General features: G+C 41.7%; 3 protein-coding genes and 1 long non-coding RNA gene across 8 annotated transcripts; 2 read left to right on the top strand and 2 right to left on the bottom strand.

Annotated features, from left to right (window-relative positions):
• Nucleotides 1-1678: 1678 nt before the first annotated feature.
• LOC118913414 (uncharacterized) lies at nucleotides 1679-6353 on the bottom strand. Its single transcript, XR_005025200.2, has 2 exons — nucleotides 6112-6353; nucleotides 1679-2053 (listed from the first exon to the last, which is right to left on the bottom strand). It is a non-coding gene; the product is annotated as an uncharacterized LOC118913414 (long non-coding RNA).
• A 187-nt stretch (nucleotides 6354-6540) lies between these two features.
• BCL7B (BAF chromatin remodeling complex subunit BCL7B) lies at nucleotides 6541-33492 on the top strand. 4 transcript variants are annotated; one of them, XM_036887414.2, is made up of 6 exons: nucleotides 6541-6780; nucleotides 9505-9580; nucleotides 29155-29251; nucleotides 31375-31545; nucleotides 32124-32203; nucleotides 32458-33492. In XM_036887414.2, the coding sequence occupies exons 1-6, from the start codon at nucleotides 6689-6691 to the stop codon at nucleotides 32548-32550; spliced, it is 609 nt and encodes a 202-aa protein (XP_036743309.1). In that variant the 5' UTR covers nucleotides 6541-6688; the 3' UTR covers nucleotides 32551-33492. The 4 variants fall into 4 exon arrangements, with proteins under 4 accessions (XP_036743309.1, XP_036743308.2, XP_036743310.2 ...); XM_036887413.2 differs by having other exon boundaries at nucleotides 9505-9613; XM_036887415.2 differs by lacking the exons at nucleotides 6541-6780; nucleotides 9505-9580 and adding exons at nucleotides 10358-10425; nucleotides 14903-14960.
• Nucleotides 33493-54123: 20631 nt separating this feature from the next.
• Nucleotides 54124-135584, top strand: BAZ1B (bromodomain adjacent to zinc finger domain 1B). Of its 2 annotated transcripts, XM_057487229.1 has the most exons (20): nucleotides 54125-54301; nucleotides 59934-60046; nucleotides 63791-63907; nucleotides 67326-67470; nucleotides 71610-71811; nucleotides 73963-74084; nucleotides 75908-76105; nucleotides 90295-91993; nucleotides 96133-96271; nucleotides 96809-96942; nucleotides 98960-99059; nucleotides 99808-99906; nucleotides 102592-102769; nucleotides 104410-104592; nucleotides 126192-126339; nucleotides 127386-127533; nucleotides 129333-129448; nucleotides 131688-131833; nucleotides 132989-133092; nucleotides 133415-135584. In XM_057487229.1, exons 4-20 carry the CDS (start codon nucleotides 67372-67374, stop codon nucleotides 133770-133772), a joined length of 4173 nt encoding a protein of 1390 aa, XP_057343212.1. In that variant the 5' UTR covers nucleotides 54125-54301; nucleotides 59934-60046; nucleotides 63791-63907; nucleotides 67326-67371; the 3' UTR covers nucleotides 133773-135584. The 2 variants fall into 2 exon arrangements, with proteins under 2 accessions (XP_036743219.2, XP_057343212.1); XM_036887324.2 differs by lacking the exon at nucleotides 59934-60046 and having other exon boundaries at nucleotides 54124-54553.
• A 3793-nt stretch (nucleotides 135585-139377) lies between these two features.
• On the bottom strand, nucleotides 139378-141718 carry FZD9 (frizzled class receptor 9). Its single transcript, XM_036887390.2, has one exon. The coding sequence runs from the start codon at nucleotides 141502-141504 to the stop codon at nucleotides 139726-139728; it is 1779 nt and encodes a 592-aa protein (XP_036743285.1). The 5' UTR covers nucleotides 141505-141718; the 3' UTR covers nucleotides 139378-139725.
• Between the last annotated feature and the right edge of the window lie 1700 nt (nucleotides 141719-143418).

Genomic DNA, 143418 nt, shown 5'->3' with positions numbered 1-143418 from the left:
GGATGGGGGCCAGGTGGAGGGGAGCCACCTTGTAAATTACTGTCCTTGTAGTGTTGTTTGTGTTGAGGAGGGGGGGCGAGACAGAGTGGAGTCACCGGCTAGGTTGCTGTCCTTGTAAATCTTCCCTATCAGTAGCAGAACAATGTCCTCCCCGCCTCCCACAAAAGACATACACATCCTAATCCCTGGAACCTGTGAATTTGTTAGGGGCATGCCATCTCAGTTTGGGCTGTTAGAACAAAGTGAGACAGGGACCATGGGATTAGGCAGAGTAGGGTGAGGGCCTTCAGAGTAAAAGTAGAGCAAGATAATTACAGTCAGAACAATGTAACAATATGCAAAGAAGTCCCTGTCAAAACTCTGTGTTAAGCATTATGCAAAGTCAGAGTCACACTAATTCTCTAGGGTAAGGTTTTGTATACATGACTAGGAATATAGACATTCTTCAGTAAAATCACTTGAAGCTCAAAAGGCCAGGAGCAACTTGGCCTGGAATGTTTGAGTGTTCTGCAGAAAAAGAAGGTATCTCAGCACAAACCATCACTTTATTGTATCAATTACATCATGACAATGTAAAATTTACCTTATCCTGCTAAAAGGCCCAGTTTATTTTAATTGTAACTATGTGCTATTTTTCCCTTCTCTAATCATAATCTGCAACCTAGGCAAAAGACTACTTTGGTAAGCAATCTCAACTATAAACAACCTAAGCAAACAGACAACAGCCCAGCCCACCTTGAGGGCAGGGCCGGTGGTCTTACAAGTCTGCCCTCCTAACCCTTTACTCTCATTCCTGAAAATCCTCAACCGCGCATAAAACCCCTAGACAATGAGTCAACCCCGAACTCTCTTGTCCCTTCCAGGCGTGAGTCAGGAGCTCTGTCCTCTCACTTTATCTCTAAATAAAAGCCTGTACCTTGCTCTCCTACCTTGGGTGTTTGTGAAGCTCATTCTTCTGCTTCGTGAACAAGAACCCCGGCATCAAAAGTACCATAAACTGGGTGGCCTAACCAACAGAAATCCATTTCTCACAGTTCTGGGGGATGGGAAATCCAAGATCAAGGCACCAGCAGATTTGGTGTCTGGTAGAGAGCCCACTTGCTGATTCATAGATGCCATCTTCTCATTGCACCCTCACATGGCAGAAAGATGGTGAGAGCTCTCTGGGGTCCCTTTTATAAGGGCACAAACACCATGAGGGCTCTATCTTTGTGACCTAATCACCTCCCAAGGGTCCCACCTCCTAATACCATCACACTGGGGGTTAGGATTTAACATAGGAATTTTGACAGGACTCAAACATTCAGTCCATTTCTCATGCTAAAGGGGAAATCAGGTAGCAAATGGAATTAAGGTTGCTAATCAGCCAGCTTTAAAATAGGGAGATAATCCTGGTTTATCTGGGCGGGTAATGTAATCACAGGGACACAATGTTCTCAAAAGTACAAGAGGGAGACAGAAGAGGGAATCAGAGAGGTGGCAGCATGAAAAGGACTCAACCCAATGTTACTGGCTTTGAAGATGGACAAAGTAGCCCTGAACCAAGAGAAGCGGGCAGCTTCTAGAAGTTGCAAAAGGAAAGGAAACAGATTCTGCCCTGGAGCCTCTAGGAACAAATGCACTTTGATCTTAGCTCATTTAGACTCTTGTCAGTCTTCTGATCTACAAGATAATACACTTGTGTTGTTTAAACCATTAAGTTGATTTTAATGTCTCTGACTGCAACAGAAAACCAATACAAATGCTACATTATGTAAAATATCAAAGTACAGAATAATGCAGAGAGTGTGCTACCACTTGTGTGGAAAAACAAAAGGATATGTACCTTTGTGTATATGTTCATCCACATGTGCACCAGTAGTTCTCAACCGTGGCTGTATATTAGAGGGATCTGGAAAGCTTAAAAAACAAATCCCAACATGCAGGCTGCAGATCCTCAAATCAGAACCTCTGCGGGTGGGTGGAGAGTGGAGTAGATGAGAAGAACCAGACATTAGTGCCTTTTGCAGCTTCCCAGGTTCAGCCAGGTGGAAACCTTTGAGGCAGACTGTCTCTGAAAGGCGAGGCAAGGGGAACATGGTGACTGCAAGACCAAGGAGGGAAAGGAGGAATTTGCTTTATTTTTTTTTTTTAACTTTTGCACTTCACTTTATACCTTAAAAAAGCCCTTTAATGTGGCAAATTTCAGAATATAGTAGAAGGAACAGTATAATGAACCCTCAATGTATTCCATCACCTAACCTCAACAATTACTAACATTTCTGTACCCTTTTAATTTTGTAGCATGTGCATATGTTATATACTAAGATAAATAAAATTATGAAAATAAAATACACATGCCCAAGCTGTACTACAGAATTAAGGAGACAAAACCTTAGGGACAGGTCCCAGGAAACTGCATTTTAACAAGCTACTGGGGGGCCCTCCAGGTTGGGGGCAGCACTGGGTTCTCTCTGCCTGAGACTGGCCCTCGCTGGTTGCACTGGTTGCACTTTTTTTCTCACCTCCTAGCACTCTTATTGGTAGTGCATCGAGGACCCACTGGTTGTGAATGTTTTGAAGGCCTCCTTGAACTATTTCCATTCTTAGCTCATGTGACCTCTCTCTTAATAAATTCCAGAAGGTTCACTATTGCTGCTTAAGAAGGCTTGGGAGTCCTCCACAGCCTTCTACAGGTTTTCTTTACTCTTCAGGACGCTTTCTTGGGCCTCTGTGGCTTATAAAATAGCACAGTGAAAGTGGCTTTCACAGACAAAAGGGAGACCCTGATCCTGGTAGTATGCCTTCTCTCTCAAGAGGGCTTTTAACACAACCCAAGAAAGAGGAAAGGGAGAGGAATGTCAGCACAGTAGGCTGCAGCTCTTCTTCAAGTTTCATAGATACCAGCTTGGGAGACAAACACATAGGGTTCTAGGTGAGACCCATGGAAATTGCCAGGTTCCTCAAGCCTTGTCTCTCACAGAAGCAGCCCGGGTAAGGAGCTCAGCTTTTGGGGAGGTAAAATAAAACAGCTGAGAGAGCCAAACTCAAACACTCTTGGGAGCCAAAGTAAGGATGGGATGACTTGCTTTTCTGTATTCTGGAGGAGACTGAGTCTTGAGAGATGGGTAGTTCAAAAGGAGGGTGCATTAGGAGAGGGAACAGCAGTCCTCAGGGGCAAAACAGCGTAATAGCACAGAGGTGGACACGTGCAAAGTCTGGAAGGAAGAGTACAGCAGTGGTACTGGAAACCACAGACTGTTTGTGCCTGCAAAGGTCTTTTCAAAGTTCATCCACTCCCTACCTCACCCGATCCTCAATACAACCCCTGTGACATACGGAGCCATTGTCATTGAACTTGTTTCACAGAAAACAAAAACTACCACCATCTAGGATTTGGAGTGGTTAGGTCACCCAGGCAAAGCTGTGAGACAAGTACGTGGCTGAGCTGGGATTCTGACCTGAGGTTTCTGTCTCCTAGCATTCTTTTGGGGCCCAGGGTAATGCTGTGGTGTGAGGTTGAACTTAGACAACAGGGAGCCACATTTCTAAGGATTTTAGAGGAGGCATGATAATCACAGGTGTGCTGGGCCTCGGGCATGTGCACTGGCTGGTAGAGGAATGTGAGCACCCCCACGCAGCTACATGGCTCTGAGCAGGAAGCAGGGGTGATTTACAGGGAACGCTGACAGGGTGGAAAGGGATAATGGCTGAGGGCCTGTGGGGAAGAATGGTGCTCATTCTTTTCACTTAGTAACTTTTCAGAAAGCACCTCCTTTGTACCAAGTGTTGTGCTAGGCATTGGGGCTGCAATGCTGAACATGGCAACAGGGTCCCTGCCCTCACAGGGCTGGCATTTCAGGGAATAACAGATAATAAAGAGCAAATGAACATGTGAAAGAACTTCAAATTGTGATTAAGCATATGATCTTCAGGAATCTATGAGGACATTGCCCAGCTTCATGGGTCTCAAGGGTGGCTTCTCCTGTCTGCCCTGAAACTCCTGAGTGTAATGCACTCTGTGTTCAGGGTCCTGGGTCATTCAGGGGAGGGAGGCATCCTTCCTCCCCCTTGGAGTGATCTGGGAGCGGCTTCACGGAAGGGGAAGCATTGAGGTTGGACATGGACATGCATTCGTTCAACAAATACCTAACAAGCACTTATTGAGTACCAAGCTGTGTGCTAGGTATTAGGGCTAATCTGTGAGCAAATCCATGTACCACCACAGAGCTACTGAATGGATTGATGATAAGCAAGATAGACAAGTAAAATAGTATTTCAGAAAAACGCTCTGGAGAAAAATTTAATGGGGAAGGGGATACAGACCATGGGGATGGATATTGTTGTAGCCTTAGTGTGGCTAGAGGAGACTGCAGCACACATTTGAGTACAGATCTGAAGGAGGTGAGAGTGAGCCATGTAAAATATGTGGGATGGGTATTCCAGGTAGAGGAACCTACAGTGCAAAGGTCCTTAGGCAGGAGCTTTCCTGGGTGTTTTCAGATGAGCAACCAGGCCAGTGTGATTGGAGCAGAGACAGCAAAGGGTGGAATTGTAGAAAGTGGGGTCAGAGATGAGTGGGAGGAGGTGTTGGATGGATGGATGGGGCATTGCAGGGAATCGCAGGCCACTCTAGGTTTTACTCTGAGAAGGGAAGCCACTGCCTTGAAGGTCAGTTGCTCAAGGCAGGGGTCTGTGGTGGCTTTTCTCTGCATCCCCCTCAGCATCTAGCACAGGGCTTTCACTTAGAAAATGTCAAGTTGCTGTTTTTAAAGAAAAGTATGTCAACAGAGGGCATGTGCATAGCCTGCGGGGAACAGTTGATAGGAGACCACTTTGGTCTCTCTTATGCAGAGAGAATACTCAGGTGGGGATAAGGTGGGGAATGTAGGGCCAGGTGTACAAATGTGGACAGGAAACAGGGGGATCACTGGGTCTTTGGAGCAGGGGATGGCCTAAGGTGACTGACTGGCAGGAGGGCTGGAGAAGAGACAGAGGCTGGAGGCTAGTGCGGCTGGGACAGGCAGTGGTTTGTGGGTAGACAGAAGCAAGAAATAGGCAAGAAGTCTCAGTGGGGAAGCTGGCCAGCACTTGGACAAGGGTGAGAGAGCAGTTAGACTGTTGGCTGTTTGCCTGGACCAGGGGGCCAGCGAGCAGAATTGGAGAAGACTAGAGAGCTATAACTGCCTTGTGTTTTATTTTCCTGCTGCTTTTGTTATTCTCACCTGAAAGGTGGGCAGCGTGTCTTACTCATCCTTGTGTCACCCAGCTTCCACTGCTGGAAGGGCGCAGGGCAGGTGCTCAGGCAGTGCTTGCATTATTTTCAATCAGCTGGATCTGAGACATAGATGTGCCATCTTTAGTACTAGAATCATCCTTTCCCTCCACATGCTGGTTCAGCTCTTCCACTCCTTAGGCAAGATGCTATTCCTGGGCCTCATGAGCAAGAGGACCTATGCTTATCAAGCCATGGTGCTGATCATGAAAGGCTGAATAGTCAGAGACTGTGTCAAGTTCAGGGTTAGCCAGGCATTTCTCTGGTGCACAAAGAAGGAAGTTGCTCTGGAGTGGGAGACGTAGCTGGTGCCAACAAATGCAAACTGGCACCTGCTTCATGTCTCCTGAAGCAGCTGCTATAGGACCCTCCCTGTATACTGCAGGCATCAATACATGCCTATAGGGTGGGGGGGCGAAGAGCAAGGGAACTACACTGAAGATTCGACACTCACCCAAACATTTCTTGGGAGTCTACAGTGTCAGTGGACATGGGCCTTTGGAGCAATTTCATCTACTCTATTTTCAGAGGTCAGCTTCAAGGTCATTTCCCCCCCAGAAGCCCCTGGACACCCTTCATCTGATTCAGAGTTGTCCTAGCACTCTGTACTTCCCTTAAGACTAGCATTTATAAAATGGCATTTATAGTCTGTTTTCTAGTCTGCATGTTTTCCTCAACTTGGAAGCCCTCTGAAAGCAGAAACAGATTTTTGTCCTCATCACTTAGCACAGAGCCTTGTACAACACAGGGTTCACTTAATTAACAATCGTTGAATTAACTAAGACAGTGGTATAGTGCTAAATATGAACGGAGTGGAACCCCAGGATTTCAGGAGGTTTCTCTGGGTTTGAACTCACGTTGGAAGAGAAAGTGGTCAGTTCATCTGATGAAGATGAGAGAATTCCAGATAGTGAACAGGTGTGTTAAAGATGGGAAGGCACGTTGAAGAAAGGTATTAAGTTTTTTGTAGTTGGAGCACATCAATGTATCTGGGGATCTAGGGCAACAGTGTAACTGAGGTCAAGTCCGTAAACTGTAGGTAATGGCAACCCTGGCCACAGGGCAAAGGTGCCGACCTCCATAACCCCTGGGGAAGAGCCAGTGGCCCCACTGACTGGGCCTCGCACCTCGCCCCAGCCACAGCACGTGCCACCCACCGGCCGCGAACCCCAGCCTGACAAAGGCCCGAGGGACCTCCCCGGGCGCCCAGAGAGGGGTACCGGGGAGGGACGCCCGGGGCAGAGCGCGCAGGCGCGCTGAGGCCCTCGAGCCCCAAGGGGAGGGCGGGTGCGCGCGCTTCCTCGCGCACGCGCGCACGGATGGGGCGACGACTGCGGTGACGCTGCTGCGGCGGGCGGGCGGCAGCGCGTGTGGCGCGCAATTTCCCCGTGTCTTGGGAGCAGTGCCTGGGCTCCCGCTGCCCACGCCGCCGCCATGTCGGGCCGGTCCGTCCGGGCCGAGACCCGCAGCCGGGCCAAGGACGACATCAAGAAGGTGATGGCGGCCATCGAGAAAGTGCGGAAATGGTGAGGGGCCGGTGCCGAGGGTGCTGGCGGGGGTCACCGGCCCTGGCCCAGAGGAACGCCGAACTGACAGGCCGGGTGGGAGCCGACCAGCAGGCACTTGGGGGGAGGGGGGAGCAGAAGAAGGCGGAAGGAGGGCGCAGCTCGCGGCGGCGTGAGGTCAGAGGGCGCCCCGTCTGGGGCCAATCAGAGGGTCGCTCGGCTCGCGGGCCCGCCCATCTGCCCGCGGGCAACGCGTCTCCTGGGCGGGGAAGGGGGAACTCCCTGCTTCTGGTTGCGCTCACAGGTATACCCGGCGCAGATTAGTGCTCGCTCCCGCCTACCTCTGGAGGAGCTCAAGTTCTGAACTGTCTCACAGTCGCTAACAATCTGTGTCTCCCGTCGACCAGACCTACGCTCTAGTACTAACTCGTTTAAGTTTGGTGAGAGCATCTTGGTAAACCTACCTGCCACTGGAGCAAGCGTGGTCTTGGCAATCGAAGCCCTATCCCCTACTGTGGGCCTCCACGCTGCAAACCGAGTAGGCATTTTTCTCTCGGCGGCTGGGAGCTGTTAGTAGACCTCCCCCTCGTTTGGAAACGGCTCGTGCAACATACATTGCAGGCGCCGTCGTCCGCCTGTTTTGTATCTGGAACTCCGATGCGTTGTCACGTTAAACTTTGACAGCCAACTGTTTTGCGCCAACTTCTTGAGTACTTTTCTCTAACTGATTACTGCCAATAATTTTAAAGTCCAGATAGGTTTTTAGCTTCTACAGGAGCTCCTCTCCTCTCGCCCCTCACTCTCCATCCCCTTTAGGGGCGTCATCCCCTTGGACTTTATTTGTCCATTTCCCACAAGACCAAAATCCTTATCTCTGTATATCGATGGGCTTCTTATGTAGTTGGGAGTAATAAATATTAATGATTTCCTCCTTTCAAATCCTAATGGGTTTTTTGGTGAAACCTAAGAGTTGTCACACCTTTCCTTCTCTTCTGGCCACTTCTCTCACCAGCAGCCTAAGCCAGATGACCATCCTATACTGTCTAACCCGAAACTCTATACCAGCCTTGCTCTGATCTCCTTGCTTCAGTTGTAGTTCATTCCCCAGTCCATCCATCACACTGTACTCAGTGATTTCATATGTAAGTTATATAGCACTTATATAATCTTGTATAGCACTTCCCTGCTTAGGAAATAATGTTTCAGTGACCTTTTTTCTCTTAGGATAAAGACCAAAGATGGTTCTTGCCCCACCAGCCTGCTGAAACTGCCGTCTTTCCCAGGATGCTCGCTGCCTTTCAGTTGGAGCTCCTGCTGCCTGGCATCGTTCCTCTGCCCTCTCCTCCCCCTTAGAGGTTTGGGTTGACTCTTAACTCCACTCAGAAGTTGCTTCCTCGAGATCCTTTTAAGGATTTCCTGTCAAGGCTCACCTTTCAAGATCACCCCAGTCTCAGTCAGGTCCCCTTCATAGAACTTTCCACAGTTGTCTTACGTTGAACCATAAGACATTAACTACATTTGACTTTCTAACCTACAAAATAGCAGTCTGGTATGGTTAAGCCCAATTAATTCAGTGTGAAATGAATTATTTGATGTCTGTTTCCGACTAGAATGCAGACTGTGAGGGTAGGACTGTGCCTTGTTCCGTGTGCTCAGGGCCTAGCATAGGGTCTTGTATATTAAATATTGTTGACTAAGTGAGGAGATGGAGTGGCTTGTCCAGGAATTAATTCCAGTTTCCTAAGTCTTTAGTTCATTTTTCTTTCTGTTACATCACAGCCTGTACAATTCGGTGATGTCCTCATTTGCTGTATAGCATCATCTGTAGCAACAATAGGAACACAACTTTTTCTGCTTTTTCATAACCTCAAGTTTGTATGTGAAACCTTTATAAGTCATACTCCAGGTTCCCCAATTCTGTTTGTTGGTAAATTACTCCCTTAATTCAAGAATGGCATCTCCCTTTCCATTCCACAGGTATGTGCCTGGGGAAAAAGACTTATTTTTTAAGGCTTATCTCAAAAGTAACTTCTTCAGTAAAATAAAACCTTAAAGGAGTCTTTCCATGGCTTGGCCTTCACCTCTTCCAGAAGCCAGTGTAAGGTTTGGTTATGTTAGTTGGAAGCATCCTGTCCTGCTCCTGTGATTATTTTAAAATGGAATAGTGTTTCAACCCAGAGTTCCATGGGAGTCATGAGAGTTCTCCCTCCCACGGGATGGCCTAGTCTTACTGTCTTTCAGCCGCCTTCTCAGCTTCTTTGCCACCTTCATGTGTTATGTTGATATCCTTATTTTTCCTCTGAGCTCCTAGGGTAGGGACCATATCTTATATATATCATTTATCTCTTGCAGGGCCTTTTATAATTGGACTTTATAATTATCAGTGGAATTGAATTAATTTTTGGGAAATAAAGAAGCAGTGCCAGGTAGATACTGAGTTTGAAAATGTGCTGGTACTCCATATGGGTGTAGTCTGTGAGGGAAGGAAGGTTTTGGTACACTGTATGTGAGGAAAGGTGGCAAGCAGAGGGTTCAGAGCCAAATTAATTTGATAGAGAAGTCTTTCTGGAAGCAAGGATTTTGCACTGGAAGGTGAGGTATAATTTGACGGTGAGGCATTTTAGAACGCATTTTTTAGAAGGCATTTGAGACTGAAGGAATGATCTGAGAAGTACAAAAGCACAAGTTATGAACAGAAAATCTATTTTATTGTTTATCAGTTCTAAGAAGTGTTTTTTTTTTCAGGGAGAAAAAGTGGGTGACTGTGGGTGACACATCCCTTAGGATATTTAAGTGGGTTCCTGTGACAGACAGCAAGGAGGTAAGGGTGGAAGAAAATCAAAACGACAAAAAGGTACCGTGTTCTTTTTTTGATTGCCTCTAAATTATGAAGGAATTTATTTCCCCAGAATTGACTTGAAACATTTCAAGGCACTCTCTGTCATCTGGCAAAGCCGCTCTTTATTATTTCCTCCCTTTATTCCCTTTCCTTAACCTAGTCCCCTTTTTCAGGGCTTGGTGAACTACAGCCCAAGCCTGCTCCCTGTGATTGTCAGTATAGTTTCATTGGAACACAGCCAGGCCCATCGGTTTCCTTACTGTCTGGCTGCTTTTGAGTCACAGCAGTAGAGTTGAGTAGTGCCATAGACCTAATGGCCTGCAAAGCCTACAATGTATTATATTACCTGCCCTGTAAGTAAAAGTTTGCTGACTCCTGCTACTAGGGGCCCAATTTCATTTTTTTTCCCCCACAGATAGGCATTTGTCCCAGCATCATTTATTGAAAAGACTGTTCTCTTCCTCTTGTTCTGTAGAACCACCTTTGTCATATTTCACGTGTCTAGGTATTTGGGTCTGTTTCTGTGTTCTGCCTCCAGCTTTTTGGTAGTATAGCTGACTGCAGTGGACATCCCTTAAACCATTCTCCTTGAGGGCTGTGGGAGGTTTTCTCGGATTTGATGTCCAGGGGTGGGATTGCCTGTTACAAGGTGTACATACGTAATTATTTTTAGTAAATGACAGATCCCTCTGGAGAACAGCTGCATCAGTATAGTTCGTATACTTCCCCAGCAGTAGTGGAGAGTTCACGTTGTCTGTTATCTTCACGAGCAACATGATACTACCTAACGCCCAGCTCCTAAATCCTGCCAGTCTGATGGATGTAAGGTATCTCTGTTAATTTTGCAGTTCTCTGATTACTAGGGAGGTTGATCATTTTATCTCTTCAGGTTTCCATTCACATTTCCTTTTCAGTATTTTGCTCATTTTTGTATTGGGTTTCCTGTCTTTACCTTTTTGGTTTGCATGGATTCTTTAATTGATATTCTAGATTTTTGTCTTTGTCTAAATGTCTGTTAACTTTATCAGTAACATTAAAAAATTTTTTTGTGTGTGTCAAATAAATCAAATTTTTTTCCTTACAGTTTTTACTTCCAGGGTCTTTTAAAAAAATTATTCTCCATTACGTGGTCATAAAAAACTTGGGCATTTTCTATTAGCTTTTTAGTTTTAACTTTCACATTTAACTCTTTAATGCTATGTAAGTTTTTTTTTTTAATGGTAGAGAGATGGATCAAATTTTTTAAAATTGAGGTATCATTGATATACAATCTTATGAAGATTTCACATGAACAACATTATGGTTTCAACATTCACCCATATTATAAAGTGCCCCCCCAACCCCATCCCAATCACTGTCCATCAGTGTAGTAAGATGCTATAGAGTCATCACTTGTCTTCCTGCTATACTGCTTTCCCCATGACCTACCTGTATTGCGTGTGCTAATTATAGTGCCCCTTAGTCCCCTTCTCCCTCCTTTCGCAACCACCCTCCCCGACCTCTTTTCCTTTAGTAACTGCTAGTCCCCTCTTGGAGTCTGTGAGTCTGTTGCTGTTCTGTTCCTTCAGTTTTGCTTTTTTGTTATACTCCACAAATGAGTGAAATCATTTGGTACTTGCCTTTCTCTGCCTGGCTTATTTCACTGAGCATAATACCCTCCAGGTACATCCATGTTTTTGCAAATGGTAGGATTTATTTTCTTTTTATTGAATAATAATATTCCATTGTGTATATGTGATGCTGAGGTTCTTGTTCTCGGAGCGGAATAATGAACTTTGCAAACACTCAAGGTAGGAGAGCAAGGCAGAGGTTTTTATTTAGAGAGAAAGTGAGAGGACAGAGCTCCTGACTCATGCCAGGAGGGCACCGGAGTCCTGGGGTGTTGCATTGTCTAGGTTTTTTTAAATTTTTAATTTTTGTTATTTTGTTATCATTAATCTACAATTACATGAAGAACACTATGTTTACTAGGCTGCCCCCTTCACCAAGTCGCCCCCACAAACCCCATTACAGTCACTGTCCATCAGCGTAGTAAGATGCTGTAGAATCACTACTGTCTTCTCTGTGTTGTACAGCCCTCTCCATGCCCCCCCTCCGCCACATTATACATACTAATCATAATGCCTCCTTTCTTTTTCCCCGCCCTTATCCCTCCCTTCCCACCCATCCTCCCCAGTCCCTTTCCCTTTGGTAACTGTTAGTCCTTTCTTAGGTTCTGTGATTCTACTGTTGTTTTGTTTCTTCAGTTTTCCTTTGTTCTTATGCTCCACATATGAGTGAAATCATTTGGTATTTGCCTTTCTCCGCCTGGCTTATTTCACTGAGCATAATACCCGCTAGCTCCATCCATCTTGTTGCAAATGGTAGGACCTGTTTTCTTCTTATGGCTGAATAATATTCCATTGTGTATATGTACTCCACCTTCTTTATCCATTCATCTACTAATGGACACTTGAGTTGCTTCCATTTCTTGGCTATTGTAAATAGTGCTGTGATAAACATAGGGGTGCATCTGTCTTTTTCAAACTGGAGTGCTGCATTCTTGGGGTAAATTCTTGAAGTGGAATTCCTGGGTCAAATGGTATTTCTATTTTGAGCATTTTGAGGAACCTCCATACTGCTTTCCACAATGGTTGAACTAATTTACATTCCCGCCAGCAGTGTAGGAGGGTCCCCCTTTCTCCACAACCTGGCCAACATTTGTTGTTGTTTGTCTTTTCAGTGATGGCGATCCTTACTGGTGTGAGGTGATATCTCACTGTGGTTTTAATTTGCATTTCTCTGATGATTAGCGATGTGGAGCATCTTTTCATGTGTCTGTTGGCCATCTGAATTTCTTCTTTAGAGAACTGTCTATTCAGCTCCTCTGCCCATTTTTTAATTGGATTATTTGCTTTTTGTTTGTTGAGGTGTGTGAGCTCTTTATATATTTTGGATGTCAACCCTTTATCGGATCTGTCATTTATGAATATGTTCTCCCATACTGTAGGATACCTTTTTGTTCTATTGATGGTGTCCTTTGCTGTACAGAAGCTTTTCAGCTTGATATAGTCCCATTTGTTCATTTTTGCTTTGGTTTCACTTGCCCGGGGAGAGATGTTCAAGAAGAGGTCACTCATGTTTATGTCTAAGAGATTTTTGCCTATGTTTTTTTCTAAGAGTTTTATGGTTTCATGACTTACATTCAAGTGTTTGATCCATTTCGAATTTACTTTTGTGTATGGGGTTAGACAGTGTTCCAGTTTCATTCTCTTACATGTAGCTGTCCAGTTTTGCCAGCACCATCTGTTGAAGAGACTGTCCTTTCCCCACTGTATGTCCATGGCCCCTTTATTGAATATTAGTTGACCATATATGTTTGGGTTAATGTTTGGAATCTCTATTCTGTTCCATTGGTCTGTGGCTCTGTTCTTGTGCCAGTACCAAATTGTCTTGATTACTGTGGCTTTGTAGTAGAGCTTGAAGTTGGGGAGTGAGATCCCCCCCACTTTATTCTTCCTTCTCAGGATTGCTTTAGCTATTCGGGGTCTTTGGTGTTTCCATATGAATTTTTGAACTATTTGTTCCAGTTCATTGAGGAATGCTGTTGGTAGTTTGATAGGGATTGCATCGAATCTATATATTGCTTTGGGCAGGATGGCCATTTTGACGATATTAATTTTTCCTAGCCAAGAGCATGGGTGAGTTTCCATTTGTTAGTGTCCTCTTTAATTTCTCTTAAGAGTGTCTTATAGTTTTCAGGGTATAGGTCTTTCACTTCCTTGGTTAGGTTTATTCCTAGGTATTTTATTCTTTTTGATGCAGTTGTGAATGGAATTGTTTTCCTGATTTCTCTTTCTGTTGGTTCGTTGTTAGTGTATAGGAAAGCCACAGATTTGTGTGTTAATTTTGTATCCTGCAACTTTGCTGAATTCCGATATTAGTTCTAGTAGTTTTAGAGTGGAGTCTTTAGGGTTTTTTTATGTACAATATCATGTCATTTGCAAATAGTGACAGTTTAACTTCTTCTTTACCAATCTGGATTCCTTGTATTTCTTTGTTTTGTCTAATTGCCATGGCTAGGACCTCCAGTACTGTGTTGAGTTAACAGTGGGGAGAGTGGTCATCCGTGTCTTCTACCTGATCTCAGAGAAAAAGCTTTCAGCTTCTCGCTGTTCAGTATGATGTTGGCTGTGGGTTTATCATATATGGCTTTTATTATGTTGAGGTACTTGCCCTCTATGCCCATTTTGTTGAGAGTTTTTATCATGAATGGATGTTGAATTTTGTCGAATGCTTTTTCAGGATCTATGGAGGTGATCATGTGGTTTTTGTCCTTTTTTTTGTTTATGTAGAGGATGATGTTGATGGATTTTTGAATGTTGTACCATTCTTGCATCCCTGGTATGAATCCCACTTGGTCATGGTGTATGATCCTTTTGATGTATTTTTGAATTCGGTTTGCTAATATTTTGTTGAGTATTTTTACATCTATATTCATCAGGGATATTGGTCTGTAATTTTCTTTTTTGGTGGGGTCTTTGCCTGGTTTTGGTATTAGGGTGATGTTGGCTTCAAAGAATGAATTTGGGAGTATTCCCTCCTCTTCTATTTTTTGGAAAAGTTTTAGGAGAGTGGGTATTATATCTTCTCTGTATGTCTGATAAAATTCTGAGGTAAATCCATCTGGCCGGGGGGTTTTGTTCTTGGGTAGTTTTTTGATTACCAATTCAATTTCTTTGCTGGTAATTGGTTTGTTTAGATTTTCTGTTTCTTCCTTGGTCAGACTTGGAAGGTTGTATTTTTCTAGGAAGTTGTCCATTTCTTCTAGGTTTTCCAGCTTGTTAGCATATAGGTTTTCATAGTATTCCCTAATAATTATTTGTATTTCTGTGGTGTCCGTCGTGATTTTTCCTTTCTAGTTTCTGATTCTGCTGATGTGTGTTGATTCTTTTTCTCTTAATAAGTCTGGCTAGAGGCTTATCTATTTTATTTTCTCAAAGAACCAGCTCTTGGTTTCATTGATTTTTTTTTTCTATTGTTTTATTCTTCTCAATTTTATTTCTTTCTTCTCTGATCTTTATTATGTCCCTCCCTGTGCTGACTTTAGGCCTCATTTGTTCTTCTTTTTCCAATTTCGATAATTGTGACCTTAGACTATTCATTTGGGATTGTTTGTCTAGGGGTTTTATAGGCGGTTGAGAGACAGGGCTAGGGATTTACACTTGCTAAGTGGTCCCAAAATGTTTACCTTTGAGGAAACACTAAGTTTCTTATTAGTCTTCTGGTTTTTTATAAGAATTTACTGTTCTGATTTCCTCCCAGGAAAGCAGCTTCCTGGTCTGGGAGCATATCACTCAAGACTGCCTGCTTTGCTCCCAAGGTGGGCTGAGTTATTGTCTGTTTGTTAAAGACTATGTTAAGAAAGTTACTTTTTAACAAATTGGGTTTAAGAAAAAGTGCAAGCTAATTTTCAAGATGGCATCTTTCCTGTTTTTACTGCATTGTTTTGGGCTTGCTTGCTACATTGCTTAGGTTGCAAATCATTTGTTTAGGGCTGGAGGAAGAAAAGCAGCACCTCAGCACAAGGTCAGAAAAACAAGCTGGGCCCCCCAGCAAGCTAAAGCAAATCCCACAATGGATTATCTTGCTTTGTCTTTTTCAAAGGCCCTCACCCTACTCTAAGTCCATGGTCCCTGTCTCATATGTACCATATCTTCTTTATCTATTCATCTACTGATGGAAACTTATGTTGCTTCTGTATCTTGGCTATTGTAAGCAGTGCTACGACAAACATAGGGGTACATATGTCTTTTTGAACCAGGGATCTTGTTTTCTTTGGGTAAATTCCTGGGTGTGGAATTACTGGATCAAATGGTATTTCTATTTTTAGTTTTTTGAGGAACCTCCATATTGCTTTCCACAGTGGTTGAACTAATTTACATTCCCACCAACAGTATAGCAAGGATCCCCTTTCTCTGCATCCTTGCCAACATTTGCTGTTTCTTGGAGATGGATCTTATTTTAATTTTTCTTCATACAGTGAGCCAGTTCCCCTAATGTTTATTAAATAATCCATCCTTTCTCCACTGATTTATGTCATCTTTATTGTATGCCATATTCATGTCTAGATCTATTTTTGGGTTCTCAATTCTGTCTTGTTATTTTATCTGTTTCTGCACTAGGGTGATATTTTATTTACTATCAGTTTTTAGTATGTCTTAATGTTAAGTAGGGTATGTTTTCTCTCTTGCTATAGGTTTTTCAGAAGATAGCCTTTATCAAGGTATAAAATTACCTTCTCTTTTTAGTTTTCTAAGATTTATTAAAAATTTGAGATGATGTTGGACTTGTATCCAACTACTTTTTCTGCATATACTGAAATGTTCATATGTTCATGTGATTTCCCTTCTCTGATCTATTAGTATAGTGAATATAATAATAAAGTTCCTGACCATTCTTGTATTTCTAAGACAAATTCTTCTTGAACGTGCCTAAATCATACAATGTTGCATTCAATTCATAAATATTTAAAATATTTGCATCCTATTCACAGGTAAAATTGGTACGTAATTTTCTTACACTGTGCTGTCTTTGTTTTGGTGTAAAAGGTTAGGCCAGCTTCCTAAAACAAATAAGGCAATTTCTCCTCTTGTTTTGATTTTTAGAACAACTTGCATGAAATGATAGTTTGATAGACCTCACCTTCAGTATTTTCTGGGCCTTAGGAGAGAGGGGTGTTGGTGATCATTAAAATGGCTTTAATGGTGAATGATATTTTTAGATTTTCTCTTTTTATATACTTTGCTGTTTTATGTACTTATATATGTATTTACCTATTTCAAATAGACCATAGATTATTTAATAAGTGGCAGTCCAGGGTCTTCCCCTTTCCCCATTTTCCCAGGAATGTTTATAAATGAGGCAGGACATTTTTCAGTTGGCCAGTGATGCTAAGCTTTAGGCAGTGGGTGATTTAGACCTGTACAGTGAAGAATTAAGTGGCCTGTCCAAAATGCCAGCAGTACTCCTGTTGAAAAACATTAACCAGAGTTTTCAAATGTATTGCTGTGTAGTTATTTATATTCTTTTTTACTCTAAAGTCTCTGTTCTACTGGTAATTATGTTTCCTTTTTCACATTTGCTATTTGTATTTTTTCCATAACATGATCTATATTGTTGCCTCTCTTAAAATCTTTATAAAAAATCTAGTAATTTTTGTTAAGCTTTGGTTTCCTTTGTTCTGTTTCATTAGTTTTTGCCATTGTTATTTACTTTTTTTGTTCTTTTGGGTTTACTCTGTTGTTCTTTTTCTAGCTTATTGTACTGAACACTTACTCCTTTTTTTTAGTTTTTAAAAAAATATATTTCATTTATATAGTTGTCTCCCACAAATTTTGACATGTCTGAATGTCAAAATGTCACTGATGGTGTCATTTAGCTTTTTTTGTAAGTTCCTTTTGGAATTCCTCTTTAACCCAAAGTTTATTTACTAGAATGGTTTTTAGTTTCCAGATATGTGAATTTTTTTTTCTCTATCCTTTTAAAATTGGTGTTCTAATTTTTAAAATTGGTAGGATATTAGTTCTTTGGGATTATTGGGACCCTTTTGTAACCCTGTAAATGATTGATTTTTGGAGCATTTACTTGTGATTGAAGCAAATACACTCTCTAGGTCTGAAATTAAACCATGGAAGCAATTACAACGTTAACCAAGCCTTCCATATCCTTGCTGAGTGAGGGAAACCGTCGATTTGCTTGCTCTTCATGGCTGATAAGTCAGCTGTCACTTTATATAGTCTGAAGCTCTGCTTTTGATGCATGTGTGTTTATGTCATGATCGTTATATCATCGTGACTTGTCATTCCTTTTACCTGTATGTAATGTCCCACTTTGTCCCTTTTTTTTCCAGCTTTTTAAAAAATTCATTTTTATTAAGGTATGATTGATATACACTCTTGTGAATGTTTCACATGAAAAAACAATGTGGTTACTACATTTACCCGTATTATCAAGTCCCCACCCATATCCCAATGCAGTCACTATCCATCAGTATAGTAAGATGCTACAGATCCACTATGTGCCTTCTCTGTGCTACACTGTTCTCCCCGTGATCCCCTACACCATGTGTACTAAACATAATACCCCTCAATCCCCTTCTCCCTCCCTCCCCACCTGCCCTCCCACACCTCTCCCCTTTGGTAACCACTAGTTCCTTCTTGGAGTCTGTGAGTCTGCTGCTATTTTGTTCCTTTAGTTTCGCTTCACTGTTATACTCCACAGATGAGGAAGTCATTTGGCATTTGTCTTTCAATGCCTGGCTTATTTCACTGAGCATAATGTCCTCCAGGTCCATCCATGTTGTTGCAAATGGTAGGATTTGTTTCCTTCTTATGGCCGAATAGTATTCCATTGTGTATGTACCACATCTTCTTTATCCATTCATCTACTGATGGACACTTAGGTTGCTTCCATATCTTGGCTATTGTAAAAAGTGCTGCAATAAAAATAGGGGTGCATATGTCTTTTTGAATCTGAGAAGTTGTATTCTTTGGGTAAATTCCAAGGAGTGGGATTCCTGGGTCAAATGATATTTCTATTTTTAGGTTTTTGAGGAACCTCTGTATTGCTTTCCACAATGGTTGAACTAGCTTACATTCCCACCAGCAGTGTAGGAGGGTTCTCCTTTCTCCACATCCTCGCCAGCATTTATTGTTCTTAATCTTTTCAATGCTGGCCATCCTTACTGGTGTGATGTGGTATCTCATTGTGGTTTTAATTTGCATTTCCCTGATGATTAGTGATGTGGAGCATCTTTTCACATGGTTGGCCATCTGAATTTTTTCTTTGGAGAACTGTCGCTTCATATCCTCTGCCCATTTGTTAATTGGGTTATTTGCTTTTTGGGTGTTGAGGCGTGTAAGTTCTTTATATATTTTGGATGTTAACCCCTTGTTGGATATGTCATTTACAAATATATTCTCCCATACTGTAGGATGCCTTTTTGTCCTGATGATGGTGTCCTTTGCTGTACAGAAACTTTTTAGTTTGATGTAGTCCCATGAGTTCATTTTTGCTTTTGTTTCCCTTGCTTGAGGAGATGCATTCAGGAAAAAGTTGCTCGTGCTTATATTCAGGAGATGTTTGCCTATGTTGTCTTCTAAGAGTTTTATGGTTTCATGACTTACATTCAAGTCTTTAATCCATTTTGAGTTTACTTTTGTGTATGGGGTTAAACAATAATCCAGTTTCATTCTCTTGCATGTAGCTGTCCAGTTTTGCCAATACCAGCTGTTGAAGAGGCTTTCATTTCCCCATTGTATATCCATGGCTCCTTTATTGTATATTAATTGACCATATATGGTTGGGTTTATATCAGGGCTCTCTAGTCTGTTCCATTGGTCTATGGGTCTGTTCTTGTGCCAGTACGAAATTGTCTTGATTACTGTGGCTTTGTAATAGAGCTTGAAGTTGGGGAGCATAATGCCCCCAGCTTTATTCTTCCTTCTCATAATTGCTTTGCTTATTCGCGGTCTTTTGTGGTTCCATATGAATTTTAAAAAGATTTTCTCTAGTTCGTTGAAGAATGCTGTTGGTATTTTGATAGGAATTGCATTGAATCTATAGATTGCTTTAGGCAGGATGGCCATTTTGACAATATTAATTCTTCCTATCCATGAACATGGGATGAGTTTCCATGTATTGGTATCTTCTTTAATTTCTCTTAGGAGTGTTTTGTAGTTTTCAGGGTATAGGTCTTTCACTTCCTTGGTTAGGTTTATTCCTAGGTATTTTATTCTTTTTGATGCAATTGTGAATGGAATTGTTTTCCTGATTTCTCTCTGTGCTAGTTCATTGTTAGTGTATAGGAATGTCACAGATTTCTGCATATTAATTTTGTATCCTGCAAATTTGCTGAATTCAGATATTAGATCGAGTAGTTTTGGAGTGGATTCTTTAGGGTTTGTTATGTACAGTATCATGTCATCTGCAAACAGGGACAGTTTAACTTCTTCCTTGCCAGTCTAGATGCCTTTTATTTCTTTGTGTTGTCTGATTGCCATGGCTAGGACCTCCAGTACTATGTTGAATAGCAGTGGGGAGAGTGGGCATCCTTGTCTTGTTCCCAATCTTAAAGGAAAAGCTTTCAGCTTCTCACTGTTAAGTATGATGTTGGCTGTGGGTTTGTCATATATGGCCTTTATTATGTTGAGGCACTTACCCCGTATACACACTTTGTTGAGAGTTTTTGTCACGAATGGATGTTGAATTTTGTCAAATGATTTTTCAGCTTCTATCGAAGTGATCATGTGGTTTTTGTCCTTCTTTTTGTTGATGTGGTTGATGATGTTGATGGATTTTTGTATGTTGTGCCATCCTTGCATTCTTGGCATAAATCCTGCTTAATCATGATGGATGATCTTTTTGATGTATTTTTGAATTTGGTTTGCTAATATTTTGTTGAGTATTTTTGCATCTGTTCATCAGGGATATTGTCTTTAATTTCCTTTTTTTTGTGGTGTCTTTGCCTGGTTTTGGTATTAGAGTGATGCTGACCTCATAGAATGAGTTTGGAAGTATTCCCTCTTCTACTCTTTGGAAAACTTTAAGGAGGATGGGTATTAGGTCTTCACTAAATGTTTGATAAAATTCAGCGGTGAAGCCATCTGGTCCAGGAGTTTTGTTCTTAGGTAGTTTTTTGATTACCAGTTTAATTTCGTTGCTGGTAATTGGTCTGTTCAGATTTTCTGTTTCTTCCTTGGTCAGCCTTGGAAGGTTGTACTTTTCTAGGAAGTTGTCCATTTCTTCTAGTTTTCCAGCTTGTTAGCATATAGGTTTTCATAGTATTCTCTAATAATTCTTTGTATTTCTATGGTGTCCGTAGTTATTTTTCCTTTCTCATTTCTGATTCTGTTTATGTGTGTAGACTCTTGTTTTTTTCTTGATAAGTCTGGCTAGGGGTTTATCTATTTTTCATTGATTCTATTGTTTTATTCTTCTTGATTTTATTTATTTCTGCTCTAATCTTTATTATGTCCCTCCTTCTACTGACTTTGGGCCTCATTTGTTCTTCTTTTTCTAGTTTCATTAATTGTGAGTTTAGACTGCTTATGTGGGATTGTTCTTCTTTCCTGAGATAGGCCTGTATTGCAATATACTTTCCTCTTAGCACAGCCTTGGCTGCGTCCCACAGATTTTGCAGTGTTAAATTATTGTTGTCATTTGTCTCCATATATTGCTTGATCTCTGTTTTTATTTGGTCATTGATCCATTGATTATTTAGGAGCATGTTGTGAAGCCTCCATGTGTTTGTGGGATTTTTCTTTTTTTGTGTGTGTAATTTATTTCTACTTTCATACCTTTGTGGTCTGAGAAACTGGTTGGTCAATTTCAATCTTTTTGAATTTGCTGAAGCTCTTTTTGTGGCCTAGTATATGATCTATTCTTGAAAATGTTCCATGTATCCTTGAGAACAATGTGTATTCTGCTGCTTTTGGGTGTAGAGTTCTTTAGATGTCTGATAGGTCAATCTGTTCTAATGTGTTGGTCAGTGCCTGTGTCCTTACTTATTTTCTGTCTGGTTGATCTGTCCTTCAGAGTGAGTGGAGTGTTGAAGTCTCCTAAAATGAATGCATTGCATTCTATTTCCCCTTTTAATTCAGTTAGTATTTGTTTCACATATGTAGGTGCTCCTGTGTTGGGTGCCTAGATATTTATAATGGTTATATCTTCTTGTTGGATTGACCCCTTTATCATTATGTAATGTCCTTCTTTGTCTCTTGTGAGTTTCTTTGTTTTGAAGTCTATTTTGTCTGAGATAAGTACTGCAATACCTGCTTTTTTTCTCTCTATTAGTTGCAGGAAATATCTTTTTCCATCCCTTCACTTTTAGTCTGTGTATGTCTTTGAGTTTAAAGTGAGTCTTTTGTAGGCAGCATATAGATGGGTCTTGTTTTTTTTTCCATTCAGTGACTCTATGTCTTTTTATTGGTGCATTCAGACCATTTACATTTATGGTGATTATCGATAGGTATGTAGTTATTGCCCTTGCAGACTTTAGATACATGGTTACCAAAGGTTCAGGGTTAACTTCCTTACTATCTAAGAGTCTAACTTAATTTACTTAACATACTATTACAAACACAATCTAAGGGTTATTTCCTTTTTCTCCTCCTTTTTCTTCCTCCTCCATTCTTTATATATTAGGTATCATATTCTGTACTCTTTGTCTATCCCTTGATTGACTTTGGGGATAGTTAATTTAGTGTTGCATTTGCTTAGTAATTAGCTGTTCTACTTTCTTTACTGTGGTTTTATTACCTCTGGTGACAGCTATTAAACCTTAGGAAAATGTCCATGTATAGCAGTCCCTCCAAAATAAACTGTGGAGATGGTTTGTGGGAGGTAAATTCTCTCAACTTTTGCTTATCTGGAAATTGTTTAATCCCTCCTTCAAATTTAAATGATAATATTCCTGGATAAAGTAATCTTGGTTCCAGGCCCTTCTGCTTCATTGCATTAAATATGTCATGCCACTCCCTTCTGGCCTGTAAGGTTTCTGCTGAGAAAAGTCTGATGTTAGCCTCATGGGCTTTCCTTTGTATGTGATCTTATTTCTCTCTCTGGCTGCCCTTTTTTTTTTTTTTTTATCTAAACAAAATTTTTATTTAGCATTTATTTTTTGAAATTCTAAACAGAGTTGATTAGTCAACTTCAATACTCTAGTACTTTCTCGATCACAGATTATTTATTATATGTTCTCCTGCCTTTTTCACAGGTTTATGTTAAAATTTTAATGATACCATGACCAGAACAATATTTTCTAAACCATTGAAGATGATATGATAGTGAGTTATTATAGTGTGCATTGTTACATAATATTATATTATTGTTATAGTTCAAGTTCTTATCATTACATTCATTACACTTTAGATCTTCCAACCCACATATCTTTCATCCCAGTTTTTCATAAGGTTTGGACAGGAATCTCCCATTAATACTTTCCTAATGAGATAATGCCTATAAAATATTTTAAAGTGATCAGGAAGCGAAAGATTATTGTTAAGTCATAATAGAAAAGTGAGCAATTTATATCTCCTGACGTTAATGTCATTCTGGAATGAACATGTATATATAGAAAGTATATGTTTTGCAATTTAGCAATTGACCCATTATTAGAAATAGATTTTTAATGGCTTTAGATGAGGAGAGAAGAAATAAGGCATTACTTTATGATGTGACCTTCTATCTCTGAGTGAATATTTATTTATTTTAAAAAATTTTTATTGAAGTATAGTTGACATAATATAGTTTCAGATGTACAGTATAGTGCTTTGACATTCATATACATTACAAAATGCTCCTCACAGTAAGCGTAGCTACCACCTGTCACCCTAAGTTATCATAATATTACTGAGTGTGCTCCTTATGTTTTATGAGGATAAAAGGTATTAATTTCTTAGAGACCCTATGAAATAGCTAACATCATCACTGCTTTCAGTTGGAAGACTGAAGAAAAGAGATCAAACAAACAATAGCCAGGGTTTGAAACCTATCAACCCTGGCTGCCAATGCTCTACACTGTGTACTGACAATAACTCACAGCTCCCTCTTTAAGTCAGCAAAGCCCAGCTATTAGCAATCTTGATGAATGGGGTATCTGTGAATACAAACAAGGAAACAAATCCTATGCCAGCTTTTGATTTGGATATGGAATTTCATAAAAGTGGTCTAGCTTAATATTTCACATACTTTTTGGATGATTAAGATTTTTCAAGGTAAAGAAGACTAGCTTGCTGGCTGTTGGGTTCCTGGGTCAATCTCTGGCTGCTTTTAACAGTCTGTCCTTTTCCTTGATTTTTGCCATTTTAATTACTATATGTCTTGGTGTTGTCTTCCTTGGGTCCCTTGTGTTGGGAGATCTGTGGATTTCCATGGCCTGAGAGACTATCTCCTTCCCCAGATTGGGGACGTTTTCAGCACTTACCTCCTCAAAGACACTTTCTATCCCTTTCTCTCTCTCTTCTTCTTCTGGTACCCCTTTGATGCTAATATTGTTCTGTTTGGATTGGTCACAGTTCTTTCAATATTCTTTCATTTTTAGAGATCCTTTTTTCTCTCTGTGCCTCAACTTCTTTGTATTCCTCTTCTCTAGTTTCCATTTTATTTATTGTCTCCTCCACCATGTCCAATCTGCTTTTACTACCCTCCATTGTGCTCTTCAACGATTGGATCTCCAACTGGAATGCATTCCTGAGTTCTTGAATATCTTTCCGTACCTCCATGAGCATGTTAATGATTTTTATTTTGAACTCCCTTTCAGGAAGAGTCATGAGGTCCATGTCATCTTTCTCAGGGGTTATATTAATTTTACTCTGTAGCAGGTTCCTTTGGCATTTCATACTTGTGTATGGTGTCCTCTAGTGTCCAGAAACTCTACTCTCTTAAGCTGCTCAGCCCCTCAAGCAATGTCAGGGGTCGCAGGGGAGTGGGATTGGTGCCTGGGGGGAGGAAAGAACTGTTTTCTGCTTCCTGCCTGCTATGCCTGTCTCCACTGCCTGAACCAGTGGGTGGAGCACACAGGTATAAGCTTTTGTCCCAGAGCAGCCGGTTGTGGATCCCTGCTTTCCACAAGCAGCTGGAATCTCAGTCTCTCCAGGAATTCTTCCTGTCTTAGCTTTCCAACCCTGTAATCACGAGAGTATCATGAAAGCACCATGAAATGTAGATTTGTGCTCCCAGAGCAGATCTCCAGAGTTAGGTATTCAGCAGTCCTAGGCCTCCACTTCCTTCTTCCTGCCAGTGAGCTGGGGTGGGGGAAGGGCTTGGGTCCCTCCAGGACACAGCTTTGGTACGTTACCTTGTTCCATGAGGTCTGCTCTTTTCTCCAGGTGTATGCTGTCTGGCACAGTCCTCTTTCCTGTTACTCTCTCAGGATTAGTTGTATTAATTATATTTTCGTATTATATGCAGTTTTAGGAGGAAGCCTTTGTCTCACCTCTCATGCCGCCATCTTTAATTCTCACTTTGTCCCTTTTGTCCAACCCTTTGTCACCTCAAATTTTGTTTTGTCTTATACTACAATTTCTATCCTATCTTCTTTTGGTTTAGATTTGACTGGTATATCTTATAATTCTATTTTGCTTCCTGATTCACATTTTCTTCTTACTGGGTGTATTAAGATTAGCTGAACACCCAATTTGAACAGAAAATTCAAAATAGTAATGGTTTAAGAAGGAAGTTAATTTTACTCTTTTTCTTAGAGGAACGGAAGTATGCAGCCCAGGACAGGTGTGGTGGTTCTGCACCAAGAGTCCCCAGGGACCTAGGTTTCTTCCAACCTTCCTGCTGTTTAAAAAAATTTTTTTTATAGAGTAATGGCTCTATTTGTTTTGCTTTTTTTTTATTGTGGTAAAATATACATACCATAAGATGTACCATCTTAACCATTTTTTAAGTGTACAGTTTAGTAGTGTTAAGTACATTGACCTTGTTGTACAACCAGTCTCCAGAACTCTTCATTATGTACAACTGAAACTCTTTTCCCATTAAGTAACTCCCCATGTCTTTGCTCCAGTTTTGATACTGCATGCCATGGTCAAGCTCCAGCCACTCATTCCAAAAATTCAGATTCTAGGCAGCAAAGGACTGGAGGATGGGCAAATGTTTTGTTTTGTTTTTTTGGCAAATGGTATTTTTGTGAACTTCAGGAGTTTCCTAAAAGTTGCCTGAGGACATAGGTACTTACTGTGTATATTACTTACTGTGTACGTGTATAATAATTTGTGGCATGTCTAGTGGTCAGGAAGGCTGGGAAAATGTGACCACCTAAAAATTTTATTGATATGGATGAGAATTTCTACAATAATACACTTCTTTTTTTTCTCTCTTCACTTCATAATTAGACAAATTTTATTCTGTTAATTTGAAAGTTCTACATTCAGTTTTTGTTTTTGTATTGAATACCTCTAACTTTTTTTCCCTGTCAATGTATAAAGCTTGTAAAAATCTCTTTTCCTTTGAACCTAATAACACCCATGACATACTTTAACCACCCCTGCTCTCTACTCCCCAATTTCCTTCCCTACCTTCTCATTAGTTTTGACTAGAATTTCAGTTCTAGTCCAGTTTATATCCTCCTGTTACATATCACTAGCCAAGGCAGCACAGAGTCCCAAGGGAATAAAAGATTAGTGCACAGAAAAATAGTAACCAGATACTGGAGGATAGACAACAGAACAAGCTATATCAGAAGAAGAATTTAAATAAAACATAGTAACTCTCCTCAGAAAGATAAGGATGATACTAGAAAGTTGTTTTTGAAGACAAACCAACTGAGGAAATTTGGTATGAATAATGTAATTGTTCAAAATAAAAACTAAGTGAATGAATTTAGTAGCAGAAATAGATACAACTGAAGAAAAGATTAATGAGCAGAAACTGGATTGAAAAATCAGAATATATGATGAAAGGATCAAGAGATGAAGTAAGTAAGAGAGAAGAAATAAACTAGATGTGTGCATGACAGGATCTCCTTATAGAAGTCCTAGAAGATCAAAGACAGAGAAAAAATTCTAAATTTCCAGAAATATAAGAGGATCACCTACACAGAATCCAGAATTAGATTCCTCAACAGCAACACCAGAAGCACAAATGAGTAACAGTTACAGAGTACTAAAAGAATTATTTTAAACCTACAATTTCATATACAGGTAAAGTGATCAATTAAACATGAAAGTAAAATAAAGATTCAGGAATAAAAAGATATTTTCAGAAAGGGTTCCCCACAAATCCCTCTTTGGGAAAACTCTTGAAGGATATATTCCAGCAAGAAGGGAAGTATTATCTCGGAGAAAGCAATAATAGAGAGCTACAGAGGGTTAATAAGTAATTAGTAATGCTTTGTTTGTCTTACTAAGAAATGACTGAAACAAGAAATACCTGTAAAAACTGGACTATCTGAAATTATCCAGTATCATCCTTATCTTTCTGAGAAGACTTACTATGTTTGTCCCATTAGTCTCCTTCCTCTGATATAGCTTGTTCTGTTGTTGTCTATCCTCCATTATCTGGTTACTATTTTTCTGTGCACTAATCTTTTATTCCCTTGGGACTCTGTGCTGCCTTGGCTAGTGATATGTAACAGGAGAATATAAACCTAAACTCTTGATTTCCTTCCTCTAAATGAGTTAAGAGGATGGGGTTAGCATCAGGTTACTTTCAACCTTTCTCTTTTCCCTTTTCCCATTTTCCCCTCCCTCCCAGGGAACTCCCTTGTACCAGTCTGCCCTAAAGTGGTCCATGGTGGTGTGCCATTTTCTAAGGTACTGGCGTAGACCTGCTAGATTAGGAAAAATGGGAAATGATGATCAAATTAGTAAAGAAAAGAAATGTGAAGGACAAAAGGGAGTGGGACACTGACGATGGCAGAGCAAACTGGCACAAATTTATACAGGTTAAGCGGTCCTATGTGTGTGTGTTTATTTATTGTGAAAAGGGACAGTATCCCCCATTTGATTGATTGATTGATTATTGAAGTATAGTTAATACACAATCTTATATTACTTTCAAGTATACAACACAGTGGTTCACCAGTTGCTCACATTATTAAATCCTCACCCCAACTAGTGCAGTTACTGTCTGTCAATATATAAAGATGTTATAGAATCATGGCTATATTCTCCATGCTATACTTCCATCCCCCTGACAAATGTGTGTATTTAAAAGTCTTTTATATATAATTGACTATGGTGGGAAGCCTTTTACAATGTATATGTGTATCAGATCACCATATGTGTACTTAAGGTATCTTACAATTTTTTTTGTCCATTATCCCTCAATAAAATAAAGCTGTGGGAGGTAAAAAACTTTCAAAATATTTATCCCTTTGATCTAGAGGTTTTATCTCTGGGAATTTATGCTCAGGAGATAATCATAATGTGTACAAGGTACTTCTGCAGTGTTGAACATTACAGTATTGTTTGTAGAATTTAAAAATTGCAAGCAAAATAAAGATCATATTGTAGAGTTCCTTAAGTAAGTTATTGTGTACCTGTATCTTGTAAAGCGTTGTAACCATCATAAAAGATCTTGTAGAGGATTACTGAGTGGCATAGAAAACTGTTTTTAATATGGTGAATGGTGGAGGGGAAGCAAGTTATAATACTGTATAATGATCCATGTTCATACAAATACATGTCCAGGCTGTTTGTGGTAGTACAGGTGACTTTGATTTCTTTTTCTGTATTTTCAGAATTTCTAATAGTGAATTTTACTATAGCATTATATGTTAGCATAGAACCATTAAAATAAATGATAGATTAGGAAAAAATGATAATAAACCCAAATGGTGGCATGAATGCTGTGAAGTCAGTATATTAAATACATTGCCACTGTCCTTTTATAGATAGTGGTGAGGTACGTGGTATCTCAAGAAAGAAAAGTATGTTTACACTTTTTGATCTAGAAGAAGCATTTTTTTGTGAATTCATCTGATTAGTCCAAGAAAAAGTGACAGTTGGACATTGTGGTTTTATTCCTAGCAGCAATAAATAAAAATTCCTACATAAGTTAGAGATAAATGTTCAATAATTGCAAAGTGATTGAGTTATGGTATATGCATTGTTATGCGGCAATTAAAAATCATGTTTATGTAGCTTTTGTAGTAAAATGATAAAGTGTAGTTACATTAAAATCATGTCTGCATGTGAATAATGAAAGGGAGACATGCATAAAAGTGACAAATGACATGCATAAATGTGTACAGTTGATTTATTGTAGAGACAGGATTGAGAGTTACTAACAAAAACAAAATTGTATTACTAGTACGATGCATGTCCAACAAATGACATGTATAAACTGTATGAGTTAGTAAATTTGAGATTTCCCAGAATTAAACTTTGGGCTCTTGGGTTACTCTCACTTGCAAGTGCTTGGATTGATGATTTTGTTTCGCCTCCTGGAGGCTTGTTTGTTGGAAGTTAGTGCTTGCCTTCCCACTGTGGTTCCCTGCGTGTGTAACCCACATCCTGTCTGGAGGAAATAGTGTTGTAGGCAAGGGTGGACATGGGGTGATCACTTTGAATGAATAGGATTGATTGGTGAACAGAACTAGTAGGCTTCCCTTTGTCCTGTCACTGCTTGTATATAAAGTGACTCCTTCCTTTGTCCATTTCTCTTTCATGTTTTGTTTGCTGTTGTGCTAATAAAATAGGAATCTTTCTCAGATGAGTATTTTAACGTTTCTTGCCCATGCACATAAGGGTTGGACAGAATGTTCTGATGAGGGTAGAAAGCTGAAGAGTACCACAGGAGCTTTATTAGAAGCATATGAATCTGCCTCTCACTTTTGATTCATGACTTTAGTGCTGGAAGGGTCCATTTTACAGATAGAGACTCTGAGCCTTCGGGACACCTTGTCCAGGATTCTGTTATTCCTTGGGTCCTGGATTTTCCAACTGCTGTCATTATTCCTGTTCATTTCTAGTCCAGACCTTTGTGGTGTCTCAGCACCCTTTTCCCTCTCTGTGAGTCTCCTGCTTGGCTCTGTCATATTCCTCTTTTTTTCCTTTTTCTAGAAAGAAAAGTCAAAGTCGAACAGTTCAGCAGCCCGGGAACCTAATGGCTTTCCCTCTGATGCTTCAGCCAATTCCTCTCTCCTTCTTGAATTCCAGGGTGAGTTGCATCCACATGTCTTCCTTGCAGGAAAATGAAAACTTAGATGAACCTCACTAATAATAACAGTTCGACGTAGCTTTTTAGTGCCTACTGGTTTGTTGGTATCTTGCCAGGCACTTTATGTAAGTCTTTTCATTTAGACCTCACAGTAACCCTGCAAGATAGAGGATAGTCTCTTCATTTTCTATTTAAGAAACTGAGGTTCAGAGAAGTGAAGTTACATATCTAAAGTCACATAGCTAGTAAGTGACAGATCCCATGTGGTCTTGGTTTTCTGGATCAGAAGCTGTTTTCTTTAGACTGTGTATTTTATGAGAGTGCCTTTGAGTAGGCCACCCAAAGCCAGGGCATCTGCCTGCCTACTCTTGGCGCAAGTTTTGCCTCCTAAGCCAGTCGTCAGGTAGTGTCCTGCCTGCCAGCGCTGCAGTCATAAAATTCCCTTCTACACGTGCATGGCAGTTACTGTTTGTGAAGCACTTTGACTTCAGTTTCTCATTTTTATCTTCACATTAGCCTGTGATATAAACCAGGCAGTTACCATCATCCCTATGTAAGGAAACTGATGGATGGAGAAGTGTTCGCCTAAGCTCAAAAGTGACAGAGCTTTATTCTTTCTATGATAAAATGCTACTTCCATCTTAGTGTAGAAGGTAGTGTAGGAGTAGAGACTAAGAAGGGCTACAATTCTCTTGGGAGCTAGCCTGGGAGCAGCCAGGTATTCCCTCCCTGCAAGGTCAGAGTGGTATAGGAAGAACACAAAGGACAGGTTCTCTAGCTGTGTGCCGGGTATTCAGTCATCATAGAGCTCTGAGACATAGGAGGCTCTACTTCCTTAGGCTGCCACCATCTTATTCTTCTCACCCAGTGAACATTTAGTGAACCACTGTATGCCTGTGCTATGAACTGCACCAGAGATTTAAGAACCAGTAGCCACAGAGCCTGCCTGAATAGAGCATGAGAGGAAACTGGTGTGTAAAACAATAGAAAAATACTAAATGCAGGTGTGCATAGGACACAATAAGAGCATAAAAGAGAGAGTGATCCTGGACACAGGGCTGGGACACAGGATTCCCTGGAGGGCATGATGCTTGAGCTGAATGTTGACATGCATGGAGACTTTCCAGGAAGACTAGAAAGAGCAAGTCATGTCAGACACCTTTGTGTGAAGCAGCTCTTAAGTTATGGTCCAGTTTTGGCAGACAGTGAGCTTGGAAATTAAAAAGGACTTTATAGGTTGTGATAGGGCCATCTCGTGCCTGCCTGGAGAAGCACTGGAAGTTGAAATTTACCCTAGAGGAAGCATTGAAGGGTTTAGAAAGATCACTGGTGTAAAGTACAGTTGGGAGTACATGAGACTGAAGGAGGGCAGTTGGATGGCTGTTTCAGGAGGCCAGGCCAGAGATAAAGCCTGAGCTAAGGCAGTAGGAGATGAACACATGTGATCTCAGAGCAGTAGGATGGTCAGATTTGGCAACTGGCTGCTGGAGGTGAGGGAGAGGAAGAAGTTGTGGACTTCTGTGGTTTTAACTTAGGTGGTGACTCTAAAGCCTTCAGAAAGAACTTCGAGGCTGAGAATTCCTTGGTCCTTGAAGCAGTCATGTGGAGCCTGGGCAGCTGAAGGGCCTGAGCTCACCACCTCCAGACACCACCACCATCCTTGATATAACCAAGAGCACCAGACAGATGGGTCATTTCTATTTATCTTGTGTTACAAGAAAGGTTGAGAGGCACAGCTACATCCCTCCCTTCCACTGGACAGTGAGGGAACACCAGGTGTAAGCTACCATTGGTGGGTAATAAAGAAGGGTTAGAAAGCATATCCTGACTTTGAAATATAAATGTTGCATAAGTTTAAAGATTCTGGCTTTAAAGTTAAAGTATCTGGTGCTTGGAATATGTGTCATGAAATAGAAAATGCTTGTAGACCCTGTTGATAACTTACAGTGCATCTAAGCCCTCGAGCGCCTGCCTTTGGTTCAGGGGCATCAGTAGCAGAGATCATTGTACCCTGTGTGTCCACAATGGCCTAAGGAGACCCCAGGCCCTTGGTGCTGTACTGAGTTATTCTCAAGGAAAATTAACCACTCTCAGTTGCTGCCTTTGTCATATTTGGTTTTCAGATGAAAACAGCAACCAGAGCTCTGTGTCTGATGTCTATCAACTCAAGGTGGACAGCAGCACCAACTCGAGCCCCAGCCCCCAGCAGAGCGAGTCCCTGAGCCCAGCACACACCTCTGACTTCCGCACAGATGACTCCCAGCCTCCTACTCTGGGCCAGGAGATCCTTGAGGGTGAGTCTTGATTGACCCAGAATGAGCATCTTGCAAGGGCCTTGCCTCTTGCTCTTGATATTTCTCTTCTTTACAGTGAGAGGTTATGGAAAGTGCTTCAGAGCCTGGCAGCCTCAAGGCATCTGTTAACAGTTTTGGCTATTGGAGGAATGGTTGTATTTTCCTTTCTCACAGAACGAAGGAATAAACAAACAACATAGTTGAGTACCAGGCTCTGTGTAAGGCACTTTCTTATTTGATGCCTGGTATAATTCCCTCAAAAGCCCTCTGAAGTGGCAGCTATTGCCTCCACTTTACTGATGAGGAATTGGATTCTTGGAAATGTTAAATTGTTCAAGAACTGGTAGAGTGGGATGTCTCTGGTTGCATTCCTCCTAACTTCAGAATTCATGCTCTTTGCACTGTATCCTGTGAATTTCTTCTTACATTATATATTGATTCTCTGGCCAGCATGGACTCTTGATCACAGCACCTTCACAGAGCTCTTGGGAAAGCTCCCCTAGCTGGAGGCAGAGGTTGCTCAGGAATCTCCTGCCGCAGGAGGTCCCACAGAGCTGCTAACCATGTTGTTTTTTCAGAGCCCTCTCTGCCTGCCTCGGAAGTTGCTGATGAACCTCCCACCCTCACAAAGGAAGAACCAGTTCCACTAGAGACACAGGTAAGGAGGCACTTGGGTTTCCCAGTTTCTAAGAAAACAGTGATGACTCTGTTGATGTGCACTGGATCTGTAGCATTGAACGTGCTATGGGAGGGTTGGGGGACAGACTGGGAAACTGGGGTCTCCAGGTCATAGGTAAGGGAAGAATTTTGGTTATCTGCAAGGTCGGAGGCTGGCTCTGGGTTGTAGTTAGGGTGATAGGAGGTTGTGGTTCAAGGGATGGCCCTCTAATTCCATGTTCTGGCTGCTCCTAGATTGCCGAGGAAGAGGAAGACTCAGGTGCACCACCCCTGAAACGCTTCTGTGTGGACCAAGCCACAGTGCCGCAGACAGCATCAGAGAGCTAGCAGCATCCTCACACCCTTTGCCTCCTGGCCCCCTGCCTCTATTTATTGCATTCTGGTTCTGGCCATACTGTGTTGCTGGGGTAAGGGCAAGCACTGGGGTCCAGAGCCCGCACATAGGAGCCTTCTGGGTTGGAAGGCTGACATAGGACTTGGAGTTGCAGCATCATCTTCCTGTCCCTGGCACCTGTGTTTGCTTGCTCCTGGGAAGAGAAGTGCTCATGTCCTTTTCACGTCCCAATTAGGCTGGAGCATCGGCTATCCCAGGGTTCATCTGTCACCTCCAGGTAGCAGTCTCTGCTCCAGAACCTCTGGACTGAGCTGCTGGCGCTTCTACAAGAGGAAAGAGATGTGGAAGGCACCCTCTCGAGAAGAGAGTGCCTTGATTACTTGAACTTGAATGGAGACTATAGCTTCATGGACTTGCCCACAGGACTAGGGGCCCTGTAGGCTGATGTTGGAGAATGCCGGGGTAGAGACTGGAGGGAAGGGAAGGGTTTTTCTCCACCGAAGGGCAGGAAAGTCCATACAGATTTCTTACTGTCCTGGCACTTCTGCCCATTCCTGAGGCTCTCCTGCCTCTCATGGGCTCTCTAACTGCTGACAGTCCTTTGTCCTGACCATAACCACCCCCTGCCTCAATACGCACACATGCAGCTTTCCTTGTTTTCACCTGTACATTTCATTCCAGCAACCCCTGCTTCCTGCCACAGACTCTGCCCCAGCAAGAATTTGAGGTTCTGACAAAAGTACCCATCCCCCACAATGCTCCTTCAGCTCAGCCTTTCTAGAAAGTTCCCTTTGAAATCTGCATGTTTAATTGAACTTTGTGATTTTATTTTTTGTTTCAAAAAAAGTTTAAGAAAATGGAAATGGGCAGCAGTGAGTGAAGACATATTTTAGCACTGAATAGAGTATTTTTAAAATTAAAGTATTTGAAATATGTCTTTTTGGTATCTGAGTGCTTCGTTCTTAAAGATTGTGAGGGCAGGGCTGGGGGTGGTGGAGGCTGAGTGCTTGTGAAGTCACTGTGGGCTGGGCTCTGCCAATCGTATTGCTCCCACGGACTGATTTTCTATTGAAAATGATTTGGAGACTCCCTTTGAAATTGTCATGTAGTTCAAATTATATTTCTGCCCCTGCATACACTTGAGTGCAACCAATGGATGTTTTCCACAGCTCCAGGTCCTCAGGCATTCATTCAGGGTTTTGTTTTTTTTTTCCACTTTTTAAAAAATTATAGTAAAATATACATAGCATAAAATTTACCTTTTTAACGTGTGCAGTTCGGTGGCACTAAGTACATTCGTGATATTGTGTAGTCACCACTATCTAGCTCCAATTTTTTCATTACTTCAAATAGAAGCCCTTGTACCCCATGAGGCCCTGGCAATTACAAATCTGCACATATTTTTAGAACATTTTAGAATTTTCAAAATTCTGCCCTTTAGAAAAGGATTCTACATTCTTTATGTTCAAGAATTAAATTTTAGTATTCTCTAAAATGATTGCTTTTATTTCTCTTACATGGTACGTAAAATGTTTTAATATGTTTAAAGAAAGAAAGTAATTGAAATTATGACTAAGAGGCCATAAAAAATGATCAGGCAGATTTGGGAAAGAACCAAATAGAGTTTCTGTAAGTGAAAAACAGAATTACTGAAATCAGGTGTCACAAAAGGCAAGCAGCAGAGAAAACTAACAAGGGGAGAGAGCAGTTGGCATTCGTGGATGCCTTGTGACCAGGTCCTAGGACTGGGAACACAGGACAGAAATCCCATCCCTCAAAAGGCTGACAGACTGGCTAGGGAGCTAGCACCACTTCGTCGATAGTCTAAGGCTGGCGGTCTCCACCATTCCAGAATCTTAATGAGGGAAGCATTAGGAGGATGAGAAGAAAAGGAAAAGCCAAGGAGTGACAATTCACAACTTGTAAATTCCTTCTGGGTAGTGGTAGGCCCAATGCATATGCACATTTGAATTAAGAAAAATACACGTGAGCCCACTAACTGAATTCATTTAATACAATAAGCACTAAAGATGATCAATAGAGCTTGATAGATTTTGTACAAGAGAAATTTGGAGTATGGAAAAGGTTGAGTGCATGGGAGCAGACTTTCATGCCTAATATACTCATCATCTTGGAAAATAACATTTATTTAAAAATATTTGTTGACATATACTGGGTTCTCTGTAAAGTACAACCGGTAGACATGTTGCCTCTGCCCTTGAGGAGCTGATGGTCTGGTGAGGTAGAGGATAGATGAGTATTTTGCTGCGCGGGTAGTGAGAGCAGAGTAGGGTTCTCTGTTAGGGTCCAGAGAAGTAACTGGGAGGCTTTGAGGTCATGGCAGGTTTACGGAAGAGGTTGCATTGGAGGCTGGGCTTTGAAAAATGTGTCTGGATTTGAGGAGAGGCTCTCAGGGCAGGTTAGCATGAGCAACAAATGGAGGCACGGAAGCTTGAGGAGATGTGTGTAGGGAGTAACCAGGAAACGGGTTTTTTTTTTTTTCTCCAATGCTTTGGTAATCTTGAAAACTGGAAAGTTGAAAGAAAAGTTCAATGAAGTTTGTATACCCTTCTTCACCTAGATTAACAAGTTATTAACATTCTTCCACATCTGCTTTGTATTTCAATACACATTTTTTTTTCTGAGTTACTTGAGAATAGGTTGCTGTCCTTCTGACACGTTAGCTTTAAATACTTGAGCTTGTATCTCCTAAAAACAAGGACATTCTCCACAGGTCCAGAGTTGAAAGTACACAAGAAATCTAACAATGATACACTAAATTAATACAAACATTCAAATTTTTCCCAACTGTCCCAATAACGTTCCCCTCACTCTCCCACCCCCCGATCCGGAATCTAACCTAGGGTCACATGTTGCATTTAGTTCTCACGTCTCTTTAGTGCCCTTTTAGAACCTTTTTTTTGGAAATGGGTGGACAGGTGTCTTTCATTATTGATATTTTTGAAGGGTCTATGCCATTATTTGTAGAATGTCCCAAACTGGATTTGTCTTATTTTAAGGGTTCAGGCTAAACGTTTTTGATTAGAATACTACAGAGGTAATGTGTACTTCTTATTGCCTTATATCAAGAGGCACATTTTTGTGTGTTTGTCCCAATATTGGTGATGCCAAGTTTGATAACCGGGCTAAGGTGGTGTCTGCCAGACTTTCTCACCTTTAGGTGCTTTTACATAAGTAATCCACAGGAGATGATCATTTTAGACCATTCCCCAACAACCTTTCTCCTGGTGATTTTATCATCTATTGATGATCTATTTCTGAATCAATCACTTCATTGGAGATTGCAAAATGGTGATTTTTCTAGATCAATCATTCTTATTTTCATTCACTGGCAGCCTTCTGTAAATAACAGATTTCCCTTCTTGTCTCTTTACTTTTTGTTCTTCTCTATATCTGAGTATTACTACAGGGGCATGGATTCCCTTTATATTCATTTATATTCCCTTTATATAGTTGGAATCAATCACTGTCATTTTGTTAGTGTCAAAACCATCTCAGATTCAGCCAGCTAGAATCCTCTCATCCTGGTTCCTATGTTCTTTTGACATGTCTCCATCATTATTTGATCAGTTCCTTACTTTCAGGCACAGTATGTTCCTGACTTACATTGAACTTTGCCAGCCTCAGTCTTTTTCCAAGCAGCCCTGGGTCCTTGTAGTGGGAAATGGTACTTAGAAACCTAGATAAACCTAGTTTTGCTGAAGAATAAGAAGTCTGAGAGAAGTAATAGACTGAGGACATACTGTAGAGGGCTTTGACAGAGTTTGGTTTGACTCTTTTGGTCTTTAGAGAGACAACCATTGGAAGCTGAGACCAGGAGTGACATATTGCATAAGACACCATGGGGAGGAAAGGGACATGGGGGACAAATTGGAAGGACATTGCCCACCAGATTATGTTTGCATGTATTGAGAGGGACTTACAGTTCTGTCAGTTTGGGGATAGAGCAGTGATGGGAACACAGAAAAAGCAAAAACAGACTGAAGCAAACCAGGGAAAACAAAAGAAGGAAGGAAATGTAATCAGTTAACCACATGGATCATCTGTAATACCTAATCCTAAATTAAACACTGAATATTATTCAACAGATTGCAGTTTAATTATATTGGGAACATGCTTGTATATGTATATATTTGTGGTGATGTAGGGGTGCTAACTCCTGCTCTTACAATGAAGAAAGTACCCAACTAATATTAAAACTGAAAAACTAAAAAATAGCAATGTATGTTATGTATGCATATGGAGGTAAGTGAATAACAGAGCAAACAGCTAGCTGCAAACCTTAAAAATAAAAATAAAATCCAAAAATGAGTTTATTTGGGAATAGTAGAGAACTGCAATTTGGTACAAGCAGCCCATGGCAAAACCATAAGCGAATCTGGAGAACAGAGAGGAATGCTGTTTACAGAGGAAAGGGGAAAGAGAGGAGGTTGTTATAAACAAAGAGTCCATTGGAGGAAACTGGGAGTTTGAAGTGCCGTGGCTTTTCATTGGCTAAGGTGTAGCAGTCTCTCATTGGCTGGGCTGTTGCCGGACCAGGTGAAAACCTTTCTTCTAACTGCTGGGTTAGTAAAAGCTTTCGGGTTAGTAAAAGCTTTTGAGCAGGAATGGTAGGGTGTGAGAGCTCCCCCTTCTGGCCCCCTGACTCCCATTTTAAGTGAAGTTTTCTTTTCTTTTCACTTGGTTTAACAGATTGAAAATGGATGCTTGGGGTGGCAGGAAGTGGATGGGGGAGGGTGCCGCAGGGCTGCTTTTTGTAGAACTTTTTTTTTTTTTTGAACTATGTTCATTTTACCGTGAAAAAATACATAATTTTCAGGTGTAAAACATTTTGAAGAAAGTCATTATAGTAGTTTTGGCCAGAAATAATAAAAGGCTGATGTAGGATACTGTGGGGATGGCAGGAAGGGCACACATAATTCAAGATTTTAGGCAGATAGAATTGACATCTGGCTGACCCTATGACTATGGAGCTGAGAGAGATCAAGGCTGAGCCTGTGAGGTTGTGGCAGGGTGTCACAGCTCCACATTGAAAGGGTATCTCGCCGCGACCCTCCTTACCCAGAATGACTCAGGAGACACGGGCCCACGCAAGAGACTTTTATTATCTGAAGGAGAGAGTGGCTGCCCCAGAGGGGGGTGGGGAAAGAGAGAGAGAGAGAGAGAGCAGCAGAGCAGAGAGGAGAGAGAGAGAGAGAGAGACAGAGACAGAGAGAGAGAGAGAGACAGAGACAGAGACAGAGACAGAGACAGAGACAGAGACAGAGACAGAGACAGAGACAGAGACAGAGACAGAGACAGAGACAGAGACAGAGGGCAGCAGTGTGGCGCCTTTTATTGTGGCGGATCCGCTCGACCTGTTGCTTTGGGGGAGGGTCGGGATGTTGAGAGATAAGGCGGGGTAAACCCAGTCAAGCCCCAGGCAAGTCCAGGCATAATTCTCACCAGTTTATGTGCTTGGGACCATGGGGTAAATGGAGGATAAATTACTATATTCTTACATTCCTCCTTTTTCTGTTTTATAAATGGTAGAGGATTTGGGAAGGGGTGAAGGTCAGTCTTCAGTAACTGCTTCTTGCTGATTAGGGGCGATGAAGTTCATTTTTGTATTGACGGGGGCGGTCCTCAGATGAGCCCTTGGTCTGCAGTGGCGATGGCATTTTCCAGGTTCAATAAGGACCATCGTCTTTGGAGAGGGGTTGGTAATCCTATAATATAAACTGGTTAAAGGTTTGGTTAGAATTTTTTTGCATTTGGGCTGATTGCTATGTTTACATAGGGTGGCTGAATTAATAGCATTTTTTGGGACATATGTGTAGGCAGCAAAGCAACGTAGGGCAAAGGGAATCCTTTTTTGTGCAATCTTTTGGACAGTCTGAAAGAGAAGAAAGGGCTGGCATTGGGAAGATAGGTCTGGTGAGAGAGCAAGTGTTGAGACCACGGTTAATAATCCTGAAGCATGATGCATGGTGGTTGTAAGGGAGGTCTTAGGACTCTGTGCTGGCAGAAACTTCTTCAGTGATGAGTGGAAGCGGAGATGAGCAGCGCGAAATGAGGAGAGTAAGAGGCCCCGTCAGGGCGGAGGAGTAGGAACCTGTGGGAGATTTGGTGGGAGGGGAATAAGGGGAGAGAAACGGCTTAAGGTAGAAGTTGTGTATCCAATGGGGAAGACCCTGGAGTTTAACTGCAGTTGGCGTGGAAAGGATTACTGTGTAGGGTCTTTGCCATTTGGGAGTTAGGGATGGTGTTGCTTGGTGTTTGGAATGGGCATGGTTTGGAGAAGATTTTTCCTGTCTAAGGTAATGGCCTTGTAGCGCAGGGATTGCTGAACTCCCAGGTATGTGACTTGAGCGGCAGACAGCTGCACTTTGGAGGGTGAAACTTGATAGCTGTGTTCTGACAAAGTTTAAAAGAAGAATAGTATCCTGTTGAGAGGTTTGTAGGGAGGGACTGCACCAGAGGAGGTCATCTACATATTGAAGGAGGGTGGAGCTCAAGAGAGTAAGGGATTTGAGGTCTTGTGCTAGAGCCTGTCCAAAAAGGTGGGGACTATCTCTAAAGCCTTGGAGAAGGACTTGTTAAGTGTTCTCTGAATATTAAAAATTAATTTAACATAAGGAATTTCCTGCCTTGATTTTTCTCTGGGATACCGGCGTTTTGGTCTGGGAGTATATCAAAAGGCTGCCTGCTCAGTTCCCAAGGTGGGCTGAGGTATTGTCTATTTGCCAAATAATCCTGCCTTTTACTATGCTGTCTACAGCTGGGTCTGCATGCTAAGTTAGTTGCTCAGTTTGCAAAATTACCTCCTCAGATCTGAAGGAGGAAAGACAGCACAGAGGCCTAGGCCTTTTAGTATGCTAAAGTGAATCTTATACATTATTACAAATGATTAGCATAATAAAACATGTGCTACTCTTCTTTATCTGGGGAACATTAACTGATCTCACTGATGAATGATTCTAGAGCTTAATGTTCAACATAGCTTTAGTGGGGGGGGGGGGTTCCTAGCATGTAGTTTTACATTGCTCTGACTGCAAATATCCTGCCTTGCTTTCTCCAGAGGCCTCACCTTATTCTAAGCCTATGGTCCCTGTCTCATTCTCCCCTCTACAGATGGAGACCTTAACTGCTGCTAGGGAAATGGGGCGATGACCGCTCTGGCTGCTTCATGCTGAGAGGGGCCGCAGTAAAAGGTGCAGCTAGGTCTCCATCACTGGTCAGTTAAGAGGGCCTCGGAAGGTTGGCGCTTCTATTCTGGGTTTCATTTCTATTAATATTTGCAGTTTTGTGGCTTCTTAAGCAAGACAGAACAAATTGTTACTAGGTTAAGTAGCAACATCTGGAGTTGAATTTTCCATTCTGGAAGGACAAACTTGACGAGATTAAGAATGCATGGCTGAATATGAGAACTAGAAATATGAAGAGTCTAATTGAGAATTATAGCCAGATATAATGGGGAAACTAGAATTCTGGATCGAGTTTACATCTCAATGACTAGTATTAGGATTTAGTATAGATAAGACTGCATTATTGAAACAATACTTTTTTCTAAAATCACCTTCATTTTTATTAGAAGTAACCAGGTTAAGAAAATAAGTAACACTTGGCTTGATTATTTGCATAAGTGCAGCAGGAAGAGCAATTGATTATATAGCCTCTTTTAAATATGCTTTGCTGGAACTTTTTGTAAGGAATTTTCAGATTGGACTTTTAAAGGCTTCTTGAGGCCAGAAAGCCAAAACAGATTTGCCATCAGGTTGTGCCTGCAGTACCTGTAGATTTGGGTGAATTCCTCTCTTCTTGATGTTCCCAAGACATTCCTGAGGTTCCGGCACTTACCAGGAAGTGACCTTCCTTACTCACCTGGTAAGGCTGGTACCAGGCCAGTTCTTCTAAGGGGCTTTGTTGGCTTTATAAAGTCAACCTTAGTTCCTTAAAGCTGTCTGTTCATATCTGAGTTTACACATGTGTCTCTCAGGTATGACGTTCCGGTCAAAGCCTTGGTAATATAACCAGTGTTTTTAATTGGTCCTCTTACAAGGAAATCAGATTCTTATTGAACCTATGCAAATAAACATACTGCCATGAAATAAAAAAATAGTCACTGAGAATTTTAAATTCTGGAGGGATCAGGTAGAGAGAAAGATAAAGTTTCAATTCAGCTTATAAAGGCAGTCATTACTAACCTGTTGTCAGCTTAAGAGAAAAAACTTAAAACACTTTATCAACAACATTTGAAACAAAAAGCCACCAAATCATCTTCCTTAGTTTACTTAATCTTATGTAACTAATACCTGTTCTGCTGAAATCTAGTTTTTTACTAGTTTAGGAGTAATAAAACAGTGAGTATAGATGACCAAAGACTTATGAATGACAATGGTTAAAGATCTGATGAGAGCTTACTGTAAGACAGTTGTCATAAGGAAATTTGGATATTTCTGTAACACAACATTCAGTAACAAAGTTTAGCATCATTCCCTATGACAGTGCCTTCTAGGTAATTAAGCAGGTAATTATACATCAGATAAATAAGCCAAATTAGCCAAATACTTTCTCCAATGAGAAAAATTTCTCTGACATGTTCCAGGGGCCCTCTGGAAAATACCAGAGTGAACTAGAGGTAAAAAGCACCTTTTTGAATTTGATTTTGGGGAGCTGTTAAAAGTTTTAAGGCACTTGCTTAAATAGTTACTCACATTAGACAAAGCTACACTTCACTTTAAGCATTATTCTTTGAAAGATTTAACAGATACCATCAATTTAAATGACTTTAGGTAAACTTAGGAAGCTGATAACCATAAGTGAAAGGAAAGGGGCGACACACAGCAGCAGTTCACCGGAGAATTCCGCTTTATTAGGGAAAGGTGCTGGGTTATATAGGAAGGGGCATGGGGTGATTGTGGTGTTACTTCTACGGGGCTGGTGGCTATTGGCTAGGTGCTGGGATTGGGAGGGGGGCGAGGGGTGATTGGGCTTCAGGTGGCGCTGGTGGGAACCAAGGACCCGGAAGAGAAGCAGGAGGTTCGCCATCTTATGGGTGGGGGCCCTTCATTCCCCCCTTTCTCCTCTATGGGGTTGTGGACGTTGCTTTCTCTCTGACTGCTTCCTGCTGAACGGGGGCGGAGAAGGGAGTGAGGGCTTGAGGACTGGGAGGAAAGGGTTGATAGGACTCCCCACAGTAAGGACGAGTAGATGTGGAATTCTTCAGGTTGGAAATCAGTGAAGGTTCCCTGTAACCATAGGTCGAGGACTTGTTGATTCCAATGGTGCCAAGAGGATATGGGTGCCAGGAGCCAGGCGTCTGCGGCTATTGTTTCCAGGAACAGTTTCCAGCGGAGAGAGGGGTCCATCTCAGCATGTCGTGAGGAGGTTACGTGAGGGTGAGGGATCTTCTGTGGCTAAAAGCTGGTAGTTCCTGAGTAAAAGCTGGTTGAAAGTTTGATTAGAGATTTTACCGACTTGGGATTTGATAAACTTTATTATGCAAGGCAAGAAGAGGCAGGCGAGGAGAATGATTATTATGGGGCCTGCAATGGGCCACAGCCAGGTGAGGAAGGGGTTTGTTAGTATTGAAGAGAACGGGTTGGAATTGGAAGCAGAGTGGAGGCTGGAGGCAAGGTCGGTGAGTTTGGTAATGTCACTTTCTACAATGCCGGATTCGTTGATGTAATAGCAGCACTCTTCTCGAAGGAAGATGCAGGTGCCGCCCTCTTCGGCTGTAAGCAGATCTAAGGCCCGCCGGTTTTGAAGGGTGACTTTAGCTAGTGAAGTGACCTGTCTTTGGAGAGAGGCCAGGGAATCGACAGTGGATGTCAGGGCTCCCTCAAGTTTGGCGTTAAGATCTTTAATTGCCCATAGAGAGTGACCCAAGGCTCCTCCCGAAAAACCTGCCCCAATGGCTGAGGTGGTCAAAGAGATACCGACCATGATGGGAAGGAAAGCAGCCCTTTTTGTGCGCGAGGGCAAGGGAGGTTGGAGCTCAAGAAATTCTGCCATGCTGTAAAGTGTAAGCTGTGGGATTAGGGTGACGAGAATGCAGGGTATATTGGAGTTGGGAGGCAGTGAGTTAAAAAGACTGCCATTGCACCAAAAGAAGTGACCTGGTTGCGTAAAAGTCTTAGAGCCGGAGGTAGGGGTGTAGATAGAGAGACAGTGAAGTGCGCTGGAGCGGGGAGGGGTTGGGCCTACACAGTAGTGGATGGTGAGATCATCTGCGTATTCTGGTTCCCATAGGGGTATGTCTGCCAGGGGACGGAGGGGTTGTCCTTCTGCATGGAAGGAGTAGTTGGAAATATTAAGGGGCACGGCGGCCAGCAGTGGGCGCTGTAGTGATGCGCACAAGAAACAATTGGCGGTGTTGAGGGTGTGGTTGAGAAAGATGGTGGTGTCTTGGATGAGCTGTAACCAAGAGTAGGAGCAGGGGTAAGAAGATGAAGAGGCACCGTCAAGAGTTTGGACAATAACTTTTTTGGAATGTCCAATGTCGGATGCAACTTGAGAGATCTGGGAATGAGAGGGAACGTACCCTCGAGAGATATGAAGGGTACTGTGGGGGGGTCGAGGACCCCCCATAGTAAACTGAGGCTGTGACTACAGTGGCCCATCGAGAGTCCCAGGGATCTGGGATTGATAAGGAGAATGAGCTGTTGGGGTATTTTATGAAACGGTTGGAGGAGTAATACTGTGGGTACTGGGAGTTGCTCATGTAGTGAATGGCGCAAGACCAGTAGGGACATCCCCCGTAGGTGTCTTGCCATCGCCTGCAATAGGCTTGTCTTTGGTCATAGAGGAAGCAGAGGTAGGGAGAATAAAGGTAGCTGCTAGTGAACACTTCGGTGGAGGGAGGAAAGTGGAGGTATAAAGGCTCGGAGCAGCCTTTCAGAGGGCAGTCTGATGTGGCAATGAGGGTAGTAAGTTTTGTTTGATGCTGTGTGTAAGTCTGTCTGACTTTGAATCGCCATACAAAGGAGGCTGGGGTGGCAGGGAAGACAATAAGAATGAGGAAAAAAAGCGAGAGAGCAGTAAATGAGGAAAAAGTCATGATTCGGGTATGGATGGCAAAGGGGGTGAATGGGAGATGCAGAGTTTCGAGGGATCAGAGGGATGAGGCGTGGTAGAGTAGACAGCATCTTGGGCTGTATCCGAAGGACTCTGGATTGTGACTGATGGGTCTTGAGTGTCCAGAGAAGGTGGGTCCTGGGTGTTTGGTTTCAACCTGGAGATATGAATCCAAGGGGTGACAGAGTTATCAGGCAGTAAGAGCTTGGCGGCCGAGGAGGTGCAGAGAATAACTGGGTGTGGACCTTCCCATTTTGGGGTGAGAGAGGGCCGATCCTCTGGCAGCTTATAAAACACTAGTTGGCCGGGCTGTAAGACAGGAGGATTTTGGGAGGCGGATGGATCAGGAAGGAGCCAATCTTGATATTTCTACAATTCGGTGCAGAGGAGAGAGAGTAGCAGAAGGGCTATATTGGGAGGAATCTGTCCTTTGTGGGAAGGGAGCCCTGGGGGTAGAATTGGGTGGCCGTACATGATCTCAAAGGGTGACAAGAAGGAAGGTTTCTTTGGGAGGGCCCGAATGCGGAGTAGAGCTAAGGGAAGTAGGCGAACCCAGTCAAGGTGTAGTTCTAGAGATAGTTTGGTTAGGATGTCTTTTAGAGTCCTATTGGCTCTTTTTACTTTTCCTGAAGCCTGTGGTTGATAAGGACAGTGTAGATGCTAGGGGAGTGAGAGCGACTTGGAGAGGTTCTGAATAATTTGGGCAGTGAACTCAGGGTCGTTATCTGATTGGAGGGAAGTGGGCATCCTGAACCTAGGAAAGATCTGGGTGAGGAGGATAGAGGCAACTGCGGATGCTCGTTTGTTAGTGGTGGGGAAAGCCTCGACCCATCCTGAAAATGTATCTACTAACACGAGTAGGTATCTGGTGCGCCGTACGGGGGGCATGTTAGTGAAGTCTATTTGCCAATCTGCGGCAGGGACATTACCCCGTGCTTGATGAGCTGGGAAGAGTCGGGCCTTGAGGGGGGTATTAGGGTTAGTGCGTTGGCAAATGGTGCACCTGCGGGTGATTTGGTCAGGTAGGGTTTTGTCTTCAGGAGAGAGAGAAAAAAGGATTGTAAAAAGTGGATTAAGGATTGGGGGCTAGGATGGAACAGATCGTGTAAGAGGCGGAAGAGAGACTCTCTGTCCTGGGAACAGAGGGTGTCTTGTGATAAGGCTAAAACCGCAGGGGCAGACGGATCGCTGTCTGGTGCTTCTTCTGATATGGCAATCGACCGGGCTACTCTGTCAGCTTTATTGTTACCTCTTGTAATGGGGGAGTCATCCTTTTGATGTGATTTGCAGTGGACTATGCCCAGTCGGTGTGGGAGTTGTGAAGCCTCTAGAAGTTTAGTAATCAAGGCTGAATTAGTGATGGAATTCCCTTTTGTGGTGAGGAGGCCTCGTTCTTTCCATACTGCCGGTTGAGACAAGAGAATGTGGAATACATATTTGGAGTCAGTGTACAGTGTGAGAGATGTGTCCTGGGCCAGAGTACAAGCTCTTGTGGCTGCAATGAGTTCGGCCTGTTGATTGGTTGTACCGGGGGGTAGGGCTTGTGCCTCGATGACGTCTTCGAGGGAGACTACTGCGTATCCTGTGTAATGGGTGCCCTCATGTTTAAAGGAGGACCCATCAGTGAACCAGATGAGGTCGGAGTGTGAGAGGGCTCCTTCGGGGATCGTGGAGTGGCACGGAAGGAAGTTGTGAAGGGCTTCCAGGCAATCATGCGAGGGAGTATGAGGAGAGTAGGGTAGAGGAAGAAGAGTGGCCGGATTCAGGGGCGGGCAGGGGAGGAAAGAAATGTCTGGATTTTGGAGGAAAGAGGACAGTAAGGTCAGGAGTCTGGAGGGAGGGAGAGTCTGTAAACTTTTGTAGGTTAAGAGATCTTTTAGGTGATGTGGGGAGAGAATGGTAAGGGGCGCCCCGAATGTCAGTTTATGAGCTTCCTTCTGCAAGAGCTGTCCAGCGGCTAATGCCCATAGGCAGGGGGCCCATCCCAGAACTGTGGGGTCTAATTGCTTGGAAAGATAAGCTACTGGGGCAAAGGATGGGCCATAATATTGGCCTAGGACTCCTAGAGCTTGACTGGACCTTTCATGAATGTATAATGAGAAGGGCTTCGACAAATCCGAAAGATGGAGAGCTGGGGCTTCTACAAGGGCTCGACGGAGCTTAATGAAGGAGTGTCGGGGTGAGGAGGATAATGGTTCTTCAGGGGGGCCCTTGCTGAGGTCGTATAGGGGTCTTGCCAACAGGGAGAAGTTAGGGATCTACGCTCTAAAATACCCAGCCTGGCCTAGAAAGGAAAGGATTTCTGTCTTGGTTTTGGGAATGGGCATGTCAGAGAGGAGCCGTTTTCTGTCTAAGGTAATGGACTTTCTTTGTTGAGATAGAAGAAATCTGAGGTAAGTGACAGAAGGGGAAGAGATTTGAGCTTTGACAGGGGATACTCGGTAACCTCTGGAAGCTAGAAGGTTAAGTAGGGAGGCAGTGTCAAGTTGAGACTGTTCCCACAAGGGACTGCAGAGTAGAAGATCGTCCACGTAATAAGGTGGACTCAGAGTGATCATGATGAAACTGTTTGAGGTCCTGAGCTAGGACCTGTCCAAAAATATGGGGACTATCTCGGAAGCCTTGTGGCAAAACTGTCCAAGTGAGTTGTTCAGAATGTCTTGTGTATGGGTCTGTCCAGGTAAAGGCGAAAAAATCTTGGGAGGAGGGGTCCAGAGGGATAGAAAAAAATGTGTCCTTGAGATCTAGGACTGAGAAGTGGGAGGCTGAGGCAGGGATCTGCGATAAAAGGGTGTATGGATTTGGGACTAAGGGATGGATAGGGACGGTGGCCATGTTAATAAGGCAAAGGTCTTGGACAAGGCGGAAAGATCTGTTGGTTTTTTTAACAGCTAATATGGGGGTATTAAAACGGGGAGTGAGTGGGTCTGAGGTAATTTTTGTTTAAAAGATCTTGAATGATGGGTTGGAGGCCTATGAGGGCTGAAGTGGTTAGGGGGTATTGGGCCTGACAGATATACTGAGAGGGGTTACGTAATTTGATAGAGGCAGGAGGACATAGAGCCATGGAGGGGCTTGTAATGTCCCAAACTTTGGGATTTACAGGGTGCATGAGGGCGGAACTGGAACTTTCATTGGGTAGAGGGGGGTCATCAGCTATGAGGGCCATTAGAAAGGGAGTACTGGGGGCTGTGGGAGTGGATATAGTTATGGAAACATGGAGGAGAGAAAGGATGTCTCGTCCTAGTAAGGGGATGGGACACTGGGGCATAACCAGGAAGGAGTGAGAGAAAGGTATGGGATTGTCTTGGATTGTACATAAAAGGGGGGGTTTTAATGGGAAAATCTGTTTACCTCCTACCCCGACTATAGGAGTAATGGCAGGCGTGGTAGGGCCCCGGTATTCCCGCAAGACTGAGAAGGTGGCTCCTGTGTCTAGGAGGAAGAAGATGGGGCGACCGTCTACTATTAAAGTAACCCTGGGCTCCTGTTTGGTGATGGAAATGGTCGGGCAAGAAGCCCCCAGGCCCCGTCAATCTTCTTCTGCCAGCCCCACTACGGCGGGCTTAGGGTGGGGGTTGTTCGTTCAGCCTCCCCTTCGGGTGGCTGGGCAGTCAGACCTCCAGTGGCCCTTTCTGTGGCATCTGGGACATGGGGTGGGAGATCTGGGGGAGGGGCACGCCCTTGACCAATGTCCTTGTCCGCACTTGAAACAAGCTCCTGGGGGGGGGCTTGTTTGTAGAGGGGCGCCCAGGTTGTGGTTTTATCAGCTGGGCCAACATTTGGAAATTGGGCTGATCAGCCTTTTTTTTACGGCGTTCTTTCTCCTCCTCCCGGTTATGGAAGACTTTAAAGGCCACTGTTAGGATCTCAGTCTGTGGGGTAGCAGGGCCCTGTTCTAACTTTCTGAGTTTAGCTTTAATGTCGGGAAGTATGCTTTGAGCCAGGAAGTATGTCATAAGGACATGTCTCCCGTCAGGCGTTTCTGGGTCTAGGCTGGTAACTGTAATAGGGCTTGAGTGAGTCTGTCTAAGAACTCAGAGGGTGTCTCCTCTCTCTTTTGAATTATGTCTTGGAGCTTTTGAAAATTGACTACTTTACGAGCTGCCTTTTTCAGACCTGCTATTAAGCAGGAGGCAAAAATATCTCAAAAGCGGAGACCCACGGCGGTGTTATAATCCCAGTGTGGGTCTTGTTCGGGGACAGCGGTGGGGCCAGGGGGATAGGTGGGGTCAGTCCTGTGGGTTTCGGTGGCGTGTGTTTGGGCGAAGTCCCAAACTCGTCTGCGCTCTTCAGGAAGGAGGGTATTGGCCAGGAGCATGAAAATGTCATGATGTGTGAAGCTGTATGAGTGGAGGGTCCATTGAAACTCCTTGATATATGTTGTGGGATCAGTGGAAAAGGAACCTAGGTGTTTCTCCAGTTGGGCTAAATCTCCTAAGGAGAAAGGGACATGAACATGCACGATGCCTTCGGATCCTGCTACTTCTCAGAGGGGGGCAATAATTTTGGGAGGCCCTTGGGACCGAGTCTGAGGAGGACTGAAGGGTTCTGGCTCAGTCTGTGGGGGAGAAATAGGTGATGGGGGCAAAGACACGATAATTTTGGGAGGCTTTCGGGACCGAGTCTGAGGGGGACTGAAGGGTTCAGATTCAGTCTGTGGGGGAGAAACAGGTGATGGGGGCAAAGACAGAGGAGGCTCCTGGAAATTAGTTGGAAAGGGAGTGAAAGGCTCAGGCTTGAACTGCAAGGGAGGTGAGGTGGGGGAGGAGATGGTGGTGGAGGAACGGGGAGGGGCTGTTGTGGGAGAGGAGGGGGAGGCGGCGGCCACAGCGAAGAGGGCGGAGGGGTTGTAGGAGGGGGAGGGGCGGAAGGGGGAAGCTTGTATGGCGGAGGTTTGTCGGCTGGGTCAAAGGTAATCGAGGAGGGACTGGGAGTGTGTGGAGGGGAGGGAGATGGCCTGCAAGCTAGGAGAACTTGGGGCGGGGAACAGGTGGTGCAGAGGCTGGGATTTTGAGCTAGGAGGCGAAAAGCTTTGATATAGGGAATCTCCTTCCAGTTTTTCAGGCGCTGGCAGTAGTTAAAGAGATCGCCAGTGATGTTAGGATCAAGAGTTCCCCCTGCGGGCCATTGGTTGTGATTGTCTAGGGGGTATGTCGGCCAATCTTGGGACAGTATTTATGGAGAAGTTTTGGTTTTATATCAGGCGTCAGGGAGAGGGTAGTTAGATGCTTGAGCAGGCATTCAAGAGGTGAACTTCCAGGGAGGGATGAGGAGGCTCCCACGGCTAAAGGACAGAGAAGGAGACAAACAGGGGAAGACGAACGGAGACCCTCGGACTGGGAGCAGACAGCAAGGAGACAAAGGGCGTCCCCGGTGATCCTTGGGGGTCTGCGGAAACTCGTATACGAGTCGGTTTCTTAGGAAGTGTGGGTCGTCACCCAGACTTCTCTAAGAAGGCAGAGTGCCGGAGTCCGAGGTACCTCGTACTAGGAGTTTTCAGCGGAAGGAATGGAAAGAGGAGGTCGGGAGAAAGGGATCGTTCTCATCCGCAAAGGAGTCACCTCGTGTATGGCTGTTGGAGGAGGGGCCTGAGGGTCCGCCGCAGCCGTGAAGGCCTGAGGCGGGGAGAGTTCCCTCCTCATCCCCGAGCGTCAGGGCCTTGCTGGACGATCACGGTCAATGGCGCTGCGATAGCTCAGGGAAGAGTGGCCCACCTCGGGGGAAAACTTACCCAAAGGCCAAAGAGGAGTGGTGAGTGTGATGAGCCAGCGCCGGAAAAAGAGGACGAGGGCAAGCTGCTGCTGGTGTTGGGGGGAAGGGGGAAGACGGGGCCCAGTTGGGGTGTCCCGTCTCCCGGGTTTCGGCACCAATGAAAGGAAAGGAGTGACACACAGCAGCAATTCACCAGAGAATTCCCTTTATTAGGGAAAGGTGCTGGGTTATATAGGAAGGGGCATGGGGTGATTGTGGTGTCACTTCTACGGGGCTGGTGGCTATTGGCTAGGTGCTGGGATTGGGAGGGGGGCAAGGGGTGATTGGGCTTCAGGTGGCGCCGGCGGGAACCGAGGACCCGGAAGAGAAGTAGGAGGTTCGCCATCTTATGGGTGGGGGTCCTTCAATAAGGACATGTCTATTCAGTTCAACTTAAATTAGCATTAATGCTTAATATCTTCTATTAGAATTTTTTGGAAGTTTTAGAATGCCCAATTTTCACAAGCGCTTGCCTTTAAATCAATTTTTATTAATACCATCCGGAGATAGAAAAATATTTTTCATTTACACTTAGACACAAACATACAGATTGAGATGTAATGATACAGTGAGAGGACCGACAGAGCTCCTGGTGTGAGCTAGGAGGGGACAAGAGAGCCCGTGGAGGTGCATTGTCTAGGAGTTTTATAGGCAGTTGAGGATATTTGGGAATGTGAAAAAGCTTAGGGGTGAGGACTTTAAGGCAAGTAGTAGATGTTTAGGATTGCAGGAGAGACAGAGAGAGCTTGGTTCAGAGGTAGGAGAAAGCCTGGATATATGGGATCTCTTTCCATTTGTCCGTACGCTCACAGAAGTTGTATAAGTCGCGGAGAATTTTAGGATCTAAAGAGCCATTTGGGGGCCATTTAGACTGATTGTCCAAGGGATGTTGGGGCCAGATCTCATTACAGTAGTGAACAAGTAGAAAAGGTTTGAGGTCTGGAGTGAGGTGGAGGGATTTTAGATTATTGAGTAAGCACCCTAGCAGTGAATCTGTGGGAACCAAGGGGCGAGATCCCATGGTGAGAACGAGATCATTCAGAGGTCGCTGAGGCGTCCCTGAGCGATTGAGAAGGTCACGGAGAAGACCAGGCACAGTTAGGGGGTCGTCACCACCTCTTAACTGTGGGGTCGAGGCGAAAACGCTGGGGAGGCTCAGTACCTGGTACCAGGAGTTTACAAGTAGAGTAACACATAGACAAAGGGAGACCGGGCCTCAGTGGATGAGGATTCTCACAATGGGAGGCAGAGAAGGGTTGACTATGGGGATCAACTGTGACTCTGAAAGTAGTGGTTGGGGGTGCCCCTGTCCAGGAGGAGCCCTTGGGGGTGCCGGACACTCAACAGTCACTTCCCAGGTTCCAAAGGGACATTTAAATTGACCATGAAGGAAAGACTCACCAAATTGAAGGCCAGTGTTGGGCGAGAAGACAAGCGACTGGGGAAATGGACGGTGAGCCCGTGGAGGATCGGGCAGTGAGGGTTCCCAGAGCAGCTCAGGTTCCCAGAGGAAGAGCAAAGTCAATGGGAGAGCCTCATCCAAGTCACGGCACCAATGAAAGGGTATCTCGCTGTGACCCTCCTTACCCAGAATGACTCAGGAGACACGGGCCCATGCAAGAGACTTTATTATCTGAAGGAGAGAGTGGCTGCCCCAGAGAGGGGTGGGGGGAGAGAGAGAGAGAGAGACAGAGGGAGCAGCAGACAGAGCAGAGAGGACAGAGAGACAGAGAGGGAGCAGGGAGAGAGAGAGAGGGAGAGAGAGCAGGGGGACAGACAGAGAGAGAGGGCAGCGGGACAGAGAGACAGAGAGCGAGCGACGAGAGACAGAGAGAGAGAGAAAGGGCAGCAGTGTGGTGCGTTTTATTGTGGTGGATCTGCTTGGCCTGTTGCTTTGGGGGAGGGTCGGGATGTTTAGAGATAAGGCGGGGTAAGCCCAGTCAAGCCCCAGTCAAGCCCCAGGCAAGCCCAGGCATAATTCTCACCAGCTTATGTGCTTGGGACCATGGGGTAATTGGAGAATAAATTACTATATTCTTACACACATGACACAGTCCACAAAAACAGGCTCTGCTGACTGAGCTCATATTGTAAAACAGCCCGGTGGAGATGTGCATAGGGCTTGTCTAGGCAGTGCTATTCCTGCAGCTAAGCAGCCACAGTTGACCTTCAGCAATAGCAGCCCTGGTGCAGATACCTGGAAATTACACATTTTAATCTCTTGTCCTTTATAATTAGTTTATTCAGTGTTGGGGGGAAACGCATTGAACAAAGAATTTTCTAAAATTATGATTTAAACAATCTTGAGAGTTCAGTGTAAGTGGATGTGGACTGGAATAATTGGGACAAGGCATTAGGAAGGAAGTGTAGGATTTAGATGCACAGAGGAGAAAGAAGTACACTTCTGGCGGTGGGTAGGAATAATTAGGAGGAAGTGGTCCACTGGGGCTTGCTGGAGGAGTGCAAAAGCTGGAAGGAAGAGTAACCTAGAAGGGTTCTGTCAGTTCTAGGAGTCAACAGAAATATCCTATCAGGAAACTGATAGTGGCGTTAACTTAGTCTCTCCCATTTTTTTTTTTTGGACATCTTTAGGACAAGATGTTAATGCCTTTATGTTCATCAGCTCCATTTTTTGTACACCTGAGCCACAGAAATGGAGGATATCCACAGAGGGAGAGTTACATTAACGTTTATTATTTTTTCTATTGTAAAATAAATATAATCATAGAAAAATGAATTGAAAAATATAGAAAAACAGAAAGAAGAAAATTAAACTAACTGAATTTCCCACTCTCCGTGAAAGCATTGTTCTTTATTTGGGGAGCTTTTATCAGTCCCTTATAGCTCCAACTGATCAGCTGTGCTCACAAAACTCCATCCCCAGCTGTGTTCTGGATGGCTCTCCACTGCACCTCTGGTTCTTAACAGCTGAACTGAGCCCATCTCTCATTCTCCCATTTTAGATCTTGCTTTGCCAACACCAGGGCTGAAGTGCAGCTCACAGTGGCCCCAAGCACTGAAATGATTATGGTGCACATTCTCATGTGCAATTAGATGCCTTTTTTAAAGACCAGAAATTTCCACAATTTGTTCCTTAAATGTTTTTGGAGTTCTTACTCTTTGCACAGTAGGTTGTTAGGTATCTAGGCCTGGAAATGTCCATCTCATTGAGTCATCTAGTCCAGGCCTCTCAGATCTGTCCTCTTGTCTCCACAAATATTATTACATTCAAGGCTCTTGATATCACTGCCACAAACAACTGCAGTTCCCTTCTAAGTGGTCACTTAAATTCAACCATCACATGCTGTGGCCAGGATGATAATTTCCTTGGCCGCTTTTCTCTGGATACTCTCTGACTCAAAACCCCTACATTTTAGGTACATTGTCCTGGATTTACCAAGTCTGCCCTGCTGCTCCCTCTGCCTACAATGTCGGTTCCCTCATTTCTCTGCCTAGTGAAGTGCTACTTATATTCTCACAGTCAACTCAAATGTCATACTGAGACTTCTCCTAGTCCTCTTAGAAGAAATGGCTACTGAAGGGAGAGCTGCCTTCTCTGCTGGGTGGTCAGAGGAGGCCCCCTTAGAGGTGGTGTGTAACTTTTCATTGGGGGTACACTCACCTCAAGATGAGAAGAAAAAGAGAAAAAGGTCTGGCATTAGCATGCTGCCTTGAAGGACACCTAGCAATCCAAGTCTAGCCCTGGTTGAAGAATAGGCTGGGAAGGCATGTTCTGGGGCCACTGAAGATCTTTGAACTGAGGGAGACAGTTTAATAGGGAAAGATTTATTAAGTTTGTGTTTCTAATTGTAGTGGGCAGCCAAAGGGATTTTGGACTATGTGGGTGTAGTTTGCTTGGAGAAGCAGCTCACATGTCCTCACTCTCTGTCTTCTTACTGAGTACTTTGTACAGCTCTATTACATGAAACTGTGATTATTTGTGTCTCTTATTTTTTTTCCCCATGGCACCCAGCACGTTGCAGGCGCTAGTAAAGACTATATGAATGAATTATGTATCTTTAATAGATATGTGCTTTAATTTTCCAAAGAAGCATCTCTATTATCTTTTCCAGAAAGTCCCTCCCAACAAGCATCATACTAACATCGAGATTTCAACGACGCTCTCGTCCAGAGGAAGTTAAGTTTGGGGTAAGCCATGCTGGGGTTCAATAAGTCCTTCAATATAACCTTTGCTCGGGCAAGGTCTTAGGGTTACTTCCCACCGCCGGCTCCTGCGCTTCCCACCCGCGCATCTCCGGGCGTGGCCGAGCGCGGCGCCTTTAAGAAGGGGGCGGAGCACAAGTGGCAAGACAAAGCCCCTGGCCGCGCGCTGCCCCTCCCCCGCTCCGGCGCAGCGCACGGACAGTGGTACCCGGATGTCGGTGTCGCCGTCGATGACAGATGGCGCAGTGTCTGTTAGGGGGCTTCTCTGGCCTGACCTCCTTGAATTCTCGACCCCCGCTGTCCCCCACTATCAACTCCGCCGCTGGAGGCCTGCACGCCTGTTACCGGCACTTACATAACGTGACCTTTCACCTCTTCATACTGCCCTCTAGTGCGCTGCAACCCAACTACGCGGCCGGGGAGCGGGGCAGGACCAAAGCGCAGAGCGGCAGCTCCTCTGAGCCAATAGATTGTGAGCGCTGACCAGCTCTCCGCCTATTGGAGCATTCGCCACCGGCGCCACAGGGGAGCAAGTTAGTGTGTGCGCTGGCCCGGCCGGGGGGAGGAGGGGAATCTCCCGCCATTTTTCAATAATTTTCTCCGGTGCCGCTAAGGAGGAGTCGCGACTGCCGAACCCGGGGATCCGTAGTAAAGGTTGACGAGAGGCTACAGGACGGCGCAGCGGTGTGCGTGGGAGCTTGGTGCCGTTGCGTCCGGTTCCATGGCCCTCTCGCGGCCGCGCCAGCGGTGAGGGAGCCGAGTTCTCGCCGCCCTCTCACCCCTCCCCTCCCCCACCCCACCCCCGGGAGCTAGGCGCTCGCTCCTGGCCGCGGGGCCTAGCATTACGCCGCGGGCTCGCCGAGGAGCCGCTGCCTTCCCCGCCGCCGGCGCGATGGCGCCGCTCCTGGGCCGCAAGCCCTTCCCGCTGGTGAAGCCGCTTCCCGGCGAGGAGCCGCTCTTCACCATCGCGCACACTCAAGAAGCCTTCCGCACCCGGGAGTATCCTTTTCCAGCCGTGCCGGCCAGGCGGCCCGCAGGGTGGGGTGGGGCGGGGTGGGCCGGGGTGGGTCGGGGGCTCGTCCGGTCAGGCGGGCAGCGTAGCCGGGGACTGTGGCAGCTGTCAGCGCGCCCGGCGCCAACGGGCCTGTACCCCGAGCCGCAGCCCGCCGTTCCTGGGGGTGGGCGTGGGCGCGCACCGGCTCCGCTCAGGTCGCCCTGGAGCCCCGCACCATCCTTTTCCCTGCTCCGCACTTTGTCCCCGGCCCTGGCTTTCTAGGAGCTACCCCCACCTCCATCCGGTTGGCTTTAGGCCTGAAGTGCCAGGGTGAGCGGGGTTTCTTTCTCTGCTGCTGCTTTATTTTTAAATTAAACCTTCTACTTAAGTTTTTGAAATCGTACCCGCGCGCCTCGTGATTCGGCTTGTATGAAACTGCGTTTTGCCCAGATCTCTGGGGGTACTTGGCGTTTTTCTCCTCCTGAGTGGACTTGAGGCCGGTGATGAACCGACAGGATCGGACACAAAATCAAGAATGATTTTCCAGATTTAGAGGAAGGGGTAGAAAAAAGTTATCTTGAAGGAGCTGATGCTTTCCTTCCCTGGGCATGCACAGGTTTGAAATTTTGACGATTTAGAAGGAGATTGTATGTGTCTCCAAATACAATTTTTTAAAATAGCAATACATGCTTCAAGTTTTTTGTTGTATTTTAGGAGCACGAGACTGGTGTTGTAAATAAGCATTCTTCTAATCTTTGTTTAAGGTTTCTTCCACAAGGTTTGTCTTTGTTAAAAGTTAGACGACTTTTATTTACTTTTTTTTTTGGATGTCAGATGACATCCATCCTTACTGAAGCTTAAGTGTAAAAAAGGAGATTTCTGAATCAAGCTTTCTTCAGTGTACAGAAAGCTTCAAAAGTAAAAGCTAATGTGTGAGTTTTATAAGCCCTTTCCCTTTGGAAGGATATGGTTTCTTAGGAATTTCTGCTTGCTTGCTTCTGCATAGGAGGAAGTATCCAGGTGAGTGATGTCATTTGATTTGTCTTTGATCATCCCTTCAGTGTAATACATTATAGGATAACCTAGTTCTTTTTCCAGGACAGTTTATGGATGTTGGTTGTTTACATAAAAGCGGACCTGGAAAGTGAGTCCATGCTGTAGGAAGGCCCTTGAAGAAATATAGTTACAGCATCTTGGAGCTGAAATGGATCTTGGGGATGGTCAGGTTCTCCTGCCTGGTTTGCCAAGTGAGCCCAGAAGGTTGAGGTTGATTTGTTAAACGTCACACACTCTAAAGTGATGAGAGTCAGGAGTAGAATCCAGAGCTCTTCTTGCCTCATCCCTTGTCAGTAAATCACAATAAGAGCGTGGAGCGCTACTCTCTGACTTTTCATTATGTGAGCCGACTTTCTCTGTCAGTTCTTGGTGTAAGATGAGCATTTAAGGGAGGAGTGGCAGTGGTAATCTCGTTCTTTTTCTTGTTATGTTAGGACTTTTGGAATGCTTTGGAGAAGTACTCTAGCTCTACAAAATACAGCATTCTCTTAAAGGTGCCCTATTTTTTTTTTTTAATAACATTCCATAACATCAGTGGAGTAAAAAATTTTGTGGTAATCTTTCATATCCTTTTCAAATGTCCTTTAAATGTCGTCTTTTGAGCAGTTGATGGATACTCACACACTAATGTTATCAGATGTAAATTTTTCATGCCTGGTTCTAGTGGAGCATAAGAAACGTGATAGAGAAAAGTTCCAAAGTCTGTAAATGGTACTGAGCCATGTAAAAAATGGCTGTGGATAGCTAATTTAGAACTGGCTGCACAGGCTTTTTCATACCATTTACTGAAAACATTGAAATACAGTGATTTGTGTGAGGAGTGTCTCTTAACGACAGTTGAAACTGAAACTTGAAACTTCTTGTTATGTATTTAATAAAAATTCTTAATTAAAAAAATTTTTCATACCAGAATTTAGAACCCTTTGAACAAAGGAGTTCTTAAACTGTGTTATATATTGGGGGGAAATTGGTCTCGTGAATTTCTACAAGTGGAAGCACTTTGAGGATGGGTTTTAAACAATAGTACTGTGTGTTTGGCATGTTGGCATATTTCTTTATTAGGCTACTAATGATTTCATAGAGGAAAACAAGTATGTGATTGGCTAACAGCTGCATTTGAAGGATTATTATTTCCAGTTCTTAATTTATATTTAGTTATATTTTGATAGGATTTGATACTTTAATTTTCTCAAATAGCCACCTTTTGATCACATGTATATTCTATAGCATATTTGTATGGTATTTTATTAACCTAAGCTGTTAGTGTTGGTATATTCCTGAGGACATTATTGTACATCCTTAAACTTACAGTGGTAGTTGTGAATGATGCACATATTTAATGACTGGGTGCTGAACATTGATGATTTGTGTTTATTGTACTGTAGCTTTGAGTCTGTCGTACATTACTTCTAGAGTAGTATTCCAAACAAGACACTAGATCTTAGTAGGAAAAATCAACCTACCAAAGTCATTTCTTGATGTGATTCTTTGAAAATAGTATGGTACGCTGAATGTATTTAAGTCAAGATTGATTTTAAGAAGGAACTGAAGCTACAAGCTGCCTGCTGTGGATTAATATTTTTGAATTATTTTAACTATCCTAGTTTCTAAGCTTAGAAATAACCCAGTTCATAACCTTTGTAGCATGGATGTATGAGAAGTGTAATGAGGGGATGTTAGAATATACAGTTAATCTGACTCTAGGCAAGAGTGACTAGTGCATGTTTTAAGAATAGGACTTCCATTGTATTGCAAGACAGGATTTTATTGAACAGTTGGAACATTACACTCTTTTTTTTTTTTTTAATTGAAGGGTAATTGACAACAGTATTACATTGGAATATTACACTCTTACGTTGATTTTTTTTTCTTCATTTTTATTTTGGTATCATTAATCTACAATTACATGAGGAACATTATGTTTACTAGACTCCCCCCATCACCAAGTTACCCTCACATACCCCATTGCAGTCACTGTCCATCAGCATAGTAAGATGCTGTAGAATCACCTGTCTTCTCTGTGCTGTACAGCCCTCCCCGTGCTTCCCGCCCACATTATGCATGCTAATCGTAATGCCCCCTTTCTTTTCCCCCACCATATCCCTCCCTTCCCACCCATTCTCCCCGGTCCCTTTCCATTTGGTATCTGTTAGTCCATTCTTGGGTTCTGTGACTCCGCTGCTGTTTTGCTCCTTCAGTTTTTCTTTGTTCTTATACTCCACAGATGAGTGAAATCATTTGATACTTGTCTTTCTCCGCCTGGCTTATTTCATTGAGCATAATACCCTCTAGCTCCATCCATGTTGTTGCAAATGGTAGGATTTGTTTTCTTCTTATGGCTGAATAATATTCCATTGTGTGTATGTACTACATCTTCTTTATCCATTCATCTACTGATGGACACTTAGGTTGCTTCCATTTCTTGGCTATTGTAAATAGTGCTGTGATAAACATAGGGGTGCATCTGTCTTTTTCAAACTGGGCTGCTACATTCTTAGGGTAAATTCCTAAAAGTGGAATTCCTGGGTCAAATGATATTTCTATTTTGAGTTTTTTGAGGAATCTCCATACTGCTTTCCACAGTGGTCGAACTAATTTACTTTCCCACCAGCAGTGTAGGAGGGTTCCCCTTTCTCCACATCATCACCAACATGTGTTGTTGTTTGTCTTTTGGATGGTGGCCATCCTTACTGGTGTGAGGTGATATCTCATTGCAGTTTTAATTTGCATTTCTCTGATGACTAGTGATGTGGAGCATCTTTTCATGTGTCTGTTGGCCATCTGAATTTCTTCTTTGGAGAACTGTCTGTTCAGTTCCTCTACCCATTTTTTGATTGGGTTATTTGCTCGTTGTTTGTTGAGGTGCGTGAGCTCTTTATATATTTTGAATGTCAAGCCTTTATCGGATCTGTCATTTATGAATATATTCTCCCATACTGTAGGATGCCTTTTTATTCTATTGGTGGTATCCTTTGCTGTACAGAAGCTTTTCAGTTGGACGTCGTCCCACTTGTTCATTTTTGCTTTTGTTTCCTTTGCCTGGGAAGATATGTTCATGAAGAAATCGCTCCTGTTTATGTCCAAGAGATTTTTCCTTTGTTTTTTTCTAAGAGTTTTATGGTTTCATGGCTTACATTCAGGTCTTTGATCCATTTCGAATTTACTTTTGTGTATGGGGTTAGACAGTGATCCAGTTTTATTCTCTTACATGTAGCTGTCTAGTTTTGCCAACACCAGCTGTTGAAGAGGCTGTCATTTCCCCATTGTATGTCCAAGGCTCCTTTATCATATATTAGTTGACTGTATATGTTTGGGTTAATATCTGGACTCTCTATTCTTTTCCACTGGTCTGTGGGTCTGTTCTTGTGCCAGTACCAGATTGTCTTGATTACTGTGGCTTTGTAGTAGAACTTGAAGTTGGGAAGCAAGATCCCCCCCACTTTATTCTTCTTTCTCAGGATTGCTTTGGCTATTCGGGGTCTTTTGTGGTTCCATATGAATTTTAAAACTATTTGTTCCAGTTCATTGAAGAATGCTGTTGGTATTTTGATAGGCATTGCATTGAATCTGTAGACTGCTTTAGGCAGGATGGCCATTTTGACAATATTAATTCTTCCTAGCCAAGAGCATGGGATGAGTTTCCATTTGCATTTGTTAGTGTCCTCTTTAATTTCTATTAAGAGTGTCTTGTAGTTTTCAGCGTATAGGTCTTTCACTTCCTTGGTTAGGTTTATTCCTAGGTATTTTATTCTTTTTGATGCAATTGTGAATAGAATTGTTTTCCTGATTTCTCTGTTAGTTCATCGTTAGTGTATAGGAAAGCAACAGATTTCTGTGTATTAATTTTGTATCCTGCAACTTTGCTGAATTTAGATATTAGTTCTAGTAGTTTTGGAATGGAGTCTTTAGGGTTTTTTATGTACTTATGCTGATGTTTATAATTGAATTTCTTTAAAATAATTATTATGCCAGGATTAGAGTTATTTTTAACTTAATGACAAACTGGTCCAAAGAGAAAATAGAGCAAAAAGCAAACCTTGAGTTGGTGCCAGTCATTTCACTTGGAACTCTTAGGATTATAGTTTTGCTTATTTAACTACATACTTTTCTGGGTACTTCCTTTCAGGCTAACGAGTACTTTATTGAAAACAATGATCCATACAAGACTGAATCAAACAAAGAAGCAGCGTTTTATGGTAAGGAGGTAGCTATTGAACTCATGAAAAGGTGGATTCATAATGAGATACTCAAGGATTTGAAAATATCATTTATGGCTCTCACAACCTTTGGCGAATTGCTTTGACATTTTTTCTGCAATTATATGTGCAGCACTCCCTGGAACATAAAAACTTCAAATGGCATTTGATATGAATGGTTATTTGAGAGTGAGTGACTTATTTTGGAAACCTAAAATCTGAGGATTTAAAGGCAGCTGACTTAATGTCCTTCTAATGGGCTTTGCTTTCTCCTCTCATTTTTGTTTTTATCTTGCTTTCTCTTAACAGAAGTCAAAATAATAACTGGAACAGTTTACATAAATTTAAACATCCTGTTTTAAGGGTTTTAGGACTTTGTTTTAGACTTTTGAAATTAATCTAACTTAGATGATTAGTTGATTAAAATTTTTGTGTTATTGTCAGAGGGCGTTCATTATTAGAAAATTAGGTACATTTTAGGTTTATAGTGCCATCCAACAGAAATGTAATGGTGAGCCACATGTAATTAAAATTTTTCTAGTGGCCACACTTGAAAAAAAGGAAAATGGGTGAAAAAAAAGGAAGACTTTTTAAAAATTTCAAGATGCAGTCTGAAGGAGCAGTCCCTGACTGTAGTGTGCTTTTCTAGTGGCAGAAATAGCTAGCAGAAACATGGTGGGTTTTTAAGCTTCTTCCTGGAGGTGGCATCTGTCACACCTGCTCACTTCTGTTGGTCAAAACAAGACATGTGGACAAGCCCATCATCATTTGGGAGGAGATGGACATTTCACTGGAGGCATTGCTAGCCAGATGGCAGTGGGTGAAGATGTAGAATCCTCTTAGGGAAAGGAAGTGAATGTTGAGAAAGAATAATACAATCTGCCATATTTCAGGGTTTAAGGAATGTTCCCTGGAGAAAGTTACTTTTAAGTTGAGATCTAAAGGATGATTAGAATTTAGTTAGATGAAGAATAGTAGAGGACTATATTCTTTAAAGAGTTTGTGAGTTTGAAGGTGATCTTCATTTTTAAAAATTGATGGAAGTTTCATATGGCTGGAGTGAAGAAGTGGGAATGGAGATGGAGTTGCTTAGTGGTGAGAGAAGAGGGCTGGATTACACAGGACCTTGTGAGATCTGAGTTTGGACTTTGCTTTGAATTTAGTGGAGGCTTTTGAAAAAGTGTGAATAGGAAAGAGGCAGATTTTAGGTTAGGAAGGTCACTGGCTGCAGGGTGGAATGTATCCTTGAGACTAGTGTCGACTGGACTCGTGAGGCTTTCATTAAATAATCTAGGCAATAGGTAATGATGACCTGCATAAATTTATTAGCCCTTGAAGTGGAGAGAATTGCAATAGATGGATTCCTGAAATTAATTAGATTTGATAGGATTTGGTGATTGATTGGGGAGGAGTTAAGGGTAAAGTTCTGTTCTGGTTGTCACTTGGTTAGTGGTGTCTTTCTCTGAAATTGAGAATTCTGGAAGAGGATCAAGTGTTCTCTTTCTGTTTTGACTGGAAATTGAGGGGTGGGAGAGGGGGTGCAGGAGAGGAAGTGAAGGGTTTAACTTGGACATTCTTACATTGTGCTGCTGTGGATACCCAAATGGAGACATCTGCACTGCTAGAGTATATATGGGCCTGGAGTTGAGAGAGAGGTGATTGGACTGGTGATAGAAATTGTTAGCATATAGATGGTAATTGAAGTATGAGAATGGGTGAGGTTACCCAGAGTGAGAAAGCTATACTGATAGCAGTGATTTTCAAAGGAGGATAGGAAAGATATGTATCAGGGTAGAAGGGACTTTGAAAAATCATAATCAATGGTAAATATTTGGTATTTAAATATATATTGTTTGGGAAAAGTTTCCTACTTTTTTCTTAAAATAAAAATCACTGTAAAACACAACAAACATTTTAATTGATGGATACAAACTGTGGGAGCTAGAGGATGGAAGGATTGCTGGCATGAATGTATTTGCATTTCAGGGGGCTTTGAGGGCATGTGAGATTTTTAAGCAATCAGAAGGAGGAAACGAGTTTAAAAACAAGACTGAGAAAAAAGGATGTTAGAGTGAGGAGCACAAGGGACCAGAGAAGAGGATTACCAGTGAGTCCAATAAAAATGTTTTAAAATATGACTCGTGAGAAATGAGGATCAGAGGCTGGACTTAGATAATGGTTCTGCCATTGGAGAGAGAAGACGGAATTAAATACCTAAGTGGCTGCAGTTAGGGACTGAAGAGATGAGGATGATTCCCTGATTGCTGATTTGTTGGACACTGGAATCATTCAAGTGAGATTGGGAATACCTGTAAAGAGCAAGTTTGGGGAGGAGAAGGGGATCATAAGAGTTTAGAAAAAGTTGGATTTGAGGGCTCACTGAGGCATTGAGGTGATAACAGTTTTGTACATCGTTGGCTGCGTGGGTCTAGATCTACGGAGAATGGACTGGACACATTATTCCTACTTTTAAAAATAACAGCCAATAATAAAAGCTTAATGTTCTTTCTTTAGGACATATTAATCTCACATTTCCTTCTGATTGTACTTGGATTTCTTCAGTGTAAGCTAAATAATGTATTAGAATGTTATCAGCTTTTTGAATGTTTTAAGAAATCCACCTACTGATTGTTCTGTGTCTTTATTTTACCTCTCCTCCCCTAGTGTAAACAGACAAAAGCAAAAAACAAATCCATCTTATTGAGTAGTTGTGATAATGTCACTATGTAAGCTCTGCTATTTCCTTTTCTTTCTCTATAGGTTTTTGTAGTTTTTCAGTGATTGGATATACATAGCTTTATGGAAGTCTGACTCCTGATTTTTACTGGTACTGTATTGTGTTTAAATCATTTAAATATTAGGACCACCGCTGGTGAGGAAAGTAATTTCTGGCTTGTTTTTGGCAGATCTGGGGAATGATAGAGTAAGGGAAGGTCCTTTATGCTATTGGCTAAAGCTGCAGTTTTAAATTACCTATGGATTTGTCCCTGTCGCTTGTTTTTTCAGTGGTCATAACCCTGGAAAAGCAAGAACCTCCATGTATTAAAAATAAACTACTTGTTAAGTTGTGAAGTAATATTACAGAGGAGGCTGTTTAAATGCTTTTATTTCAACCTCTGTAAAAAAATGTCACTTGGAAGGTTCAGAGATGGGCAGCTAATTCTCTAGTTGGTGTCAGTTTATTTTCTTGCATAGCATCTGTTGCTGTGCATAAAAAGGAAATTAGTTTCTAATCATTAAAATTTGAATGTGGCTGGCTGATAGTGAATTCCAGTTGGGAGGGTGTGAAAAGTAATATATGGCCCTAACTTAAGTGATATTCTCTTCCTTCATCTCCCTCATAAAGACTGAACCTGACTGTTATGTAACTTGTGAATGTAGTATTACTGGAGAAAAGATAAAGACTGGATAAATACTACTGTATCAAAATTATTTTTAGGACTTCATGGAGTTTATTTTTTAAGCCCTAAGTATCAGCAGGTGTTTTCCACGTAGACCGGAAGGCTGTTTAGTAAGTGGATCATCAGCATATGCACAAGGTTATTCCAAACTCCCTATGAGACTGTGGTATAAGTCATCTGATCGTACTGTGGAACTGATTCTTCAACTTGCTGACTGAGTTGCGTAACAATTCCACATACCTTAATTTCTTACTAACACTTGTGTTTTATTTTGCTTTTATATTTTTCTTAGGAATTTTTAGTGCTGCATGAGTCTTGAAGTGAAATGAAACTTGGGTAAATTGAAGAAATCACATTTATACTAAAATATTATTTTACTTGTAAAATGATGTATAATTTAATCATACTTTGGTCTTAATAAATTTGTTTGGATTTGCCAGTTGAAAACTGATGTTAATTTTATCTTCTCATGATGTACATTATAGAAAGGAGACTGTAGATGTATTTTATATATATGGTAAGTATTTTATGGATATGAATTAGTTGTCTCTGTTCCTTGAATGTTGTTTTCCTGAGCCACTGTTAACAGAGAGTATGAAGCCCGCTTGGAAAGGTACAGTGAACGCATTTGGACGTGTAAGAGTACCGGAAGCAGTCAGCTAACACACAAGGAGGCCTGGGAGGAGGAACAGGAAGTTGCTGAACTGTAAGTATTAGAAGCATTGCCCTTCTAGCACCATCTTCACATTATTAGGAAAGGGGGGAGATTAACAGTAAAGCAGTATTTGCATTTAAATTTATGGGGCATAAGTTGGAATATATTAGTATAATTTATTGGTGTCTGAGAACTCTTGCCTAGTGGCATTTTGCTAATAACAAAGTATAGAGTATATAGTTGTGTATATATGTATACTTATTTAAGTATTTATCAGACTTTTGAGTGTTTTTGCTCTATACTTTTGTAAATACTCTGGAAATGTGGTTTTAAGTAAAGGAAGCTGATACAGTCTAGAAGTAACATAGAGGTAGCAAATTAGAAACTTTTCTTTATTCTGTGATCATTTGAAATTTAAACAGTATTTACAGCAGCTATCAAAGACAGTTTGAAGACAGTTTATCTAAGTGGGGTAGTTGAATGAAGTATCTTTAAAAAACCTGTTTATGTTAAAGTGTCTACTCATCTGGGTATTCTCTAAAAATATGCAGAATTTGGGCAGTAGGAACATGCAAAAGATAAGTAGAAACCAGGGATAATAAAACAGTACTCTGGGAATTTCGAATGGAACCTTTTTCTGTAGACTTCTCATTGACTTAATCTTGATAGTGGATAAGCAGAGAGCATACATTTTAGTAATCTCATAGTGTTCTGCTCTTTTGTCGGTGTATCAGAGCACTGGATTCGGTTGAGACCTGGGTTCTAGTAATGGCTCAGTCACTGGTAATAATTAGCCAACTCTGTTAACCCACTGCCTGTTTATTTCCTTTGGGTCACTTAGATTATTCCACTTTGGATTAGTGTTACTTGTGTATATGCCTTGTTTAGTGTACTACTAGACCAGGGGTGAGCCAGCCTTTTCTTTCTGTAATGTGTCAACTGGTAAATTTTTATGGTTTGTGGGTCATGTGGTCTCTGTCTCAGCTGTTTAACTCTGAGGTTGTACAGTGAAAGCAGCCGTAGATAATATGTAAATGAATGGGAATGGTTGTGTTCCAGTAAAATTTTATTTATGAAAACTGGTAGCAGGCTGGATTTGGCCCATGGGTTGTTGCTGTCCCCTATAGTAGCCTGTAAACAACTTGAGGGCAGGTCTCATATTTGACTTAACTCTTGAATTGGTTACAATGCCTAGGCACAGTTCTCTGCATTGTCTAAGCACTTGTTCTTCCTAGAGATACTGCTACTTCTCTGGGTGTCTTTTTGGGACAAAAAGATAATGTGTGTGAATTCTATGCATATAAAAGATAATAACCATTAACCTACAGCAAATGAAGAGTATAAAAAGTAGTAATAGTAAAGAAGAGGTCAGTTAATGTTGCTTACAAATGATTACGTACTTAAAAAATAGTGAAAAACCATCAGGAACAAATACGAGAGAGAGAGCAGTTTCAAAATGAAAATAAATTGTTTTCCTACATACAAAAAGATAAATTACAGTGGGAATTTAGAGGCTAGAGAAACTAACTTGGAGATGTTAGGGAAAACTTTTTGAAACTTTATAAAGGAAGTAACATTTGAAGGCTAGTTGGTGCCAGATGATAGAAGTCAAGATGAAACATTTGTATTTAATGCAGTGAACAGACGACACCAATACTTTTTGAACAGGAGAAGAGTATAGGACAGTTTTGATGATTGGCATTGGGCTTTGAGAAGATTGATCTGAAAGCAGTGTGTAGGCTGAATTCGAGAGGGAGGAAGTGGGTGGGAAGTCTACATAGGCTAGCTGGGATAGTATTCAGGTAGAGAATTGTGGCATTATTGGGAATAGAAAGAATTTGAGATTAATTCTCTAATCCTGAAAAGAGGTTTTTGGCCATAACTTTGGAAAACCACTGCAAACTTTCTTTTTGAAAAGTCATAATAATACATATTTGCATATTAAAGATTTTCGGCACACCTGTAGTAAAGGAACTTTAGCTTGGTTTAATCTTGTGAGTTCAAACCTTGGCCTTAGAACCCATTTCATCAGAGGGATGGTCTGAAGAACAAACACACTTGAGGAATGTTATATGTGATGTGATAGCTAACAGAATATAGGGGATGATTAGAGGAATAATTTTAAAAAGCAGTGAGGTTTTACAGTTTTTATTCAAAGTAGAAATTTTTTGTTTTTCTTCCTGATTATAAAAGGTAATGTACACGTTATAAGAATATAAACAATACAGAGTTAGTAAAAAAAAAATCTGAATGTCATTGTCCAAACCTCACACCCCAGAAATAAACACAGACAATGAAGTTCTAAGCCTGAAAGACTAGGAGGCTAAATGGATGGATGGAGTGAATTTGTAGGGGCCAGGAAAGGCTTCATGGAATTAAGGAAGTGTGAGGACATCTCCGATGATTAAGCGGGGAAGGAGGACAGTGGGGAGAGGACAATGGTAACAGCCTCAACAAAGGCATGGAGGAGTCTAGAAGCTTATTGATTATGACTGGGGAATGGCAGATAACTTGGTAGGTTAATTCATTGTAAGGGAATATGATAAAGAGATTTTTAAGATTAATAGTCAATTGGAGGAACATGTGTAGTTAGGAACAGCACAGAGAATGATTGAGAATACCATAATATGATAAACCTAGTAAATTATATTTGCATGAATGGTCTCATGCCTGATACTCACTCGCCTTTACCCTGCAACACAAATATTAAACTGTTTGGTTGGAATTGGATATCTAACAGCTATCCATTTAGGTTGCTTCCCATTATCTGACACCATCAAGAAAGTAACAGTAAATATATTTACACATATGATGGTTTTGGATAATTAATTGTCACTGCTTTCCAAAAGAATTGAAACAGGTTATCAGCAGTTAATGAATCCTACTTTGCACTTTTTACTTGCTCATATTGGGTATGATAATAATATTTTGGGGTAGTTTTAATAAGTGAAAAGTGGTATATCAGTATTTTACTTTGCAAGGGCCCTGGAGGTCAGTTCAAGTCATGATTCCAACATGTTAACCTTGATTTATTTTCCCTATCCTTATATATATACTAGGTACTGTGAGAACTAAATGAATGAATGCATTTGAAAGCATTTTATTGATTGAGACTTAACACAAATATAATCAAGGTTTGGTCTCCTAACCAAAAGATGGGCAAATGGTAATAATAAATAATTCATGCCTAAAAAGGGAAGTCTAGTGCAAAAACAAATTAATGGGAAAGTGTTTGACCTTCCTAATGATGTGCCTGTTATTTTCATTTTATAAATGAGAAAATTAGTTGGGATAGGTCTATCTGGGAAAGGTGTTAAAAAGTTCTTTCCCTGTGTACCACATGGTTTTTAATCTTTGTATTCCCAGGGCATTATATATATTTGCTGAAGACACGTTTGAATTGGCTTGAATTGAATCTCTGGATAGGTTTTTCTGCATTTTCTTGGTAACTAATCACATGTTTGTTTAGTTTGAAAGAGGAGTTTCCTGCCTGGTATGAGAAACTTGTTCTGGAAATGGTTCACCATAATACAGCCTCCTTAGAGAAGTTAGTAGATACTGCTTGGTTGGAGATCATGACCAAATATGCTGTGGGAGAAGACTGTGACTTTGAGGTGAGCACCTATTTTGTTAATGTGATGTGACACTAACAGATGGCGGGATTGGAGCTTCCAACATAGATTGCAGAATTCATCTCAGTGTGTGTAAAATTGTATTATATATGAAATCTACTTTATTTAATATCCAATCTAAGGATGAAATTTTAGAACCATACTCATTATTGGGAATGTTTATTAATATGGTAACTTACACTGTATACCATTGTACCCTTGTTTTCCCTGCTCTGTCCCTTTTTGATATCTATGCTGTCTTGGCTTTTTGTTTTATAATTTTTTTCATACTCTGTTTAAAGGACTTCAGATGTGTTTATAATCTAAACCTATGGCACCAACAAGTGAAGGATCTCATTTTACTACAATAGTGAGCGAGTTTGACTTTTTTCTTTTTCTACTTAAATTTGTTTTTAAATTTTCCAGCCCAAATAGTTCAAGGATAACTATTACTAAAGTGGTACCTAACAGTAAAGTAACCCCTATATAATCCTTTGAAAATTTAAAGATCCAGGAGGAAGGGATGTTTAACATTTGTTAAATATTAGTAGGTACTGGATACTGAACTAGTCAGTTTACATAATGTCTTACAGAATCTTCCCAGAAATGTTGAGGTAATTAACAAGCTCAGATATTTAAATAGCTTGTTCAGGTAGATGCATTGCAACTAATGCATTATATTAGTTATGAATGATTTCAATTGTGTCTAAAAACATAGCTGACTAACAGTGGCCAGTATTTCTCAAACTTCGATTTGTAGGACTTCTGAATATACATTCTTGGGCCCCAGTCCCTGAAAGTTTGGTACATAAGGTATAAGGTAGAGACTAAAAGTTTGCAGTTTTCACAAACTCCAGGGGATGACTCTGGGGACGACACAGAGTACTGTCGGCTAGCCATCAAATGAAGACATTTGATTATCTCATACAGTAAGTCTTACAGGCAGGCAGTTCCAAGTGTGTATAAAGGTCGAGTAATACTGTCAGGGACCTAGACTCTTTGTGTCTTTCTGCTCTGTTCTTCTTAGTGTGCTGGGTTTTGTCCTTAGCTTTGTTGTCTCTTAATTATGAAATTGTGACTGTATTCAGAGTGAGGAAATCTTAATCAGAAGTATATTCCTCCCCATCCCTCTTTGCATGTTATTGGCTAGACCGTTGCTTATATAACCACCCTTAGCTCAAGGGAACTGAGAAAGTGAATACTGTCTTTTTTTTAAAGCCTCACAAGAGGCAGCCTGGCAAGAGAAGGGGTTGAGGGGGTGGCCTAGGTAGCCCAACAATAGTCAGTAAGTGATGGGACAGGGATTCTGGCTTTTGTCTCTATGTCTATCTGGTTCCAAAGTCCTTGTTCTTTCCTTCATTTGCTTTGACCCCCTGTATCTCCTTGTTACTTCTTTTTATACTTGTGATGTCTATGGGATCACCACTGGATTTTAATAACACACTTTATATCAGTCAGCATCCTGGCAGGAAACAGATGGCATATTCAAGTGGTGTAATTGAATTGAGTTTAATAAAGGTACTATGAACAACAGATAATAGTTTGATCTAGGTCAAGGAAAAGTAACAAGGAAAGGTTAAGTACCTGTGGTTGTCAACAGTAGAGAGACTATTATTCTAAACCCCAAGGAAACAAGGAGAGGGAGTGGATACTGGAACTAGAAGAGAGTAATGCAGTTGTAGACAAGTACTTTGGGAATAAGATATAACCAGCCTGCTAGGGAGACAGGAGAATACATACCCCCAACATCACTTTTCTCCCACCATCTTTTCTTCTGATGTTTCCCTTGGGCTGAACTCACCAAAATCTTAAGGAAGTTTGGTGTAGTTCATAAAGGTCAGCCTGTTGAAGCACAGAGCAGAGTAGAGAAGAAGGAGACAGATTGGGAATGGCAAAAAGAAATATTGTGTACGTATTTCCAAGGTGGAAGAGGAGAGGTTTGAGAACTGGGGGGAGAGAAAGGTGAATGCCCATAAACATATGAAAAAAGGTTTAAATTCGTTAGTAACCCAGGAAATCAAATCAAAACCATAGTGAGATAATTTTATACATACTGGATTAGTCAGTAAGAAAATGCCAGAATAATGCCAGGTTTTGACAAAAGTGTGGAGCTGCGTATTCATTGTTCTTGGTGGATATTGTGAGATTGAATATGATACCCTTTGACGGAGGGTTTTTTTCTTGGATATTTACCCTTTTGAGCATGTTAACGTACATACTTGCTGCTATCCTTTTATTCTTTCTTAGGTGAAGTGACTTCAAATCCTTGCTCATCTTTATTTATCTATTTATTTATTTACTTAAAATTTTTTATTAAGGTATGATTGATATACATTCTTATGAAGGTTTCACATGAAAAAACAATGTGGTTACTACATTTACCCATATTATCAAGTCCCCACCCATACCCCAGTGCAGTCACTGTCCATCAGTGCACCTTGCTCATTTTTAAATTGGATTGTTCTCTTGTTTTTGAGTTCTGAGAGTTCTTTGTATATTCTGGATACAAATTATTTAGATACATGCTTTTGGTATTTCTTCCAATCCTCCGTTTGTGTTTTCATTCTCAACAGTCTTTTGAAGAGCAGAATTTTTTAGTTTTGATGAAGCCTAATAAAAAGCAATATACCTAACTGTATCTATAATTAATTACATTTAGTGTAAATGGTCTGAAAATTTTAGTTAAAAGGTAGAAATTGTCAGATTGAATAAAGAAACTAGACCCAACTATATGCCACCTATAAAGAAGATACAAATAGGATAGTAGTAAAAGAATGGGGAGATACCATCCTCATATTAGTCAAAAGAAATCTGGAGTAGCTATAAAAGTATCAGACAAAAAGGTATGATTATGGAGCAAAGAATATTTTAATTGACAAAGAAGCATTTCATGACAAAGGGGTCAGTTTATTAGAAGGACATAGTAGTCCTTAATAACAAATTTCCAAATACATAAAACAAAAATGGATAGAAATACAAATCACGATTATAGTTGGAAAAGTAGACAAATCACGATTATAGTTGGAGCTGGTAATCTGAAAAGATCAGATTAATAAACCTCTAGCCAAACTCAGAACAAAAAGAGAAAAGACACAAATTAACCAATAAGAATTAAGAATTCTATAGAGATTAATAGGCTAGTAAATGTTATGAATACCTTTATGCCATTTTAACAAATGAAATGGATAAATTCCTTGAAAGACAAGCTACCAAAATCCACCCAAGAAAAACTAGAAACCTTAATAGCTTATACTCATTAAAGAAATTGAATTTGTACTTAAACTTGTCCCACAAAGAAAACTCTGGGCCCAGGTGTTTTCCCTGGTGAAGTCAACAAAACATTTAAGGGAGAAATAATACTGATTTTATATAAATGCTTCCAGAAAGTGGGAGAGGAGGGAATTCTTCATGACTATTTTATGAGGTCATTACCCTGATACCAAAACCTTCCAAGCACATTACAAGAAAAAACTATGACCAAGAAAATAAAATCTATGTTCACAAAACTCCTTCATGAACATACATGTAAAAGTTCTAACCAGAATTTTAGCAAATGAAATCACTATTTTAAAAAGATAATTCATTATGACTGAGTGAAGTTTATCCTGGAAATGCAAGGTTGTTTTAAATTTATAATTCTACTGATTGACTAACAAGAAAAAGCATACGATATATCTCATTTTGCATACAAAAACTGTTAGACAAAAGCCACCATCAACTCCTGATGTAACTCTCAGTAGACCGCACATAAAAAGAAACTTCAGCTTGATAAAGGATATTTACAGAATAACTTCCAGTGAACATAACCTAATGGTAAAAGACTGAATGTCTGCTCTCCCACCTCTCTTTGACATTGTTTTGGAGGTTCCAGCCAGTATAGTCTGTCATGAAAAAGAAATAAAAGGCATCCAGATTGGAAAGAAAGAAGTAAAATTATCTTTATTTGCAGATGACATGATTGTCATATTTCAGCCTAAAAGTCTGAGAAATAAAGTTGAAAGAAATCACTGTATTTGGCTACTTTAGAACTTTAGTGAATTTTTGTTAGGTGAGGTGGAATCTACATTAGCTAATATATTCTAAACATTAGGTTTCTAGTTCTTATTTATTATCTTTGATTCTTCCTCCTGTCTCCTGTGTAGGTTGGGAAGGAAAAAATGCTCAAGGTGAGGATTGTGAAAATTCATCCTTTGGAGAAAGTGGATGAAGAGGCTGCTGAGAAAAAATCCAATGGTGCCTGTGATTCTCCGTCAAGTGACAAAGAGAATTCTAGCCAAATCACTCAGGACCATCAGAAGAAGGAGGCAGTTGTAAAAGACGATGAAGGAAGGAGAGAGAGCATTAGTATGTATGATGCTAGCTTTCCTTAGTGAGTTATGCTACTCTGTTTATTTTATTATACACAAATCTTTTTTGAGTTCTCTAGCAGCTAAATTTGTAGTTGAGTTTTGTTAATAGGTAGATAGGCTTTTGTTCATTATGATTGAGAAAACAAAAAACCCACAGAGTGAATCAAGACTTAAATCTCTCAACACAGTGAAACCAATGGGAAACCATTTCCTCTTGCTGTTTAGAAATCTATGTGCATACACCTAGCTCCTCAAAACAGGGAACAAAGTTTGTTTTTCTTTTCTCTCTAAGTTGAACATATGTATGTATGTGTGGAAGCAGGGTGATTGGAGTAGGAGGGGCAAGTTCTAATCTTTATTTCTCTTCAAATTGCCAGCTGGTGTGGTGGTTTAAGATACTTCTTTTATCTATAATCTAACTCAAGTGGGAGCTGTCATAAGTAATTTTTAGGGAACTGGAGACCTAACAATCATGTTTTGAAACTTGAAGAACTGAAACATTGCCTATTGGGAAAACTATTCAACCTTTGAGGTCTTCATTTTTTTTTTTAAATCTGTGGAAATAAGGGGTTTGACGGGAACAGATTCTGTCTCCAAAAATATGAGTACTACTCAAAGAGTTTGAGTATGTTGATCCCTTTTCCCATTACTGTTAGATGATCAAATATTTTTACCTCATTATTTAAGTTACAAAGTTTGAATTGAATGTTTTATTAGAGTATTATGCTATCTGTCTTCCATTTTATAACATTTATTATTCTACTCTGTAATGTTTTTAGTCCCCCGCTAATGGCTTTTCTCAGAACAAACACATATTCGTCTGATCCTCTTGGTCTATTCCTGTCTTATTCATTCAAGCCAAGGTTCTTTAGAATGTTGGTCCAGTTTGACCATTAGTTTATTCCTTATGATGTTATTTAACTTCTGCCTCTTTAACTCCTGAAACTGTTCCTAATAAGATTATAGATGACCCTGAATTGCCATATCCATTGGTTTATTTGTAGTCTGTTTTACTTCTCCAGTACATTTAACAGCTAGTCACTCTCATATCCTTTAGCCTGTTTGATACTGTGATCTCCTAGTTCTCCTGCCACTTATCTTTTTTTTTCTCTGCTATTCATTAGATTTTTTTTTCCATAGGCTTTTTCTGCCACCTTTTAATTTTTCAATAAAAGTGTACTTACTGTTATATTTCATTCATGCCCACAGTTTAAACTCTTAAACTTATATATAGGTTGATCCCAAGCCTACATCAGCTTAACTTAACTCTACACCTGATCTTCACTATATGTCCTAGGCAATTCAAATTTAACACATGTGAAGCTAAATGGATCACCTCACTCTTTATGTTGTCTCTCCAGCACAAATAAACAAGAAACCTGCTGTTCTTTCAGTGTTCTCTTACTCAGTTAATGATACCATCATGTAGTCGGTCCTTAAGGCAGAAAACTTGGAAACCTTTAACATTCCCACATCTAGTAGGTTGGTTACCAAGTCTGTCTTCTAGATACCTCTTGACTACTCCTCCATTCCATTTACATTAATGCATGTTTGGCATTGTATCTTATTTCCTTATCTTCAGTCTCACCTTCCCATTTACTCATTTTCTAATTGCTGAAAATGTTATTCTCTTAACCTTTTCACACTTAGTGATCTTTCCAAAATGTACATCTAGTTAGGTAGACCAAAAATCCATTGTTTACCTAGTTGCTCACAAGACAAACTCTATAATCTCTTTAAGTGGTATTAAAAGTTCTTTATAATTTGATCTCTACTTACATCTCTTCAGTCTGATTTTTTTTACTCTACTTTAGCTCTTATTCACCCATACCTCATTACTCGCAGTCTCTGAACAAGTCAGATTATTTCTAGGCCTTTCTTGTTTATCTGCCAGACTAAGTTAGGTATTTCTTCTGTCTCCTCTCATAGTACTTCTCTGTTATTATAGTTTTTTCCACATTGTATTATAATTTTTTTTTTTTTACTCCTCCCATAGACTTTAACTACTGAGGTAAGGACTTTATGATTCACCTTTGTGCCCCATTACTTAGTGCCTGGTGCAGAGTAGATGTTTAGTAAAATGATTGTTAGTGAATGGATAGTTAAAAGAATTATTTTTTCACTAATTTTCTATCAATTTGACTAGATGACAGAGCACGTAGATCTCCACGAAAACTCCCTACTTCATTAAAAAAAGGAGAAAGGAAATGGGCTCCTCCAAAATTTCTGCCTCACAAATATGATGTGAAACTACAAAATGAAGATAAGGTTAGTTGGCACTTTATAGTAAATAAGCCTTTAAATACAGTAGATGTTATTTAAGAAAATATAGCGCTAGTTTTCTCAGCAAAAGTGTGCTAAAGAAAAATGTAAGTGAATGAATGTGTTCCTACAACAAATTGTGAGTGGTTTTTCTAGTCTTAGTAATTATGATTTTAAGTCAAATTATATTTTCTTTCCTAGGAGATAGCATGCTTTTTTTTCCCTTTTAATAAGAATTATTAGGGTACAAGAGTATTAGCAATTGAGCTTCAAGCTTGGTTGTTTGGAAAATAATCTGTTCTCTGCAGTTATGGACATCCTAAGTGAAAAGTAGAGCAATTTGTAATATAGTTTACACTCAGAAACTGAGTCAATTCTAATTGGTGCTTTTACAAGGAATCTATAGAGCTAATAATCTAAAACAGTTAACACCTTTAAGATGACTTAATAATATGTTATTTGATTTTAAGGTACTCATCTTTTCACAGTTTTTAACATGTCCAGCATCAGGAAATATCTTAAAATCAGTTGGCAAGTTTTTTTCTTAGTGGTACATAAAATATGTCTTTGATTAATAGCATCTTAGATTCTATGAATTATGGCATATTACTTTCAGGTACTCTTATTACCTGTATGTGTAAAATCTTAAAATTAGAAAGAAGTGGGAAGACCGTATGGGAGTAGAAGGTAGCTACACATTTATCTTCATGTTTAACTATTTTATAGAAGAAATAGCTAAGGCCTGAGAAGTTTCATAATTCTGTCAAAGTTCTTAATTTGGTAAATGAGATTGGGAAGGATTATGAGAACTTTGACCTCTTTAGAATGTGTTTTTTCCCCCCACAGAATGACTTCTGTTTTATTTTGTGATCTGAAGACATGGCTGGATTGTTAGGATTTCTCTGTATTTGAAAATTGAATGTTAAATACAATTTGTCACTAAGTTTTTCTTACCTCTCATTCAGCAAGATAGCTAGTTAAACGTAATTGTTAGGCAGTCTCAACCACTTCCCTAATAGTCATTTGTATTCTTATTGATGAGTATAAATTGCTTTGTTCACATGTAGTAAATATTGTTTTGTAGAATAGAAAATATAAATACAAGATCTCTAGTGCCATAGTCAGAGCTGATAATTGGTGAATATAGATGTGGTTAATTGTAGTTAGCTTTTAAGTGACCTTTAAATATAGGAATATTCCATACATACTGTTTTGTAACTTGCTTTTTTCATTTACTAATGGTAGACATCTGTAATGTCATTAAATTATCTTCCAAAACAGGATTCTCAGGTTGTAATGTGTGTCATAGTCACTAGGGGAGTTTATTGAAAATGTTGATTCCCAGGCTGTACTGCCAGAGATTCTTCTGATTCAGTAAATTTGAGGGGAAGCCCAAGTGTCTGAATTTTAATAGCTTCCTGGATGATTCTGATAAATTTGTCCTGATTAAGAAATATTTTTCTCCCAAGCTGCATAGTGTCCATTATATGGATGTATTTTAATTTAAAAAACGAATCTCTTACTGATGGATCTTTATATGTAGTTTTCACTTTTTCTTTTATGAGCAGTTGATGACTGTTCATTTACTTCTGAATTCCTAAGAATTGCTGGTTCAGTGTATATACACGTTTTTAAGACTGACACATGGTGATAAATGACCTAGGGATATCTTTAAGTGAATACTATGAAAATATTCTACTTTTTCTTACATCTAGTTCAGAGCCCTATATATAGGTGGAATTAACAATTTTTCTGGAGAGAGCATAAATGCTCTCACTGGTTAATTGCTTTTTATCCTAGTGGTGAGTTATTTATATTTGTTAATCTAGATCATCAGTAATGTGCCTGCAGACAGCTTGATTCGTACAGAACGCCCACCAAATAAAGAGATACTTCGATACTTTATACGGCATAATGCAATACGGGCTGGTACTGGTGAAAATGCACCATGGGTGGTAGAAGATGAATTGGTGAAGAAATATTCCCTGCCTAGCAAGTTCAGTGACTTTTTACTTGATCCATACAAGGTAAGATCACTATTAATTTTTGGACAGCAGGATAGAATACTATTAGATAAGTTTATTATCTCCAGTGACTCCAGTAGAATTAGATTTATATCAGATTTTGAACTCTTAATTAATGAATTAAAAAGCTTACAGATATATATATTTCATATAGTTTGTGATGTGGAGTTGGTAGGGGGAGACCATACTGAGTATCTCCCCTAGTTCAATTTATTTTTACTATAGTTGCAAAATTTAAGAAAAACTGCATATGAGTTTTTTTTTTTGCAGGAGAGGTGCTCACATCCTTCTTGGAATGAGGCATGGTATAAAAGCTAAAAATATTCTTCAAATCGATTCTAAAAATGAAAATGGATTTTATATTTTAGATAAGATGATCAGATATACTAGCAGCCTTTAGAAAAGGGACTTGGAATAAATATTACTTTTTATAACAGTTTAGTAGAAAATCTAGCATTTCCCTCTTGAGAATGTGTTTTTGTTACTTAATCATCTTATTTGATCTTCAAAGCATTCTTACAAAGTTGTATGGTATATATATGTTAATCTTATTTTCCCGATGGGGAAACTGAGGTTTGTCTGATTAGTACCTACTGAAAGTAAATGATAGAAACTATGACAACGGCCTCAGATTTCTGACTTTTTCCATAAAAGGGTTTCTCCAATAAGATTTCTTATTGTAGGTTTTGAGAACATTTATGCTGCTTTTGTTGGTAAATTTACTTACTTGCATACTGATATTTTCATCTTGGTCTCTGTCAGAATGGGATCAGGAGAGGGCTGCTGATCTGTCAAAACTAAGAGTTCTAGGATTTCTCCCCCCACCCCCTTTAAATTACAAAAACTAAGGACATTTTGAGTCATACAACTAAATTTCCTCAATTGTCTTAGGTTGATTTTGCTGACAAAAGTATATTGGGAAACAGTTTTATTTCCCAAAATTTGGTCAAGACCTCCAACCATAGTTTAGCATTTAGCATGTTTTCTTATTTTAGATGAGCATGATAAAGCATCATCATCTATGCTCTTTTTTGCAGAATTACTTTTTTTCTTTTTTCTCTTTTTTTTTTATTAAGGTATCATTGATATACACTCTTATGAAGGTTTCATAAGAAAATGTGGTTATTACATTCACCCTTATATCAAGTCCCCCCCCATACCCCATTGCAGTCACTGTCCATCAGTGTAGTAAGATACCACAGAGTCCCTGTTTGTCTTCTCTGAGCTATACTTGTTTTCCCTGTGACCCCACACACACCATGTGCACCAGTCATGATACCCCTCAATCCCCTTCTCCCTCTCTCCCCCTCTCCCCACCACCCTCTCTCACCCCTCCCCTTTGGTAACCGCTAGTCCCTTCTTGGAGTCTGAGTCTGCTGCCATTTTGTTCCTCCAGTTTTGCTTCGTTGTTATACTCCACAAATGAGGGAAATCGTTTGGTATTTGTCTTTCTCTGCCTGGCTTATTTCACTGAGCATAATACCCTCTAGCTTCATCCATGTTGTTGCAAATGGTAGGATTTGTTTCTTTCTTATGGCCGAATAGTATTCCATAGTATGTATGTACCACGTCTTCTTTATCCATTCATCCACTGGTGGACACTTACGTTGCTTCCATATCTTGGCTGTTGTAAATAGTCTTGCAGTAAACATAGGGGTGCATATGTCTTTTTGAATCTGAGAAGTTGTTTTCTTTGGGTAAATTCCTAAGAGTAGAATTCCCAGGTCAAATGGTATTTCTATTTTTAGTTTTTTGAGGAACCTCCATATTGCTTTCCACATTGGTTGAACTAAGTTTACATTCCCACCAACAGTGTAGGAGGGTTCCCCTTTCTCTGCATCTTCGCCAGCATTTGTAGTTCTTAGCCTTTTCTGTGTTGGCCATCCTTACTGGTGTGATGTGGTATCTCATTGTGGTTTTAATTTGCATTTCCCTGATAATTAGCAATGTGGAGCATCTTTTCATGTGCCTGCTGGCCATCTGAATTTCTTCTTTGGAGAACTGTTTGTTCATATCCTCCACCCATTTTTTAATAGTGTTACTTGCCTTTAGGGTATTGAGTCGTGCGTGTGAGTTCTTTATATATTTTGGATGTTAACCTCTTGTCAGATACGTCATTTACAAATGTATTCTCCTATGCTGTAGGATGCCTTTTTGTTTTGCTGATGATGTTCTTTGCTTTACAGAAGCTTTTTAGTTTGATGTAGTCCCTTTTGTTCATTTTTTATTTTGTTTCCCTTGCCCAAGGAGATGCGTTCAGGAAAAAGTTGCTCATGTTTATATTCAAGAGATTTTTGCCTATGTTTTCTTCTAAGAAGAGTTTTATGGTTTCATGACTTACATTCAGGTCTTTGATCCATTTCAAGTTTCCTTTTGTGTATGGAGTTAGACAATAATCTAGTTTCATTCTCTTACATGTAGCTGTCCAATTTTGCCAACACAGTTGTTGAAGACGTTGTCATTTCCCCATTGTATATCCATAGCTCCTTTATCGTATATTAATTGACCATATATACTTGGGTTTATATCTGGGCTCTCTATTCTGTTCCATTGATCTATGGGTCTGTTCTTATGCCAGTACCAAATTGTCTTGATTACTGTGGCTTTGTAGGAGAGCTTGAAGTTGAATTACTATATATATATATATATATTTTTTTTTTAATAATTATTTTTTATTGAAGGGTAGTTGACACACAGTATTACATTACATGAGTTTCAAGTGTACAACACAGTGGTAGAACATTTATATACATAATTCTAGGTTCCAGCTATCACCCTACCAAGCTGTTACAATATCTTGACTATATTCCTTATGCTCTACATTACATCCCGGTTACTAATTTATTTTACCATTGGAAGTCTGTCCTTTTTTTTTTTTTGTGAGGGCATCTCTCATATTTATTGATCAAATGGTTGTTAACGACAATAAAATTCTGTATAGGGGAGTCAATGCTCAATGCACAATCATTATTCCACCCCAAGCCTAATTTTTGTCAGTCTCCAATCTTCTGAGGCATAACAAACAAGTTTTTACATGTAGAACAAATTCTTACATAATGAATAAGTTACATAGTGAACAGTACAAGGGCAGTCATCACAGAAACTTTCGGTTTTGCTCATGCATTATGAACTATAAACAGTCAGTTCAAATATGAATACTCATTTGGTTTTTATACTTGATTTATATGTGGATACCACATTTCTCTCTTTATTATTATTATTTTTAATAAAATGCTGAAGTGGTAGGTAGATACAAGATAAAGGTAGAAAACATAGTTTAGTGTTGTAAGAGAGCACATGTAGATGATCAGGTGTGTGCCTGTAGACTATGTGTTAATCCAAGCTAGACCAGGGCAATAAAACATCCACGTATGCAGAAGATTTCTCTCAGAACGGGGGGGTGAGGTTCTAAGCCTCACCTCTGTTGATCCCCAATTTCTCACCTGATGGCCCCCCTGCGACTGTGCCTGTCTTAGGTTGTTCCTCCCTTGAGGAATCTTACCCGTCTCTGGCTAACCAGTCATCTTCCGGGGCCATACAGGGAAATGTGAAGTTGGTAAGTGAGAGAGAAGCCTTATTGTTTGAAAAAGTTAGCTTTTTACTTCTTTGCATATTTATGCCCTGTGGCTTCTATGCCCAGCATTTGTCTTGAGGTATCTTTACCACTTGGAAGAATTATGATACTCGGTAAATTTGATATGAGGCACGAATTCTATTTAAGGGTTGTAATTAGGAAGGAAGAAGAAAAGCTATAGAAGTAGCAGGCGGAAGAAAACATGGGAAGATTGATTATTTCTTTGATATATCTTCTTGTAGAGTAACTTCAGCATGTATAGGTTTTAAGCTACTACTTAAATTGCACACACACATTAACATAATAGGAGTATAGTTACATAACCAAAGCATATCTGTAATTACCAGCCATCTGCAGTGAAACCAAGAAAACCAGTTAGGCACCTTAGGCATTTGTGAAAACTTATCTATGATATGGTGGATATTGTCCAACTGAACTAGAACAGTCTGAGAGAAATCAGACAAATTAAAACAACCCATTCCTGGGGACTGTTCACATGCCATATGTTCTTTTAACAGTAAATAGTTTTTAGTTGTAAGACTTTGGAGCGCTACAATTTGCACTTCTCCAAATTCTTGGTTGAGTTCCAACAGTATAGATCCAGTCCAATTTTGTTGTTTTACTGTATGCACAGGCCAGCTTAGATATCTCCTTCCTCATTCCCATGGCAAGTCCAGGAACTGGTGGGATGAGTGCATCTACAGCTGTAGCAGTGCGTGGATCTTTGTTGGGGTTTTTTGATGATCATGTTCTGGCATGAGTCTTCCAGAGAGTGCAGATGTTGGAAGTTCTTTTTCATATCGTATCTTAGTTCATTTTCGGGGTAGCCCAATTAGGCTTTGATCCTCTGTATAAACACAAACAGACCCTTTGCCTACACTTTTATATGCCCTTTATACCCTTGTGTAGAACTCGTTGGAGGTTACCACACAGGAACTGCCCTTTTTTTTTTTTTTTTTTTTGCTATCACTAATCTACACTTACATGACGAATATTATGTTTACTAGGCTCTCCCCTATACCAGGTCTCCCCTATAAACCCCTTTACAGTCACTGTCCATCAGCATAGCAAAATGTTGTAGAATCACTACTTGCCTTCTCTGTGTTGTACAGCCCTCCCTTTTCTCCTACCCCCCCATGCATGTTAATCTTAATACCCCCCTACTTCTCCCCCCCTTATCCCTCCCTACCCACCCATCCTCCCCAGTCCCTTTCCCTTTGGTACCTGTTAGTCCATTCTTGAGTTCTGTGATTCTGCTGCTGTTTTGTTCCTTCAGTTTTTCCTTTGTTCTTATATTCCACAGATAAGTGAAATCATTTGGTATTTCTCTTTCTCCGCTTGGCTTGTTTCACTGAGCATAATACCCTCCAGCTCCATCCATGTTGCTGCAAATGATTGGATTTGCCCTTTTCTTATAGCTGAGTAGTATTCCATTGTGTATATGTACCACATCTTCTTTATCCATTCATCTATTGATGGACATTTAGGTTGCTTCCAATTCTTGGCTATTGTAAATAGTGCTGCGATAAACATAGGGGTGCATCTGTCTTTCTCAAACTTGATTGCTGCATTCTTAGGGTAAATTCCTAGGAGTGGAATTCCTGGGTCAAATGCTAAGTCTGTTTTGAGCATTTTGACGTACCTCCATACTGCTTTCCACAATGGTTGAACTAACTTACATTCCCACCAGCAGTGTAGGAGGGTTCCCCTTTCTCCACAGCCTCGCCAACATTTGTTGTTGTTTGTCTTTTGGATGGCAGCCATCCTTACTGGTGTGAGGTGATACCTCATTGTAGTTTTAATTTGCATTTCTCTGATAATTAGCGATGTGGAGCATCTTTTCATGTGTCTGTTGGCCATCTGTATTTCTTTTTTGGAGAACTGTCTGTTCAGTTCCTCTGCCCATTTTTTAATTGGGTTATTTGTTTTTTGTTTGTTGAGGCGTGAGAGCTCCTTATATATTCTGGACGTCAAGCCTTTATCAGATGTGTCATTTTCAAATATATTCTCCCATACTGTAGGTATCCTTCTTGTTCTATTGATGGTGTCTTTTGCTGTACAGAAGCTTTTCAGCTTAATATAGTCCCACTTACTCATTTTTGCTGTTGTTTTCCTTGCCCGGGGAGATATGTTCAAGAAGAGGTCACTCATGTTTATGTCTAAGAGGTTTCGCCTATGTTTTCTTCCAAGAGTTTAATGGTTTCATGGCTTACATTCAGGTCTTTGATCCATTTTGAGTTTACTTTTGTATATGGGGTTAGACAATGGTCCAGTTTCATTCTCCTACATGTAGCTGTCCAGTTTTGCCAGCACCACCTGTTGAAGAGACTGTCATTTCCCCATTGTATGTCCATGGCTCCTTTATCAAATATTAATTGACCATATATGTCTGGGTTAATATCTGGATTCTCCAGTCTGTTCCATTGGTCTGTGGCTCTGCTCTTGTGCCAGTACCAAATTGTCTTGATTACTATGGCTTTATAGTAGAGCTTGAAGTTGGGGAGTGAGATCCCCCCTACTTTATTCTTCTTTCTCAGGATTGCTTTGGCTATTCGGGGTCTTTGGTGTTTCCATATGAATTTTTGAATTATTTGTTCCAGTTCATTGAAGAATGTTGCTGGTAGTTTCATAGGGATTGCATCAAATCTGTATATTGCTTTGGGCAGGATGGCCATTTTAACGATATTAATTCTTCCTAGCCACGAGCATGGGATGAGTTTCCATCTGTTAGTGTCCCCTTTAATTTCTCTTAAGAGTGACTTGTAGTTTTCAGAGTATAAGTCTTTCACTTCTTTGGTTAGGTTTATTCCTAGGTATTTTATTTTTTTTGATGCAATTGTGAATGGAGTTGTTTTCCTGATTTCTCTCTCTGTTGGTTCATTGTTAGTATATAGGAAAGCCACAGATTTCTGTGTGTTGATTTTGTATCCTGCAACTTTGCTGTATTCCGATATCAGTTCTAGTAATTTTGGGGTGGAGTCTTTAGGGTTTTTTATGTACAGTATCATGTCATCTGCAAATAGTGACAGTTTAACTTCTTCTTTACCAATCTGGATTCCTTGTATTTCTTTATTTTGTCTGATTGCCGTGGCTAGGACCTCCAGTACTATGTTAAATAACAGTGGAGAGAGTGGGCATCCCTGTCTAGTTCCCGATCTCAGAGGAAATGCTTTCAGCTTCTCGCTGTTCAATATAATGTTGGCTGTGGGTTTATCATAGATGGCCTTTATTATGTTGAGGTACTTGCCCTCTATTCCCATTTTGCTGAGAGTTTTTAACATGAATGGATGTTGAACTTTGTCAAATGCTTTTTCAGCATCTATGGAGATGATCATGTGGTTTTTGTCTTTCTTTTTGTTGATGTGGTGGATGATGTTGATGGACTTTCGAATGTTGTACCATCCTTGCATCCCTGGAATGAATCCCACTTGGTCATGGTGTATGATCCTTTTGATGTATTTTTGAATTCGGTTTGCTAATATTTTGTTGAGTATTTTTGCATCTACGTTCATCAGGGATATTGGTCTGTAGTTTTCTTTTTTGGTGGGGTCTTTGCCTGGTTTTGGTATTAGGGTGATGTTAGCTTCATAGAATGAGTTTGGGAGTATCCCCTCCTCCTCTATTTTTTGGAAAACTTTAAGGAGAATGGGTATTATGTCTTCCCTGTATGTCTGATAAAATTCCGAGGTAAATCCATCTGGCCCGGGGGTTTTGTTCTTGGGTAGTTTTTTGATTACCTCTTCAATTTCGTTGCTGGTAATTGGTCTGTTTAGATTTTCTGTTTCTTCCTGGGTCAATCTTGGAAGGTTATATTTTTCTAGGAAGTTGTCCATTTCTCCTAGGTTTCCCAGCTTGTTAGCATATAGGTTTTCATAGTATTCTCCAATAATTCTTTGCATTTCCGTGGGGTCCGTCGTGATTTTTCCTTTCTCGTTTCTGATACTGTTGATTTGTGTTGATTCTCTTTTCTTCTTAATAAGTCTGGCTAGAGGCTTATCTATTTTGTTTATTTTCTCGAAGAACCAGCTCTTGGTTTCATTGATTTTTGCTATTGTTTTATTCTTCTCAATTTTATTTATTTCTTCTCTGATCTTTATTATGTCCCTCCTTCTGCTGACCTTAGGCCTCATCTGTTCTTCTTTTTCCAATTTCGATAATTGTGACATTAGACCATTCATTTGGGATTGCTCTTCCTTTTTTAAATATGCTTGGATTGCTATATACTTTCCTCTTAAGACTGCTTTTGCTGTGTCCCACAGAAGTTGGGGCTTAGTGTTGTTGTTGTCATTTGTTTCCATATATTGCTGGATCTCCATTTTGATTTGGTCATTGATCCATTGATTATTTAGGAGCGTGTTGTTAAGCCTCCATGTGTTTGTGAGCCTCTTTGCTTTCTTTGTACAGTTTATTTCTAGTTTTATGCCTTTGTGGTCTGAAAAGTTGGTTGGTAGGATTTCAATCTTTTGGAATTTTCTGAGGCTCTTTTTGTGGCCTAGTATGTGGTCTATTCTGGAGAATGTTCCATGTGCACTTGAGAAGAATGTATATCCCGCTGCTTTTGGATGTAGAGTTCTACAGATGTCTATTAGGTCCATCTGCTCTACTGTGTTGTTCAGTGCTTCCGTGTCCTTACTTATTTTCTGCCCAGTGGATCTATCCTTTGGGGTGAGTGGTGTGTTGAAGTCTCCTAGAATGAATGCATTGCAGTCTATATCCCCCTTTAGTTCTGTTAGTATTTGTTTCACATATGCTGGTGCTCCTGTGTTGGGTGCATATATATTTAGAATGGTTATATCCTCTTGTTTGACTGAGCCCTTTATCATTATGTAGTGTCCTTCTTTATCTCTTGTTACTTTCTTTGTTTTGAAGTCTATTTTGTCTGATATTAGTACTGCAACCCCTGCTTTCTTCTCACTGTTGTTTGCTTGAAATATGTTTTTCCATCCCTTGACTTTTAGTCTGTACATGTCTTTGGGTTTGAGGTGAGTTTCTTGTAAGCAGCATATAGATGGGTCTTGCTTTTTTATCCATTCTGTTACTCTGTGTCTTTTGATTGGTGCATTCAACCCATTAACATTTAGGGTGACTATTGAAAGATATGTACTTATTGCCATTGCAGGCTTTAAATTCGTGGTTACCAAAGGTTCAAGGTTAGCCTCTTTAGTATCTTACTGCCTAACTTAGCTCGCTTATTGAGCTGTTATATACACTGTCTGGAGATTCTTTTCTTCTCTCCCTTCTTGTTCCTCCTCCTCGATTCTTCATATGTTGGGTGTTTTGTGCTGTGCTCTTTCTAGGAGTGCTCCCATCTAGAGCAGTCCCTGTAAGATGTTCTGTAGAGGTGGTTTGTGGAAAGCAAATTCCCTCAGCTTTTGTTTGTCTGGGAATTGTTTAATCCCACCGTCATATTTGAATGATAGTCGTGCTGGATACAGTATCCTTGGTTCAAGGCCCTTCTGTTTCATTGTATTAAATATATCATGCCATTCTCTTCTGGCCTGTAGGGTTTCTGTTGAGAAATCTGAAGTTAGCCTGATGGGTTTCCCTTTATAGGTGACCTTTTTCTCTCTAGCTGCCTTTAACACTCTTTCCTTGTCCTTGATCTTTGCCATTTTAATTATTATGTGTCTTGGTGTTGCCCTTCTTGGATCCTTTCTGTTGGGGGTTCTGTGTATTTCCGTGGTCTGTTTGATTACTTCCTCCCCCAGTGTGGGGAAGTTTTCAGCAATTATTTCTTCTAAGATACTTTCCATCTCTTTGCCTCTCTCTTCTTCTTCTGGGACCCCTATAATACGGATATTGCTCCTTTTAGATTGGTCACACAGTTCTCTTAATATTGTTTCATTCCTGGAGATCCTTTTGTCTCTCTCTATGTCAGCTTCTATGCGTTCCTGTTCTCTGATTTCAATTCCATCAATGGCCTCTTGCATTCTATCCATTCTGCTTATAAACCCTTCCAGAGTTTGTTTCATTTCTGCGATCTCCTTTCTGGCATCTGTGATCTCTTTCCGGACTTCATCCCATTTTTCTTGCGTATTTCTCTGCATCTCTGTCAGCATGTTTATGATTCTTATTTTGAATTCTTTGTCAGGAAGACTGGTTAGGTCTGTCTCCTTCTCTGGTGTTGTCTCTGTGATCTTTGTCTGCCTGTAGCTTTGCCTTTTCATGGTGATAGGAATAGTCTGCAGAACTGGGACGAGTGACGGCTGGAAGGACTTCCTTTCTTGTTGGTTTGTGGCCCTCCTCTCCTGGGAGAACAGCGGCCTCTAGTGGCTCGTGCTGCGCAGCTGTGCGCAGACAGGGTTTCTGCTTCCTGCCCGGCTGCTATGGAGTTAATCTCCGCTGTTGCTGTGGGCGTGGCCTGGCTCTGGCAGCTACTCCAAAATGGTGGAGTCGCGTTGGAGCAGGAGTTGCTGGGAGGCTATTTATCTCCGTAAGGGGCCTCCCTGCTCCCTGCAGCCCAGGGGTTAGGGTGCCCTGAGATCCCGGGTTCCCTACCTCTGGATTAAGTGACCCGCCCTGCCCCTTTAAGACTTCCAAAAAGCACCCGCCAAAACAAAACAACGACCACAAAAAAAAACAAGAAAAAAAAATTTTAATTAAAAAAAAGGTGGTCGTTCGTTTTTCTTTATTCTCCGGTGCCAGCCTCAGGCCTCTGCTCACCGGTCTTTCTGCCCTGTTTCCCTAATATTGGGGTCCCTGTCCCTTTAAGACTTCCAAAAAGCGCTCGCCAAAACAAAGCAGCAAAAAAGCAAAAAAAAAAAAATGGTCGCGCGCTTTTCTTATGTCCTCTGTCGCCCAGCCTCCAGTGCCTGCTCACTGTTCTTGCTGCCCTGTTTTCCCAGTATCGAGGGCCCTGCACTCTGGCCCGGATGGCTGGGGCTGGGTGTTCGGTAGCCCTGGGCTCCGTCTCCCTCCCGCTCTGCCTGCTCTTCTCCCGCCGGGAGCTGGGGGGAGGGGCGCTCGGCTCCCGCGGGGCCGGGGCTTGTATCTCACCCACTTCGCGAGGCGCTGGGTTCTCTCAGGTGCGGTTGTGGTCTGGATATTGTCCTGTGTCCTCTGGTCTTTATTCTAGGAAGGGTTGTCTTTGTTATATTTTCATAGATATATGTTGTTTTGGGAGGAGGTTTCCGCTGCTCTACTCACGCCGCCATCTTCCGCCCCCTCCCTACTATATATTTTTAAACATGTTCTTTATCTGCTAATAACTGATGTTTTAAGTAAGTGTTCCTGGCCTTAAGATACTTCTTTAAATTTTGCCTCTTGGAGTTTGTTTATGAGTTAGCGAATGGAGAAGTACTATAAAAATTACATTAATTTTCAAGCACTTAAAAAGCATTTTATTGTAATACATTTCACAAACTTGCTGATAAATGTGTCTAGAGATCAAGACAAGCCCAGGTTGTGAATGTTGCCTTGAATCTCCTAACATGGTTCCTTGGGTGAATGCGAAGAGTGAAATAAGAATCAGAAAACAGATAGCAAGAGTTTTCTAATTTAGGGTTCTTGTTCCTTACTATTCCATTAAATTTAGCATCTGGATGAACTGCATAAATAAAGTCTCTTCATTTTTATCTTACTTATTAGATTTCCTTATTTGTGGTTCTGGTTCTAGGGGACAGGGAACAAGTATAGAATTGTGTGCACTATTTTTCTTACAGCCTTTCATGTTGCTGAAACATTCATATTTTTTTCCTGTTAAGCAATTAGGAAGGGCCTTTGCCAAAAAACTATAATACTGCTAATCCAGATATCCATTCTTATCTCTCTCCCTGTTCACTGCTCTCATAGATTACTTATGCTGAGGGGGAGAAGGGAGACCCTTAGCGCATAAGTGGTTTTATACTTTTTTCAGATCCCCCCGAGTCCAGCCATGTTGGCTCCCATTTGGCTGTGACTGCCCAGCATGCCTATGCTGAGATGATCCAGTTACTGAAGGACTGCTTTCGCGGGGAGCTGGCCTGTTGGGAGGGGGTTGGGTGAGTTAATTTCTTTCATTGTTAAGAAAAAAAATTAGATGGTGTAGCCTAGCAAAGAGCCCATCTTATAAATAAAAACAGGTTGCTGGATCTTCTCATGGCTAACCCATCCAGCTCTTTCTTGCATCATTTCTGCATAATAAAATACTTCTAAATAGAAGAAATTTAAAGAACTGTATGCTAAATATGAGTGACTTTTTAAATAGAAGTATCAGTAAACTAGGAAGTGGATCAATTATGATAGACCCTGTTAAAAGATATCTACTTAAGATGTTAAAAATGAATCACAGTCTCACACTAGTCTCCTTTTTAATGATAAATTTTATTTCAGAATGACTTTAAATACAACTTGTTATCCTGACCGTTAGGGAAAGTATCAATCTGTCATGTCTGTACTCTGAAGATTTTCCAAGGCTTTCAGAAGAGGTGGTTAGCTTTTGGAAGACACACGTTTGTCTTTAATTCCTGCGCGGGTAGCTTTGGATCTTACTCTGTGATTTGTAACATGTTCTCTGAAATACTGTACTCCTTAGAGTATTTGGCACTATCACTGTCCATGAGGAGAATGGAATCTTACCTAAGTTCTCTTTGCCTCTTCTTAACATTTTGAAACTTAGTTCTGGGAGACTAGAATTGGGAAATTCTGTTTCTGGGGAAAGTATCCCCTGAGTCATGGATGGTGAAAACCATGAAACCTCTTTGCAAATCCGTACTGAGAGTGATAATTAGAGAACAAAACATCCAGTGTAGTTAGGCAACAAAAACAGCCAGCTGGAGGAATAATAACTGCAATTGCCTGTAATTCTTAGAAGGCAGCTTGGACTTTTAAGTTAGAAATTTAGCCAAAAGAAGGATTTGTTAAGTATAGCCCACTCGTTGTAGACCATATCTCTACATTTTGTGTTGTTTTGGTTCTGTGAGTTCCTCTGATGATTATATCTTAAAGGTTTAAATCTTAGTTGGCATTGTAGTACAGGCTGTTAAATTTTACTATACCTGTTTACTTCTAACAGGAACATAGTGTTTTTCTGTATCCTCTCTGGGATGGGATTTCACCTTGGCCATTCCCTATAGCCTTTTTAAAGGGGCACATCATTTCATACTGGATAGACCTTAGTTGTTACCTTACCGACAGTGTCATCTTGCACTAGCCTGTCTTACCCACCACCTCCATACTGCTTCTGTACATGTTGCTTTCACTAAGTTAGTCCTTTTACTCAAACACTCAAAGGTAGGTTCAGTAAATCTCTGAGTGCCCTCTCTATGCTTAGCTGCTTTTGGTAATAGAAATCAAGTATTCTAGAGGTTATCTAGTCTTTCTCCTGATCACTTGAAATAAGAATTTGTTTTGAAATTGGCTGTACTTTTTCATTGCTTTGTTCTTAATTCATTCAGTTTGTATTTTAGCTGCCAGGCTTTTTTCTTCATAATTACATTCTTTAAAGCATCAAAGTCAGCAGGGTTTTTTTTAATACACATTAAATAGAAACAGTGGTATAATGGCAAGTTGACTGGATTCTAACCTGTTAACTAGTTCTACATGATGGGGATACTGTGGATGTTTGTGGGGACAGGAGATAATGTGTCTAGGAGAGTGGAAAAGTGAATGGACTGAGGTGGCATTCAGTTAAAAAGTTTTTGACTGTAACTTTTTTGAGTTAAAAAAACAACAACACATACTGTCATTGTATCTTTTATTCTAGTCATGTTTAAGCTGAACATGTATAGTCCAGGAGTAGTCTAGATAAAATAGAGCAAGAGATACAAGGGAGCCCTAGGTTTATGCAAGATTGTATTGATTGTGGAATTGCATCTGGGTTAAGAAGGAAGGAAGTGAGCATGGTGAAAATGTGATAGAATTAATGGATTTAAAGTCTTGGTGGGATTGAAGGATTGCATAATTGGGGTGCTGGAGGGGGTAAATTTGAAAGGTAGTGTATCAGAGAGAATGGTATGAAATTGTGAATTCAGAGGGCTCGTACCCAGTGTACTCAGTGGGAGTGAGTTCTTGAGGTATGTGGAGAGGACGGAGAGGAGTTTGAGGAACCAGAATGCCAGGGTTGGGAGAGCTGCTTACTTGTGAGCATTTTTTGTTGTTAATACACTGATACTTTTAATAAGAAAATAAGTTTCTGAATTTGGACAAAAGTACCTAAATAATATACTTTCCACTTAAAAGCACATAATGCTCCCAGTTGGAGCAGAAGTTTAAAGGCTAAAATATCGAGTCCTGTCTGGAAAACAATACTATTTAAATTCCTCAGGTATTACCATTATCTAGATCAGGTGCCCATGGATGGATTCTTGTATGTTGTTTCTGGGTCAGGGGTTCACAGATTTCATTAAAGTATTCAAGAACTGCCAATCCATATATAATAGAAAACTAGTTGCATAGCAAAAATGTCTAATAATATAGATTTTTAAGTCTGGGTCTGGAGAGAATCTGTGTTAATGTGGCTGAAACATTAATTAATATTGATAACTGGCTAACATTCATGTCTCTTTTTTCAGGGATGTAGTGTCTGAAGAGAAATGAGTATGTAGCCTTTACCTGAATAGCTGTAGAAGAGGATGCTTAAATATTGCTTCTGTAAATTAGTTTTTAAAATTAATTTTGTTCCTCTTCTTAAATTCTATAGTACTTGACTCTCAACCCTTCCACTAAGAGGAAGAATACTGGATCCCCAGACAGGAAGCCCTCAAAGAAATCCAAAACAGACAACTCTTCTCTGAGTTCACCACTAAATCCTAAGTTATGGTGTCATGTACACTTGAAGAAATCCTTGAATGACTCACCACTTAAAGTGAAGAACTCAAAGAATTCCAAATCTCCAGAAGAGCATCTGGAGGAAGTGATGAAGATGATGTCACCTACCAAGCTACATGCTAACTTTCACATTCCTAAGAAAGGTCCATCTGTGAAGAAATCCGGGAAGCATAGTGACAAGCCTTTGAAAGCAAAGGGTAGAAGTAAAGGCATCCTGAATGGACAGAAATCTGCAGGGAACTCCAAATCTCCCAAAAAGGGCTTGAAGACCCCTAAGACCAAAATGAAGCAGATGACTCTGTTGGATATGGCCAAAGGCACTCAGAAGATGACACGGGCCCCACGGAATTCTGGAGGTACTCCTAGGTCCTCCAGTAAACCTCATAAACATCTGCCTCCTGCTGCCCTACACCTTATTGCCTACTACAAAGAAAACAAAGACAGGGAGGACAAGAAGAGTGCCCTGTCCTGTGTTATCTCCAAAACAGCTCGTCTTCTCTCTAGTGAGGATAGAGCTCGTCTCCCAGAAGAATTGCGAGGTCTTGTTCAAAAACGCTTTGAGCTTCTAGAACACAAAAAGAGGTGGGCCTCTATGTCTGAAGAACAGCGCAAAGAGTATTTGAAAAAGAAGCGAGAGGAGCTTAAAGAAAAATTGAAGGAGAAAGCCAAGGAACGGAGAGAGAAAGAAATGCTTGAGAAACTAGAAAAACAAAAGCGGTACGAGGACCAAGAGTTAAATGGCAAAAACCTTCCAGCATTTAGATTGATGGATACCCCTGAAGGGTTGCCCAACACACTCTTTGGGGATGTGGCCCTTGTGGTGGAGTTCTTGAGCTGTTACTCTGGGCTGCTCTTACCAGATGCTCAGTATCCTATTACTGCTGTGTCCCTTATGGAAGCCTTGAGTGCAGAAAAGGGTGGCTTTTTATATTTGAATAGAGTGTTGGTCATCCTCTTGCAGACCTTATTACAAGATGAAATAGCAGAAGACTATGGTGAATTGGGAATGAAGCTGTCCGAAATCCCTCTGACTCTGCATTCTGTATCAGAGCTGGTGAGGCTCTGCTTGCGTAAATCTGATGTTCAGGAAGAAAGTGAGGGCTCAGACACAGATGACAATAAAGACTCAGCACCATTTGAGGACAATGAGGTACAAGATGAATTCCTAGAGAGGCTGGAGACATCTGAATTTTTTGAACTAACATCAGAGGAGAAACTACAGATCTTGACAGCACTCTGCCACCGGATTCTCATGACATACTCAGTGCAAGACCATATGGAAACCAGACAGCAGATGTCTGCAGAATTGTGGAAGGAACGGCTGGCTGTATTGAAGGAAGAAAATGATAAGAAGAGAGCAGAAAAGCAGAAACGGAAAGAAATGGAAGCCAGAAATAAAGAAAATGGAAAAGAGGAGAATGGGTTAGGCAAAACTGATAGGAAAAAAGAAGTGAAGTTTGAGCCCCAGGTAGATATGGAAGCTGAAGACATGATTAGTGCTGTGAAGAGCAGAAGGCTGCTTGCCATTCAGGCTAAAAAGGAGCGGGAAATCCAGGAGAGAGAAATGAAAGGTAAAATCTTGTGTTGACAGAAAAGGGGAAGCCCTTTAGAAGATAATAAAAGGAAGGAAATTCCTAAGGTAATAGTAGTATCTATTTGTTGTAACTGTTTAGTTATTTCTGTTCCTAATAACCTAGTCCATACTAAGTATGTGATATTCCAGCAGGAGTGTTCAGCCTGGCATTCTACCATTAATGATAGTTTGCCTTAGATTAATGTGATACTGGCTGCCTTTCTAGGCTTAGTAAAGGACCACATCTACAAATTGGTATAGTGGAAATAAAATATGACCTGGGTTCAGAACCTACCTCTGACTTAGCTGGATTTCTTTGGGCAAGTTACTTATCACATGCCTCAATTTTTTTGTATGCTTGTTAAGATTATTGTAACAACTGAAATGGTATTTGAAGCCCTCAGCATAGTTGCCAACTTGAGTATTAATCTTTCTCTTATTAAGATGGAAGAACATAAAAGTTTGGGGCTTTGATAGCACCATCCAATCTGAACTTTTAGCTGTCATTACCTCATCCGTCCACCCATCTATCCATCCCAGCACCTAGCAGCCCCCAATCTACACTGCTTAATGGGTTTGCCTGTTATGACATACCATATAATAGGAATCATATAATATGTGGTCTTTGTGATTGGCTTCTTTCACTTAGCATAATGTTTTCAAGGTTCATCCATGTTGGGGCATGTGTTAGTACTTTATTCCTTTTTATGGCTTAAAAATATTCCATTGTTTGGACATCTCGCATTTTGTCTGTCCATCACTTGATGGACATTTGGTTTGTTTCTACCTTTTGGCTATTGTGATTAATGCTGCTACAAACATTGGTGTACAAGTTATTGTGTGGATATTTGTTTTCATTTATCTTGGGTATATACCTAGGAATGGAATTGCTGGGTCATACAGAAACAATGTTTAATTGAGGAACTCTTAAGACTGTTTTTCAAAATAGCTGCACAATTTTACATTCCTACCAGTAGTATGTGAAGGTTCTGTTTTCTCCACTTGTCTGCTTTCTCATCAACACTTGTTATATGACTCTGATTATAGTCATCCCTATGGTTGTGAATTAGTATCTCATTGTGGTTTTGATACATATTTCCTTGATAACTAAAGATGTTGAGCATCTCATATACCTATTGGTCATTTGTGTATTTTAATTGGAGGACTGTTAATTCCAATCTTTTGCCCATTTTCAAATTGAGTCTTTTTACTATTGAGTTGTTAGAGTTCTTTATATATTGTAGCTAGAAATCCTAGATACAAATCCTTTATCAGATACACAATCCACAAATACTTTCACCCATTCTGTGTGTTGTCTTTTTACCTCTTTTATAGTGTCCATTGAAGCACAAATTCTTAACATTTTGAGGAAATCCATTTTACCTATTTTTTCTTTCTTTGGTTGCTTGTGATTTTAATGTGATATCTAAGAATCCATCAGCAAATCCAAGTTCATAAAGATAACCTTTTACAGTTTTAGCTCTTACTTTAGATCTTTGATTCATTTTGATTTAATTTTTGTATATGGCATGAAGTAAGGGTCCCACCTCACTCTTTTTTTTTTTTTTGAGAGGGCATCTCTCATATTTATTGATCAAATGGTTGTTAACAACAATAAAATTCTGTATAGGGGAGTCAATGCTCAATGCACAATCACTAATCCAACCCCAGCCTAATTCTCATCAGTCTCCAATCTTCTGAAGCATAACGAACAAGTTCTTACATGTCCCACCTCATTCTTTTGCATGTGACTCTCCAGGGATGTCCCAGTATCATTTGTTGAAAAGACTGTTCTTTCCCTATAGATCTTGGCACCCTTGTCAAAAATCATTTGACCGTCTAAGATACATTGGTTTATTTCTGGACTCTTGATTCTGTTCCGTTGATCTTTATGTCATTCCTTACATCTGTACCACAGTGAGGGATTACTCTTGCTTTGTAGTAAGTTTTGAAGTGGGAAAGTATGAATCCTCTAACTTGTTCTTTTTCAAGATAGTTTGGCTGTTCTGGATCCTTTACAATCACACTGTTTTAGAATCAGCTTGTTAATTTCTATGAAGAAGCCAGCTGGGATTCTCATAGAGATTGTGTTGAAATCTGTAGATCAGTTTTGGATATTGCCATCTTAATGATATTTTGTCTTAGGATCCATGAACTTGAAATGTTTTCCATTTATTTAGATCTTCTTTAATTTCTTTCAACAATGTTTTACAATTTTCAATGTATAAGTTTTGTATTTCTTTTGTTCAGTTTATTCCCAAATAAATCTTGACACCCAAGGTTGTGCTTTGCTGTCCCTCATTCTATATTTGTATCTCCCTTTTTGCGTCATGAGAACCCTGACACGAATCAATATTAGTACTTACTTATTTATCAGTCTTATAATGTACACAAAATTGGTTTCAAAGTTGCTGTTATCCACAATAAACCTACAAAGTTTGTTAGTTTTTTTGTCTTTAAGACTAGACTGTTTTGATCACTGTGACAGTTTTTAACCTTATGAAAGTTCCCAGCTTATGAAATGAAGATGGTAAAAACCATTTATCAAAGTTGTGTGCTAAGGATTAGACAGATAGATACCTAGAAATGGTCTTAAGTTATGTGAGAGATTTTTAGGTTGAGTCAGTTAGTTTTGTAACTTTAGGAGTTCTAGGAAATATGTACTATTTCTTTTAAAACAGATTTCAATTTATACTATTTAAGGCCATTGGAATGATTTCACAAGCCCACTGTGTGTATGTATATATATGTACCTTCAGTTTTAAAGACAGTTTAAGTGCATTCCAAATAAAACAGCATGTAGATTAACTTTATGTATATAAAACACTTGAGCTGTGCTTTACCTAAAATGTACTGATTTCTTCTTGAGCTTCTTAAGTGTTCCTCTGTTATATTTATATCTTAACGTAGGAAAAAGGAAAAGCAGTCTGATACTCTTACTGGTTGATACAGAGAAACAAGGGACAGAGAATATCTTTTTGCCAAGATCAGTATTTGAATTAGAGTTCAGATCTGATACATAGTTCGGTGCTACAGCTTGGAACTAAATTTGGCCGCCTTTTGATGACCTGCCCTTGATTATTTTTTGCTTGTTTGTGGCCACATGAGAGGGATTATTTCCTTTATTGTGTTCTACCACTACTATTTCTGTCATTTTCTTTTGTACTGATCTCTACTCTAATCATTGTTGCAAACATACTGTTCCATTCAGGTTAGAAATTGTTTATTTTCTAATGCAATATATGTTGCTAGCAAATATATGTTGCTTTTAAATAAGTAAAATTTATCTTCAGTTTTTAAAGCAACATCTTTAGATTGATGCATTTTCCAGATTCTCACCATATTGTAGATGTTGTCAGTTGTGGATTGGTGTTAGAAATTCTGGCATAGTAAATAGCAGTGCCCTGTGCTTGCTTACAGTATCAGAATTTGTGACAGTTACAGAAAACTTAAAAGGCAAGATTACTGAGCTGCTTTTGTTGAGGGAAATTTCTATCTGGATAGAATAAACCCACATAATGAGTGATCAGAAATAAATTGAGTAAAACTTTTTTTTCATCATTAACATTGTAACTCGAGTAAATTGAAAAATGGTATGCAGTGTGCGGTAATTGTTATTATCCCCAAGTGCCTCCCTGCCCTTCCTTCCTTCTCAGTTCTTTTTTTCTTGTCACCAAGACTAATAAGATGAATTGCTATCAAATTCCTTGGGACTGAAATGTGTTTTATTTTGAAATAACTATTCTAGTTTTACTCATCCTGATCATTGCAAGGATCCTGTGACTGATCCTGTCAAGAAAATTTTCAGTTCTATTTAAGGACTGTTTTAAACATACATTCAAAATTATCTATCACTGAAGTAAAATTTAATGATCATAAATTAATAAAAAGTTAAATTCTGGAGAGAAAAGGTTTTGCATTGAGTTGATGGCTGAGACATCACCAAAATGCAAAGAACATAGGAGGGCTAGATAGAATTGCTGCCTGAAGGCCATTTCTTATATCAGGTTAAAATTTGAAGAAGGAAACTAAGGTTTGATGAAAATCTGCTTCATACCAGGCACTTCTCACTCCATATATTATTTAATTTGTAAGTGGAATTCACTAGAAAAAAATCTGGCTGATTATCTTTAACAGTGAAACTAGAACGTGAAGCTGAAGAAGAGCGAATACGAAGGCACAAAGCAGCTGCTGAGAAGGCATTCCAGGAAGGAATAGCCAAGGCAAAATTAGTCATGCGCAGGACTCCTATTGGTACTGATCGGAACCATAATAGGTAAGTTTATTTTTGTCATTAAAAATAGTAAGACTTTTTGAGCTAATAACTTTGACTCAGTTTTTGTCATCTTTTAGGGCCATTATCTTGTTACTAATAATAAAACTTAAAAAGTACTAAGAATAGACAAGCTCCCTGCTTTTGTGGATTTTGGAAAAAGAATTGCTGATAACACATTCATTGAATATTTACTGTGCTGTCTGCTTAGGGTTACGAAGTTAAATACAATAGGACATTGTCCTTAAAGATACCACAAATATGAAGCTTGAATTATGGTGGTAGGTGAAATGTAATCCAAACAGAAGTCTTTAAAAATGGTAATGAATTTTAAACACACACTGTATGGTAGAAAAATATTAGAACTTATGCAAATTGCAGATAACTAAGTGAATCTTAGATTCCCAAAATTTTGGTATTCTGTGCTCTTTGTAATTTGTATCTGTCTGAATGTTCAGTGATACTCTTACCTTCCCCAACAAGGAAGTCATCCTGCACTCATGATCTATCATTATCTTATTATGTGGTTGTGATTCATAGATACTGGCTCTTCTCAGATGAAGTTCCAGGATTGTTCATTGAAAAAGGCTGGGTACATGACAGTATTGACTACCGATTCAACCATCACTGGAAAGACCAGGCGGACTCTGCTGATGAGGATTACTGTCCCCGTAGTATGTATATCTATTAGTTATCTTACTCTGCTCAAATAGAGTCAGTGTTAAGGACTGTCTGTCCTCTGTCACTTTCTCCATTTGTAAAATTTCTTTGTCTTCTGAGATGTGTTTGAGTGTGGTGGGAGGATGTGAAATGCATAAAAAAAGGAAACTGATACGTGATTACCAACTTTGTTCCAGGCGTAGTGTAAAAAGATAATTTAAATATTAGGATATGTGGGTATTAGATTTTATATGAGTAGTTTTCAAACTTTGTTCCTTGGAAATCTGTAGGTATCTCAGGGGCTGTAGGTTAGTCAAGCTGTAAGAAGGCAGCTATATGTCTTCTTCCTACGCTTAAAAAATTCATTTATTCTGTATTTATGAAGTATTTCTTATGTGCCAGCCAATTTTCCATGTGCTGTGATACAATATAGCAAACAAGACAGATAAGGTTCTGAATGTCATTTACCTAGAATTCTAGTGAGAGACATAGCAAATACTTAACAAAATAAGTGACTGAGAAGGCATCATAAAGGGGCCCTGATAATGTTCTTTTTCTTCATCTGGGTTCTGGTTACATGGGTATGTCCAATTTGTAAAATAAATACAAAAATGTACTTTTAAAAATACATATATTCTCTCTTGAAGCATATAGATATTGAATATATGTACTATTTTAAGAAAGAAATTAAGAGAGAAAAAGTTTTTTTCATTAAAAAAATCAGATGGTTAGGTTATATCAGGTTTTCTCAACCTCACGTTCCTGACACTTTGGGCCAGATAATTGTTTGTAGTAGGGCTTCTTGGGCAGTGTAGGATATTTCGCGGCATCCCTGGCCTCTGCCTACTAGATTCCAACAATGCCAACCAAATATATGTGCAGACACTGCCAGGTGTCCCCTGTGTGGCAGTAGGACTCCCTGTTGAAAACCACTAGGTTAGATGATCCACAGATTTCTTTCCAGCTCTACTTTTATATGAAAAGTTCTTCTCAAATATGAAATGATTATGTCTCTTTGAAAAAAATCACTATTTTTTTGAAAAGCAGTTTTCCGTCATTTAGAGAAAATCATAACCCAAACTTCAAACCCAAAAATATTAAATGAGAGAATTGATCCATAGGCCAAAACTTCAGGCTTAAGGCAATTTTCATATTGAATTAAATTGTTAAATTATATAGCATTTAGTAGAAAAATCTAGTTTTGTTAAACTTTGAAATACCCCAGTGAGGGCAGTTAAATTTGAGAGCAGTAAATGTGAAGTTAGGATCTTCAGACTTGGAGATTCCAATGGGATGAGGGCTATGATTTTGTTTTTCAAAAGCTTGATGGCTGCCCATGGAATCAGGTCTGCCCACTTACAGCTCCCTGAGAGAAGATTGGCATCCAAGTCCCTTCCCTTCTAGAGCATCCTGGTGGATGTTGGAGCTTCATGTTTTCTAATTACAGCATGGTGTAGAATCTTTTCAAAATTACCTGACCGAAGGACTAAGCAAGGTTATGTGTTAGCATTGCAGGGCAGATGCTACAGGTTAAATGGGAGAGAACCAAGTGTAGTATTAGGAAAGGCCTCAGCTATTGGCTTGAGATCTACCTATGCTAATGTCATATATTTGTATATAGGAGCTGGTTTATAAAAAAAAAAGTGATATTTGACATTTGATGTCTCCAGGGGTAAGTTTGTAGTAGTTTATATATTTAAGTTGTGTCAACCACAGATGCCTTTGTGCTAAACATCATGTGCAAGGAGTCAGTTATTTATTTGCTTTGATATAAAGGTTTATTTAGTCATCACTCTCCATTCTAAGTTGGGATACTCTTAAACTTTGAATTGTACAACTGTTCAGCAGTATAGAGAACAAAAACTTCAAGTAACATGCTGTGTGTAAGAGAAATTAACATCTGTTTTACACATAGATTTATTTCACAGGCAGTGTCTGTTCATAGTTGGAGGTGGCACTGTGTACTGCTTAGGTTTAAGAAGATGAATTGGCTATTTTCTGTATTCACCCTAATGTGTAAATTTTTCTTAGGTAAGAAAGCAAACCTAGGCAAAAATGTAAGCATGAACCCACAACCTGGACCAGAAATTTCTGTAGAGACCACCATACCCAAACAAGGACAGAACCTATGGTAATATGAGCATTCTTCTGGTTGCTCTTACTTCTTTCAGTGTTAAGAAAATACTTAATATAGTGGTTCTAGTGAGTTAGTGATTTTCTGTTTAAAGATCATTTTGTGTGACTTTGATTTCTTGGATATATAAACTCACCTCTTTTAAAAGCAGATATGAGTTTTTGATAAAATGTATTTGTTTGTCCTAAGGTTTGAAATTTAATTTTTCCCCCTCTAATGTAACTTTGTATCTTTGAGATAGATCTTACATAGCATTGAAAATGCTTTTCAGCCTATTTGGGAATAGAAGTGTTTAGGATTTTCATCTTTATTAATTAAGGAATATCAGATTGTATACATAACCAGTAATCTTTCTTTATGTCAGTTCTGCTATTAGGGAGCTAGGTTTTGAGAGAGTCCCTTCTACTTGTGATTGCATTAACTGCCTTGGCTGTGATCACTTTTGGTTTAATGACCTTTTTATCTTCTGTTTTGTCTATACAATTATTCTTTAAGGGTGTAAGGACAAGTGTACCTATTATATAAAATTTGTCTTACTGTATTTTAGTAGGAAACATCGGCTCCAGTGTCATAGGGTAAAGTTAACCTTAGACCTAATGGAAACAGTAAATTATTTGTTCTACTTGCAAGCAAGTTTGGAATTCTGCTCTCCCAACTCCTACTGTCAAGTCAACCCTAGATGCCTTTCTTAGTTTTTGATTTTTTTTTTTTTTTCAGAATTAGCAGGTCTCTTTTGCCCCTACAGGTTTTTATGTGATAGTCAGAAGGAACTGGATGAGTTGCTAAACTGCCTTCACCCTCAGGGAATAAGAGAAAGTCAGCTGAAAGAAAGACTAGAGAAGAGGTAAGGATTTTCATCTTGCTCCTTACATCTTCTCTTTAGCATTAGACATTACAAATATCTTAGAGCTATTTGTAAGAGCTATTAAAGTACATTTTCCAAAATATAACCCTCTTAATGTTCTTATTGGTTGGTAATTTCATCATGCTTATTTGGAAAAATATGCTTTTAAACTATGTATAAACAGGGTAGTGGGATTTCTCACTGAATAACACGTGCCATGCACGAAGCTGAGAGCCTTACTATAGTTAGCCTTACAAATGCAGTTCTGTATTGGTTGGTATCTAAAAGTATTCTCTCAGTATTCAGAATAGCCAAAAAGTGAAAACAACCTAAGTGTCCATCAGCTGATGAATGGATAAACAAAATGTGATATATACACAAATTCAGCCATAAAAAGGAACAAAATACTGATATATGCTACAGCATAGATGAATGTAGAAAACATCCTAAGTCAAAAAAGCCAGACATAAAAGGCTACCTATTGTATGATTCTATTTAATATGTGACATCCAGAATAGGCAAGTCAGTAGACAGTAAGTAATAGTGGTTGTTGGGGTTGGAGGGAAGGGAGAATTGAGACCGACTACTGACATGTATGGGATTTCTTTATGGATGATGAAAATATTTTGGAATTAGGTAATTTTGATGGTTCCACAATATAAAACTGTTGAAAGTGTATGCTTTAAAATGGTGAGTTTAATATTATATGAATTATATCTCAAAAAAATCCCCCCAAACACTGTCTAACAAATTAGCATGAATTCCATCTAGATTTGTTAGTGTCCTTTCTGTTCTAGCCATTGTTTCTATCACAGCCAGGACACCTTTAATATCTGACTGTGTTTTTATGGTTGAATTTAGGCTTGATTGAAGAGAGAAGGAAAATACATACTCTGCAACTTCTCCAGACTTTCGTGGGTGATAAGGGGCACATCATATTGATTTTAGTCCACTGTTTAATGTGCAAATTAATTTAAATTACATTCAGAATTGTGCTGTCTTAAAGTAGATGTAACTGGGAAATTAAGAAAGACAAGGGAAAATGTCTATACTCAGAAACACAAAGGAATACAGTTTAATGATACTTGTTTTGTTTGGTTAAAGTAGTTACATGTTCTGAATTGGAAGGATTTCTTGCATTTACTAAATGTGAACAGATAAAATTCTTCCATTAAAAAGTTAGAGATTGTCAGGATTAACAATAAAATTTACACTTTTTTCTTTAGTCCTGTTGAACATTTTTAAAAAAATCACCTACTTTTGTTTTACTTAGTTTTGAACTTTTTAAAGGCTACCAAGCAGTATGTAGTCTTTGAGACTGACTGCTCTTTACTCAGCATTATTTTACTAAAGACCCTTCCATGTTTTTTATAACTGAACTCCTTCGTTTTCCTTTCTGTAGTCTAGTCCATGAATCTTGTGTAATATTTGTGAATCTACCCCAATTTACTTACCTGTTCTCTTGTTGGTGATTGGGTTTTCTCTGAAGATAGCTGAGGGGGTAGGATAATGTGTCACAAACCCCGTGAGGTTCAAATTTATAAAATAAATATATATGCTCTTTACAAGAAAATATGTAAAGTGTTGAAGGATATAAATAAAATAAAAGGGTGTGTGCTCAATTGTATCTCCATTAAAAAATAACTTTAAAAAAGTGCAAAAGGATATTTGGCCAGTTGGAAACAAAGAAATAAAAACTTTCTGTTATATTCATTGAACATTTATAAAAATTGATCACACACATAGTCACAAAAACAATCTCAGCAAATTTAATAAGTAGAGTTTTAGGATACATTCTTTAAACATTGCAATAAAACTAGAAATAAATTATTTAAACATGATCGAAAAAGATCTTAACTGGTAGTAAGTTAATTATATTCCTGAATAACAATTAGATAAAGAAGAAAATAAAAGGGAAATTATGTGTTACCTAGAAAGCAAGAAAGGAGATTCCTTTCTAAGGAAACCAGTGGGACTCTGAAGTTGTATTCAGAGAAAAATAATACTAAAAGCCTTAATTTTGGAGAAAGATAAGGGAATTTAGTATAACTCAACTTAGATGACCTTGAGCTTTAGTTTTCATTTTGTTCTAAGAAGCCAACAGTGAAGCTTATGGCCCACCCAGTGTACCGTGTCTTATTTGAGTCTCTATTGCTGGGACCTAAAAAGTTAATCTTTAGTGTGAGTAACTTTTGAAGTTCCTTGTGTAGATTTTCAGCTCATGTTTCTTTTGTGTTGTGAAGAATGCTAAGCAGGTGATTTAAAGTTGTCTCAGTTGGTAGCAGTTCCTTGCAACTGACATAAACTACTGCACATTGTCTGTGGAAGAACAGTTTCAAACCAGGTCTCAGAGCTCTAGTTCCACAGATAAAATTCAGAAACTTACAGTAAAAAGTAAAAAAATCATAAGCCAGATACCATGAATGAGAGCTAGGAAAAGAAATACACTTCAGATACTGGAACTATCAAATGCAGAATAAAATTAGTGTGTTTTTAAAATGAATCAAGAATAGGAGAAATTTGAAAATCTGTGCAGGAAACATGAGACTTAAAAAAACACCAAGGAGAAATGCAAAAGATCTAAATGAGTCTCCTAGAAATAAAACATGTCATTCAAGTAATTTAAATTTATAGGCCGTCTTCAAAAGTTCTTTTTTTCACTCCCCTTTCCTCCAACTTTGTTAGGTACCAGGACATTATTCATTCTATTCATCTGGCCCGGAAGCCAAATTTGGGTCTAAAATCCTGTGATGGCAGCCAGGAGCTTTTAAATTTTCTTCGAAGTGATCTCATTGAAGTTGCAACAAGGTTACAAAAGGGAGGACTTGGTTATGTCGAAGAAACCTCAGAATTTGAAGCTAGGGTAAGAACATTAAACAAAAAAAAAACTTTTGACTTCATTAACTTAGGGATATTCAATTTGAAATTGTTTCCTGATAATGTTCTTGACTTCCCCTGGATGACCCTGGAAATTATACATTTGGGCTTGCCTTAAAAGACATCTAAGGAACCAAAATTTCTCTATGTATTATGATAGTATTCTTTTGTCATCATCTGCTGGTATCCATAAAAATCTAATAGTTGACTCTGAACCTTGTTCAGAAAAGCTTTTCTATTACATTGAATGAAAACCAGTCCTGGGGTTGTAGTCAAATGTTACTTAACGTCTATTCCCATGTGGTGCCTGTGCTTTCAGGTATGAAACCTGCTTGTGCATCCTGCTTTTGTCTATTCTTTACACCTGACCAGTTCAGTAGAGTTATGCTTATGTTGGGTAACACCTAGAACTGTTAAATGGGTACATTTCAAGGCCCGTTTATAGTCCTGTGATGTACTGCTCAGAAGGACCCATAAGTAGTATAAGTGGAACAATTCAGGAGACCCCATGTCCCACATTAGGTAAGATTAGGTATCAAAGCTGAAGATTGGGGAATACTACCCATCAATTATTATTGTAAAAATTTTTTTACTGGTTTTAAGTAATAAAGTCCATATACCTCCAAACATTAATATTTATGGATCTTTTTGAATTATTCACATGCATTAGCATGTGTATTAATAGTTGTATGATTTTTATGAGTAGCTGCAATTTTTTTCCAAATTATTCCTAATCTATAAATACTTTCCATTTCTTTTAGTCAGTATATCTCTTTGGTGTACCATGGGGGTGATACGATAAATCTTTTCCTGTCAAGACTTACGTTTCTATTTCTTTGCTATTAGAAAGCAAATTAAATACGCATCTTTTATGTGCAATTTTTTTTTAATTACTCTAGTTATGAATTCTTGATACAGTTCCTGGGGAAAAGGACTTAAACATCTTTATTGTTCTTAATGCTATTTTTTTGAGAAATTATTCAACCCAAAGGATCTTGCCAGGTTTAAATATTACATTTACTTTTTTGTTTACCAAGCAAATTATTTATCAGTTGCCTACTTTGTGCAAACCCCAGGCCCACACCTTGCCTAATACTGGGTTATCATTTGTCTTTGTTTCTCTTTGTAATTATAAAATGGTTAAATTGGCCTGTTTTGTGTGACTGAGAAAGTGGTGTTCAGGATTTAAGAGCATGATTTGGATCAAAGTGATTTAGTTCTGTTTCCTCATCCATAAAATAAATGGGAGACTTACATAAGATCAATATGTAAAGCATATTACCTGGCTTGTAGTTTGTAAGCCAGTAAATTTTTATTTTCCTTCTCAGTTTTTCTTTGCCTCGAGACTGAGTTCGCATAGTAGGCACTCAATTACTGAGTGAGCGAATTTTGTAGCTTCCTTACATGGAGCAAGTTCCAGCATCCCCGGATCCCTTTGTGGGGAAATGGGAGTAAGTCAGCTACTTGTAACTGCATAAACCGCCCATTGAATTGAGGAACCCTGGCAAATTAGTATTATGTTACCTGTTTGGGTCTAGGTTGATTTGAAATTAGTCAAGAATATAGTCTTCTTTCATCTTTCTTTTGGCCTTTCACGGAATCTAGTTTTAAAATAATTTCCTGTAGGTGATCTCATTGGTGAAACTGAAGGATTTTGGTGAGTGTGTGATTGCCCTTCAAGCCAGTGTCATAAAGAAATTTCTCCAAGGCTTCATGGCTCCCAAGCAAAAGAGAAGAAAGCTCCAAAGTGAAGATTCAGTGAAGACTGAAGAGGTGGATGAAGAGAAAAAAATGGCAGAGGAAGCAAAGGTATTTAGCTAATGAAGAGGCAGTTTTATGACTTGTATAGAGGAGGGATCTGATTTTAAAATACTCTATAACCCTATGCTTTTTAGCTGCTGTAAACACTGTTCCCTGAGCTAGTGTTCCATTTTTATCACTTTTACTTAATTTTGTGGTTTTCAAATTGGTCTGGAGCACAGCCCTTCCTCTAAGGCACACAGTGCCCCCTTCCCCATTACCAGAGCTGAATCTTTTATTTTTTTATTCTTTTTATTTTGGTATCATTAATCTACAATTACATGAGGAACATTATGTTTACTAGACTCCCTCCTTCACCAAGTACCCCCCACATACCCCATTAGTCACTGTCCATCAGCGTCTTTTATTTTAAGGCACTGATGGTTTTCAGTTTTTTTTTTAATGTAAAATGTACATAATGAACAGTTTATAAATGTTTTAGCTATCTTCATGTGTACACTTCTATGTCATCAATTATATTCACATTGTTTTGCAACTATCTTCACCATTTGTCTCCAGAACTACTGTACTTTCCCTCAAACTGAAACTATGTCCATTAAACACTAACCTACCCATTTTGCCCTCCCCTAACCTCTGGCAAACCCAATTTTCTTTCTATGTCTATGACTGACTATTCTACCTCATAGCAGTGAATCACACAGTATTTGTCCTTCTATGACTAGCTTATTTAACTTAACGCAGTGCCTTCAGTGTTCATCTGCGTTGTAGCACAGGCCACAGTTTCCTTCCTTTTTAAGACTGAATAATGCTCCATTGTGTTCATATACCACATTTTGTTTATTCGTCTGTCAGCAGACACTTGGGCCACTTCCACTCTTTGGCTGTTATGAATAATGCTGCTGTGGACATTGAGAGCTTGTTTGGAGGTTGTGACAGGGGAACACAGCTACTCACATACCCTTGGAACTGAAGAACCATATTCCTCTGTCAAGGAGGCCAACCTCTTCAACTGAGTTTGCAGCTTTGGGAGGGACTCAAATGGCATCGTTAGGGAAGATGCTGACACCCAGCTAGCCAGCCAGATCAGCTGAATCAACCCTGGGGATCATTGGGCTGACAGTTGTCTCAGTCAGATGGCTCTCATAGCCAGTAATGCTGCTGTGAACATTAGTGTACACATAACTGCCTTTGTCCCTACTTTAAATTCTGGGTGCATACCTAGAGATACAATTGCTGGATCATATAGTAATTCTGTTTAATTTTTTGAGGAACTGCTGTAACGTTTTCCACAGTGGCTGCAGCATTTTATATTCCCACCCACAGTGCTCAGAGTTTCCAGTTTTCTCCACTTCTTTGCCAACAGTTGTCCTGTTCTGTTTCTTTGATAGTAGACATTCTGGGGGTATGAAGTGGTATCTTGTGGTTTTGATATGGGTTCACGTAATGATTTGTGATATTGATCATCTTTTCATGTGCTTAGTGGACATGTGTCTTTTTCAGGGAAATGTTTATTTGAATACTTTGGATATTTTTTAATTGATTTTTTGTTGTATGGGTTTTTTATATGTTCTGGATGTTAATCCTTTATCAGATATATGATTTGCAAATATATTCTCTTATTCTATAAGCTGCCTTTTCATTCTTTTGCTGCCTCTGTTTTTGGTGTCGTATCCAAGAAATCACTGACAAATTCATTGTCACAAAGCTCTTTTCCCTTGTTATCTTCTTCAAGTTTTATAGTTTCACCTTTTACTTTTATATCTTTGAGATCCATTTTGAGTTAGTTTTTGTAGATAGTGTAAGGTAAGGGTCCAACCTCACTTTTTGCATGTGGATATTCAGTTTTCTGGTTTTTTAATTTTAAAAGTAGCATACTCATTGTAAATAAAATAAAATGTGAGAGTAAATCAAATATGAGATAATTCCCATTCTAGTTTTACTCCCCAGGGATATCACTCTAATAGTTTGATGTGTTTTCTATATACATACAAAGATATCTTTGTTGGATTATGCACAGTGGAATCTTCCGTATAATGTTCTGCAGTTTTTAACTCATCAGCATAGTATTTTGGGCATCTGTCCCCTCTCCCTGTCGGTCCATATAGATTTGCCTGTTTCTATGTTTGTTTCTTTTTTTTTTTATTAAGGTATCAGTGATACATACTCTTAAGAAGGTTTCACAAGATGTGGTTATTACATTCACCCTTATTATCGAGTCCCCCCCATACCTCATTGCAGTCACTTTCCTTCAATATAGTAAGATGCCACAAAGTCCCTATTTGTCTTCTCTGAGCTACACTGTCTTCCCCATGACCCCACACACATCATGTGCACCAATCATGATACCCCACAATCCCCTTCTCCCTCCCTCCCTCCCCACCACCCTCCCTCACCCTTCCCCTTTGGTAACCACTAGTCCCTTCTTGGAGTCTCTGAGTTGGCTGCTGTTTTGTTCCTTCAGTTTACTTCGTTGTTATACTCCACAAATGACAGAAGTCTTTTGGAATTTGTCTTTCTCCGCCTGACTTATTTCACTGAGCATAATACCCTATAGCTCCATCCATGTTTTTGCAAATGATAGGATTTGTTTCTTTCTTATAGCTGAATAGTATTCCATTGTGTATATGTACCACATCTTCTTTATCCATTCATCTACTGATGGGTACTTAGGGTGCTTCCATGTCTTGGCTATTGTAAATAGTGCTGCAATAAACATAGGCGTGCATATGTCTTTTTGAATCTGAGAAGTTGTTTTCTTTGGGTAAATTCCTAGGAGTGGAATTCCTTGGTCAAATGGTATTCCATTTTTAGTTTTTTGAGGACCCTCCATATTGCTTTCCACATTGGTTGAACTAGTTTACATTCCCACCAGCAGTATAGGAGGGTTCCCCTTTCTCCACATCCTCACCAGCATTTGTTGTTTCTAGTCTTTTCTATGTTGGCCATCCTAATTGGTATGAGGTGATCTCTCGTTGTGGTTTTAATTTGCATTTCCCTGATAATTAGCAATGTGGAACATCTTTTCATATGCCTGTTGGCCATCTGAATTTCTTATTTGGAGAATTGTCTGTTCATATCCTCCACCCATTTTTGAATAGGGTTATTTGCTTATTGGGTGTTGAGGCATGTGAGTTCTTTATATATTTTGGATGTTAACCATGTGTCAGATATGTTGTTTACAGATATATTCTCTCATGCTGTAGGGTGCCTTTTTCTGCCAATGATGTCCTTTGCTGTACAGAAGCTTTTTAGCTTGATGTAGTCCCATGTGTTCATTTTTGCTTTTGTTTCCCTTGCCTGAGGAGATGCGTTCAGGAAAAAGTTGCTCATTTATATTCAGGAGATTTTTGCCTATGTTTTCTTCCAAGAGTTTTACAGTTTCGTGATTTACATTCAGGTCTTTGATCCATTTCGAGTTTCCTTTTGTGTATGGGGTTACACAATCCAGTTTCATTCTCTTGCATGTACTATGTTTGTTTTGTTGTTGTTTTTTTTTTGAGAGGGTATCTCTCATATTTATTGATCAAATGGTTGTTAACAACAGTAAAATTCTATATAGGGGGCTCAATGCACAATCATTAATCAATCCCAAGCCTAATTCTCAACAGTCTCCAATCTTCTGAAGCCTAACGAACAAGTTCTTACATGGTGAACAAGTTCTTACATAGTGAATAAGTTACATGGTGAACAGTACAAGGGCAGTCATCACAGAAACTTCCGGTTCTGATCATGCATCATCAACTATAAACAGTCAAGTCAGATATGATTATTCATTTGATTTTTATACTTGATTTATATGTGAATCCCACATTTCTCCCTTATTTATTTATTTTTAAAAAAAATAAAATGCTGAAGTGGTAGGTAGATACGCTATGTTTTTTGAACATCTTAATTCCTTATGGATAAACATGTTGTCTCTGTTTTTTCCTTATTAGAGTAAGTAGTAGCTCCATTTTTTCTGTTTAGTTCATCAGATTTCTGTTTAAAATTACTTATTAAGAAAAAAATTTGAAAATACTACATTAAGGGAGAGGTCCTAGCCCTTTTCTAGTGGAATACTTTCCCCTACTTTTTTTTTTTTTCTCTGTAATATATTTTATTTGTTCCATAAACTTTTTCATCAAGACATTTTTATTTATATCCCTATCCTATAAGGTCATTCAGCTAGTACCACTTTATTTACTAGGGTTGTGCCATGGTCATTATATATATTTTTAATATTTTCTTTCTGTTTTTTATTAAGGTGACTATAATTTTTAAAAAAATACAAACAATCGTCATTCTCATTTTATATTTATAACAATTTCAATATATGAGAATATTGGCATTTTGGGAATATTTCTACTTTTGCCAAATATGTGGCTATTCTTTCTTTGGCTTCTACTACACTAGTCTTTTCTCAATTTTTGATCACTGTGTTTATTCATTTTGTTCTTCATCATTACACAACTTTTTTTTTTTTTTATCATTAATCTACAATTACATGAAGAACATTATATTTACTAGGGTCCCCCCGACAAACCCCATTACAGTCACTGTCCATCAGCGTAGTAAGATGTTGTAGAATCACTACTTCTTTTGTGTGTTGCACAGCCCTCCCCATGCTCCCCCCACATTATACATGCTAATCGTAATACCCCCTTTCTTTTTCCCCACCCTTATCCCACCCTTCCCTCCCATCCTCTCCAGTCCCTTTCACTTTGGTAACTGTTAGTCCATTCTTGGGTTCTGTGATTCTGCTGCTGTTTTGTTCCTTCAGTTTTTCTTTGTTCTTATACTCCACATAAGAGTGAAATCATTTGATACTTGTCTCTCTCTGCCTGGCTTATTTCACTGACCATAATACCCTCCAGCTCCATCCATGTTGTTGCAAATGGTAGAATTTGTTTTCTTCTTCTTCTTTTTTTTTTTTTTTTTTAAATAATTATTTTTTATTGAAGGGTAGTTGACGCACAGTATTACATTACATTAGTTTCAAGTGTACAACACAGTGGTAAAACATTTATATACATAATTCTAGGTTCCAGCTATCACCCTACCAAGCTGTTACAATATCTTGACTATATTCCTTATGCTATACATTACATCCTGGTTACTTATTTATTTTACCATTGGAAGTCTGTCTTTTTTTTTTTTTTTGTGAGGGCATCTCTCATATTTATTGATCAAATGGTTGTTAACGACAATAAAATTCTGTATAGGGGAGTCAATGCTCAATGCACAATCATTAATCCACCCCAAGCCTAATTTTCGTCAGTCTCCAATCTTCTGAGGCATAACAAACAAGTTCTTACATGGAGAACAAATTCTTACATAATGAATAAGTTACATAGTGAACAGTACAAGGGGAGTCATCACAGAAACTTTCGTTTTGCTCATGCATTATGAACTATAAACAGTCAGTTCAGATGTGAATACTCATTCGGTTTTTATACTTGATTTATATGTGGATACCACATTTCTCTCTTTATTATTATTATTTTTAATAAAATGCTGAAGTGGTAGGTAGATACAAGATAAAGGTAGAAAACATAGTTTAGTGTTGTAAGACAGCAAATGTAGATGATCAGGTGTGTGCCTGTAGACTATGTGTTAATCCAAGCTAGACCAGGGCAATAAAACATCCACGTATGCAGAAATTTCTCTCAGAACAGGGGGGGTGAGGTTCTAAGCCTCACCTCTGTTGATCCCCAATTTCTCACCTGATGGCCCCCCTGCGACTGTGCCTGTCTTAGGTTGTTCCTCCCTTGAGGAATCTTACCCGTCTCTGGCTAACCAGTCATCTTCCGGGGCCATACAGGGAAATGTGAAGTTGGTAAGTGAGAGGGAAGCCTTATTGTTTGAAAAGTTTAGCTTTTTACTTCTTTGCATATTTATGCCCTGTGGCTTCTATGCCCAGCATTTGTCTTGAGGTATCTTTACCACTTGGAAGAATTATGATACGCGGTAAATTTGATATGAGGCACGAATTCTATTTAAGGGTTGTAATTAGGAAGGAAGAAGAAAAGCTATAGAAGTAGCAGGCGGAAGAAAACATGGGAAGATTGATTATTTCTTTGACATATCTTCTTGCAGAGTACTTCAGCAAGTATAGGTTTTAAGCTACTACTTAAATTGCGCACACACATTAACATAATAGGAGTATAGTTACATAACCAAAGCATACCTGTAATTACCAGCCATCTCCAGTGAAACCAAGAAAACCAGTTAGGCACCTTAGGCATTTGTGAAAACTTATCTATGATATGGTGGATATTGTCCAACTGAACTTGAACAGTCTGAGAGAAATCAGACAAATTAAAACAACCCATTCCTGGGGACTGTTCACATGCCATATGTTCTTTTAACAGTAAATAGTCTGTAGTTGTAAGACTTTGGAGCGCTACAATTTGCACTTCTCCAAATTCTTGGTTGAGTTCCAACAGTATAGATCCAGTCAAATTTGTTGTTTTACTGTATGCACAGGTCAGCTTAGATATCTCCTTCCTCATTCCCATGGCAAGTCCAGGAACTGGTGGGATGAGTGCATCTACAGCTGTAGCAGTGCGGGGATCTTTGTTGGGGTTTTTTGATGATCATCTTCTGGCATGAGTCTTCCAGAGAGTGCAGATGTTGGAAGTTCTTTTTCATATCGTATCTTAGTTCATTTTCGGGGTAGCCCAATTAGGCTTTGATCCTCTGTATAAACACAAACAGACCCTTTGCCTACACTTTTATATGCCCTTTATACCCTTGTGTAGAACTCGTTGGAGGTTACCACACAGGAACTGCCCTTTTTTTTTTTTTTTTTGCTTTGTTTTTGGTATCACTAATCTACACTTACATGACGAATATTATGTTTACTAGGCTCTCCCCTATACCAGGTCTCCCCTATAAACCCCTTTACAGTCACTGTCCATCAGCATAGCAAAATGTTGTAGAATCACTACTTGCCTTCTCTGTGTTGTATAGCCCTCCCTTTTCTCCTACCCTCCCATGCATGTTAATCTTAATACCCCCCTACTTCTCCCCACCTTATCCCTCCCTACCCACCCATCCTCCCCAGTCCCTTTCCCTTTGGTACCTGTTAGTCCATTCTTGAGTTCTGTGATTCTGCTGCTGTTTTGTTCCTTCAGTTTTTCTTTGTTCTTATACTCCACATAAGAGTGAAATCATTTGATACTTGTCTCTCTCTGCCTGGCTTATTTCACTGACCATAATACCCTCCAGCTCCATCCATGTTGTTGCAAATGGTAGAATTTGTTTTCTTCTTATGGCTGAATAATATTCCATTGTGTATATGTACCACATCTCCTTTATCCATTCATCTACTGATGGACACTTAGGTTGCTTCCATTTCTTGCCTATTGTAAATAGTGCTGCGATAAACATAGCGGTGCATCTGTCTTTTTCAAACTCGACTGCTGCATTCTTAGGGTAAATTCCTAAAAGTGGAATTCCTAGGTCAAATGGTATTTCTAGTTTGAGCTTTTTGAAGAACGTCCATATGGCTTTCCATAGTGGTTGAACTAGTTTACCTTCCCACCAGCAGTGTAGGAGGGTTCCCCTCTCTCCACATCCTTGCCAACATTTGTTTTTGTTTGTCTTTTGGATGGTGGTGATCCTTACTGGTGTGAGGTGATACCTCATTGTGGTTTTAATTTGCATTTCTCTGATAACTAGCGATGTGGAGCATCTTTTCATGTGTCTGTTGGCCATCTGAATTTCCTCTTTAGAGAACTGTCTATTCAGTTCCTCTGCCCATTTTTTAATTGGATTACTTGCTTTTTGTTTGTTGAGGTGTGTGAGCTCTTTATATATTTTGGATGTCAACCCTTTATCGGATCTGTCATTTATGAATATATTCTCCCATACTGTAGGATACCTTTTTGTTCCATTGATGGTGTCCTTTGCTGTACAGAAGCTTTTCAGCTTGAAATAGTCCCACTTGTTCATTTTTGCCTTTGTTTCCCTTGCCCGGGGAGATATGTTCATGAAGAAGTCACTCATGTTTATGTCCATGAGATTTTAGCCTATGTTTTTTTCTAAGAGTTTTGTGGTTTCATGACTTACATCCAGGTCTTTGATCCACTTCGAATTTACTTTTGTGTATGGGGTTAGACAGTGATCCAGTTTCATTCTCTTACATGTAACTGTCACCATCTGTTGAAGAGACTGTCATTTCCCCATCGTATGTCCGTGGCTCCTTTATCGTATATTAATTGGCCATGTATGTTTGGGTTAATGTCTAGAGTCTATTCTGTTTCACTGATCTGTGGGTCTGTTCTTGTGCCAGTACCTAACTGTCTTGATTACTGTGGCTTTGTAGTAGAGCTTGAAGTTGGGGAGCGAGATCCCCCCACTTTATTCTTCCTTCTCAGGATTGCTTTGGCTATTCGGGGTCTTTGGTGGTTCCATATGAATTTTTGAACTATTTGTTCCAGTTTGTTGAAGAATGTTGTTGGTAATTTGATAGGGATTGCATCAAGTCTGTATATTGCTTTGATGGCCATTTTGACTATATTAATTCTTCCTAGCCAAGAGCATGGGTGAGTTTCCATTTGTTAGTGTCGTCTTTAATTTCTCTTAAGAGTGTCTTAAAGTTTTCAGGGTATCAGTCTTTCACTTCCGTGGTTAGGTTTATTCCTAGGTATTTTATTCTTTTTGATGCAATTGTGAATAGAATTGTTTTCCTGATTTCTGTTTCTATTGGTTCATTGTTAGTGTATAGGAAAGCCACAGATTTCTGTGTGTTAATTTTCTATCCTTCAACTTTGTTGTATTCTAATATCAGTTCTAGTAGTTTTGAAGTGGAGTCTTTAGGGATTTTTATGTACAATTTCATGTCATCTGCAAATAGAGACAGTTTTACTTCTTTACCAATCTGGATTCCTTGTATTTCTTTGTTTTTTCTAATTGCTGTGGCTAGGACCTCCAGTACTACGTTAAATAACAGTGGGGAGAGTGGCATCCCTGTCTTGTTCCTGATCTCAGAGGAAAAGCTTTCAGCTTCTCGCTGTTCAGTATGATGTTAGCTGTGGGTTTATCATATATGGCCTTTATTATGTTGAGGTACTTGCCCTCTATACTCATTTTGTTGAGAGTTTTTATCATGAATGGATGTTGAATTTTGTAGAATGCTTTTTCAGCATCTATGGAGATGATCATGTGGTTTTTGTCCTTCTTTTTGTTTATGTGGTGGATGATGTTGCTGGATTTTCGAATGTTTTAAGTACCATCCTTGCATTCCTGGGATGAATCCCACTTGGTCATGGTGTATGATCCTTTTGATGTATTTTTGAATTCGGTTTGCTAATATTTTATTGAGTATTTTTGCATCTACGTTCATCAGGGATATTGGTCTGTAATTTTCTTTTTTGGTGGGGTCTTTGCCTGGTTTTGGTATTAGGGTGATGTTGGCTTCATAGAATGAGTTTGGGAGTATTCCCTCCTCTTCTATTTTTTGGAATACTTTAAGGAGAATGGGTATTATGTCTTCTCTGTATTTCTGATAAAATTCTGTGGTAAATCCATGTGGCCCGGGGGTTTCGTCCTTGGGTAGTTTTTTGATTACCGCTTCAATTTCTTTGCTTGTAATTCATTTGTTTAAATTTTGTGTTTCTTCCTTGGTCAGTCTTGGAAGGTTGTATTTTTCTAGGAAGTTCTCCATTCCTTCTAGGTTTTCCAGCTTGTTAGCATATAGGTTTTCATAGTATTCTCTAATAATTCTTTGTATTTCTGTGGGGTCCGTCGTGATTTTTCCTTTCTTGTTCCTGATTTTGTTGATGTGTGTTGATGCTCTTTTTCTCTTACTAAGTCTGGCTAGAGGCTTATCTATTTTGTTTGTTTTCTCAAAGAACCAGCTCTTGGTTTCATTGATTTTTTTTTTTCTATTGTTTTATTCTTCTGAATTTTATTTATTTCTTCTCTGATCTTCATTATGTCCCTCCTTCTGCTGACTTTAGGCCTAATTTGTTCTTCTTTTTCCAATTTCAATAATTGTGATGTTAGACTATTCGTTTGGCATTGTTCTTCCTTCTTTAAGTATGCCTGGATTGCTATATACTTTCCTCTTAAGACTGCTTTTGCTGCATCCCACAGTAGCTGGGGCTTTGTGTTGTTGTCTTTTGTTTCCATGTATTGCTTGATCTCTATTTTACTTTGGTCATTGATCCATTGATTATTTAGGAGCATGTTGTTAAGCCTCCATGTGTTTGTGGGCCTTTTTGCTTTCTTTGTACAATTTATTTCTAGTTTTATACCTCTGTGGTCTGAAAAGTTGGTTGGTAGAATTTCAATCTTTTTGAATTTACTGAGGCTCTTTTTGTGACCTAGTATGTGTTCTATTCTGGAGAATGATCGATGTGCACTTGAGAACAATGTGTATGCTGTTGCTTTTGGATGTAGAGTTCTATAGACGTCTTTTAGGTCCATCTGTTCTAGTGTGTTGTTCAGTGCCTCTGTGTCCTTACTTATTTTCTGTCTGGTGGATCTATCCTTTGGAGTGAGTGGCGTGTTGAAGTCTCCTAAAATGAATGCATTGCATTCTATTTCCTCCTTTAGTTCTGTTAGTATTTGTTTCACATATGCTCGTGCTCCTGTATTGGGTGCATATATATTTATAATGGTTATATCCTCTTGTTGGACTGACCCCTTTATCATTATGTAATGTCCTTCTTTATCTCTTGTTACTTTCTTTGTTTTGAAGTCTATTTTGTCTGATACTAGTACTGCAACACCTGCTTTTTTCTCCCTGTTGTTTGCATGAAATATCTTTTTCCATCCCTTGACTTTTAGTCTGTGCATGTCTTTGGGTTTGAGGTGAGTCTCTTGTAAGCAGCATATAGATGGGTCTTGCTTTTTTATCCATTCTATTACTCTGTGTCTTTTGATTGGTGCATTCAGTCCATTTACATTTAGGGTGATTGTTGAAAGATATCTACTTATTGCCATTGCAGGCTTTAGATTTGTGATTACCAGCGGTTCAAGGTTAGCTTCTTTAGTATCTTACTGTAGGATGCCTTTTTGTTCTATTGATGGTATTCACTTATTGAGCTGTTATAAACACTGGTAATTCTTTATTTCTCTTCTTATTCCTCCTCCTCCATTCTTTATATGTTGGTTGTTTTATTCTGTGCTCTTTTGTGTTTCCTTTAACTGCTTTTGTGGGTAGTTGATTTTATTTTTTGTCTTTAGTTAGTATTTGGTTGGTCTGCTTTCTTTGCTGTGATTTTATTTTCTCTGGTGACATCTATTTAGTCTTAGGAGTGCTCCCATCTAGAGCAGTCCCTCTGAAATACCCTGTAGAGGTGGTTTGTGGGAGGCAAATTCCCTCAACTTTTGCTTGTCTGGGAATTGTTTAATCCCTCCTTCATATTTAAATGGTTATCGTGCTGGATACTGTATTCTTGGTTCAAGGCCCTTCTGTTTCATGGCATTAAATATATCATGACATTATCTTCTGGCCTGTAAGGTTTCTGTTGAGAAGTCTGATGATAGCCTGATGGGTTTTCCTTTGTAGGTGACCTTTTTCCTCTCTCTTACTGCCTTTAAAACTCTGTCCTTGTCCTTCATCTTTTCCATTTTAATTTGTGTCTTGGTGTTGTCCTCTTTGGGTCCCTTCTGTTGGGAGTTCTGTGTACTTCCGTGGTCTGAGTGATTATTTCCTCCCCCAGTTTGGGGAAGTTTTCACCAATTATTTCTTCAAATACATTTTCTATCCCTTTTTCTCTCCCTTCTTCTGGTACTCCTATAATGCGGTATTGTTCCTTTTTAATTGGTCACACAGTTCTCTTAGTATTGTTTCATTCCTGGAGATCCTTTTCTCTCTCTCTACGTCAGCTTCTCTGTGTTCCTGTTCTTTGGTTTCTATTCCATTAACGGCCTCTTGCACCTCATCAAGTCTGCTCTTAAGTCCTTCCAGAGATTGTTTCATTTCTGTAATCTCCTTCCGGACTTCATCCCTTAGCTCTTGCATATTTCTGTGAAGATCCATCAGCATGGTTATGACTTTTATTTTGAATTCTTTTTCAGGGCTATTGGTTAGGTCTATCTCCTTCTCAGGGGCTGTCTGGACTGTTTTGGACTGGACTAAATTCTTCTGCCTTTTCATGGCGATAGAGGTAGTTGTGGGGAGCTGGTGCGTGTGTCTGCTGGGAGAACGTCCCTTCTTGCTGGTTTGTGGCCTTCCTCTCCTGGGAGAACAGCGTCCCCTAGCAGCTTGTGCTGGGCCGCTGCATGCAGGCGGGGCCTCTGATTCTTGCCTCGCCGCTGTGGAAGAAGCTCTGCCCAGTTGCTGTGGCTGTGACTGCTGTTGCTATGGTGGAGTCACGCTGGAGGGGGAACGGGCAGGAGGCTGTTTATCACTGTGAGGGGCCTCCGAGATGTGCTGCCGCCCAGGGGATTGGGGCGCCCAGAGTTCCCTGGGATTCCCAGCTACTGGGCTGATTGCGCCCTGGCGCTTCCGTCCAGCTGTGAGGCCCCTGTCCCTTTAAGATTTTCAAAGGGCACTCGCTTTTCTTTTGTCCCAGGGGCGCCGGCTGTGGGGACCCGCTTACAGGTCTTACTGTCCTGTTTCCCTAGTATCCAGCACACCACACACTGTATGTCTGCGCTCTCCATGCGGATGGCTAGGGCTGGGTATTCAGCAGTCCTGGGCTCCCTCTCCCTCCCCTCTCCAACTCCTCTCCTCCCGCTGGGTGCTGGGTTGGGGGGGGCACCCGGGTCCCGCCGGGCCGCGGCTTTTATCTTACCCCTTTCGCGAGGTGCTGGGTTCTCGCAGGTTTAGATGTAGTCTGGCTGTTGTCCTGTGTCTTCTGGTCTCTCTTTTAGGAATAGTTGTGTTTGTTGTATTTTCAAAAATATATATGGTTTTGGGAGGAGATTTCCTCTGCTCTACTCACAGAGCCATCTTGGCTCTGCCCCTAGTTTCCCCTACTTTTTCTCTCCCTCCCTTCTTTACTGCCTTTCATAAACATCTGGTAAAGGCTCGCCTGTGCCAATCATTGGGGTGAGTCTGGAGGTTACAGTGATGAGTAGAAGCCAGAAGTCTTTGCCTTCAAGGAGCTCAGTTGAGTGTCAGAGATGTTTATGGTAGTGTGACAAGTACTGATGAGAAAGAGCAGTGCTCAGCCTACCTGTGAGGGATGCCTAGTGCAAATTAGAGAAAACTTTCCCAAGGAGAGAACTTACCAGCTTGGTTTTGAAGAGTAAGTAGAATTAATCAGCTCATGGAAAGGTCATTGACTTTGTTAACATGAACTGAAAAACGGTATTGTCACTGACAGCTAGTCCTTGTTTTTCCCTCTGAGTTTACAAAGAACAAGGTTACTCTCTGTCTTGCCAATGGGTTTCAGCCCCAGGCTATTCGCTATGGATTCACTGTGACCAAAGAAATTGACAGCAAAACGTTTTCTGGGGTGATAGGATTTATTACCCGGCTTGTTCTCCCAGCGGTATGTTGAGCACTAGTGTCTCTGCCTCCGCCCAGAGCACTGTGTTGAGTTCTCTATATAGTGCAATAATAACTTATTGCCTAAAAGTTTGGAAGTGGCAGCCCAGCAATAGGCCAGTTACACTATCAGGTAGTTTAAATTCAGTGAGGATCCTGACCATAGGGACCCCAACTTCCACACACTCCACCCCTCCAGGATTCTCACCTTACAATCTACATGCTTTCAATGTTCCACAATCATCCCTGTGCGAGAAAGCTGGAGCACTGTAACCAGATTCCATAATAGCAATAGAGGATAACAACAACTTAGAGATAATAACAAAAATTAAGATAGAACAAGATTTTGATACAGGTAACAAAAATTATAATAATCCTCAAGCCAGAGGAAGTTCCCAACCACAAAGACTTTAGGGGTGATAAGACACGTGTTTTAATGACACCAACGTAGGCAAATCTTGTCCATCCAGTAGGATGCATGCAAGAGAGTGGTCCTGTGATAGGACTGGAGCAGGAAGGGGGTCTCTTCCAGGTCTAGTATACCAGTTTTACTCCTTTCCCCCTGGGGGTTACTGAAGGGTCTATATATAGTGCTACTGGAGGTGCATGCACTGGCCATAATGATAAAACGGAACTCCCCGGTAAGATGCTCCTCCCTTCTGGTCGTTCAGGATATACTACTGTGACCTTTGGTGGCCACTCTGCTGTTATTCCAGGAATACACAGGAGGCCAGCTTCCAGGCCTTGTCACCAAGGTGCCAGGAGAGCCAGCCATCGTTGGTCCATGTGTCGAAAGGTCCAAGGCCACATCCACTCAATGGAGTCTCAGGGGTTCAGTGCAGTTGGTGCTGGCAGCAAGATGTTATTCTGGTGGCCAAACCTCGGCTTCAGTGATTCTTCCTTGCCTTGTACTTGCAGTTGTATAGGGTAGGCAGCCATATGTATTAACATGTCTACAGGGCTTAGGGCTCCCTTTTGGGGTCTCTCGTTCAAACACTGTAGCACAGTCCATAAGCAGACTGACCATCCCCGCAGACTATTGGTATCTGACTTTAGTCTGGATTTTAGCAAGCCATTGTGCCTCTCTGTCATGCCTGCTGCAGTAAGATTGTATGGCACATGAAACTTCCATTTGATTCCCAGCTGTCGCACCAATTCTTGCAGTGTATGTCCAGTAAAATGGGTGCCCTGATCACTCTCAATTACCTGTGGTCAGCCATAGATAGCAGAGACGCTCCAGGCTTCTCTTGGTCGTCTGCTTGTCTGCACAACGAGTAGAAAAAGCAACCAGAAGTCCAGTAGCTGTGTTCACACAAGCATTGCATACCGATATCCTTCTGACACAGATAGAGGCCCAATATAATCTATCTGCCACCTGACAAGGGGTATAGGTCTTACCCAACCAGATGACCCCCAAGAATTTGACTGACAAACCAGTTCCCTGAACCTTGGTGCTGTTCACAGCCCATCCTTTCTCCTATAAATGTTGCAGCAGTCTAGGTGCTGCATCTTCTAGATCTGAAAGAGAATCGGACATGAGCATGACATCACCAATATAATGGTACAGCTGCACTGTTGGCGGTTTCTCCCATGTAGCCAAGTCGGGCTACAAGTCCATGACAGATAGTGGGGCTGTGGAGGTATCCCTATGTAAGGATGGTGAAAGTCCATTGCTGTCCTTCCCATGTGAAGGCAAACTGTTCCTGAACTTTCCTGCTCAATGTCAGTGGAAAAGAAGGCATTAGCAAGATCTATCATATAATGGTATGTTCCTAGTTCATGGCTGGGGGTATCCATCAAGCCTGCAATAGAGGGGACAGCAGCATGCATAGGGGGTATGACTTTATTCAGTTCTCTGTAATCCACAGCATACGCCAGGAGCCATCTGGCTTTTTTACTGGACACACTGGGATATTGAAAGGACTATGAGTGGGCTTTATAATACCCACCTTTTCCAGCTCCTGGAGTGTTTCTCCAATCTCTTTATGCCCTCCAGGCAATTTATATTATTTGGTAGTAGTCACCCCCCGAGGCACACGCAAAGGTATGGGTGGGTGCCTAGCATGTCCCCTCAGAATTGCCTTCACCGTACATACTCTCTGTCTTAACTTACCTGCAGTGGTCTGCCGCCATAGACCCTCCTGCAGGTATCAATCCCCAAAATATACTCAGAGATAGGAGATAGATACACAATATACTCTTTTGGGGGTAGATGCTCTACTCCCAAAGGGATTTGGGCTTTTTTCACTCAGCCTTACCCCCATATCCATCTATGATAGTGGGGGGTCCCGGGGAACCGCTCAGGGTTACCATGAATCAGTGAACATTCAGCCCCAGTGTCCACCAGAGCCAGGACACATTGTATGTTCACTGGGGACCAATGGATAGCTACATTGACATTTTCCTCAGTCAAACCATGTTCTCCAGTCCCCTTCCTGTGTGGGCTCAAGTGAGGTTGGCTTGCTGTCCAGCAGGAAGTCCTGCAGACACACAGGTCAGACTCGTGGCTCTGTCTCTGACCTCTGCCTCTTTGGTCTCAATGGCTGGAACTGCTGCTCTGGTTTCAGCTGTTGCCATAGCTCTAGTAAGATCCTGTTTGACTTCCCATCTAATTTCCTTCCATCTGCTCCTGCCCATATGAAATCAACCAACATCTGGGTCCTCGTAACCTTCATGGGCCCCTGTCCTGTAAATTCTTTTTATGAGTAACAGATCTATCTTTATTTCTAGGTTCTCATTGCTTCAGCCTCTCCTAAGTCTGCTACTGCATGTGTCATCTCACTTATGGAATGCCCTAAGTGAGGGGAAAGAATGGCCACTAGAGACCCAAAGAGCGATGTAGGAGCTGTTTTAAGTACTGTATTTCTCATTCCAGTAGTGAAAATCTCTTCATCTGGGACATAATTCTCTGGACTATCGATGGCATTTCTTATGCCTAGCTCTTGTAACACCTGTTGGAGCTCAGCATACATCTGCCATCTAGCAGGAGAGGATGGGAGATCACCCAGATTGGGCCACACAGTACGAAGTGCAGCCATAAGCCAATTAAGGAGGGAGTGACTCTCTCAGGTCTGATGTTCATTTTGTAATCACTGCCTCAAGGCGGGCCGCACTGTCAGGGAAGACAGCTTTCCCATCTCTGATCCTGACAGAACAATTCCATCCACCCCTAAGTCCCACAGATGCAGGAGCCAAGCTGCTACTGACTCCCAAGGGCTTCTGCCTAAACCGGGAGCCCAAATCCACAAGCTCAGCCTGAGTATAGGGGCGGACCAAAGAGTGCTCCATGACCTGGGGAGGAGGCTGCTCCTCTCCTTGGGGAACTTTCAGCTGCTGGGTCTTTATTTTCTTTATAACCACTGGGCATGCTTACAATACAGGAGGCGCCGTTGCCTCCGGCACCACCCCTTCATCCTTCCCCAGCTCCTCCATTTCTGGGGCTGATGGCACCTTTCTCTCCCCTCCCCCAAGTGCCTCCTCTTCTACCTTTTCTACAGTGCCTTGCAGCAATGCTAGCTCAGTCTTCAGAAGCTCTCTTACCTTCACCTCAATGTTTCACAGCTGATGTTCTCGTGCCACCTCCGCCTATGCTTCCCTCAGAAGTTCCTCTTTTTCCTTGATGGCCTCTTCCTCTTACAGAATACCTGGCAACACTGCCGTCTCATACCTCTCCAATGGCACCTTGCTGCTGGTGTTCTCATGCTGCGTCTTCTCACATCAATGCCATTTCCTTCTTTAGGGAATCCACAGAAGTTTGCAGCTCGCATTCTCATGCCGCCATTTCTTGGGTCTCTTCTGTAGACCTTTTTAATACTGTGAGAAGCAGCCAACCCACAGTCCCTGCTGCCTCACGAGCACTCTGTTTCTCAAAAGACCTAACTTACTATACCAAGGGCCAACCCTACAGCCTCAGGTGTCACCTCCACTTGCCTCCAGTTCTGGGGTGGGGCCCAGTCCTCTAGGAGGCAAGCCACCTCAGACCACATACCCATTGGAGGACAGTTCACTGCCTCCCCATTCACAGGGCAGCCCACTTAAACACCCCTCCCATTAGGGCAGGCTGTCTTTTTCCTTGGTCAGCAATGAACCCTGCTGACTTTCGCCAATTGTCTTGCCAGTGGGTTTCAGCCCCGGGCAAGTTCGCTATGGATTCAATGTGACCAAAGAAAGTGACAGCAAAACGTTCTTTGGGATGAAAGGGTTTATTACCCAGCTTGTTCTCCTGGCAGTAGGTTGAGCACTAGCATCTCTGCCTCCGCCTCGGAGCACTGGGCTGAGCTCTCTATATAGTGCAATAAAATAGCCTATTGCCTAAAGGTATGGAAACTGCAGCCCAGCAACAGGCCAGTTACATCATCAGGTGGTTTAAGTTCAGTGAGGATCCTGGCCATAGGAACTCCAACTTCCCCACACTCTCTTAAAGCTCCTTAGATATGTACACAGTTGTCATGTTCCACTTAAGTTTCTTCCTGAGGCCATGCTGATATGTTATACAAAGAAGATGATTTTGGGTAAACTTAGAGACTTCACACAGGTCATTATCTTAGTGAGATTTACTTCTCACCTTCATCTCTGTTACTTTGAAATGGCTATATAGCACCCAGGTGCTTCTAGATGACGTCTAAGACATTAGTTAATAGTCTGCTTTGCTGAATCTCTTCTCATTAGGCTAATTTTTAGCTGTGCTGAGTACTCCATGGGTTTTGTTTTTAACTCAGTTCGATACAGAAAAGTCTCTTTGTTGACATGTTTCCTTGCCATTTCTTTACTGGCAGTGTTTTCTTGCTGGGAACTTGTAGCTGTAGAATTCTCATTAAGTTGTTTTTTAGTACTCAGACCCATGGTGAAACAACCTCTTTTTAGCTTGTCATGTGAGACTTGATCGGGAAGGAAAATATGAGCACTTTGAAGGTTTAACCTCAGGGCCCAGACACACACTACACAAGTGGAAAGCATGGGAGAGTTTCTTGGAAAATCAATTAGTTGCCTACTAAGTAGTTCAACAATGTTCTCCATTAAAATGGCATTATGCCCTGCAGTTCCCAACCAAAGGTCAGCTTTACCACAGCCCTGAAATTTTCCACTGTCCTTTGCTCCTTTGCTTTGAAGGTTTCCACTTACGGGCCAGGGTTTTTTCAACTGGCACTAGGTTTTTGCATGAGCTAATATCAGTGTATAATCTGGGCTTTGGCTTCCTTATTTATAAAAATAGATTATCTCTCAAGTCCCTTTTTGTAGTAGTTGATGATTTCAAATATTTAATGCTTATTTTCTTGCACTAAATGGGAAAGATCTATAATTTGGCATTCTGGGTTCTGTTGGTGCTCTGTTTACTTTGGATGTCTTTTTCCTGACAACATGATTATCTCTTTTTGCATTTTAAATGTTCTTTTGTGAAAGAATATAGTCTGAAGCCTCATTCTGGCTTTGACAAGATAGGACATTTCATACCACATCCTTTTTACTGTTAAGTAAAAGGATTAGTGGTGACTTGCATATAAGCTGGCTTCCCCTTGATTCTGTTATACCCACTTCTTACTAGGGACTGACTATTTAAACATGCTAGAGAATTATAGTTTCCCGTCAGGATCATGCGTCTAGTCCCCTAGCAGCTCTGAGAGAGAGTATTTACTGGGTGCTGCCAGTGTTGAATGACAAAACTTCTTCTTGCCTCTGTTCATCTGTTTTTACGAACAGTGTCTTGAATATGATGATGTGGTGTTTTTATTTTTATTTTTTTTAATGTGTTGGACTGTTTGAAATTTTGTGCAATGGGAGACTAGGATGTTCTTTCAAATCTTGAGTGTCTAATATTTTTTTGTCCCCCAGATTACAGGGTAGTTGAAGTCTAGGCTAGTCTAGATGGGTAACTCAGTAGGTATAACAGGATACGAATGCTTTTCTAGTGTGTGTAATGCCAAGAGTTTTGGATTGGGATTTGGAGATCTGGCCCTAAGTTGCAATGAGATTCTGGACACACTCTGATTTCCCTGACACACTTTCTGTCAATGAACTTTATGCAAACATGCACAAATGTTCATTGGCAGTATTATTTAGAATAGCCCCCATTGTGGAAACAACCCAAATGTCTGTCAACTGATGAATAAACAAAATGTAGTATACCTGTACAATGGATATTTTTTGGGAATTAAAATGAAATGAAGTACCGTTACATGCTGTAATGTGTATGAACCTAGAAAACCAAGAAAAGAAGCCAGTTGCAAAAGGTCACATGTTACATGAAATGTCCAGAGTAGACAAATTTATAGACCAAAAGTAGAGAAGTAGGCAGGGGAAGTGTGGTGGGTTAGGGGAGGGAATGGGAAATGACTGCCAGTGAGTATAGGTTTATTTTGGGGATGATGGAAATGTTATAAAATTATGATTATTGTAATGTACAACTCTGTAAATACATGAAAAAGCATTGACTGTACTTTATAAGGTGAACTTACTGATATGTAAGTTATACCTCAAATCTCTTTTAAAAATGAGGTTAAATAAGCTTATTCCCAAGATCTCTTCCAGTTTTTTTATTCTAATGAGCTGTTGAGTGTTCAAATTTTAAAACTTAGGAAATAAGTAAGAAAGCAATACTGTTCATGCTGATAATTTTTCTTGATTGATTGTGTACAACTGACTGTCCACTAGAGGACAGCAAAGCCTGCTTTAGCCATTCCCTGCCTGTCTTCAATAGCACTCTTGTTTTTAAGAACTGAACCTAAAATTCTTAAATTTATATTCCATTGAAGAGATTTGGGTTGTTGCAGTAAGAGAATCTGTAGTACCATGTATCAGCCCTCTGTGATGTGAGGGGCAAAGACCAGGGAGGCCTTTGTGATTTGGGCCCCACATTTATAGAGGGGCTCTGAAGAGGGAAGGCTGCAAAGTGTCCTGTGATTCCATGGCAGATGCTGAGGTACCTGCAGTGGAGTCTGGAGTGGAATGAGTCAGTTTCCACTGGAACTTTAGCAGCTTCTTAAATATATTTTGTTGGTATGTTTATATTACGTATCTTTGTTATTTATAAATTTATATACCCAAGGCTCTCTGTGGTTCTTTAGTTCTGTAGGAAAGAGAAAGGACAGCCTTTGTTCCCCTCCCTCACCCTCACCTCACAGCTTCAGAAGCAGCTCAGCTATGTCCCTTAGCAGCTGTATTTTAAAACCTGTGGATTTCCAGGATAACTGGCCTTAAGGCAGGGCAGTGAATTGCAGTAGTGGTGCTGTTAACCAGAGCTCTTCGAGGTGTAAAAGTAGCAGGTGTTGCTAATTCCACTTCCCTTCGCTGACGACCAAAGCAAACAGGGTGACCTCCACAAGGAAAACAATAATATGATGGCCTAGTCTCTCAGCCTCTTGTTTATTGCCTATATCTGTTGTATTTCCTGAGAATGATAACCCCATATTGTTACTTGTTTATGTGGATGCCCACCTGATGTAGGCAAGAAGTGCTTTGAAAGTGTCACCTTTTGACTAATAAAATAGTATTACAAATAAAGGAATTATCCTACAGTGGCAGTTCCTCCTTAGATTGTATATTTTATACGAGAGAAGGTTGTGCTTACCATTTAAGTTCCTAATTACATTTTCCCCCATCCTGTTTTGCTTGGCTAATTCTGAATTAATTTGCATTTTCTGATGATGGGAGGAGGAGGCATACATGTTATGCTGAGAGTAACAGCCCAGAATGAAGTCAGGCTAACCCCTGGGTCTTAAAATTTTTCACTTAGGTTGGAAGTTGGTGATAAAATCAAGGGGGATCTTTCATATCAATAATTAATACTTTTAAGGGTCATAGATGGTTTATAAATACTACTATTTCTAGGCTCTCTGAATATGGGATTATGTCCATATTAGTGCAGAAACTGATATCTTGTTTAAGTTTATTAGCTACATGATGTTGCATACTAGCATTTACACAATACAGGTGTTGCTGCTTTTAAATGATACCGAATCTAAATGGAGTTCACCAGAAGAGACCTATTTCTAGTCACTCTCTGCCCTTAATTTTTGTGTGACCTTTGGCAAGTTTTTTTCACTTTCAGAGCTTTTAATTTCTTCTGTAAGAAGGAGGTAAATGTACTCCTAATTGTCTCATGTCTTTACCTAGCCCTAGCCTTTTCTCAGTGTGTACTCTCTGTCAGTATTATGTAAGAAATCCACACTTAATGTCTTTGAAGTCACTATAGTAATGCTGGCCTGGTTGGTTCTCTGTTTAGGTTGCATCTGCTCTGGAAAAATGGAAGACAGCAATCCGTGAGGCTCAGACTTTTTCTAGAATGCATGTTCTACTCGGGATGCTCGATGCCTGTATCAAGTGGGATATGTCAGCAGAAAATGCTAGATGCAAAGTTTGTCGAAAGAAAGGTATATTTAGATCAGATTTGCTCATCTGAGTGTGTTACGGACTTGGACCTCCATTCCCAAGCTCTTTCTCACCTTAAGAATTCTGTGTACACAGCTTTGAAATGTGGGACAGATTTTACCTCCTCTTGGAGGTCTACAAAATGCTGTCTTTGAAATCTCGTGCCAGCAAGTCAAAACAGGCCCATTGTTCAAGTTTGAGTACAAAACAAAGGCAATTTATTTCTCCAATCTTTAAATGAGTTAACCTCAATTTTCTCTTATCTGAATTTTAGTCACCCATGAAGTAAGATGGGTACTACCAGCAGAGGGCGGTATTTGTACATTCTGAGGAATACTCGGGTTTGAGGCTTTACAATGCTGAGTCCTACAGAGCAAGGCATTTGAATTGTTCCTGTTCAGTGCTAGAGCTTTCAGAGACCATGGGTGTAAAAGGAACTTCGGGGCTTAAAGCAGCCCCAGTGGTTGACTACTCAGTGTCTAAATTTATTTTGTGAATTAGGTTAGGATTTAATTACCAAGGATGGAAAGACCCATGTAAAATTAAAATCATTCAGTTGCTCTAAAAACTGATTTAGAGTGAAGGTTGAAGAGGGGAAATGACTGTCCTTCTGTTAAGTTAGTTTAGTGTATTTTCAAATGTTGGGAAACCCAATGGTTTAAGAGACCATATCAGATACAAGTTGCAAAGCTTTTGGGAGAGGTGAGGGGGAGGAAGGGCAGAAAATATAATACTTTATGGGGGATTCATTTCTTAGTGGAAGAGGAGCAGCAGCATTTCCTACCTTCACTTCATTCTTGCTGCCTCTTAGTAGATGTCAACTTTCTTCTCCTAGGCCTGGGTAGATTTGGGGATGTAAGTCAGAAGACTTGAGACCTAAATTACCTATAGTCTAGTTTATGCTACATTTCTTTTCAGACAGTGACTGCATTAAAAAAAACACAAAAAACGGGGCAGCACTACACTAGAATGTTCTTCATGGTGTTAGAACTCATTGACTGTTTCCATGCTCCCAGTGATGCTATTACCCAGGCTTATCTCCTTGCAGGTGAGGATGACAAGCTGATCTTGTGTGACGAGTGTAATAAAGCCTTCCACCTGTTTTGTCTGAGGCCAGCCCTCTACGAAGTACCAGATGGTGAGTGGCAGTGCCCAGCTTGCCAGCCTGCTACTGCCAGGCGCAACTCCCGTGGCAGGTGAGAATTTCTTCTTTTAAAGACAAATAAATGAATAAATAGCTGTTATAATTAAGCTTCAGTTATTCAAACTGAATTATTCTAAGGAGCTTTAAGTTTGTCTTTTGGGTTCTGATCATGATCATTTAAGGTGTTACACTGGAGCGCACAGGGCCTGGTTTCATTTTAGCTTCATGTTGACATTGCTGGTTCTCACCACCAGCTGTAGTCTGTATCTTCCTGATCATACCTTCTTCTCAAACACCAGTATGTCTGTCTGCCTTTTGCTTCCACTTTGCCCATTCTTCATTTGTGATTGCTTCTGCAACCACCCGCTGCTAAAAACCCTGCAACTCAGTACCTTCCTCACCCAACCTATTGTTTTCCTGATTATTACTATACCAAGTGTCAACTTGGGCATCTGCCTCTCCCTCATCTTACACATTCATTCCTTTGCCAGATGTTATCAACTCAGCATCCAGATGTCCTAGGAATCCATGTCTTGCTGACCCATCTGCTTGGTGCCTGCTCTCATCTGCCCTCCTGCATTGTACCTCTGGGCTCCTTCAGTGACTTCTCCACTCTTTCCCTCATAGCTTCCTTCTGTTATCCATCCAGCTTTCATGGCAGTACCAGAGTGGTTTACATAAAGCAAGATCTGCTTATGTCACTATCCTCTTAAAAAACTTCAGTCTTTCCAGTGCCCCTAGAGTAAAATCCAGGCTCCTTTGCATAACTTCTGAGCCTCTTGATGTCCAACACCAGCCTGTGTTTTTATGGGCCCTAGTCCCAGGTCTGAGTGCTCGGCACCGAGACAGAGTTCATCGTGTGGCCCTGCCTCCTGTGCTTCCCTCCCCCGGGAATATTCCCTCTCCAGAACCCCAACCTGGGCCAGCTGCCTACAGTTTGACTTTTCTGAAATATCCTTACATCTTTAGGATTAATTGTTCCTCCTCTGTGTTCCATCTAAGTGTTTGATCTCTGAAACAGTATTTTGGTGCATTTTGCTTTTATGGTTGGTCTATACAGACTGCCTTCCTGTGAGATTGTCAGTGCCCTGAGAATAGAGGTGTCACCTGAATCCCAATAATGCCAGACATAGGGCCTTGTAAAGAGGAGACGCTGATATTTGCCAAGTTAATACAGTTATTCTGTATTGTGAAGTTAAAGAAGAGCAGCTAACTCTAGACTGGTCTGTCTGTGAAAGGGTAGAGCTGTTTGATCCTGACCCCACCTAACAGTACTACTCGGTTATTTCTCGCTCCATTCCAGCTACACAGAGAGATGAGTGAGGCATGCTACTCTGAAATGGTAGGGCTTTGGACCAGCTGTTGTGAGCTGGGATTACCACTGCTTTGATGTCGTGGTCATCTGCAAGCTGTTTCAGTTCCTGGAAGGGGGCCATCAAGGTGGAGTAACACCTGTCTGGGTTTATTCTTTCTGTTCACCCCAGAGTTGGGGGCAGCCTTTTATACATGAAATGTTACATTATCTGGCTGTTTTTGTGAGACAAAAGGTATATAGAGTTCTGTATTGTTTATGTGGGGATGGGTGGGCTTATATTTTGGTGTTGATTTCTGTTGCCATTTGTATCTTATCCAGAGCATTTGGCCCCTGGTAGAGGGGGCATTCTATCGAAGCTTAGATTCTCATTCTGTGTCCTGTGTCCTGGCCTAAATTCAGGTTTCCTCCCCTGGTCGTCATATCTGTGTAGTCTGTGAAAATGAAAAGGCTCCTGGGATTCATGTGGGACTTCATCCTTTCTTAGGACCTATGTGGGCTAGAACCATGTTTTCTACATAACTTTTTCCTCCTCACAGGAATTATACTGAAGAGTCTGCCTCTGAGGACAGTGAAGATGATGAGACTGATGAAGAGGAAGATGAGGAGGAGGAGGAAGAGGAGGAAGAAGATTATGAGGTGGCTGGTTTGCGATGTAAGTGTTCAGTTTGCCTTCATGATTAATCTCACAACCTTCCAGACTGACTTGGAAAAGCTGCAGGAGCACTGGATACCCAGCATTGCCATCGTGCCCTCTTCCTTTTTTCACATGTTGTGTCATGAGGTGACTGCTGCTGTGGTTTTGAGTAGGGTTTCAAAATGGCGTCTAACCACCTTCCTAGGTAGGACGTTGGGTGGCTGGGTCTCAAGAGTATCACTTCAACAGCAGGTCCACTCAGTCCACGATATAGTGGAATGCCAGGCCCTGAGTTAGTTTATGACAAGTGCGGTGGCTCTGAGGCCCTCAGTGCATGGGGAGAGTGGGTAATGATGGTCCAGGCCCACTGCCATCCTTTTGGCCTCTGGAGCATTGCCACTTACAGAAAAGTTATTGTTGTCTTTGGTTACAGCGATTTTTCTCTTCCCTGTAGCCTGCAGGGCTATAGATTTGCTAGTTTGAGAAGAGATTTGTTTTTTCATGGCGTTGGTGTAGTTGTTAGGAAGGTTCAGACCTGCTTCTCACTAGATGCCAGTAGGGGGAGAAAAGCCTCACCATTTGCCCTACCTCCCTGACCCTTACTCTATCCTGTTCATTTTTCCTGAGTCACTTTCATAGTTAAACCTAAAGTCCCACAGCCTAGCCTTTTAAACAGCCTCCCTTTTTGAAAATTTACCCTGTGTAGATCAGTACAAAGGGGACCACAGATCAAGATTTTGATGAACTATTGAAGAGATGGTACAATTCCCAAGATTGTAGCCCTCGGACTTGAGGGAGAGATGCTCAGCTGACCAGTCTCTTCCTGCATTGGTGCTGCCAAAACCTGGGGGTTTTGGGTTTTTGAACCTGCTCCTATCTTCCCCAGGCCTGTGGGCTTTTAACATGGGACACCTTACTTTCTCTCAGTCCTGTAGAGCTCCTTTTGTTTGTTCACTGGGCATGATATGCCAGGTATCCAGGTTAAGGAGAAAGGAGTCCATTAGCCCTGCACTCCGAAGAGATGATTGTCTCCTGGCTGGAGACTACTGTGATTTGGATGCATGATTCTCTGGGGACAGATTCTGGATATAACAATGTATTAATTTTGTTTTCAAAGGAGTGGTTGCTTTCTACTCCACATTATTGCTTTCTTTCCCAGGAATTGTTCCCTCTACAGGTTTCTAGGGCCTTGCTTGCCGAAAGGAGCTAGGAAGTATTTGGCACCTCAGAGCCCTTTGTTTTACTCTGCCTTGTAGGCCAACAAAGATATGATTTCCTAGTGCAACTCAAGGCCCTGGTTTGGTGACTGTTATGCATCCTGAGTTATGTCCTTGGCACCTGCTTCTTACTTTCTTTCAGGCCTGGTCTTGAGCGTAGAGACCCTAAAATAACCAAGGGTTATCATGGTCCACAGGTAGTATACAGAACATTGTTTGTTGATTCTTTGTATCATTGCCTCTGTATACTCCCATCTGTCTCCAAATGTCAGCTCTCCACTTTCCTGGGAAAATACATTTAGTGGAGAAGTCTTGAGCTAATCCTTGAGGAGCATTGCATTCTCAGGACATGCTGAGGAGGGCTGGTTTGCCTGATACTGAGCATCTGCTGCAAACCTGTGACCCAAGTGGTCTTGGGCCTTTGAGTTCTTTATTCTCTGGGGATCTGGGGCATGGCTCTTAGGGATGTGACCTGGCCTGCTGTCTATGGTTTTCAGAAATGCAAGAAAGCAGGCTGGGGGCTACCCTGAAATTGGATGCAGTTAGGAAGTACTTCACATAAATCAGCTTTTCTTGGAAAAGATTGTGATGGTGATTGTAGGATAAGTCTGGGAATTATTAAACAGGATCTATTCTACAATCAAACTCCATCTCACATGTACATACATGCATACACTCCGGCTGAGCTTTGGCTGTAGGAATTCCAGGCAGAACTATTAACAAATGACCTCTCCTCCTGAGTGAGTCAGTTTACAGTTGACTCCTTCAAGGGCCTCATTCCTGGGGGTAACTGAACAGGGTAGAGAAGGAGGACTAATGTGCTGAAGGAACAGGCCTTCTGAAGAGACTCTTAGGTCTCTGGCAGTTGGTGAAATGTATCCATTCTTCATCTCCTCTCACTGTCTTCAAAGTGTCCTGTTAGGGCATCACAGCAGCAGAGGAAGCTACTGCTTTGCTCACATAGATGATCTCCCTGGGCTCTGGATGTGTGCTCTTTTCATTCTCAGTTGTTCTGCTCTAAATTGAGTTTTTTATTTCAGTGAGACCTCGGAAGACTGTCCGGGGCAAGCAGGGTGTTATCCCTGCTGTAGTGAGGCCAGGCCGGCGGCCAGGTAAGAATCCACATCCTACCAGGAAGTCTCAGCTGAAGGCACCACCCATGGATGACACGGAGGTTGATGAGCTGGTAAGAACTATTTACTGTCCTTCCTCTTAAGTTTCTGATTTTTATCCCCCACTCCAGCTTTAGGAATTCATCAGGCAACAGGTGGGAGCCTCCCCTTCTCCTCCCTCCTCCTCTTGCCTCACTGTGGAGGCTGATAGAGCAGATGGGTGAGCCTGCACGCAGTCGGAGGCAGCAGGCCCTCCAGAAGCAGCTATGCCCGGCATCCCCTTGCTGTAGCCTGCAAACACTGTCTCCTCTAGCTAACAAGCAGCTTGTGACTTGCTGAGGATTTTAAAATAGTACCCATGTGTTTCCAGTGCTTCAGAGGGGCTTGGTCTCCACTGTGGGAATGTCAGCGATGTTGAGCCTCACTCACTCGGGCTTTTTACCGACAGTTGTTATGGGAGGGCCATCATCCTCCCCTCTGCTCCTCAATTGGTGTAATTTTAATGCTTTTGCTTTAGATTTTGTCTGAGTTTTAAAGAACAAAAAGAGGCTCTTGAAAACCTTGTTTTGACAGATCAAATTGGTGGGAGGGGTGGGCATAAAGCAAGCAAGCAGGGAGCCCAGAGGGCATTGAGATCCCCCTCTCGCCCAGCCCTACCCCCTTCAACTCTGGCTCCTGCCACTGAGTCACAGCCTGCTGCGGCTACCTGGAGGGGAGGCCCACCCTTTCCTCTTGCCTCTCATCTCCCACATGCCTGAAGTGGGGAGCCCAGCAAGAGAACTATTACCTTTTGCATTTCTTCCGTTAGACAACCCACACCCACAAAATCAGCTGCTGGTGGTACCCAGAGCCAACCCGGCTTTCTGCAGTTGCTTGTTCAGACTCAGGTGGTGCTACTGTAATCCCAGGTCCATCTACTCTCAGAGGCTAGTGTCCTGGTGACAGTGGCCCTCTCTGGCTAACCTCTAGCAGAATTGCTGCAATACAGCAACTGCTGCCTGTTGCCTGCTCCTTTGATCACTGTCCGCCAGGAAGGAGGCGAGTGGGCTGTGGGAAGATGCCTGCCCTCTGGCTGACTGTGCTCTTGACTTGAATGTCAGATGATTTTGACCATCTCTGCTCCATGAAAATGGTTGAACTCTTCTTTTTTCTAAAATAATGTATACATATTTTCTACTTCCTCCCACTTCTTTTCTCCGACCCCTAAGAGTGTTCTTTCTTTGGCACAGGTGCTTCAGACCAAGCGGAGCTCCCGGAGGCAAAGCTTGGAGTTGCAGAAGTGTGAAGAGATCCTCCACAAGATTGTGAAGTACCGCTTCAGCTGGCCCTTCAGGTGAGCTTTGTGTCCTAAAGCATAGGGGAGTAGGACCAATCTGGTAGGTTCTAAAAGCATCCTAGTAAGGCAACTGGCTGAGGGAACACTAAGCTAAACCCCTAGGAGCTACCCTGACCCTTTCCTTTCAGGACATGCCGTGTTGCAGTAGCAGGGTAATTAGCTTTCCAAACTGGTGGAGACAGCTCTTAGTGTAAGGTAGACACACCTTCACTAGGCTTGCCAGTGGGCTGATCTCAGCAGGGGTGGGCATTCTGGTACAGGTGGTTTGATAACAAGACTTCTGTCAGTTGTTTTCAAGGCTGTGCCAATATCCCCACAGGGAGCCCGTGACCAGAGATGAGGCTGAGGACTACTATGAGGTTATCACCCACCCCATGGACTTCCAGACAGTGCAGAACAAATGTTCCTGTGGGAGCTACCGCTCTGTGCAGGAGTTTCTTACTGACATTAAGCAAGTGTTTACCAATGCTGAGCTTTACAACTGCCGAGGCAGCCATGTGCTAAACTGCATGGTGAAGACAGAACAGTGTCTGGTGGCTCTGTTGCATAAACATCTGCCTGGCCACCCATATGTCCGTAGGAAACGCAAGAAGTTTCCTGATCGGCTTGCTGAAGATGAAGGGGACAGTGAGCTGGAGCCTGTTGGACAGCCCAGGGGACGAAGACAGAAGAAATAGAGAGGCAGGGCCCTGGTAAGGGAGCTGAGGCTGGGGAATCGGGAGGGTGGGGGGAGGGAGGCAAGAGAGGAAGATGGAGAACGTGAAGAGAAGAGATCATAGGGAGTCCAGTCACACCTGTCATCCCAAGGTTGTGTTTCCAGAACTTTCCATGGGGCCTTAATCAAGCAGAGCTCTTTGGAGAGCCTGGGTTGGCAGTCTTTGCTTAGAAATATTATAGGTGGTAGATGGCCTTACCCCCCCTCCTTTCTGAGGGTTTCCAGGAAAGTTTCCAGGAAGAGTCAAGGGGGTGACTTTTCTTGTGACCCCATTTCCTTCCTTTCCTGAGGTCCCTCTCACTTTGGCCACCATGCAGTGCCAAGCCCTCTACCTGCAGGGGAGGGATCCTGTATTACCTAGAAGGATAAGGGTAGTAAGGCCAACTGGGGAAGTGGTGGTGGTTTTTTACCTCTCTTTATCCACAGTCTTGTTTGCTTAAGCCCTTACTCTGTCCCTCCCCGCCTCCCCCCTCAGGGGTCAGTATTGGTGAGTGCCACACAGCACCCTGTATTCACCAGCATCATGAAACAGTGTGGTCTTTTGAATTGGTCTTGGCAGAGTAAAGGGACATGTCCTGGAGCCATTCCTGAGTACCCCTCCCCTTCTTTGTGACAGCTCTCTCTTACTCCCTCCCCTCAAAAACAGGAAAACAAAAAACATAAGGCACTTCACTTTGAGACTGGAGTCCTGCTTATAATCATGCATATAACTTTGCTTTGATGATCTGGTCAGAGGGGTGTTGGAGCCCAGCCCACCCACATACTAAACAAGCTCTTAGGGGAGCAGAAGAAAAGCAGGAAGAATTTAAATGTTTTTTTTTTAATTGACTTTTCTAGTTATTAAAGTTGCTTGTTTCAGCAGTGATATTGTATAAAGAACATCTTGTAAAATATTTCTGTCATCTTGCTTTGGCACATGTACAGTACAGTTTATATGATGACGTGTTTGCTTTTTCTTTGCCCCGTCGTCTTCCTCAGCCCATCCTCACTCCCTCAGAGAAGCTGGGTTGGAGGCTTAGGGGGCAAGGAGCGGGATCTGGGGGCAGGAGCGTCCCTCTGCCTGCCCTGGTGGCCTCTTCCACCTCCTTGTCTGTTCTGACTTCAGACTTGGAATTCACTGAGAACCTGAATTCTTCAGGGGTCTGTGTCAGTGGCGGGTAGGAGGAAGGATGGGCAGAGCAGCTCACACAGCCCCTTCCCACAGCGAGTCTAGTGCTAGTAGTTACATTTAGGTAAACTTTGTAGTCTTCTTTTCCTTTTACGGCAGATTTTGATAAAAATGTAAAACAGGGTTTAATTTTCTTTTCTATCGACTTTGAATTTAGAAATTTGAGCACCTGTGCTCTTCTGTGCGTATTTAAATTAAGGGAAAAGAAGTCCACCAAGGGGATTGCAACTCCTAGAACTTGAGAATGAATAAAGCCTCTTACTATTGAACCTCAAGGTGTGGTCCCTGTCTCGCCCCATCCTCCTTGCCCAGGAACTGTGAGGATTTGCTCCCGTGGCTGCTGGCTGGATTTACTGTCCCTTGTCCCACAGGCCTGGTGTTAGCACTGACATTACGACTTCCCAGCCACCTACACCTTCCCCTGCCTCTCACCCTAGAGCCGTCTGTTCTTAACAGTGAGAATCATGTGTTCCTGCTTCAGTGACACCCAACTTGTTTGTTGTTTTTTAAACTGTCTTTTAAGGAGGAAGGGTCCCATTAAAGGGTGAACTTGTAATAAATTGGAATTTCAAATAAACATATGTACTTGTGTTTATAAGGAAGAAACGGTTCTGGTGACTCTCTGTTCCAGCTCTCCAGGGTGGTGGGTGGTGTGCTCCCAGCATGGTTCTCCACAGGCTCCTTCAGCCAGTTCTTCAGGGCCACAGGACCTCTGACTTACGTCTTTTGCCTCACAGTTCAGAACCATCTACTGCATTTCTTTGCTTCCAGAAGATATTTCTGATGCACTGGGTAATCAAAGTGTGAACTTTAAATGCCTCTCCTGGCCTTGGCTCTGTTTAAAACCCCAGAATTTTTGAAATTTCTAGGAATTAGGAGAAAGTGTTTTTTAAGGTTTCACTATGGGAATTTGGATAGTCCTTGAGGACTTAATTTGGGGGAAACTCCTGGCATTTATTTAAAACACTAGTTTTCAAGGAAAATTTCAAAAAGAAAAATACACAAAAGGAGAGTGAAAATACAATGAATTCCCATGGACTTGGCTTCAACAATTCTACCATGTAGCTGATCTTGTTTTATTTATGCTTTCATCTATCTTTTATGCTGCGAGTTTTTATAAAGTCTGGTTGATTTGAGTAGGACACTGGCTGGGTGGCATCCTGCCTATGGAATTCAAAGATTTGCAGAGCCACTAGTGACCCCGTTTGCTGCGACATGAAACCGAGTTCCCAACCAACTGAACCAGGACAGCAGAAGGAAAACCTCAGTGCTGGGTGTGGGTTCTGCCACTAACATGCTTTGTGGCCTGTTAGTATGGGCTGTGAGCCAGGCCTGCCCTGGGCAGGTGAGGATTTTTAGTCCTACAGGGGAGGAAGTGGTCAGTCAACAAGTTTGACCAACTCTCACGCTCTGGTGGAGGGAGCTGGGCTACTTCAGATCATTTTCTACACAATCAGACTTGGGGCTCCCAGCCCCAACTGTGAAATCCTGTTTGTCATATGGGTTTCTTAGGCTACAGTAGGATGGCACCTCTGGGGCCATGTCATCTTATCTAGGGTCTGTCTGTATTCTGGTCTTGTTCAACCATCTTAGCCCATTGCTTGGGTGTGGCCTAGGGGGAACCACCTAGTTTAGGTAGACTACTTAGGTGGGGACAGGAGACTGCTTCCTGAGGACAGGTCAGAATTACTTCTGAGAATCAACTGAGGCCTCTTCCTTGTCCTGCCTGCTATTCTTTCTCAAATGCTGTCTCTGGGGAGGAGGTCAGGGGTGCCATTGAGGTGGTGTCTTTATTCCAGAGCAGCCAGTCGGGCCAGCGCCTCTTCCACTGGGAAGACACTCCTATGTCCAACTTCCCAGGGAGCCATGGTGTCCTTAGCAGGAGATTGAGAAACTCGAGCCAGGTAGGACAAGAAGGTTGCCCTTCCTTCACCACCCCTGCCCAGGGCCTTCTGGCTTTCTCACACCCAAGACTGCCTCTGGAGTGTTGTCCCAAATGGGACAGAGCAGCTGCTGACTTCCACTGGGGTCTGTCAAGTTGACCTTAGGATCATCTCTGCTGACTCCTGTGAACTTTAAACTGTTCTCTGGAACTAAAACACGTCAGAGCTGAGAAGTCCTTAATTAGGACCTTCTCCTGCACACAGGCTCAGCTTGTGGCAGACAGCGCTGTTCTGGAGGTCCACCAGGGCCACCAGTGGAAGGGGTGAGGGCACAGTGCACAAACCAGTAGGTGTTGGTTCCTGAAGCCTTTTTGTTCGGCTATGGAATTTCCTTTTTGGGGAAAGAGGGTGGTTCTGCTGTGGGTGTGGTTTCTCTGGACAAAACCACCCTGGTTTGTAACACCTGCAGTTCCCCCCCATCCCCACCTTGTGATCTTGTGCCAGCCAAACTCTCCAAACACACTTCCCCTGTCTGTTAAAAGGAAAAGGATCAAATGGAGGACTTCTGGAAAAGGTCTCATGTTTTCTTTTTCTCTGGGTTTCGGAATTTGCTATAGTTGTCTTCGAGGGCTGAGGCCTTAGCTGGTAAGGCCCGCCTACCCTTCCTGCAAGCCCTGGACCATGTGAACGAGCCCAGCTTCAAGGCACAGCCCCCTTGGGGCCTGTCCTGACTGCACTCCCCCTCCTCCCCCCATCCCAGTTGTCCTGGAAGCCAGTCTGTTTCCGTTGAGCAGGACATAGCCAAGCACCACACCTCCCCCCATCTACTGACTGGCAAGGAATAGGGGTGAGCTGGTGCCCTCTTGGCACTCACCCTTCCCCTTGCCCATGCAAGCATCACTTGCTTTTCTCTCCCTCAGTCTCCAGAACCCTCTACTTTTGCTCTGCTGCCCCTGCCTCAGTGCAGGCCCTTAGCAGCTTCACCTCTGTTCTCTACAAACCTGGCCTGTAAATCCAGTGTTCCCTGACTCCCAGATTGTGCCCGTCACCTTCAATCAGCTCATTCTCTCAGTCAAGGAACCTCATTGGGACTTACAAGGTGTTATTAGGGTCACTTGGCTCTGTTGGTCAAAGACTGCTCTGAGAAGGGAAGGATTTAGATGGGGAGGACATTCCATGGGCACAAAATATATATGCAGAGGTAGGAGGGTTGCAAAACTCCCTTGGAGGTCAGTACTCTCCCTTGTGCTGAGTAACAGCCCTTAACCCCCCTCCGCTCTGACGGAGCGTTCTGGGACTCTGACACGGCTTGTTCGATCTTCGTTTGGTTTCTGGCATATCCCTGTGAGACTGGCGGTCAGTGCAGGACAGCGCCCTGGCCTGAGGCACCCTGAGCTTGGGGGCTCATCCCTACTTCTGATCTGAAGCAGTCCACCTTGGGCACCCCCTTGGCTCTAAAATGAGTCTGGACCATTAGGGCCTCTAGGCTGTGATACTGAATGCTGACTCTATTACGCACACAGGGACAGTAACCAAAACTCACCTGGCTGGAGTCACAGCGGCCAAAGCAGAGGACAAGATGGGGCCCCGGCGTCTGACGCCAAGCTGATGGGGGTCATCCCCATCAGAATGGCCACACACACCTTGTAGTGGACAGAGACGGTACAGATCCCAGCAGCCATGGGCTTCCCTGGCACACACATCCACTCTGTACTTTTCCCCATCCCCCAGTACACAAATGTGCAAGTTACCTTAGGGGAGTCATGAGCATCCCTTTCTCACTGCTGCTCTCAGTACCTCAAATCTAATCAGCCCTTTAGGAGCTGAGGGCCCAATTCTCACTACACTCAAGGGCTCCCCATCGCCATGCCCTTGTCTGTGCTACCAAGTTGCCCATACCTCAATTCAGCCCCATCACCACTCCACCTGGACAGATGAGGGGGTGGGGTGCCCTGACTAGGGCCCGAAGGAGTGAGGTGGACACCAGCAATTTTCTAAGGCAATGAGGACAGTTGGACTTCAGCCTCAGGCCCAGCAAGAGGACAGAAGGATGGGCCCACAGGACAGTGGGAGCAGGTCCTGAGCCTCTAAGGGAAACTTTGAGACAGGCTGATGGCCTCATTTTCTATATAAATGAGGAAAGCAGTCTTACCCACAGCCCCTAAACAGGCTAGACTCCCCAGGGCCAGAGATGGGGGTGTTATCCCAGGGCAGTCCCTGAGTATCCTGGCCGGCATCCCAGTTTCACTTCAAGAAGCAGGGAGCCTAGGCCCAGAGAAAGGCAAACAGGTCGCTGAAAAGAGCAAAGACAGGTGAGAGGGGAAAACATGCAGATCCCGGGATTCCTGCAAAATAACAGCTGTCCAGGAAGGATGTCCTCCTGATTGGCGGGAGCCAGAGGACAGGGGCCAGGGGATAGACCCGGCCCCTACCCCCAGCTCTGCTCACAAGGGAGACCCTGGTAGGACCCTCACCTTCTTACCCTCACCCTTCCCAGCCCAGACAGGACTCATCGATGTCACACGGGGTTTATTTCAGTCACAGCTTCCAGAGAAACTCAACAATAAATTACATCATTAAATAAACTCCCTGCTGGGCCACACCCCCTTCTGCCACTCCTCCCCTCCACAAGCTCCCAGCGACCCCTGGGGGGACTCAGCCAGGCCCAGCCCCTGCACTAGGCGGTAAGGGAGTGGGCCTCACTGGGTCCTGACAAGCGAGGTTGAAGGAGAGACTCCCCACCCCGGTCCTGGTCCCCTCACACTCACTTGTCTGACCTTGACAGCTGGGCAGCTGCTAGTCAGCTGTCTCCTCCAGAGGGGGGCTGGGAAGGGGCAACAGCCGCCCCGGGCAGGCCTGTGTCCCTAGAGGTGTGTGGGGTTCTCCAGCGAAGGGTCTGTCTTAGTCATGTGCAAGACCACTGTGGGGGTCTTATAGTGACAGTGGGTGCCACGGCCATAGCCCCCCGGGACCCGACAGGCCTTTGCACGGGCCCGGCCAGCTGCCATCTTGCGGTGGCACAGGCTCTGCCAGCTCTGGAAAGTCTTGGAGCTCCATACCCAAACGCCGCTGGTGATACCCACCACAAGCGACATGAAGATTTTGAGCATGAAGACAGCCACGGTGGGCACTGAGCCTCCTTGCAATGAGCAGTCCCTCCGGCCACCAGGTATGGTGGCCACTGAGCAGGGTTGCTCTGTGGCTCGAAGGCGCCAGAAGTCCATGTTGAGGCGCTCATAGACGTAGCACACGATGACGCAGGTAGCGGGCACTGTGTAAAGGATGGAGAAGACTCCAATCTTGACCATGAGCTTCTCCAGCTTCTCTGTGTTGGTGCCGCCTGTCTTCATGATCTTGCGGATGTGGAAGAGGGCCACAAAGCCAGTCAGGAGGAAGCTGGTGCCCAGCACCAGGTAGCAGGAGAGGGGCACCAGCACGAAGCCAGTGAGCGCAGCCGCATCCATGCTGGCCACGTAGCAGAGCCCAGTCAGCTCATCCCCGGCCACCTTGCGCAGGGTCAGGATAACGATGGTCTTGAGGGCTGGTAGGCCCCAGGCCGCCATGTGAAAGTAGCTGCCATGGGCCTCAATGGCCTCATGGCCCCATTTCTTGCCAGCCGCCAGGAACCAGGTGAGGGTCAGCACCACCCACCACAGCGAGCTGGCCATGCCGAAGTAGTAGAGCAGCAGGAAGACCAGCGTGCAGCCCGTGTTCTCCAGGCCCTCCTGGATCACGTAGAGCACACCCGCCTCTTGGTCGCAGGCCACGCTCTGGGCACCCGCCACGGCACGGATGAGAAAGGCCAGCGAGTAGACGTTATAGCACATGGAGAGAAAGATGATGGGGCGCTCGGGGTACTGGAAGCGCTGAGGCTCCAGCAGGAAGGTGAGCACGGTGAAGGCCGTGGAGAAGAAGCACAGCGCCGACCACACGGCCATCCAAACGAGCGCGAAGTTCTTGTCGCGCCGCGACCAGAACACCTCGATGCCGGGCCCGCAGCGCGGCGCGCAGGAGCGACTCTTCTCCACATACTGGAACTTCTCCGGGTTCTCGCAGGTACCGCCGCCACCACCCTGGCCCGGGACGGCATCGCCGGGGGGCCGCGCGGGCCGAGGCGCCACGGGCAGCATGCCCAGGCCCTTGTGGGGCTCTGCGGGGCCGGCCGTGGCGTTCTCGGGAGCCTCCATGCAGAGCGCGTGCGGGTCGTTGCGCGTAGGCAGCCGGGCGCAGTCCAGCGAGTCCGGCCAGCCGAAGTTGAACTGCTCCATGATGGGCGCGCAGCGCAGGCGCGCCTGCTCGCACATGGGCCGGCAGGCGGGGATGGGCGTCGAGACCTGGTCGGTGCACATGGGCGCGTAGAGAGAGCACAGGAAGAAGCGCAGGTGGCTGTGGCAGCCGTACTGCACGAGCGGCGCGAACTCGGCCAGCTCGGCGGCCGCCTCGCCCTGCGACGTGTGGCCCAGCAGGTTGGGCATGCGGGTTAGGTTGTAGCCGATGCCGCGGCACATGGGGATCTCCACCGCCTGGCACGGCGCCGGCCCGCGCCCGCGCTCCGGGTCGAAGCGGCCGATCTCCAGCGCCGCGCTGCCCGCCGCCAGCAGCTGCCACAGCAGCAGCGCCCGGCAGAGCGGCGGCACGGCCATCCCGGGCGGCCCCGGCTCACTCGGGCCGCGTAGTCCCGCGCCCCCGTGCCCGCCCGCCACGTCGCGGAGCGCGGGCCATCCCCGAGCCGCCCGCGTGTGTCCGGGTGCGGCCGGGCGCCGTGGGCAGCGCGCAAGGAAGCCGCCCGCAGGAGAGGAGGCGCCGAGCCCGCCGAGCAGTCACTGCCACGGCACTCCACCAGCCTCGGAGCCAGAGCCGGCGCCGCCTCCCGGGACTCAGCTACAAGCCTCGGGGCGGGGCTACCGGAGGACACGCCCAGGGGCAGGCTCTCCGCGCGCCGAGCACGCCCGCACCGGGCTTTAAAAGAGCCGCGTCTCACAGCTGCGAGCCCGCGCCCGTTGGGGTTCAGTCGAGCTGTGCCCGATGCAGGTGCGACTCCGTCTGCCCGCGCACCTTTGGTTCTTCCCCTTCTCTTGCTGCCCGACCTCTCCCGCGACCGGACAATCAGCCAGAAGCGTCTCCTCCCCGCGGTCCCCCTATCGGGTCGCCTCTTCTTACCCCAGTCAGGCACCACATTTTCAAGGCTCCCACGCGTGGGACGCCTCAGCCTTGCATCCTCTGCCTCCTCACTAGTTGAATGTGACTGGTCTCTTCCCTTTAAGCTCAGTTTCCTTTTCTGTAAAACAGGCAGGTAATCCTGTAAAAATGGACAATTCATTTGCTGCACACGTGCTGCTTATCATTCACATTGTACACTCGATCTGATTGTCTCTTCTCCGCAATCCAGGAACCCAGCTGGGGAAACTGAGGCCCCGGGAGGAATGCCATATCCAAGGCACAGAGCCATCAAGTGTTCCACCTGCGATTGTCTGACCCCAGACCCCATTCTCATTTCACAAAGTTGCTGTGTTCCCCTCAAGAGAGCTGTTGTCACCCTATTAGCCCGGATGCTCTGCTCTCTAGGGTGTCCCCATGACACCTCTGGGACCCACTTAGAAACTGTTCCCACAGAATTGAAAGACTTGTTTTTTTTAATTGAAGTATAATTGACATAGAACATTATATTACTTCCAGGTGTGCGACATGATTAGATACTTGCATACAGGGCAAAATGACCACAATAGTTACCATCTGTCATCGCACAGTTAGACACTTTTTCCTTGTGAAGAGAACTTCCAAGATTTGCTTTCTTAGCAACTTTCAAATACCCAATACACTCTTATTGACTGTAATCACCGTGCTTTATGTACATCACATCCCCAGGACTTATTTTATGACTGTAAGTTTGCATCTCTTGACTCCTTTCACCAATTCACCCATCCACCACACCCTGCCTCTGGTAACTACCAGCCTGTTCTCTGTATCTGTGAGTTTTGTTTGTTTGTTTTTTAGGTTCCACACCTAAGTGAAATCATATGGTATTCAACTGGAGGACTCGAGTTTAGCAGTTTCCCTTGCCCCCCTCCCCTCCTCCGTCTGAGCTCCCTTGACACAGGGCTTTCCCTGTGAATTCATCTCTGCCCAGGGAGCCTGCAGCTCACTACGCTGTCCACACTCCCACCACCCAGCCAGGCCCCCCGGAAGGCCCCGTTCTCCCTCCTGTGCCTGCAGAGTAGAAGCGTGACGTACAGTGACATCCTGTGGCATTCCTTAGGAGTTCACCCCATTCCCAAGAGCCATCAGGATGATGCTGGGTTCTTAGTCCCAGTGGGAGGTGGCAGGCACTGTCCTTCCCCATGTACCAAGGCACTGCGCAGTAACTGTGAGCCCCTAAGGATCTGACTTCGCCTGCTGGTGACCGATGACACTGAGTGAGTGGGGTCTGACACTGCAACTCCTGAGTGCGCACAGGCCCCCAGGTTGGGAAGGCATTTCTGAGGGTCTGGGGTTATAGGGGCTGCCTGAAGTCCCCTCGGCCCTCCCGCCTCTGTCCAGCCAGGTTCCCACCATGGTTC

Source organism: Manis pentadactyla, chromosome 10 (assembly GCF_030020395.1).
Source record: "Manis pentadactyla isolate mManPen7 chromosome 10, mManPen7.hap1, whole genome shotgun sequence".
In the NCBI taxonomy this organism is placed as follows: Eukaryota; Metazoa; Chordata; class Mammalia; order Pholidota; family Manidae; genus Manis; species Manis pentadactyla.
Note: the sequence above shows the minus strand (reverse complement) of the source record. Positions and strands in the feature narration are given on the sequence as shown.

Excerpts from the sequence above, each read along its gene's own strand:
- BAZ1B (XM_036887324.2), top strand. The coding sequence starts at position 54,447 with ATGGCGCCGCTCCTGGGCCGCAAGCCCTTCCCGCTGGTGAAGCCGCTT. Across the intron at positions 96,272-96,808 it reads ACTGATCGGAACCATAATAG|ATACTGGCTCTTCTCAGATG; the intron begins GTAAGTTTATTT and ends TGTGATTCATAG. Across the intron at positions 131,834-132,988 it reads ACACGGAGGTTGATGAGCTG|GTGCTTCAGACCAAGCGGAG; the intron begins GTAAGAACTATT and ends TCTTTGGCACAG.
- BCL7B (XM_036887413.2), top strand. The coding sequence starts at position 6,689 with ATGTCGGGCCGGTCCGTCCGGGCCGAGACCCGCAGCCGGGCCAAGGAC. Across the intron at positions 6,781-9,504 it reads ATCGAGAAAGTGCGGAAATG|GGAGAAAAAGTGGGTGACTG; the intron begins GTGAGGGGCCGG and ends TTTTTTTTTCAG. Across the intron at positions 32,204-32,457 it reads CAGTTCCACTAGAGACACAG|ATTGCCGAGGAAGAGGAAGA; the intron begins GTAAGGAGGCAC and ends GGCTGCTCCTAG.
- FZD9 (XM_036887390.2), bottom strand. The coding sequence starts at position 141,504 with ATGGCCGTGCCGCCGCTCTGCCGGGCGCTGCTGCTGTGGCAGCTGCTG.